Source organism: Diospyros lotus, unplaced genomic scaffold (assembly GCF_014633365.1).
Source record: "Diospyros lotus cultivar Yz01 unplaced genomic scaffold, ASM1463336v1 superscaf1, whole genome shotgun sequence".
Classification (NCBI taxonomy): Eukaryota; Viridiplantae; Streptophyta; class Magnoliopsida; order Ericales; family Ebenaceae; genus Diospyros; species Diospyros lotus.
In genome coordinates this window covers 4,125,687-4,250,686 of record NW_026267104.1, presented here as the reverse complement: position 1 = coordinate 4,250,686, position 125,000 = coordinate 4,125,687, and the positions used below count along the sequence as shown (strand labels likewise).

At 36.0% G+C, this 125,000-nt stretch overlaps 8 protein-coding genes across 13 annotated transcripts; 3 read left to right on the top strand and 5 right to left on the bottom strand.

Annotated features, from left to right (window-relative positions):
* Positions 1 to 929: 929 nt before the first annotated feature.
* On the bottom strand, positions 930 to 2,753 carry LOC127793072 (uncharacterized). Its single transcript, XM_052323841.1, has 2 exons — positions 1,931 to 2,753; positions 930 to 1,266 (listed from the first exon to the last, which is right to left on the bottom strand). The coding sequence occupies exons 1-2, from the start codon at positions 2,591 to 2,593 to the stop codon at positions 1,180 to 1,182; spliced, it is 750 nt and encodes a 249-aa protein (XP_052179801.1). The 5' UTR covers positions 2,594 to 2,753; the 3' UTR covers positions 930 to 1,179.
* Positions 2,754 to 6,252: 3,499 nt separating this feature from the next.
* LOC127793050 (probable WRKY transcription factor 9) lies at positions 6,253 to 8,763 on the bottom strand. 2 transcript variants are annotated; one of them, XM_052323816.1, is made up of 5 exons: positions 8,399 to 8,763; positions 8,030 to 8,155; positions 7,577 to 7,921; positions 7,373 to 7,486; positions 6,253 to 7,251 (listed from the first exon to the last, which is right to left on the bottom strand). In XM_052323816.1, exons 1-5 carry the CDS (start codon positions 8,627 to 8,629, stop codon positions 6,580 to 6,582), a joined length of 1,488 nt encoding a protein of 495 aa, XP_052179776.1. In that variant the 5' UTR covers positions 8,630 to 8,763; the 3' UTR covers positions 6,253 to 6,579. The 2 variants fall into 2 exon arrangements, with proteins under 2 accessions (XP_052179776.1, XP_052179775.1); XM_052323815.1 differs by having other exon boundaries at positions 6,256 to 7,251; positions 8,030 to 8,170; positions 8,399 to 8,758.
* A 10,110-nt stretch (positions 8,764 to 18,873) lies between these two features.
* Positions 18,874 to 31,828, bottom strand: LOC127793251 (uncharacterized). Its single transcript, XM_052324087.1, has 5 exons — positions 30,380 to 31,828; positions 29,491 to 30,272; positions 29,322 to 29,411; positions 20,529 to 21,308; positions 18,874 to 19,453 (listed from the first exon to the last, which is right to left on the bottom strand). Exons 1-5 carry the CDS (start codon positions 30,486 to 30,488, stop codon positions 19,406 to 19,408), a joined length of 1,809 nt encoding a protein of 602 aa, XP_052180047.1. The 5' UTR covers positions 30,489 to 31,828; the 3' UTR covers positions 18,874 to 19,405.
* A 6,955-nt stretch (positions 31,829 to 38,783) lies between these two features.
* On the top strand, positions 38,784 to 55,661 carry LOC127793250 (mitogen-activated protein kinase kinase kinase 1-like). Of its 2 annotated transcripts, XM_052324085.1 has the most exons (10): positions 38,787 to 40,019; positions 47,996 to 48,080; positions 48,162 to 48,224; positions 48,843 to 49,000; positions 50,358 to 50,430; positions 50,533 to 50,592; positions 52,844 to 52,954; positions 54,471 to 54,702; positions 54,786 to 55,201; positions 55,296 to 55,661. In XM_052324085.1, the coding sequence occupies exons 1-8, from the start codon at positions 38,878 to 38,880 to the stop codon at positions 54,678 to 54,680; spliced, it is 1,902 nt and encodes a 633-aa protein (XP_052180045.1). In that variant the 5' UTR covers positions 38,787 to 38,877; the 3' UTR covers positions 54,681 to 54,702; positions 54,786 to 55,201; positions 55,296 to 55,661. The 2 variants fall into 2 exon arrangements, with proteins under 2 accessions (XP_052180046.1, XP_052180045.1); XM_052324086.1 differs by lacking the exon at positions 54,471 to 54,702 and having other exon boundaries at positions 38,784 to 40,019; positions 55,072 to 55,201.
* An 847-nt stretch (positions 55,662 to 56,508) lies between these two features.
* LOC127793252 (WD-40 repeat-containing protein MSI1) lies at positions 56,509 to 61,243 on the top strand. Its single transcript, XM_052324088.1, has 6 exons — positions 56,509 to 57,011; positions 57,690 to 58,016; positions 58,331 to 58,483; positions 59,925 to 60,049; positions 60,211 to 60,306; positions 60,826 to 61,243. The coding sequence occupies exons 1-6, from the start codon at positions 56,667 to 56,669 to the stop codon at positions 61,052 to 61,054; spliced, it is 1,275 nt and encodes a 424-aa protein (XP_052180048.1). The 5' UTR covers positions 56,509 to 56,666; the 3' UTR covers positions 61,055 to 61,243.
* Positions 61,244 to 62,325: 1,082 nt separating this feature from the next.
* Positions 62,326 to 106,876, bottom strand: LOC127793184 (separase). Of its 4 annotated transcripts, none has more exons than XM_052323976.1 (27): positions 106,138 to 106,876; positions 105,817 to 105,994; positions 105,630 to 105,737; positions 103,924 to 104,058; positions 103,290 to 103,798; positions 102,075 to 102,180; positions 101,837 to 101,962; positions 100,489 to 100,785; positions 100,300 to 100,416; positions 99,961 to 100,182; positions 99,728 to 99,838; positions 99,457 to 99,594; positions 98,985 to 99,359; positions 98,814 to 98,903; positions 97,602 to 97,865; positions 97,387 to 97,510; positions 81,579 to 82,397; positions 79,286 to 79,520; positions 78,555 to 78,657; positions 66,831 to 67,031; positions 66,039 to 66,094; positions 65,712 to 65,941; positions 65,381 to 65,624; positions 64,688 to 65,093; positions 64,070 to 64,309; positions 63,775 to 63,862; positions 62,326 to 63,581 (listed from the first exon to the last, which is right to left on the bottom strand). In XM_052323976.1, the coding sequence occupies exons 1-27, from the start codon at positions 106,797 to 106,799 to the stop codon at positions 63,067 to 63,069; spliced, it is 6,699 nt and encodes a 2,232-aa protein (XP_052179936.1). In that variant the 5' UTR covers positions 106,800 to 106,876; the 3' UTR covers positions 62,326 to 63,066. The 4 variants fall into 4 exon arrangements, with proteins under 4 accessions (XP_052179936.1, XP_052179939.1, XP_052179938.1 ...); XM_052323979.1 differs by having other exon boundaries at positions 65,381 to 65,621; XM_052323978.1 differs by having other exon boundaries at positions 99,457 to 99,591.
* Positions 106,877 to 112,160: 5,284 nt separating this feature from the next.
* Positions 112,161 to 116,654, top strand: LOC127792762 (uncharacterized). The gene is made up of 8 exons (XM_052323334.1): positions 112,161 to 112,292; positions 112,421 to 112,586; positions 113,060 to 113,150; positions 113,269 to 113,327; positions 114,370 to 114,430; positions 115,074 to 115,164; positions 115,246 to 115,322; positions 116,250 to 116,654. Exons 1-8 carry the CDS (start codon positions 112,265 to 112,267, stop codon positions 116,364 to 116,366), a joined length of 690 nt encoding a protein of 229 aa, XP_052179294.1. The 5' UTR covers positions 112,161 to 112,264; the 3' UTR covers positions 116,367 to 116,654.
* Positions 116,655 to 120,204: 3,550 nt separating this feature from the next.
* Positions 120,205 to 124,663, bottom strand: LOC127792779 (partner of Y14 and mago; the record flags this gene model as incomplete). Its single annotated transcript, XM_052323357.1, is given in 4 exon segments — positions 120,205 to 120,463; positions 121,951 to 122,169; positions 123,961 to 124,080; positions 124,187 to 124,663. Coding segments are annotated over 4 exon segments (693 nt in total). The 3' UTR covers positions 120,205 to 120,319.
* Between the last annotated feature and the right edge of the window lie 337 nt (positions 124,664 to 125,000).

Genomic DNA, 125,000 nt, shown 5'->3' with positions numbered 1-125,000 from the left:
CTCACTAGCATTAGCATGTGCTCTTACTTATTTTGTTGAGTTATTTAATAGTTTTATTTTTTAAAGTAAAAGTGTTTAATAACGAAACATTTTAAAAGTTTAAATGCCACACGACTCTTTTAATAAAGTTATAAGTATTTTTATATGTCTCGAAAGACATAGTTTAGTGGTCTGGATGAGCATGGAAAAAGACTTTTCATCCTCACGTTTGCAGTGTACCAGTGTTTGAATCTTAACTGTTGCGATTCTCTAATTTATATCCTTTATTGAAATTGTGAGACCGAATAACGGAAATGTCCGTAATGAAACGTCATCTAAAAAAATATATATTTTTTTATATTTTCACTCAATTATAACAAAGAATGGTACGTTATTGATCCCCATGGGACTATAGAAAATAAAGTTTGGAAAACCTAATAAATTCTTAAATTAAAGATGAGATGTTAATATTTTATTAATTAACCTTAAGATCCAAGAATTAATTCCATCAAAATGTAACAAACAAACAACCAACCAAATGAGCAAATATAAATAAAAGAATCCTATGGTTTTGATGAAAATCATATTACCTCTTGTGGGAACCCACGTGTACAATGACTCACGTACATTTGGACTTTGCTTCAACCACAAGGCAAAGCCACTTTAATAAAAATGAAAAAAAAAAAAATAAAAACTCTCTTCTACTCTATCTCTTTAATTTTATTTTATTTTTTATGAAACTGTTATATTATCCAAATCAAATAATATAATGTTTGTCCAATACGAACAAAATTAAAGAAAATGCATGAACTCCACCCCTTATATGCGGGCGTCTTCGAGTGATTAATGTTTCCTTTCAAATATTAAGTGCAATACTTTTATTGATTCCTTACACTAATATAAAATATTATCATTATAAATATCAAACTTAAATATCTGAACAATTAATATTCCGTGGCCAAAAAGTGAGGTTAGAGTAGAAGTAGAACACAAGCAGCAACCTTACACCTAACGAATAATTTTTTTTTCTTTTTCTTTTTCCTTTCCCGGAAAATTCTCCGAGAAAGGAAAGTGAAGGAAAGAAAATGGAGTTAGAATCTAATCCGTGTGTGTCGCTGTTTCTCCCCGGCCTCGCTTACGCTTAACTTAGCTTAGCTTTTAAGCAGAGAAGGGAAGGGAAGGGAAGGGAAGGGGATCAGATCAGACGCTCAATCCATCAAAACCGCACTGCTTGTACGTTAGTGACTGCTTCCTTGGACTTATCACCATCGCACAATCCACCGATACCTGCCCAAAAAACACCCACCATAAATAAATAAATAATTATAAAATTATTATTCTCAAAATATAGTATATCTATTATTAATTAATAAAATTTTATTTTTTATTTATCCGTGCCCAAATTAAATTTTTAAGAATTTATGATCATACCCATATTTTTATTTTTATATTTTTTTATATGTGATCATTTAAATTTTTTATTATTTCAATTACACATTCTTATATTTATAATTTTTTAATTAATTTAATTTTTATATTTTTTTATGTGATAATATAAATTTTTTGTTGTTTTTATAACACCCTTAACTTAAAATTTTAAATTAATTTAATTTCGGTACTTGACCCGGTAAAAAAAAAAGGTTAAATTGAGTTGTCTTAGTTCATTTTTTTATATTAAAATATAAGAATTAAATTGAATTAAAAATATAAGCACAAGTATAATAATATAATTGAAATAATGAAAATAACAAAAATTAAATTAAAAATAAAAATATTAAATTTATATTAAATTTAAAATATAAATTTAGAGGTATAATTAAAATAATAAAAATAATATATATTTGGTGAAATTTATGGAATTGATGGGAATAACGGCTAGAATTTAGTAAAACGTGAGAAAGGTACATTCCGAGTAAGAATGAATGATGGGCAAAAGTGTGGAAAGGCTAACCTGCACGCCAGGCGAAGTGAACCCAAGAATCCGGATCTTAGCCCCGACATCGCCCAGTACTCGGAGCTCCACCCGGTCGTTGAGGGTGGCGTCCCGCACCAAGTCCGCGGCGTCGGCCTGCAGCAGATTCACCCGATCCACGACCACGGTGGTTTCTACCTGCTTAACGCTGTGCGCCGCCTGGTAGAATCCCGGCACCGCCGCTCGCCCCAGCGGCACGCCTCGGTACATCACCGTGAACCTCGACTCGCCGTACTTGATGCCCACCTTGTTGTCGTTCACGGCCGTGAAAAGCATCCGGATGCTCAGGGAGACCGCCGCCGAGGACGGCTGCGCCACGGCGGCGACGGCCGGGGCGGGGGTGGTGATGCCGACGTACTGGACGCTGACTTGCTGGAGGTCGAACTGGGGCTTCTTGGGCTTGACGGCTAGGACGACGACGAGGACGATGGCCAGGATGAGGAGGGCGATGAAGGAGAAGAGGAGGAAGAGACAGCAGCAGCAGCCCTTCAGGGAGGCCGACGAGGAGTAGGAGGCGGGGGGCGGCGGGTGGTAGTGGTGGCGGTTGTGGCGTGGCGGCGGAGGCAGACGGGAAGGGGAGCCGCCGGGGAGGTTGGCGGGGCGCGTTCTGGGCTCGCCGTTGATGGTGGGATGGGAGGACATTGTTGTGCTATTGTGCGCCTAGCCTGTTTTAGTAGAGGAGAAAAGCAGAAATCTGAGGATAACGGCCCCCACCCTCTCTCTCTCTCTCTCTCCCCTCAAAAGCAAGAAAACAACACGCAGGGAGTGACATAAAAGTGAGAGAGAGAGAGAGAGAGAGAGAAAAGAGTGATTGCTTTGTTGGTTGTCACCTGGTTGAGACGTTTGCTTAACAAATGAGGGGAGGGTACAATTGGGAAAGGAAATATCAACTCAGGGATAAAATTGGGATTTCATAAAAAAATATTTGGCGCTATTAGTAATTGAAATGCTATTGTCCTTTTATTGGATTTTGTTAAGAAAATTTATTAGAAATTATTAATACACAATTGTAATTAAAAGTGTTATAATTGGATATTCAAATAATATTTTTGAATATTTATAAGAATGCTAATTCTAGTAGATTTTAGATTATCAGGATAAATATTATTTTTAAAAATTGTAATTTTAATAGATTTTAAAAAACTCAATAAGCCTTTATATATAAATGACACTCATTCAAATGGAGATATGTCTTTAATATTGATTTCAATATAATTTTTAATATTTATCTTAAGTATTAGAGTGTTTGTAAAGGAATTATTCTACGTCCTTTGATGATTCTCTTTTTTGTAGATTCTAAACAACTTGATAATGATGTTTCACTTAATAAATTCATTATTATATTCGAGCGACAACATAGCATTAACTCTTAAATATTCAACCTTATCATTTTACTTAGTAAAAAAAATGTTAATAAATCCTAATCTTCAATCATGACATATTTTTTTTTTCACTATAGATGAAACTCTAACCTTCATCTATACTTCTATAATTTATAATCTATAATATTATATAAATAAATATTTTAGTGTTATAAAGTTTGTCAATAAAATATATTTTTTAAAATATCTCTTATGTTTTTTATTTAATTTTTTTTATTTTTAAAGATGAGTTAAGTAAAGCTCCACCACGTACTTAGACGAAACCTTACAATAGCTACGAGAGATAAATAATGTCCATAGACTCTACTACATAACGTGAAGGGTGGAGCACCAAATCAAGCTATATATGGCTCATAAATCCACACAAACACCACTCATGACGAGCATGATGTCAAAAATCTAGCTAGAGCATATCATTCGTATTATATTTAATATAAATATATAATATATCGATACATAAATTTTATTAAAAGTGTTATAATTGAGTGTCCATAGTTTTGAAAAACATATAGTAACAAAAGGTTAATGTTAAAAGAAGAGAGTGTCTTAAGAAAACTATTATTAAGGTTGAAAGGTGCACAAAATGAGATGATTAATGGGCCCCCATTGTATGAAAAATTGATAGGCTGGTATTGGGCCCTGGAGAAGGCCCAATATCCCTCCTCTATCGTCGGCCCAGCCCATCACATTGGCGCAAGCTACAGGAATTGAATGGTCCAGGAGCGGCCCTACTTTGCTTTATTTTGGCATATATATTTTATATAAATAAATAAAATTTTATTAAGTTATTTAGTTATTTAGTTATTTTGAGTTTTCGTGTAGTGACAGAAGTTATTTTGTGAAATTAATTATTTTTAAGAGGTCATGAGTTCAAATTTTATTTACGTATTTGACTATTATAATATATTTTTTAATTATTTCAGGCAATATGTTAAATAAATTGAGTTTATGTGTAGTGGTAGAATTTATTTTCAAAAATTAATTATTATTAATAGGTCGTGAGTTTAAATTTTATTAATGGAATTAATTTTATTTCTTAAAAAATGCAAAAAGGGTATTTTGGAAAAATACTTTATTAACAGAGACAAATATGGATGGCAAAGAATGTTGTAATGGAGATAATGAAAAAGAAAAGAAAAATCAGCAAATAATTGAAACAAACCAAACACATATTTAGTTATGACTTAATGAGATTAAACCATCTTTAATCTTTTGGTTTCAACCAATACCTTTATGAAACTAAGTTAATGGAGGATGGACCAAAGCTTTCAAGCTCTTTAATTAGTTGATTAAATGATGATTTTTTAGTCTAATCATTAAAGTTTGTTTTGATATGAGTATTTATAATAAGAGGTGACAGTTAGGTTTTTGTTTAGTTTATGGACTTAAGTTAGTTACTAGCTCAAATAAAAGATATGTAGTGAGCACGATGTATTTAATTGCTTTGTTTTTTGAAATGCAAAAATCGAGAAGTCCCTCTTGTGATGACTTTTGGTCGGAGTGTCCCGCTTTCCCTATAAATCGCAGTCCATCCAACTCGGGACTAGCAAGTAGGATAGGTCATGGGGTTGAAACTTGAGTTGTAGCTCCATGAATATATGTAGATAATCGACAACCATATAAAGTCAAACTCGAATTTATAACTTTGACTCCCAAACGTGTGCGATGGAGCATCTACACTACAAGAGGTTTTGTATTTAATTGCTTTACCTATACCTATAAGGACTTTGCCCTTTATATATGGACTAAGCGATGCTAAATATTACTTTTGAGATTTTAGATTTTGACAGTTACAAACTGATAGAGGATTTGTCAAGTCAAATTTAGGTAGTGACGAACCTACCAAATCTGTTTTGGATTCTTTGATACTAAGATTCGAAAGTTAATTAAATTTGCAGATTTATTTCTTAAATTTGGATAGGATAGAGTAACCCACGCCATTTTTTAGTTACTTGACAAATAAAACAAGTGACAAGTAAAAATTTATTACTCTTTTAAAAATAATGTAATAATTTTACCCTTTCAGGTTATCTCGCCACTAAATGGAACCCTAAATTTCATTAATATATATAGAGGCAATTAATACCCATAGCTAGGCTGCATCCACCTTCTTTGGCATTTAGCTTTAGCTGCAAAAGCCTATCCAAATAATGTTGTCTCAAGGCAAACTCATTTCTGGGTTAGTTTAATTTAACCATTAAACACCCAAAAGAACTTAATTAGCCGATAGTAATTAATGCGTACAAGTTAATTAGAATTAAACTTGATGTGAAAGTTCAACAATAATGTAATATATATATATATAGAATGTGTTAGTTAATTAAGTTGTATTATATTTGTTGTCACTCGAGCACAATAATGAATTTATCTAGTAGCTAGAAACGTCATCGTCAAGTTGCTTGAGTCTGCGAGAAAGAAAATGATCAAAAGGTACAAGAAAATTCCTAACGCAAATACTCTTATGTTTAAATTAAACACTGAACACACTTGAATATTGTATTGAAACCAGTATCAGAGTCATACATTTTTTTGGATGATAGCCTGTTTATTTATAGATAAGTATAGAGTTTTCCTAAATTTACTAGAATTAAAATTTTTTATGAATAACATTTATCCCAATATTTTAAAATCTTATTAGGATTAGAATTCTTTATGGTCTATCTTTTTTATATAACTTTCGGACAGATTTTTAAATGTTAGAATTATCCAGTTTGCACGTTGTACAAGACCACCCTTGAAAAATTTACACATTTTTACCTCAAAAAGTTATTTTGGTCTTTTGAACTTTTTTGATCTTTTAATGAGTTTTTACTCATGACACAACAATATTAATTAGTCAATTAGTTTATTAGTTTATCTAAATTTTCTTGATTTGTAAAGCTCATGCACTAGTTTTAAGGTTCAACAGATACATAGAAACTAATATAAACATTCCAAGTTCTAAGTTGTCGTGTACTGTTCCAAGATTCAAGAACTCCCATGAAATCACAGCACACAGAAGTACTCAACTAAATACATAGTACATAGGAAAACCAAACAATTAATGTCAATTTCGACATTAGTACTGTTTGTGTGTTTGTTAGCAACCCGCTGGAGTTGATCAAATTCATGAGAGGAAAGATCGATCATGACCATGCAAAGCAAAGAAAAATCCGGAGAAAATATAAAATTAGAACAAGGAGATCATAAAATTAATCTATTTGTATGGATCAAAAGTGATTGATATGTAGATTAAGGTTGTTTGCTTCAAGGCGAATGCCTTGAAGAAAGGGACTCAAGAACCCAATTGTTGGAGCTAGAGCTGCCACCCTCCCCATCCTTATTAGGAGCTAAAGAAGGCCCCGTAGGGCGATTCGGGTGGGTTTCTTTGGTAATGAGCGATGAGATTGCAGCCGCGACAGCAACCCTAAGCTTAGGATCAGAGGCAATTGCAGTACTCACATTCTCGGCTAATGACTTGTTGATCATATCTTGATGATGCCCTTTCCAGCCGGCCGCCTCGTCTACCCCTCTAGGTCTAGCGAAAAGATCAGCATTAAGGAGGCCTAATTGGGCTGCTGTGGGAGAGTTGAAAGAACTGGTAGCCGGGAACATTTGACGGGTTTGATCATAAGCAGTAGTAGTGTTGGTGAGGTCAAGAACAATCCCTTTGGAAGGGTCATTAGGGTTTAAGTTTCTAACAGTAGTCGAGAAGGCCGGGTTCATCATGATCATGTGAGAGCTGGGGTTTGGAAAGGGACTATAGGATTGTTGGGTGAAGCTTGAATTAGTCAGAGGATTGCTTGAATCTACTAGGGTAAATGATGCAGCTGCTGAAGCTGTTGATGCCATGGCTGTTGCCCCCACTGGGAGTGGATGATTGTGTGTTCCTTCATAGGTTGTGATCAGTATTGACATGTCCTCCAAGCACCTTTGCACCTGAATTCGAGATCAAATTAAGAAAAAGAAAGACCTTATAAGAACGAAATATTTTAATTTGAGTCTACAGATTCCCTGAAATACGTAAATCAAGCATAGAAAATCAAGACCTCGATCCAACCTGTTTCCTAACCGGGCATCCGGGAGCCACGGTGCAGCGATAGTATGCTCGTGGGCAAGGGTTTCCTTTCGCGATCTTTTGACCGTATTTTCTCCATTGGCAACCATCATTCATCTGAAGATCATTCATTTAGGGTTTCATTAAAGGACCACAAGCACAATTAGATTGCTAGCGAGCTAGTACATGAACTGACGATGAACTTACAGTGGCTGATTGGCATCTGGCTCGAACCGAAACCCTAGCTTTCCGGTTAGGTGGAGGAGGAGCATGAGGTTTGATATTTCTGGCCACTGGCAGCTTGCTTTGAACGGTGCTTGCGATCCTCTTTGCATCTAATTCTTTGTTTTCTTCTTTGCCGCCTTCTCCATCTTGTTGACTTCTACTGGTTTGAAGCGTTAAGGACAATCCTAAATCTCTCTCTCTATTATCTTCTTCCCGTAAAGGCGACGATGGAGTTTGACTGTTGATATCTAAAGGCCTTGGACTTGAGCTCAGCTCGTGAAAGGCGGCGCCGTTTCCGTTGCTGAGAGAGAGGAACGTGCTGTGATCCTGAAGGAATTAAAGCACAGAATTAAAACTATATATTGATGATAATTTGGAAGAGAGACCAAGAGATTGAGGGTTGATTAATTCACTTTGATCAATACTAATAATTACCTTCTTTTGGGTATTATTTCGTTGGATTACATCGAACTTCATCTGCAAATCGTAGTAATTCTTCATGGTTTGGTCTATGGCCTTCCTCAGCATCTTGTTCTCTTCCTTCATCCGGTTCATATCCATCTGCAACGCAGACAGCTAGCATGAAACAGCTGCTTCATTAGTCAAAAGATCATCGAATCTAATCCAAAAATGAAAAAGTCTTAACAATTAGCTAGTTCTTAGCAAAACCCGGTTCATGGATCCCCATCAAATATCGGTCCCAAATCTCAATAAAGGAGGAGACAAACACCGTAAGACTCGTAAGATCAAACAGACATCCGAATGCTGGGTTGTTGTATATGAAGAATTTGTTGCTGATCTTACCTCTTCTGGCCTGAAATTTTCTGGGGAAGAAGTATCTTGTGATGCATCTTCTTCTTCTTCTTCTTCTTCTTCCTCTTCTTCTTCTTCACCATCATTATCATCATCTTCTTCTTGCTTTTGTTGTGGATCATCTGCCTGCAACTGTTCATCTTCTCTGGCTTCATCATCTTTGGAATCTAGCTTCAGGGAAAGATCAATTTCCATTTCAGCACTGTCTTCCTCTCTACCCATCAACTCCAAATTGCAGTCTCTCTCTCTCTCTCTCTCTCTCTCTCTCTCTCTAAGAAGAAGAAGAAGAAGAAGAAGAGATTTAAGAGGGATGAACGGTGCTTTAGCTAGATGCCCACCAAAGTCAATTCCCTCGTCTCAAAGACGAATCAATAGAATTAGAAGCACAAGGACGCATCTAAGTTTTGACTTCAATTAGGTACTCAAAGAGTAACACAAATTAATGGAGTTACCCGCAATATTTAATTAATATTATTTTCTAGCCATCTATAGGTTTTTCCCTAGGTATTATGTATCTTCGGCGCCGCTTACCCTACCATTTAACCTACTAATGAAAGTTGTATTTTCAAATCCTATATATTTTAATTACTTAAAATGTTAAAAGACATCATTTCCTATATATTTTCTCTTTGAAATTGATGCAACGAAAAGAATTTAATATTTCTATTTAGTAAAAAGAGAGAAATCTCTTAATGATGAACAAAATAGAACTCATCATCTCATTTTGTTCATAAAGTTAGGTTTAATAAAACTGAGTCTTAATTAAAGTTAGGCTGGACGAGACCAAATCTATGCTAATTTTCTTCTACTATGTCTTGGAATTATAATTGAGATTGACATGAATACTTCTTCTTGTTAGACTTCAATAATAATAGTATTATTAGCTCATTAATTCACCTTAAACTTGAAATAACTTCTTAAGAATAGTATTCATTGTATATAATATTTTATTCTAGAGAATTGTTCTATAACGTTAGTTAATTTATTCAATAAATAGTTATATATATACTTGTTGAGTTGACTTTATAACCTGTAGGGTTATTTGATTTTAAGGTTTGTTTTTAGTTGGTTTTGTTCCATATATAATTGTTATATATTTGTATCCTATGATATGTAACCCTCTCATATCTCTATTTTGTACTTATTTTTACTTTGCACATCTAAATGTTGTTAAAGGGTATATAAATATATATATTTATATATATCTGTGAAGTATCTTAAAATAAAGAAGAAATGGCATGATTGGTATTAATTGTTGTAATATTATATACCTGATATAAGGTCAAGAACTATAATATAAGATTAGTAAAAAAAAGACATTATTAATTGTATTGGAGGTGTGACAGAGAAAAGAAACAATTAAACCATGCATGCATACATGTAACATGTTAGTTTCACCATTAATGCTCAATTCATTACAAAAATAAATAATTAAACAGCTCTGAGATCATCATCTCCTTCCTTCATCTTCATGGAATACGAGCCCACTACGAAATCCCACATAAACTAAGGGACAAATTAAAAAATAAAATGTTATTTAGATATTCGTGTATTATCGTATTATATTGATTAAATTTATATTTTTCTCTTTATACTTTTACATTTTTTTATTTCGATTACATTTCTGAATCTTCATTTTTTAGTTAATTTAACCCTTATGCTTTAATTTTTTTTTTTTTGTTCATGTAGTAACTCAAATTTTTTATTATTTTAATTATACCTCTAAACATCGAGTTAATTTAATCTCTAACTTGAATAGATTGTAATGTATGCTTTATTATCTTACTTTATCTTTTTTTTTTTTTTTACACATGAAAGTACGTGGATTAAATTGACTAAAAATTGCAAGTCTATAAATGTAATCAAAATAATGAAAAGCTTGAGTTGCTATACGAAAAAAGATCAAAGAACATGCATTAAATTAATTCAAAAATCAAGTTTAGAAGTGTAATCGAGACAATGAAAATTTTGAATGATTAAAATATATATATATATATATATATATAAATATAAGAGTAAGAATATGAATTTGATGTTTTAGATTTAATTTCTATCATATTAATATAAATATCATAATATTAATCCCGATTAAGAAATGTAGGGTTGGGATGAGATCTTGAAATTGTCAACTACACATCCCTTTTCCACTCTTTCATCATTTAAATCCATTGTTTAAATCAACTCATCAGCTTAGAAGACTTCAACTTTGGAAATATTATACTAAATTTTCTAACCCATTTTGCATATTTCTTCACGCCAGAGGTTTAACCACAGTTCACTAATTAAAGGTTAATTAAATGATGGTAAGATTAAGGAGAATAGTTTTGATCGACGTGTGACAATCGAATAACTGTTAATATAAAAAATTCTTAACCCTAGCTATAATTAGTGAATAAAAATTAAAATCTAAGTATCTATCTCTATATATATTTGGTTATGTCTAAGGAAAGCTCTTACACTAGGATTAATGGTTTATTTGGTTAATTATGTGTGTATATATATTTTTAGGGTAGTTATCATACAAAATTATTATATTAACCACGTCAAGTAATAATGCTTGTATTGACCTAGACAAAATCAAAGGGAGGGCATCACCCTCCTTGTATGCCTGTCGTTGGACTCGACACGAGTGGGAGAACATCTTTGAGTTATATCATATAATATAATTATTTTTTTTTAAGTTTTTTTGATTTAAGGAATATTTATTTGATCTGGATCAGAGCGATTAAGTCGAGATTAAATTGGATCAAAACGGTTCAATTTGATCTAATCTAATCGATTTTGAATATTTTAATAATATATTATATTATTATTTATGATTAATAAATAATGTTACTTTATTTTCAATCAGTTTTCCATGTTAGACTAGTTCTAAACCGGGCCTGACTAAAAATTGACTAAAATTAATAACTGAACCAAAGATCAAACTAATTGCCACCTTTTTTAATTATTACAACCCACATATATACCACATTGTGCGGATCTATTTCTTGTGAAAGGAGTTGATTTTGTCTTCCTAACATCAAAGTATGATTTTTTTAATAGTTTTAGACTTAGTGCATTTATGATTATTATTATTATGACAAAATAAAATGGTATCTTAAGTCTTTGAGTAGCATAGATGATGTATTCTATATGCTCAAGCGTTTAGTTTACCATAAGAACGAGATCGGATCGAATTTGTCTTCGTACAATTGTCACTAATCTACATATATTTTTGGGAGTAAAGTCCAAGTTTCGACCAGCAGCTCACGTGTTTGTCTGTCCAACTAAGAGTGTGAGAGTCATAGGTTTTCGGAAAAAAAAAAACGATCTCGACCAAACTTTATACATTGATCGAAGACCTCATATATCCTATATTAAAAAAAAATGGCATCCTAACATAATCTTTTAATATAAGATATATATATATATATGTACACACTAATAAAATATACCCAGATAATATTTTATAATTTTATTTTTAATAATTAAAAATAAAAATAAAAGAGGACACAAACACCAATTTGTATTCCTTGTGTGGTTCAATGTTTACAAGAAGGTCAATGTACAGGGATGAGATTTTTTTTTTTTTTTTTTAAATGTTATTTCAATGCTTATTTCTGACACTTGAAAAAGTAATATTCGTAAATTAATATATTATATTATATCTTATATTAATATAAATATTTAATATATTAATGTACTCATTCTAAATATCAAAATTAACTATCCAAATAACCTTTTTATTTTTAATAATGGAAGTGCTAAAGTTAAATAAAATTTGTTAAATTAAATCGATGTCTAAATATCTCTAAATGAACCACATATTAAACGACTAAATATATATAGAATAAAATTACATTCACTTCGAATTATATTTATTTTTTGTATGTATAGGAACAAAATATTTAAAATATTTCATAGTTCAAACTATAAATAATCAACTTTAAGTTAAATCCATATTTTTACCCTTATATTTTCACTTCTTTTTTTTTGTGTATGGTAATCTGAATTTTTCGTTATTTTAATTACACATTCGAATCTAATTTTTGAATTAATTTAATTTACATTAATATTTTTTTGTGTAATCATTTAAACTTTTTGTTGTTTCCTTTACACTTATGGACCTGTATTTTTAAGTCAATTTAATTCATGTACTTTTATATGTAAAAAAATATATAAAATTATATGATAAAGTACACATCATACTCTGTTCACATCAAAATATATGGGTTAAATTAACTCAAAAATACAGGTTCAATGGTATAATCAAAACAACAAAAAATTTAAATGATTACAAAAAAAATATATAAAAGTAGATGAGCAAATATATATATAAATATATGTATGTATATATATATATATATAAAACTATATTTGTTGCTATAACATTGATAGAATTAATTAAATGATATATCTTGAACACCACTCTCTTGCATTGACCAAGGTCTGATACCCCCATTAATGCTTGGGATTCTTCCCCTCATTAACAAATCAGCCTTTGTGGGATCACCCCATGTCATCAATATTCTCAAATTGGACACTTAATTCATTTTAATATTTTTATCATATCAAATTTCCTCTTTACCAATTATCAACTCGATTTTATTACTTCTATGATATTGATTAATTTTTATTATGTAAGGTTAATTTTTACGTTGATAAATAAAAAATATTTGGTCAAATAGTGATACTAAGTTATTTTACTAATGTGATGTAACAATTCACCCACTATAATGGATATTTCTTGTTAGAGGACAATAATTGATAATGCTCGAGAATTTACTTAACTAATACGTCACTTTCGGTCTCTACCTACCATGCTAAGCCAACCTTGGTCTAGAACTACCGTGCCCTACTATCCTTGGCCTACAGGCAATTTTTGATTTCAAAAATTTATCTAAACCTAACTCAACTTACAAAGGAGACCTCAAAAAAGATCTTTCACAAGAATTAAGCTATAAATTAGATCGTAATTTAGGATTATATCTTAAAACTTGATAATTAATCATAATCTTGATAAACTTGAGCGAAGTCCTTCTTTCTAAATTTTAAGACGATTTTCACGACTAATCTTTTCAAATTTGTCTAGAGTCACTATTCTTAGATGACATCTAATAATGAGACATAATTATAAATAAAAAATTATCTCTAAACTACTATAAATAAATAAAAATTTCACCCCTAAAACAAATATTCTCAATTACAATCTTCTACTTGTTTGTTCTATTTTTATTATTATTTTACATCTGACATAAGTATTAGAGTGACTTTTTCAACAAACTTCGAAACAATCCTTACGATCATTATTTTACAAATTCATTAACCCGAAATTCTACCCGCAATTCGGGACAACTGTCGTGCCCTCTAAGCAAATATATTGAGCATTAATTATCAATAATATTTTGGTCACAATACATACAAGATATACGCAAGTATTATATGTGCATATATAATTTAATTTTCTTGCGTATGTAAATTGCTAAAGGTGATAAAAGTCACATACGATAGATGGCGTGTTAGGAGCCCACAGCAGCCTTAACGTGATGATGTCTATTAATTAATTAACAAAATCATAGTCAACTTAGATTAGATGATGCCACGGCCTCAGCAACGTGATCACATGACCCTCCAATCTGCCAAGTCTTACGGCAATGACGACATGTAGAATTTAACAAGCATAAATAAATAAATAATAAATGATAAGTGATAAATATATGGTCAATTTTATAATTTTACTCCTGTATTTATATATATATATTTATAATTATTTAAATTTTTCGTTATTTTGATCACATTTCTTAACTTAATTTTTTGAATCAATTTAACCATTATACTTGAACAGTTTGACCTTTTTTGTGTAACTATTCGAACTTTTTGTTGTTTTAATCACACCACTAGATTTGTATTTTCGAACCAATTTAACTCATATACTTTTATGTATAAAATAAAATAAGTTGATAAAATATATTTCACACTCTATTTACCGCAAAATACAAAGGTTAAACCCTTCGAGATACGGTCCAATTGTGTTTGAGATCTTGGGTACCACAAGGTTACATGTTTTGAGTCTTTGAATCCACGCGGCCATGTGTATTATCTGTATCTATTCAAGAGCCAAGGCTCGAGTTCCAACCTAGTCTTACCCGCTCTGCTTGTATGCCTGTGTGGGCGAGGTCGGGGGGGTTATAGAAAGAGTGTGACAGTCCCAGCCAAGAGCCATTGTGTACTAGGGACCCCTCAATTCCCCACGATAAAAAAAAAATACAAATGTTAAACAGACTCGAAAATACATATCTAAGGGTGTAATCGAAATAATGAAAAATTTAAATTATTACACACAAAAAAATCTAGATACATAGATTAAATTAATTTAAGAATACAAGTTTAGAGATATAATAAAAAAAACAAAAAATTTAAATGACCACACAAAAAAAATAAAAAATAGAAACAAAAATATAAGACCATGTGTTCTTTGTTGTTTTCATGTGGTTTTTAGTTTTGAATTTTTCAAAATAGTAAAAACGTATTTATTTTCATATTTTTAAAAATATATTTTCTGAACAAATAAAAATTATTTTAGCTGTTTTTATAACAAATACTATAACGTCCCGCATCGAGCAATAAAAAAGACCGGAATAACTTACCCTGATTAATTAATACCGATTAACCATTCCTAAATAATTTAATTAGCTACCCTTAATTCCTTATTTCCTCAAAACGGCACAAACATTTATTTTTTTCCTTAATTCCTCAAATTTTTCATACTAACTTCAAACACCAAAGTAATAATCATTATTTATTTCCTAATTTCTGAGATATTACAAATACATTCAAAATTTTTAAAACGTGAAAGACGCTATAAATAAAAAGAATGCATTTTTAGTAATATCAAAATAAACACTCAAAACATAAAATTAAAAATAAATTCAAAACTTAAAACTTAAAACTAAATATAAAGAGAATAACCCTAAATTTTGTCATAAATACATGCTTAGGTTTACAAAGAAATGATATACAGATAATAATTAATATAATGCGATTATTTTATTATTACAATTGTAGGTAACCAAGGACCAATCTCCTCTAGGAGATGGTGCCAATTTACTACTAATACTAGGGACCAGTCTCCCACGAGTTGACCCTTCAACTAAAATAATTCATTGTTAAATTATTTTTGTTAAATACTATGGGACATGCAACAAAAATAAAATACACAATCAAAAGAGAGTTAAAAAAATATCAAAATATGTAGCCATCAAAATCTTTTTTTGGGGTGAACTGCTGGTGGGCACTGACAGATCAAAAGCAACATGGAAAAATTTACCTCATGTTCTTTTTGTTATTTTTAAGTTATTTTTAATTTTTAATTTTTTAAAACAATAAAAATGTATTTATTTTTATATTTTTAAAAATAATAAAAAAGCTTAAAATAACAAAAAGTCATTTTAATTGTATTCATTATAAACACATTCAAAATTTTCAAAACATAAAAAATATTACAGACAAAAAAAACAACGTTTTCAGTAATTTCAAAACAAACACTTAAAATTCAAAACTAAAAATGAATTCAGAACTCAAAATTAAAAACTGAAATATAAAGAGAACATCTCCTTACATGTTCTGAATAAGTGTTTTATCTCTCGTAACTATGGAATAGTTTTTTAATATAATAAATTATCATAATTTTCTATTATATTCTAAATAGGAAAGAACGACCAAACTCTAGAGTTTTTTAAAGGGTTCTCTTGTTAAGAGGCTCAATAATTTTTAAATTTCTTACAAATTTTAATATTATTTATAAATAAATATTGAGATGAATTTAGGCTTTCCCAATCTAGGTTTTTCCAATCTAATAAAGTCACTTTTTACAACTCAAAATTGCAATTAGTCGTAATCCATTTACAAAAAAAAAATAATTAATAGTGTATTCGTGATGTATTTAATAAAGGTTTAAAAACTTTTGATATGAATATTGACATTTGTAATGCTAACACCCAGTCATTCACTTAAAAATACTTGGTGAGGGTACAATCATAATCATAAACTAAAATCATCAATTCATAAACATCCCTGAGCATTATATGATACATTCGAGCGAATATCGACATTTGAGATAAAATCACCCACTTACCCCCTAAAACTTCAAAGACATCTTTTACCTTGTAAGACCAATCACTTCATCACTCTTTTACAAAAATACCATCATCAATATATATTTGATTTTTTATATAAAAAAATATTTGTGAAAATATCAGCCCTATATATGAAGAAAGTCCAAAGTAAGGAGGGGTCCACACATGGGCCCAAGGAGACTAATGCTACATGTTTCTAACCTTATTCCGGAAGAAGCCAAACCCCTACTTTGACGAAACCATGGTCACCATTTTCGGCTCTCACTCGTGCACAATTTTGGACTTACTAACATTTTTTCTAACTCATTATTGACCTTTTCTTTATTTTGAAATATGTTTACTATAATATGCACATTATAAAACTATGATTAGATTCTAATCCACATTGGCTCAATCATCGATGCGATGAAATGGTATCACAATTACATTAAACATGATAAGGTGTAATTTTATTTGATCTTATGGTAAAATAAGTCAAGTCTAATTAGGTACAAAAATGTTGATAAAATAATTAAAAATTATTCTATTTTTGGGAGGGTCTTTTCGAGTCGAACAGGCATTCGAATTAGGCCAGGAATAGAGGGTAAGAGAAAAAAATCACATCCACTTGTCCCAGAGCTAATCTTAGAGGAAGACTCGTTACTAAATAGACGTACAGTCAAGTAATGGAAAGAGAATTAGAATGTCCTAAGCTTTCTTACGAATAGAAACTTGCAAAATTAATTTGTTTGCTAAACATCATGTGAAAAATACCCAATCCACCAAGTTAGGATCAAATATATGATAAATTATTGTAAGGATAAGTATAGAAGAACACTGTATTTTAAAAAAAATGTCAAATAAATTACTACATCTTAAGAAAGGTCAAATTAGGCACTATATTTTAAAATGGCACAAACTCCAAGTGTGTGAGTTTTTCAAATCAAAATTTATAGTTGTATGAACTTATTGTAACTAAAGATAGAGTTGGCACTATTAATAGAATTAAAATAAATTAAAAAAAAATTATGATAATGACTAATCTGACCCTAAATTTAAAAAGTGTTAAAACTTGATGTAAAATCAAAGTTTGTTAGCATTTCGCCTTAATTATGAATACCCATATAAAATTTGATAAAACATTCTTCTTTTGTTAAACTTACCACCACCTTATAAACCATCTTGATTTATAATTTATTTTAATATTGTAGGATAATGTTACTTTCTAAACTTGTAACTCCATTAACTATTATTTGACACACTTTTTCTTAGTTTTTATATCACAATGTTACTTAATACGTATTTATTTTGTATAAAACATCCCAAACTCCAACCCTAAACTATAAACCTCTCCCCTTTGCCAATTGAGTGCTCCCAACTCTTCTAAATAATTTTTTACCATATCAAAAATAATCTAAATAAATTCTCATATATGATCATAATAAATCTAATAATCTTCTCAATATATATAACTTAAAGGCATTAATGTTGTGTCCAAATAAGGTGTGCCAAGTGGAAGGTTGAGCCGGGAAGATACCCACCCACCCAACCCTTCCTTCCTTTATAACAAGGGTAAAATTGACATTTCACCTGACAAGCTACGAGCCGCTATTCCTATAAGAATGCCCCCCAAATTCAACAAAATTAGAAGTGCAACGACTTAAAAACTTTTATCTCAACTTCTAGGCAGGCCTGACATATCACATAGGCCTGCCAACCATTTAGGTATTATAGGTTGGCTTGGACCATTTTGCCCACACAGCTACTGATCCCCTCCAATTAGAGGGAGAAGCAACACTTCTTAATATCCAACAATCCTATGGTTTTAATTTGTTGAATGGAGGGAGGGTTAGTGTCGAGATCAAACCACTGATAAAGCTCTTGATGAGCCAAAAATAGCAAGCATCATTCGCCCCTATACCCTTTTCTTTCCTTCCAAACTCAAGACCATCCCATCCTGACCAGATGAGTTGAAATCCTCATTTTCCTTAGTTAGGCATTTTCCCTCCCTATTGACCTGACCGGATTGAGGTGTCCACTTCGACTTCTCTCTTGACTGTCCACTATGGATTGAGAGCTGGGCCGGGTTGGTCACCTAGAGAATGACATGTGACCGGTCTTTGATTCTGTTCTAATAGTCCAGAAAGGAAATCCTAACTCTGGGAAGAGGATCCAATCTCGCTGCTGCTTCCAGTTCCAACAGAAGAATCAACACAAGTTTTGAACAGCATACCAAGCCCACCAAAAGTAAACTAAAAACACAGAGATGTATGGCAGGAGCTGTCTATATAAGATATAGAGCAGAGAGATATATACGCACTAACAAGGGATCAAATCAATGAGAATGCACAAGCAACATAGAAAGAAATAGAACAAAATACCCTATTTTTTCCTTTGAGAAAGACTGAAGCAACTGGAGCAGTTTGGATCAGCAATTTCCGTCAGCAGCTTCTTGCATACATATATATGTATATATGTATGTGTATATATATATATATCTCTCCAGACCAGAACAAAACCCTATTCCTATTCTAATCTATCAGACCTTTTAGCATCAACAAGATTATAGAAAGCTAACAGCACAATGGGATTGGGGTTGGGGTTGGGAGCAGGACTATCTGCATCTCTTATTATTCCAATTTACTTGCCCACCAAATCAACACAAGCATAATATCTGTCCATTTCTCTTCTTGTGGCACCGACTAACTGCTAATATTTCTGACTCAATTTTAATTGGGAAACCAAAATTTAGGAGCAAAAACCAAAAACTCTGCATTCTTTAATTTAAGAACCTACCAAAGCTAACGAAAGATAAGGTAAAATTAAGATTTCAACTTGGGGTCAGAGTCGAACTTGATCCAGCTGAAGCACCACCACCACCAATGCGTCCCAAGCCAAGCCGTTATAAAAACTTTAACCGCATTCTCAAGGATGGCTTCCTTTTGATGCACTGCACAGAGACACAAGCATAGTCACCTCACCATGTCAACATATCCAGATATTTTATTTAAAAAATTAACAAAACGATGAGGAAGGAATTTTTTTTTGGTATAAAAATAGAATTGTCCATCCAAATACTACTATTCAGAAGCTCATAAAAGAGCATTTGAATTAACAAGCCACCTTCCAAAATGATCAGCTCAATCTCAAATATCATTTACTTAGGATCCGATTTTTTTGTTTTTAGATTTCAATTCTCAGTTTTTTTTTTTTTTTTTCTGTTAACATGTTTGATAACTTTCTTTTTCTTTCAAAATTTTGTAGATAAAAACTCAAGATAATGGTTAATACAAATTCTATTTATTTTGTAGATTAATCTTTCAACTTCTATTTATTCAATTAATATGGACAAAATTGTCCTTAACATGGGAAATTTTTTTTTTTTTTTTTGGGGGGGGGGGGGGAGGGGGGGGGTCCTTTTTCCCCTTCTTCCTCATTCTTTTCACCACTGCAGATGAACCCAGATTGGTATCTGACAAGCCCAAACCTATATAAGCTTTGCAAAGAACCAATATGGATTATTCACAAAGAAGAACTTAAGATTGTTTTTAGTTCTTCCAGCAAAGAACCCTAAACCCAGACCTGGTTCTTAACAAACAAAGAACCAACCCAGACAAGGAAATGAAAAAGAAATGAGCAGTGAGAAGGAGAAGGGGTCATCAGCGGATCACCAGTGGGGGAACTGGGGGTCGCCAACAAGGGAAACCAGGGGAAAAAATGAAATGAAAGTAAAGAAAAAATAAAGAACGAAGAAATGAAAAAGGAAGAAGAAGGGTCACGCATGAGATTGAGAGAGGAAGAAATCTTATGGAATGGAAAAAATAGAAACATCATTTTGGTGTTTTCATCTTTTTCATTAGTTCTCAAATTTTTTGACTTTTTTTCAAACAAATATGGACAACCAAACATTATTTCCTATTTTTACTTTCAAAATTTTAAATCTGAAAACTATAAGCTAGAAACGAAAGCCTAATCATCCAGGCCCTTGTAAGACCATTAAAGCAGAACTAGTATTATGTAGTTACCTCATCCACCTCCTTGTAAAATGAACTGATCTCCTCCTCAGTAAGAGCACCTTCATCCTTGCCAGCATTTTCCTCCCACCCAAGCGAGTACAGAAAAGCAATCTCCTCTTCCTCAGACCACAGGAAGGCATTGGTTCCTGAATGATCCTTCCCATTGTTAAGCAGACCCTGATGTTTGCTATTAAGAGAGTGCCTGTCAAAGGCCACGTCATTGCTACAAACATCATTTCTCTTAGTTGGCCCATCTGCAATATAGCTATTTGATGTAGGGGAATCCCCACCCTGAGGCATAACAGTAGCACAGTCCGTTTCTGTTTCATCAGACTTATCTGTGACAGAGGATGGCACAGCAGGGCCAACATGAGAGGCGGAAGCAGCACAAGAAGAGGGGGTAGTCATAGATTTCTTCCTCACAAGGTTAAAGAAATCATTCCGACTCCGAGACTGAGATGTGGACCGCTTATCAAAAATTGAGAGGACTGGCTTGCGCTCAGCACTGGATGGGTTACGGTTGTTGCTTGTGCTCCTCAAAGGAGCAGATACTGAAGGAGACGCGGCTACTGGGCTGCTGGCTACTCTGCTGACACTAGGACTACTCAAGCTTTCCTTCACAGCTGGAGTTACACCATTCCTTTCTCGTGCAGGTTTGAGCACGTGAAGCTTTCCCCCGCTAGACATCCTTGAAACATCAGACTTCACAGCCTCACCACGAGGAGAGTGATTAACAAGGCTAGAAGATGAGATCTGATGAGGCTGCTGCTGCTGCCCAACTTTTGGCACCTGAAGCAAAAAATAAGATGCTCATAACATAATTATGCAAATGTGGCTAGTGTAAGCTATCACCATTTAAAAGAAAACCTTGTACGGTTGTACTCGACCCTGAAAAGTCAATTTCAACATGCATGCATTCCAGCTTAAAGTTTTTTTCATTCATGGCATTTATGCCTAAAAAGGAAGGGATGAGGAAGACTAAAAATAACTTACCCACACTCCATTTCACAATTCCATGTTATCAAGGATCATCATTTCAGCTAAACAAAATTTTACTATGCATTTTCTTAGTCGTGTAAACCAAATGCTACCATGTTTTTTCTTGGTTAAAAAGCTTGGTACCTACCTTTCCTTCCTACAAATTCCAACCATGACACAATTTTGATCTTCCCAATCCCCCAGCAATGCTCTTTTTTAGAAGCCCCTTTAACATCACTCTCAAAATGGACATTCAGTCTTTCTGATAGAGCAGTTATTGGTCTCCCTTGCTGGTCAATCATCTTTATTAGTTTTCTCTTTTTATCTCCAATAAATTCACATGTTGAAAATTCATTTATTTTATTTTATTTTTCTCGCTTACTCATGTCCATAAAATCCCAATTACAGCCACGATAATTTTATGAAAATAATGCATCTTTGTTGAGATGAAATAAGCCATCAAGCAAAATGATAATACACAGAGAGCTTGTGAAGACTTCCAATCAACCATACAAGAAACATAAGAATTCTGACTCTTCACGCTACTAACTAGATGAAGGAAACACAACGAAAAGGAGAACATGAGACTAAAAGGAGGAGGTAAGAACAACAAAGAGAAGAACCAATAGCATCAACAGGATAGCTGATTACAAAGAATATAGCAGATAACAATAAGGTCAAAATAATACAACTGCTACAAAAGCAAGGGTTTCAAAGCTCTGCACACCACAGAACAAGCTTCAAAAACTTCATGGAATTGATGCAAGTCCCCTCATAAAATTAACATAAACTAATGGATGCTTGTAGATTCAAGGCGACAGGTTTTGCTTCACATATTCATGATACACATTTACATTTCTTACACATGTCAACCTAAAAGGATTCATTATGTGTATTCTTGAAACCCTGTAAACTGCCAACCACAGATCAGGAAATGCTCAGCCCTAGGGCTATATAAAATGGCACTATTTTTTTCTTAGTACCTCATTAAGATGTCCTTCTATCAATGATCTGTCGTTTTTAATCTCATGTTATCAAGCCACCGACCCTAACTTGGTTAGGATAATGTCTAGTTAATGATGATGAATTGTGTTATTAAAAGTATCATCTTCAATGTACCCTCATGAACCAATCATTAAATGGTTTCATGTGACATTTACAGGTATGTAGAAAAGGCAGTGCAATATTTTAGATCACTATGAAATCTTCGTCATCGTCTTTGTTACACTCATATTTTTTGCACATGTTGGTTACTGCCCAACATTTTGGGTCATACAAAAAAAGATGGTCTTACAGTCATCGTATAAAATTTTTCTTTAAACTTTAACAGAATCTTACTATCACAAAAAATGCAGGAGCACTTTTCCATTTTAAACATCCTACCTTAATTCTATAGGTGACATCGTCATTAGTCACTCCATCTATTTGGGTAATTGATTCAAGATACCTAAACTAATCTTTTATTGGGATGACTTAATCTTCAAACCTCACCATAACATCATTCACACTTATATTTCCCAGAAACACTTTTCCTAAAAATATCACCATAAGGTTATCCAAATTAAACCATGACATACTTTCTAAATCATTTGGAAAACATTTTCTAACAGTGAGTTTGAAAGAGGGGGATAGGATGGAAATGGATGAAGAGGGTTAGCTTTGTTTGGAAGAGGCAATAGTAATGGAACAGAAAGGGATAGAAACATTTGCTATATATTCTCTTGCAAAGCTCTAATTTTTTGTCCCCCTGAATTGGGGGAGAACAAAAATGGATAGAAAACTTAATTTTACATGTTGACAACATTAACCTTAATAGTTTTTTTTTTTTTAATTCGAATTTGTCTTTGACTAAATAACACTTTATATTTCTGTTAAGAGGGTATTAGTGGTTCATTCCATACATTACCATTGCTGTCCCCAACAAAAAGAAACACTTTAAATTACTTTCTTTCCATCCAACACTCTCCCAAACAAGGAGAAAATATTTCATATTTCATATTTCATATTTCATATTTCATATTCCATTCCATTACTTTCTCTCTCCCAAATGAAGCCTAAAAGTCTCCTTTCAAATTCCATTATGATTTGTCTCCACTATCAGAACGGGTTTACAATGAAACAAGTCCCTCCCAAAGAGCAACCACATTCTGTAATATATTACCATGATTACAGAACTTCACAAACAATAATAAAAAATGCACCTCAACAAGATGCTTGTCTTAACCAGACAAGTGAGTTGTCTAGAAGTTCACAATAAAAAGCAACACACAATCAGCAGCTTCACATGGATATGGCCAGTACTACCACCTAATTGCAAAATCATCCTCAACTTTCAAGTGACAACTTGCATTAGAAAAACAATCATAATATAGTTGGCCCAAAACACAGCCACCTTCATTAGAAATTGGCATGTTTTTTGTCCCCTGAAGAAACATGCTGTCATGACCCTAGGGTTTAGCTAGGGTCTTAGAAGTAATTGGAAGGAATTTGGGGAAGAAATAGAGAAGAAATGAAGGGGGAGATTGCAGAGAATTAGGGAGAGAAGAAATGGAACAGTGCTGAACGAGAGAGAGAGAGGGAGGGAGGGAAAGAGAGAGATATTGGAATTTCATTAATCAATTCATGCATATCCCCTTCCTACAGCTAAGGCAATCAATATATATATAGCCTCACTTAGCTACCAAACAAAACTCTCTAACCAACTAAGCTACAAGACAAAAAGAGAAAATAACATAATAACACCCCCCATGTGCTGTAACCGAATTACAAAGATACCCCCTAACTATAATTGTAACTCAATTACAGCTTTGCCCCTATAATACCCAAGATCATGACAATTTTCCCCCCTTGAAATGTTTCTTGTCCCCAATAAACTTATTACCACCTAGCCGTTGCTTCTTTATCCAATGCCCATCTTCACCGAGCAGTTTCTTTTTCGCTTTTCCTTCTTCTTATCTTGTTTTTCCTTTTTCTTTTGCCTTCTCTTTCCTTTCTCCTCATCAGCAACAACATTGTTTTGCTGCCACACCAATTTCAACCATCCGCCTCTTCCTTAGTGCTGTCAAAAATGGTTCCAAATGTGCCGTCAGCCCTACAACCCCATCCTCCAACTCTTCTTGCTGCAATGTTACCTTTGCTTTGTCTTGTGTGCCCGTGCCAATGACATACATGTGAGATGTTCCAAGTAAGGTGTCCGGTGCAATCCTTTGTTCCTTCTCTTTAGGCTCCTTATTCTGCCGTTTCAAGAGATCAATGGCATCAGGAATCTCAGCTCTAGTGGCAGTGCTTGAGAAGTTGCCAACTGATTGAGTGTCATCCTCCACTTCCTCCTCCCCAATCTCTTCTTCCATGTACTCATTCAGCCCTCTCTACAGCCAAGACTAAGGGAGCAATATGTTTAGACCTTTCCATATCTTTCAGTGGGCCTCCTCACGTGAAAATACTTTTACTTGTTGGTAGATGGAGTACACCAAGGATTTACTTTCAACAAGGTTGTCCTTCTTCTGCTGCTCCACTTTAAGGAATTCCTCCTTGTTAAAACTTCCTTGATAATCATTGAAGTATTCTGCGGGGAAGTTGTAATGAAACTTTTTAGTCAGTATCATCGCAAACTCCTGTAGCTTCTCGCGAAACATACGACCAAATCCCTCGCACGTTTCATGGATCCCACTTCTTTTTTCCTTGTCCCCTTGGCTGATCTCCTTCTCAAAATCCTTTCCCCGTGTTTGATGCTTCTGGTCAACTGAAAATACAGCATTTTTCTGCTGCCATTGAGGATCTGATTGTCTGAGGTGGGCAGTAGGATACCCCACTGAAAATGCAACCTTCTTTGGCTGCCATTGAGGCTCCATTTCAACTGAAAATGAAGAATTTTCCTGCTGCAATTGAGGCTCCCAAGTAGGGGTGTTCAAAAAAATCGGTGCACCGCGGAAACCGGCCAAACCAAACCGAACCGGTTGGTTTTTTTTTTTTTTGAGGTCCAAAATGGTTTGGTGGTTGTACAAACCGCACAGTTTGCGGTTTGTATGGTTGGCGGTTTGGTTTAAAACCAAACCGCCCAAGAAAATATAAAAAAGAAATATAAAAAATATATTATTATAAAAATCACCCCAATAGCCCCTACAACCCTTATTATTATAAAAATCACCTTATATTTTTATAATAATATATAACAAGTTTATAATAATATATAACTATTATAATTGCCAACAAATTATAATAGTTTATAATAATATATAATTATTCTTTCTAATATTTTTATAATATATTATATGTTGTCAATAGTTATTTTCAAACCACGGTAAACCGCACCAAACCAAATCACAAATGCGGTGCGGTTTGGCCGCACCCAAACCAGACCATGGTCTCGTTTGATCAGAAAACCGCACTAGCGGTTTGGCTTGCTGAAAATGGTTCAGACCGGCCAGACCGTGGGTTCTCTATCACTGAATCGCTCCTGGGAGCAGCCGAGAATCCCCGACTCTAAATCTTCAACCAAGATTGCTTAATCTTGGACAATTGCGATCGCTTTGGGTCTGCCCGCATCGCCTCAGACTTGGTCCACTTCACACCTGTCACTTTTGATTCCAAAATCACCAGACTCACTACTAGTTCAAATCACGAAACCCACTGCAAAATAGTGATCACTTTGGTAATGGTTGTGACACCTTCCTTGAGTGATTGTGCTGCACCCACGGATTTTTCTGGAATTGAGGATCGATTACTATGGAAGGAGGCTGAGGACCGTCGCTAAGATACAACGGCCAAGATCGCCTCCAGAAATCGGCATCACTCTAAGTTTCACAACCGAGCGTCACTGCTGACTTCGCCTCCAAAAATCAACAATACTTCCAATTAGTTCCTTCGACTCAACCACCAAAGTCTTAGCTGAAGTCACTCCTCCTACTTCTCCTTCAGATCCGAGCCGTCACTCAACTCTTCGTGCGTCGGAATCAATTCCGAGATTCAATGGTCGTCTTCGTCTTCAAAACTCGGACAGTAGTGTCTCTAATCTTCCAATCACTCCAGTACCACCGAAATTCACCAAACTCTGTTCATTGAATATTAATAAGATTTGATGGAATCACAGTCGAGAATCGTTGGCTCTGATACCATTTGTCATGACCCTAGGGTTTAGCTAGGGTCTTAGAAGTAATTGGAAGGAATTTGGGGAAGAAACAAAGAAGAAATGAAGGGGGAGATTGCAGAGAATTAGGGAGATAAGGAATGGAACAGTGCTGAACGAGAGAGAGAGAGAGATATTGGAATTTCATTAATCAATTCATGCATATCCCTTTCCTACAGTTAATGCAATATATATATAGCCTCACTTAGCTACCAAACAAAACTCTCTAACCAACTAAGCTACAAGACAAAAAGAGAATAACAGAATAACAACACCCATGTGTTGTAACCAAATTACAAAGATACCCCCTAACTATAATTGTAACTCAATTACAGCTTTGCCCCTATAATACCCAAGATCGTGACACATGCTTCAACTTAATATTGATGCTTGAATTGATGGACGCAAGTTCTCAAGTATAGAAAGGGAATGACATATATGAACAGATTTTTCCAGGTTCAACCACTTGCCAGATTAATATGTAGAATAAAAACAGAAGATAAGCAGTAAGGGAAACGAATTCCACTCAAATTCTGGCTAGGTGCCACACGTGGATCCAATTCTAATGCCATTATTAAGTGCTTCTTATGGAGATAAGGGGTTCTAATTATTTTAGACTTTCATGCCTCCAGTTATTTAAGAGTTTCATACTTCTAATTACTCTTAAGATTTTATTTATTTGGAAACTTTAGAAGATTAGGAATGTTAGGGGCTGTTTTGTTGTGGAAAATGATTTCCAGTTTTCTATCTCAAATTTTCTATAAAATTTCTAGTTTTCGTTTTCCATAAAAATTTTGAGAAATGCATTTAGATGTTAAAAATACAGAAACAAATTTATAATCCAGAAAATTGAAACATGTGTTCAAAAATTATAGATGCTTTAATTTCTGTTGTGTAACTTATGTTAAAGAAAAGGAGATAATTTGGTAAAATTTCAAAACCAGCATTTTTCAAAAATCCAAATTAATAGAAAAAAAATTAGAAAATCACATTTTCCAAATCTCCATGGGAAATTTCTGTATTTGAACAAGTTTTCTAATTTTCCATTTTTTATGGAGTAATTTCCTGGGAAAAGGGGTTGTTTCCACAACAAAACAGCCCCTTGTGTTTTTATTTTCTAATTTAAATAAGATTCTTATTTTAGAGTGATTATTCGGATTTGGATTATTGATTATTAAATACAGAGACTGATATATATTTTCTCCCACTTCTTCTACTTCAGTGTTCCCTCTCTCCCTTTCTTCTTCTCTTTCTTCTGCTTTCCGTGTGTCATCAGCTTCTCTTAACCACCAAACAATTCAAACACACAATGTCCTGCTCTTAGAGACGGAAAACATTTAAATCCTATAATACTTTCTCAAAAGCTGATACAAGAAATATAATGGGATAACATGAGGGCAAATAACATTCAGAAAGTGAGTGCTGTTTCTACCCAAAAGATTCATTCTATAACCCAAAACATCCACTAGAAACCCAACCAAATTATGAGCTGTGCTCCCAATATCATAGCTTACCAACACTGACTTCAAAACACAGTGAAACCAAAATTAAACCCATAACAGCTGGATGAGGCTATTATCCAGGAATCCTATTTTCAGCGTCAGCCATGCTAACAACATGGATGTCTCATCATGAATCAGATAGTCTCAACAATGAACAAACAGGTTCTAGTAAATCCCTCTATTAATTGTTCGTTCTACCATAACTGCCTTTCTTCTTAAAATAAAAGCAATACCACAAGCTTAATGGAACTTTACAATTGTGCAATGAAGATTAAGACAATTAAGCTAGGGTACACGAGAAACCAAGCCTATGCAAATACTTGAATAGCTTGCAACAATATTCACCCAGTGGCTAAAATGAAAAATACTTCTTCTAAACTACAATGTAAACAGCACTAGAATAAATACTACAATCAAATATAGGCCATCAATATGCAAAGAACAGTGTCACAGTATGTGAAAACAACTTCAACAAAGGGTCAGCAAACCAAACCTTGGAGAATGACCATGCAAAAACTAGACAGCAGAAATTTGGAAGAAAACCAATACAGAACCACCCGCACTCCCCAAAAAAAAAAACGAATGGAATCTATACCATGTAAAGATTCATAAAAATCAACAGAGCTGAAATAAAGCTAAGTTCTTCTAAAAGCAAAAAGATAGAAGTTCCAACATTCATGAAGTCAAGTGCTAATCTAAAAAATCCATGCCAGTGTGAGGCTTTAATTATAGGGAAAATGAACAAGATCCAAGAAGCCACAAAAGATTAGTTTCTACAAAAATTGCCATATAAAATTAACATTTTACAAATGAATGAAGTAGAATGAATTAATGACAAGTCTATCTATTTGTCATATTTGCAAAAGATTTAAATATATATTGCCTAACATTTACTAATTATATTAAAAAAATAAACCAATCCTTCACCTAATGATGTTGCATTTTCATCATCTAGGTTATCATAGAATCAGTTAAATTGAACAAGTATGAATATCAAAGATTCTATTAAGGTGTTTCTCATAACCAAGTTGCAGTTGGATAAAAAATTGTGAAAAGATGAATATATGAACAAAAAATCACATTACCAGGACATAATCATTAACAGTACCATAAGTTGCAAGAGCAATGTGGGAATGGTTGAAGTCACCTAATAACTGAGCTATTAAAGAGACCAAAAATTGACGCAGCAAGTCTTACCAATGTTTTAGGCAAGGATGGCATCACAGGGATTAATTGCCTTGACTGTTTAATAGCTAGCTCTTCCAGCTTATGAGTTCCAGCAGATAACTACAGTGTGCAAATAACAAGATATGAGGATCTACATAACATTCATATGCCTCCAGAAACAAATGTGTCCTGATGATACCTGAGGAGGAGTAGTGTGAGCACGAGTTGGGCCCTGGGCCAAAGTTTCAGCCATATTCATTCCACTCGCCGAAGTTGAAGGCAAAGAAACTGAAGTTGGAGGAATAGCTTGTTGAACAGCCCCAGCAGTACCATTGTTTCCTACTGCCACAGGTACCTCAGCCAAAGCTGTCCACCCATCACCACCAATCACAGCTGAACTTCCTAGTGGCAAGCTGTGAAGGGCATTACACAACCCAGGAGAAGAAACTCTTCCTATTTCAGGACCTCCTTGTCTTTCTTCAACCCCCAAAGACGGGAAGTCCCTCTCAAATGCAGACTTGTGGATAGTGCTAATGGTATTGGTCCCAGCAGGTAGAGCACCGCTCTTGTTAGGGTTGCCTTTGTTAGCATTGCTCAAGTTAGATGGCACTTTTTTGGGCCATGTTTCACCTCGTTTTCCACTAATCATTGATTGTGATCGCCTCAGATCCTTCTCAAACCTACTAGGTAAAATATTCTCTAGAGGATCAGAGTAATCATGACGCCTATGGTCGCCCAAACCAGACTTTTCTTTATCACGAAAGTCATATATTTCATTCTCCCAGTCCCTGTTGCGGTTGGTTCTACTGAAACTACCATGAGATCGAGAGTAAGCAGAACCATTGCTACTGCTACTGCTACTGCTACTACGACGAAAATAGGAGGAAGTAGTTCGATCAGAAACAAAGGAACGTCCTATGTCATTATCGTTTGTGCTCAATGATGACTTACTCCTTGAAGGCTTCGATGCAGCAAGATCATCTATGACAAGAAAATAATTTAGGAGTGATTACAACATACTCAAACTTGAATGCAAACATGAGTTCTTCAAAACAAAAGGTCAACTTGGTAAGGTCAATAAGTATTACCTGAGTGCAGCAAAGATGATGATGATTGGTGGTTCATTGTACCGGTGCCACTTACACTTCCACTGCCTTTCAACCATTCTGGTACTAAAGTGGGTTCACTTCTTTCCATGATTAATACCAAGCATTATCAACTAGACAATGAATCTATTTACCAACTTGTCCCTCACAAATTATTGCCTAACAAATAACCGAGTGCCACCAGCAGACTGCTCTGTCTTTTCACAACCAATCTACCTTGTACCTAATATCAGTTTTTCTCTCAGGATCAAGTCTTGTTTTCCGAGAAACAACAGAAATAATGACACTATCTGGCAAAAATCGTTATATCTGGAAACGTCCCAAAACCAATTCCAAATAAAAGAATCCAAACTATCCTGTACACTTGTTACTAGGGTTTCATTCTCTCTGTACACTATATACCATACCGATCAATAACAACTCAATTAAGAAATTTGCTTGCCCTTCCAGTGCCCAATGAGACAAGGACGGTATCAAGAAGGGCCTGAGGCTCCAGTATTCAAGCACAGCAAAGTAAGAAGACCCTCATCTCATGACTATCTTCTTCAACCAACGAACAAAACAACCACGACTAACCCTCGTAACCAGGTGAATGAAACAGAGCACTTGTTGAACGAAACTTCAAACCCATTAAGGAAAACCCAGAGAGATAGAACCCTCTTAATGCAAAACCATACGGCAAAATCCGGAACCCACAAGGAGACGGAGCACAAAACCAAGGGCTTGAACAGTACAACTTGCCAATCCCCTATATAGACGAACAGAACAGAGCACTTGTCGAACAAAAATTCAAACCCATTAAACCAAACACAGCGATAACCGAAGCCCAGTATTGACAACCATCAAAAGGCGGCAAGAAAACTGATACCCACAATCCCTAGGGTTTGAACAGTGCAGAATAGACCAAAACAAATTACCCCCAACGGAAGGAGAGCCAGAGAAGGTCTATCCCTCGAAGGTCCAATTAATATGAGCAAATAAGATCAAAACTCCAAACCCTAATCGTCTGGCAAGCGCCGCCTTGGTTTTGCCAATGCAAAGCAGCGGCGTAAACCGAATTGGGTATGAGATAAATTGTGGATAGAAACTGAACAGTTTCAAAACTTCCAACTGGTAGACTATAAATGTGAGAGCATCTATATATATATCTATATATATAGAGAGAGAGAGAGAGACAGAGACAGAGAGACAGAGAGAGAGAAGAGAGAAGGCTCTTGACTTGCAAATAATCGAGTAGCAGAAGAGGAAATACCAGGAACGTACAGAAGCTTTGGTGGCACCGTGAAGAGGGCGGAGAAAAATCTATTTTGAGTGCGAGAGAGAGGGAGAGAAGAGATTGGAGATATAGAGAAAGAAATACACTTAGAATGGAATTGTATTTGCCTTCAGTCTCTTTGTGTGCGTGTGTGAAGGCTTAGGCTTAGGCTTTAGGCTCTTATTTCTTTGGCTTTGCTTTCTCACCTCCTTCGGTGCTATTTACTACCGTGCGGTGTCCCTTTGTCCCTTCCTTCATCCTCCATTTTTTAAATTAGTTTTGTAGTTATTCCTCCCGCGACCCTACAATGTTGTTCTTTTTCGTATTTTAATTTTAAATTTATTTTTAAATTTATATTTTAAATATCTATTTTAAAATTATTAAAAATATTTTTTTTATCTATAATATTTTTTACATTTTAAAAATTTTGAGTATGTTTATAATAAAAACAATTGAAAATGAATTTTTATTATTTTAAGTTTTCTTTAAAAAAAATTTCTTATTTTTTAAAATATAAAAATAAATACATTTTTATTGTTTTGAAAAACTGATAATGGCTTACAAATAGCAAAGAGAATGGAGTCTAAACTTTTGGGATAAATTTAGTTAAAGTATAAACCCCTTGAGAGACACGCATATAGTTTACAGTACATTTAAAAACTTATGTTATTATAAGATCTCGAATTTGTCTATATGCAAGTATTGATAATATTTATCTATTTGAGATTTTAGGCTTTGGGTTTTAACATGTGACTCATTTGTATGTTCATTCAAGCCGATGACGTGTCGAGTCGTGAATTTTAAAGAGAATGGGATGGTTCTGGCCGAAAACTCTGCTTTGATTGGAGATTTCTATAGTTTCTCACGCTAACAAAAAAAAAAAAGTTTGGTTGAAATATGATAAATTGGTAATATTTTAATAATAATTTAAATTTATATTTTATCTAATTTAACATTAGACTTGGTTAATATTAGGATAAAATATATTATTTAATTTTACTATTTCTTGGGTGTGATTTTCAATGGACATCATGCAACTATTATCAAAATACTTTGAGGGTATTATTGCTATCTTTTTATGCACCCATTACAAGATTAATACTACGTTCGTATCTTCTATAAATCAAACAATTAATGATGTAGGTTACACAGATACGGAAAATAGATACAATATGAAATAAAAATAAAAATATAAAAAAATACATAAATAAATAAAATATAGGGACCTTTTGTAAATATATATTTTAATATAAAAAATATGTATTTAATCAAATAAAAATATAAATTTCATCATTCATTCAATTAAATATAAATACAAGTAGTTTATGTCTCTAACGTGGTCGATGACATAGCAGAGAGTAAATTGCTTTCGTCTTTAATGTGATCGTAAAATAAAAACATGTTTTTAATATTTTTTCAATATTACAAAACGATATCAAAACATTTTTAAAATAGCGAAAACGACCTAGAAATGTTTTTTTAGATGTTTCTTAGTGTTGAAAAATGCTAAAACGACACCATTTTGTTATTTCCATACATTAGATGTAATGATTTTATCTTGGATAATACCTTATTTTAAACACCATAATCTCGTTTGGACCCTACCGTGAACTTTTAGGACTGAGCTCTTATCACCATGCCCAAAAAGTTAATTTGTTAGTAAAGGCACAACTCTTTATCCTTAGTTACACTGTCGATACAACATTCTCTCCATACTTCACAAACAAACAACCCCACCAAGTAGTTGTTAGGGCATTGGCTATGGACCAACAATCCCCTTTCAGAATTACGCTGGGCCATAAGTTATAGATTATCAACATCCCACATTCTCTCATAACTACCCCCGGATGAGATTCAAACCTGTGACTTGCTCTAATACCAATTAGACCCCACCAATAACCTTTAAGACTGAGCACTTATCATCATGCTATAAACTTAAATTGTTAGTAAAGATGTAATTTTTTATCCTTATCCACACTATAAGTGCAATCTTCTCCCCAAACTTCATAAATAGATAGTCCCACAAATCAATTGTTCGGGCATGGGCTATAAACCAACGGTCACAAATTTATCATATTCTTAACTTACCCAACAAAACAATATTCTCGTATAAATTGCAAAAAAAATAATAATAATAATAATAATATATCTTGTTATAAGGTGCATTTATGAAAGCCGAATCAATGATTAGTATTATCTTTTAATTTATATTTTTTTCATCTAAACAAAAAAAGGGTTTGTTAATGGACATTCGTTATGGTGCATTTAATACATTTTGTTTGCAGTATTTGAACGTTTCATAGCGAAACCCTTACAAAAATAAACAATAATGTACCTTATATTAAATAAAGTTCATTTATTGTATATTATTTTTATCATCTAAATAAGTATATTGACCGATGATAAATATATCGTGTTTTAAATCATTAAGCCAACTAATAGAATTATTTAGATATTAAAGAAAAGATACAATAAATACATTTTATATAAAAATGATGTGTAGAGTAATAACTAGCGTTACTCATAAAATAATAATAAAAATAGGCTAATATTAATTATTTTCACTTCAATAAATGTACCTTTTTAAGATAAGATGACAAAGTGCATTGTTCTTTATTTTAAAACAATTTTATTGGTACATGATAAATTTATCGCATTTTTGACATGTTATTTATTAATAAGATTATTTAAAATTAAAAATAATATACTTTGTCTAAAAATAAAATATATTTGTTGAAGCATTACCCATATTAGAAAATATTTTCAAAATATAAAATATATTAATTTATCATATTTATTAGAAAAAAATTTAAATCAATTTATTAATGTGATGCTAATGTATTAATGGAAAAAATAAGGTCAAATCCGTATTTTTGTCCATGTACTAAATGTGTGATCATTTGAACTTTCGTTGTTTCGATCACACTTTTAAACAAAGGCAAATGCAAATTGGGGCTTGGGACTGAGCTATGCTTAGGAGTTTATATATTTATATATATATATTACTATTTATTATATATATTTTTACTATTTAATTGGGGCTGGCACGGGCTGAAGCCCGTGCCAGCCCCCTCTATATCCGCCCCTGCTTCTGAAGTTGATTTTTAAATCAATTTAATCTTGTATTTTGATATTTTTTTTGTGTAACAATCTAAACTTTTTGTTATTTCAATTATATATATAAACTTGTATTTTCAAGTTAATTTAATTTATAAATTTTTATGTATACAAAAAAAAAATATGAGATAACAAAATACACATCACATTCTATTTACATCAAAGTATAGGAATTAAATTAACTCAAAAATATATGTTTAGGGTATAATCAAAATAATAAAAAATTTGAATTATCACGTAAAATAATGTAAAAGTAAAAAGGTTAAATTAACTAAATAAAACAGATTTAAAAGTATAATTAAAATAATAAAATATTTGAATTATTACATAAAAAAAATGTAAAAGTATAAGAATAAAAATAAAAATTTGGCCAAAGCTAAAGCAATACAAATCATGCAATTGGATAAAAAAGCTAATCGGAATAGTAGGATAAGTGTCTCCCTATATATATTATAAATAAATTAAATTCACAATACTACTAAATATAGATAAATAATATTTTAATTGAATTACTGTAATAATAATTATTATATTTGATATTTAGGATGCGTGGTAGCTCGGGTTAGGATGAGCCCATAAAAAGGATAAAGAATGGTGCGTTTATCCAATATTGGGATGATTATTTTTGCGCGATTTTTAGTACTCGTGTTATCGATTATATTAAGAAAGATAAATCGCAGATTAAGTTTTTGGCTCTTATGCAAAGTAAGAATCGAACTTGTAATCTATCAGATTGATATCGGCATATTGCCTATTCGACCGCTCAATCTATGTTTTAGAATGTGCATTTATTCAATCTTCATGCATGATCCAGTGGTGGCTGACACTAGATCAGATATGTATTATTAATTTATTATTTTATATGTTGTTGATATTTAAAATCATAGTTTATTGACGTGGCCGAATTAGGGGAGAGTAACTTTTTTGTTAAATTGAAATAATTGAATTGAATTGGTCGAAATCAACAGTTTTGTTTGGTTCAATTTGTAGATTGACTCAATTTGGTTTGGTTTTTAAATTTGAGTTTGTCTGTTATTTCGGTTTGGTTCATTCTCCTTATTGAAAAAAATTAAAATAAATGATTCGATCGAAATATCAAAAACGATATCGTTTTGTACTAGATTAAGGCAGAGAATGACAGAAGTGCTGAAAAATAAATTATTCAACATAATATAAGGGTTATTTTTGTTTAAAAAAAATCAATTTGAGTTACTATTATATCACTTTTGTTCAGTTTTTAGAAAATATTTAGTTTATTTGGTTTGAACAATTTGATAATTGAACTCACTAAATACTTACCCCTACCTGGAATTGAGACCCAAAACATCGCCAATTGTTAACTCTTATAATTACAGAGTTTTTATCTTCTAAAATAATATTTAATGATTAAGTTAGTATCCAAATCTTAAAGAATGAGAGAAATTAGCAGGTTAAAATCGTCTTATCTTACCTCTAGCGGTTAAATAGTGCACATCAAAATAGTAATATGATTTTCACTTAATATTTTATTATATTGTGACCCTTAGATATATGGTTCAAGTTGTTTTTATTGTTTTAAAGCTCATGTCCCATAATGGGAATGAGTAACCCAACTTACACAATTGTTAATATCGAATAGATTTAATATATATAAAAAATAAATTAAATCGATCAAATAAATTTTAAAATTAAAAAATTAAAAAACCCGAATTGATAAAAAAAATTAAAAAATCAAAATAACAAAATAACAAAGTGCAAATTGTTTTTGATATTTTGATAGGTTCAATTATTTTAATTTATTTTAATACAAAAATTAAAATAAACTAAAATGACTAAAATTACCAAACTTAAAAATTGAATTCAACTAACCCACCGTTTGAATCCTTGTTATAAACGATATAATAATAATTGAGGTAGGTTGAGGTTCATGCAAATGAAAGATTTACTAAATTTGGATAATTATCAACTATTAAGGAACTTAAAACTACATTAATATTTTTTAAATTTTATATTTCACATAAAATTAATTATTATATGTTAATTTTATTGTCACAACAATTAAATTTTTATTTTTCTTACAATTAAGTCAGTCCTTTGAATTTTTCATCAAATTTTATCAACAAAAATTAACCTAATATTCATTAATATAAACTTAAAAAAAAATTAATGTTAAAATTAACATAAACCTCACGTTGAAATGATCGCTCTTGTGCGGCCCCCGATACTTGTGTCATCGATTACGTCAGGGGAGGTCAATCGCTGATTGATTCTTGTGCAAGGCAATAATCGAATTCGCAACCTACTAGATTAGCACTAACATATTACTTATTTAATCACTTGACCTATGCACTAGGAGCAATATAAACCTTACATAATCAAATGATTTAGAGGTTTATGATATTATTTCTTGTTAAAGTAATGTGATAAAAATAAAAAGATAATAAATTGTAATAAAAGTTAAAGTATATTGATCAATTTGTTATAAAATATAAAATTTAAAGATTAATAGTGTAATTTATAGAAATATGTAAATTATTAAATTTTAAAAAAATCATTAAAAACAAAGCAGATGCTGGTGTTATTTATTTAGTTTTAAAAGACAAGTTACTTTTTAATATTAGTCACATTAATTTAATTATCCACCAATAAACAAGGCCAAATTCACATCAAATCGATGAAAATTTTAAAATAAATATTAGTTCTATTGCATGAGTGTATAAATAAATAAATAATATTTATGTGTATCTTTTATAATGTTGATACTTTTTTTTTTAGGAGACGCGAAAAGTGTTTGATCAACACATAATATTCAATCAAGACTGTCCCGCTATACCATCGACTTAAGCAGATGGGTAGGTGAATTGCGGACTGAAGCCAATGATCCGGTTCCTCAAATAGACACAAATTATTGATACCTATACGGAAGTAGACTTGAATCCATGATTTTGTGATAATTCAAGCTCTTAATTGTGTGTGATAGACCATATGCACTACCCCAAGAGGTTATAAATGTTTACGCTACCGAAAATATTAGCAGATCAAATGTCATATTTTTTAAAAAAGTTGATCTTTTGTCTTTTAAAATAGTATACGACAATTAAGCTAATACTTGAAAAAATTACAATTAATACTCAAGTTTTTATATATGTTGTAAAATATCAAAGAGAGTTATATGTTGAAACTTTATCCTTTACATTGGTCGAACGTTCAACAATTAAGTAAGGTCCTCGATATGATCATCATTTAAAATTATCAGACAAGAACCTTGGTAAGATCATCTCCCAATATTTTTTGACTATTAAATAAGATATATTTAATGCAGACAACTTCTAGAAGGGCAAATAAATTATGTCATGTTATAAAAGATAAAACATGCGAGAGATTTGGGTATTATTCAAAATAACGTTAAGAATTAATTTATAAATAATTACGATGAAAGTCCTTTCATCTAAGTACGATGTTTGACGAAAATAATAAAATAATTTTTTGAGATTTTTTGACCATGAAATAAGATAACTTTAATGTGAATCACTTCTAGAAGAGCAAATAAATTATGTCATACTATAATTAGTAAAGCATGCAAGGGATCTATTTATTTTTAGAAAAATATTGAGAATGAATTTATAAATAATTATGGTGAAAGTTGCTTTGCGAAGCACAATGTTAGATGAAGAAAATATAATATTTTTTGTGTATATAATAAATACTAAAATATAGTATAATTTTGTGGTAAAATGCCTTAAAAATATAAAAAAATATTTTAAAATTTCACTTTATTATATGGTATCATAATACTAAAATATCTCATTTAATTTTATAATTACGTTTACTTATGTAATAGTATATATAATGGTATAAAGGTAGATGGATAGAATAGATATTAATATTTATTTAAAATGTTCAATATATGCAACCATCTAAGATCATCCTGTCACGATCCGCCACGTGACACGCGTCACCCGTTTACTCCGTCGTTCCAAGCTATGTTTTCCAACTCGGACCAGCGAAAGCGACCACCGTGAAACAAATAAGAACAGGTCGCTGATTCCTCGACGACGGCGTGGTCGCGGGCGCGGGCGCGTAGCGCCTATAAATACGCGGCTACAGTCTCCGAGAGAGAACGAGAGAGATGAACGCCAAGCAGAAGCAGGCGCAGAAGCCGAGGCTCGCCCGACTCGACGCAGTCAAGAACATAAGCTACCAGGCGCCGACTTTCAAGGATCGGTTTTCTCAGCAGGCTCGGCCGCTCGATCTTCCTGAACTCGGCGTTGGGAGTTTCCGCGTCGAAGGGATTGAAGGCGATTTCGATCGGATTTGCCGTCAGTTGGGACTCTCCGGGCCCGATGACTTCGCGATTCCGGTGGCCGCTTGGGAGGCTCGCAAGTCTCGCTCTCCTTCCGAACGTTTCCCGAGCCATAGGTTTCGGAGCCGTCAGGTTCTGCAGAACGCTGGGGTCAGCGAATTGACTGAAGATGAGTTTGAAAGTAAGCTCAGAGTTGGTGACAAGATTAAGCACGAGCACGAGTCTAATCAGTTGAAGAATGGGTTGAATTCGTCGAAGACCGAAGCTAGTGTTAGAAATTTTGGTGAAGTTAGACACGGCGGTTTGCGGGAGTTTGGGGTCCGTGAATCGACTGAGAATGGTTCTTCTGATGGCTTCGAGTCCAAGGTTGGGGGTCAATTAAAGATTGGGATCAGCAGCTCAGCTAATGTCAGAACTAGTGATAAAAAATCCGATGAAGTTGGTCACAACAGCGAGGAGCTTTTGGAGTTGGGTATTACGAGGGATTGGGTTAGTGCTGACTCTTCTAAGAATGGTGGTGGATGTGGAATTAAGGGTGCTCGCCCTCCAGTTCTTGCTCCTCCACCGGCAATGGTGGTGTCATCCTTTGTCGTGGATAACGTTAGCTCAACTTGGGATATATTGAGGTCTTTTGGCCCCCAAGATGATGATGCTTTGTCTTCTGATATTGGTCGAGGGCTCATTAGCTCTCCAAAAAAAGGGAATGGGGCAGCCGAAGAGGTTGCGGAAGTTGTTGGACAAATTGAAGAAAAACGAGAAGGGAGCAGGGCGCTATTAAGAGAGAGCAGCATGTTTTCTGAATCGTGTTCGGATACATTCGACAACGGCGACGAGTCCCTTAATATGATCATGGGACCTCTGTACTCTATTTCACCTAATGGAAACTTTATGAGTGGTATCAAATCTTGGCAGAAGGGCGGCATTCTGGGAAGTGGGTCTTTTGGAACAGTGTATGAAGGCTTTACAGAGTAAGTATTTTTCATTTATGTCTTCTTCTTCTTATTCTTTTTACAACTGCCTCAATTGACATGCTTATTACGGTTCTTTTGCTACCCGTAATATGGGTTTTTCGAATGATTTGTCACTGGAATCCATGCTTTATTCTAATCATAAGCAAGATGGAGGCCTTGCCATTTTGTTATTTTGAAATTGGCCAAAGGGTGGTGGAAATATGATTCCAGATACTTGGAAAGGTTTTCCTTTCTTTTTTTTTATTTATTTTTTCTTGTATGTGTTAGCTTTGCTTGATAACTAAACAAATAGAACCTGCCAGAGGAACACTAGTGGATGGTTAAGATCTCTTTTGTTGTATCTGCTTTGTTTATTTGCAATTTTTTTCAATGTATTTCCTGAAAATATAATGTTGTCTAAGCTGTTTCACATACTAAAATTAGCCTGCATACCTTTCTATGTCGTGTTTCAAATGTGATACATTTAGCATATTGGAACAAAGTGCACTTAGTGATTACTGTAGAGTATATGTGTTGCCAAAATTGAGAGCCCTGGTGATGTAGTATGAGAGGTAGAATCAGCAAAAGAAGTCAAGACTCCTGAATTCTGGGTTAAAATGGTGTAGAAACAAAGCTGGAACAATAATAAGAAAATTGGGTTTAAGAAAACCTCAAAAGGTTAGAGTAGAAATGACTGCCTACAAAGAATCTCAAAAGATTATTTATACTAGGGTTACAACAGTAATAAATCCTAGTCATTGATTACAAAGAAATCCCTCTAATCTTAGCCATCCATCTACTTTAGAAAGTCACATGCTAATCATGTGACTGCATAGTAAAGCTAATAATATAAATACTAACCATATACTCCACAGTAAGAAAAATAAAAATACTAATAAATCAAAGAATATACTATTTCTCCAATCTCTCAAGGTTGAAAATGTTAGTAATAGGTCGCACAATAACCCAAGAGGAGGGGTGAATCGCATTGTGTGTGTGTATATATATATATTTCATTTTTGTAAATTTAGGTACTACTTTTTGTGGATTCAATGTAGCTTGCTAAAACTGCTGTTTTGTAAATGAAAAAAATAGTGTCATGAACCTAGGGTTTGTGATAGGTTAGAAGAGGAATTGGGGAAGAAACTGAGAAGAAATGAAGAGGGAGATTGAATAGAATTAGGGAGGGAAAGAGTGTAATAGTGAAGAACGAGAGAGAGAGAGAGAGAGAAAGAGAGAGAGAGAGAGAGAGAATCAGATATTCATTTTCTCATTTCTTGCATATCCCCTTCCTATAGCTGAGGCAATATATATAGCCTCACTTAGTTACTAAACAAAACTCTCTAACCAACTAAGCTACAAGACAAAAAGGGAAATAACGGAATAACAACACCCATGTGCTGTAACCAAATTACAAAGATACCCCTAACTATAATTGTTACTCAATTACAGCTTTGTCCCTATAATACCCAAGATCGTGACAATTTCCCCCCCTTGAAATGTTTCTTGTCCCCAAGAAACTTATTACCACCTAACCGTTGCTTCTTTATCCAATGCCCCTCTTCACCCAGCGGTTTTTTCTTCGCTTTTCCTTCTTCTTATCTTGTTTTTTCCTTTTCTTTTGCCTTCTCTTTTCTTTCTCCTCATCAACAAAAACATTATGTCTTGTTGTCACACCAATTTCAGCCATCCGTCTCTTCCTTAGTACTGTAAAAAATGGTTCCAAATACGCCGTCAATCCTACAACCCCATCCTCCAACGCTTCCTGCTGCAATGTTACCTTTGCTTTGTCTTGTGTGCCCGTGCCAATGACATACATGTGAGATGTTCCAAGCAAGGTGTACTGAGCAAGGTGTCCAGTGCAATCCTTTGTTCCTTCTCTTTAGGCTCCTTATTCTGCTGTTTCAAGAGATCAATGGCATCAGGAGTCTTAGCTCTAGTGGCAGTGCTTGAGAAGTTGCCAACTAATTGAGTGCCATCCTCCACTTCCTCCTCCCCAATCTCTTCTTCCATGCACTCCTCAGCCCTCTCCATAGCCAAGACCAAGGGAGCAATACGTTTAGGCTCTTCCATATCTTTAGTAGGGGCCTTCTCAAGTGGAAATACTTTTACTTGTTGGTAGCTGGAGTACACCAAGGATTTACTTTCAGCAATGTTGTTCTTCTTTGGCTTCTCCATTTTAAGAAACTCCTCCTTATTAAAACTCCCATGATAGTCATCAAAGTATTCGGCGGGAAAACTGTAATGATACTCTGTAGATAGTATCATTGCAAACTCTTGCAACTTCTCGCGAAACATTCGACTGAATTCCTTGCACTCTTCATCAAACCCTCTGCTGGTTCCTTTGTCCCTTTGGCTAGTCTCATTCTCAAACTTCTTTTCCCAAATTTGATGCTTCTGGTCAACTGAAAATGCAGCATTCTTTGGCTGCCATTGAAGCTCCATTCCAGCTGAAAATGAAGCATTATTTTGCTGCAATTTAGGGCCCATCTGCTCCATGTATGCATTGCTACCAATGGCCTTATGATCAGGTCGTCCCCCTGAAAATACAGCACCCTTCTGCTGCGATTGAGACTCCATTGGACTCCTTCGTGCGCTACTTCCCAAGGCTTCATGAGCAGGACATTCCATTGAAAATGCAGCATCCTTCGGCTGCAATTGAAACCCCATTTCAACTGAAAATGAAGGATTTTTCTGCTGCAATTGAGGCTCCCATGCTCTCCTACATGCACTGCTCCCCTTAGCTGATTTTTCACAATCAGCATACTTTGAAGACCAAGGAACTATATACATACTGCTCTTCTTCAAACAAATTATCCCAAAATTCAAGCCAAAATTAACCTTTGTTTACCTTACTAGCAGCCTAGGATTTGATTGGAACTACCGCCAAAAAGAGTGCTGGAATTCACAGCCAATAATCCCCCTCCAAATTCGCCTTCCACAATCCACTCCCAGCTGCTCCAAATCTCAAGTTTCTGCTGTGCAAATACTTTCAGAACTTGATTGAATCGGTTGCCTCAGCTGTCCGTCTTCCTCTTCAAGACTTGGACCTTTAATTACAAAAACTGATTTCTCTGCCTTCCACTCAAATTAAAATCACAGCCAAGAGCTGCTATTACCCAATCACCGTCCAACACCTACTTCACACTTTAGTGGCCCCGAGAATAAATTGGATCCGAGAATCTATTGCGGCTTCCGACGAGTTCTTTGAATTCTCAGAAATCTCCTTGAATCTCTGTTTGAGTCATTGGAATCGATTATGAGATTCAACCAAAAATCTCCTCAAAGCAGTTGGCAACCTATAATCCGCTTCTGTGGCTTACGGCTAATGAACGCCACCTCACCCACTGCTTCAAGAAGTCATCCAGACTTAATTCGCCTCAAACGGAATCCGCAGAGATTTGGGTTGGCTTCGCCTTCAAGTCTGGAGCATCACAACAACACTCCTTGCTGAAGTAGCTCTAGTACATGGCCAGATGAATAAACCGTCGAGAGCTCGTTTGAGAGTTGGTTTGGCTGCTTTGCTCTCGTTTCGGTAATGGAGGAAGAAGGGTGAAGCAACTGAAGAAGAAGGGTGAAGCAACCGAAGAAGGCCACTCGATTAACTCAAGCAGAAGGAGTCGACGGCCAAGGAACTGCTCTCGCCTGGTATTTCCGAAATCTGGTAGCAACTACAATGGGTTCAAGAAGTCACCCAGATCCGCTTCTTACCGTCTGGATCGAAATCACTGACCAATCAAAGCGGCAGTACCAACAATGCACCGGTCGGAAGCTTCATCGTTTGGGTCGGAATCGCCCTCCGATCTGGTCGCAACCCAATCATCGACCACAAGCCCCAATCGCGAATCGTCCTGGCTTGCTCGCCTTCAATTCTGGACAAGATTGGAGTCTTAGCCACGAGCCGTTAGCCTCTTGCAGTGATCACTCTCCACACAAGATTACAACAGATTCAAGATTGCCTAAGCTCTGTGTGCGTTTGCTGAGATTCAACGACTACCCCCACTCGCTTCCACTTCACGCCTTCTTTTCTCGCCATAATCAGCGCCTTTGTCCCACCCAACCGTCTTCGACGGACTTCCTCACCAACAGCGAGCGTTGTCTGTTCGCGACGCTTCAAGTATGCTCATCTATCGACCAACTCCAATCGCGAACGCTCCTCTGTACTGATCGATGATGGGCTCCGCTATGGATTGACGACGGAAATTACAGCCGACCAAATCAACCAACTCTCTTACAAGAACGATTGAATTTACAATCGAGGAACGGTTGGTTCTAGTCGAAATCATCTTCCAAACCAAATGAGTAGCACACTGCTGAGCCCCAATCGGATTCGTCTTCAAATTGGAGCTGCAACAGAATCACAGCTGAGGATGGTAAGGCTCTGCTCATTTGGGAGTTTCAATCAACTGGAATCAAATCCACAACCAAGGATTGACTGCTCTGATACCATTTGTCATGAACCTAGGGTTTGTGATAGGTTAGAAGAGGAATTGGGGAAGAAATTGAGAAGAAATGAAGAGGGAGATTGAATAGAATTAGGGAGGGAAAGAATGTAACAGTGAAGAACGAGAGAGAGAGAGAGAGAGAGAGAGAGAGAGAGAAATTGTAGAGAGAATCAGATATTCATTTTCTCATTTCTTGCATATCCCCTTCCTATAGCTGAGGCAATATATATAGCCTCACTTAGCTACTAAACAAAACTCTCTAACCAACTAAGCTACAAGACAAAAAGGGAAGTAACAAAATAACAACACCCATGTGCTGTAACCAAATTACAAAGATACCCCCTAACTATAATTGTTACTCAATTACAGCTTTGTCCATATAATACCCAAGATCGTGACAAATAGCAAGAAAATAAAGGACGCCAAAGGATTTATAGTGGTTTGGCTTCTTCCAAGACTACCTCCACTCCTCTAGTTTCATTAGAGAGTTCCAATCCTCTATCTTTTTGAAAACATCAAATGCAATGGCATATTATGACACTGATACAAAAATGTGGTACTATACTCATTAGCTATATAACCCACAAGAGTAACTCCCTCACTCTTACAACAATAAACAAGAAGCAAGAGTGAAATGAAAAATGATCTCTTAAAAGATCAAAGTACAAGATGTTTGCTCAATGAATAAATGAATATCTTCAATGAAAGCTCTCTTTAATGCTCTTGATGTGTTATCAATGAACGTTCTAATGCTCTTCCAAAAGTCTTATTTTTGCTCAATAGTGCCTCATTTTGTAGGTATGGTGAAATTAGCTATTTTCTACTAGTTGGGCCACCTGTAACATGATCTAACTAGCTGTTACTGTGTGCCTAGCTAAAGAATTGTTGACTTTTTTTAACATTTGGTCATTGGTTTCAAACCTGTTGAGCAACAGAAATCATGTAGAGATTAAACATTTGTAGACTTGAAAACTACCAACAGCATGTGTCAATCAGTCAACGGTTTATCTATTTGCAGTGAAAAATAAAGAGAAATGATTTGTTTATCAACTGTATGATTAAGTTGGTCAACCATGTCTATTCTTTTAGTGAAAGTTAAGGACTTTGCATTTCTACTATCGATCCTATGATGAATTCGATCGGTTGTTTTTCATTTTTCAATAAGAAATAGCAAACATTGCATTTTTACTGCCGACCATGTGATGAATTTGGTCGACATACTTGCTTGACAGTTGGAGGAGTGTGAAGGAGACCAAGAAGATCTTAATAGGTGCCGCTCCAACTTATTATGTATGACCTCATTTCTTATTTTGTCATTTCTTGTATGGCCATACATCTGTCATGACATTCTCATGTAAGCTACGTTCATATTTTGCATATGTTGGCCCTTGACTACCCAATATGCTTTATAGTTGTCTGATAAAAGCCTTAAAGGAATTTTATGATTGCATAAATTGCCGATGCACTTCTCTATTTCAACCATCATGCCTTGATTCTATGAGTAACATCCTCCACGTCTCCCCTTCCATTTGAAGAATATGTGAAAATTAGGGTTTAAGAAAAACCTCAAAAGGTTGAATTAGAGTAAAAATGACTGCCTGTTAGAGCATTAATAGATTCCACTCATTAATCACAAAAGGAATCCTTCTAATCTTAGCCATCCATCTATTTTAAAAAAGTTACACACTACTCTCGTGGCTACTTACTCAAGCTAGTAAAATAAATACTAACCATAAGCTAAACAAATAAGAAAAATAAGAACACCAATAAATCAAAGAATATGTTATTGCACCACCTAAATCCAAGCATGGTTACTGATGTATTTGTATTGCCTATTTAATACTAAACACATGAGGTAGCAAGTAAGATTTTAGATGTGTTTAGGTAAAGTCTTTAATACCTCATGATTTATTGCCATGGTTATGATTATTGGATGATTTGATCATATCTGATTCTATGTTATAAAGTGTTAAAGATATGGTAATGCATTATATATTAGAATTTTTGTGTTAATTGGTCATCTTAATAATGGATTGGACATTTGATATCTTTTTGAAACTTTTTTTAGGAGAACTTTTGTCAAAGTACCATACCTAATGGCACTAGACGTTAGCCTTGGGTGCACTTCAATTTGACCCCCAGTTAGCAGGGTTGTTTCTATGTGTCATCTAATACATATGAATTGATTCTATACATTAGCATGACCAATCACAGAGTAGATTTATCCATTGGCATAGGCTAATAATGGAGGGGTTTTATATGTTGGCATAAGTCAATGATGGATATATGGGTACATTTTGTTTAGCATACTCCTAAAAAAGGGCGTCTTTAGTACACAAGGCTCCCACTTTGCAAGGGTTGAGGGAGGGTCATCTTTGTAAGCAACCTTTGGCTTATTTTGCAAAGAAGCTGTTTTCACAACTTGTACCCATGAACTTCTAGTCATGAAGGAACAACCTTACTGTTGCTTAATGTACTCTCATGAAAAAGAAAAAATTGATATTATATTATTTCACTGAAAAGATGATTATCTTAAACTAGGAAAAAATGTTTTTAAAAGAAAACAAATTTTCATGCATGTTTCAAAAAAGAATAACTTCTCTTGCATAAAAAATTGTGCATTTGCTTGTCCCGGTTCTGTCATAATATATATTTTCTAGTTTTGATCACAGAATAGGCATTTGAACTAACAAATCCATCTACTTGGAGGTACTTAATGTTATCTATCATCTCCTCTTTAGCAGGTCCCGCATTTGTTCACATGGCCTTGGTATGTTATTTTATTTATTCTTTTGATAAGTCTTAGTGGTTAGCTCCTCTTATTTACAGGTAGGAAGTGTATGGTAAACTGGTTTGGTTTATTTTAGTAAAGTTGAAAATTTGGTGTATTATAGCAGTTTAAGTTTTGTTTCTGAAGTTTGGGATTGAAATGTGGGTTGTAGAGGTTTGTTGGGCCCTAGTGAGCGAATGGTTAACCAAGTGTCATGCATCAGTCACAGGCTTCCATTTTGGGTCATGACATATTTCTTCATCATAGTTGGACTTTTAAAGTTAGCTTGTCCAGAGCTGAATCCATTGGGTTCTCTAAAGAATCGGGATAGTTTCATGAGAAGCATGTGTGTGAACCCTATTGCAGCATTATTTGTGATTTTTATAAATTGTTGGTAAGTTGAAACATCACAAGTGAGGTGCTAGCAAGCCTGTACTTTTTGTTGAGGATATAGAATGCATGGTACCTGAATGAATTAATTTCTTAGAGCTTAGGTAATTTGTTAATTTGTCACGAAGTTCAAGTTTTGGCCCTTATGAAAGTATGCATTTGGAATTGAAGTTATTTTTTCCTATGGTGGTGTAGTCTTATTTATGGATTTTTAAAGCAGCATTTGCAAGTAGAATTGATGCCAAGAGAATCTCACTCGCTTTAGAAAATCACTTCTGATTTTCCTGTTGCCTTGTTGGGGTCTATTTGGCTTTATTTTATCACATATATTGCTTCATTTCTTTCTTGCTATTCCTCCACCTCATATTACTCTCTCATGTTTTCTGCAGTGATGGGATCTTTTTTGCCGTGAAGGAAGTTTCTTTGCTAGATCAAGGAAGCCAGGCCAAGCAAAGTATTTATCAACTTGAACAGGTAATGAGAATTTGTCATTTTCTGAATGATTGTCATTGGCAGTTTTGGCATGACTTTCTGATTCTTTGCTAATTCATTCAGGAGATTTCTCTCTTGAGTCAGTTTGAACATGAGAACATAGTTCGATATCTTGGTACAGACAAGGTATGCTTTCTGTCTTTTCAAATCACTTCTTCTTTTTTTTCCTTCTCTTCTTCCACTTTGCCATGTAATGTTCCTGGAATTTGAATTGTATATCACTATGATTTATTTAGATTGTATGCTTAAGGATGTTAATTCTGCCTTTTCTGATCATGAGACAATCTCTAGATGACATGGGAGGGTTATATTTGCAAATTTCAAGAAGCGTTAGCTTGAGCAAAAGTAATTATACTTTCATGTTACACCACTTTATGGTCAATAACCTATTTTCCCTCCCCGCAATCCCATTGTGTGGGTAATATTTCTTATGTTCAAATATGAGAGCTGAAAAAACCTCATCTTCCCCCACACCCCCGCCTCAAAAAAAAAAAAAAAATTGATGCTTATTTGTGCCTTCCGTCCTATTTTAAGTTTATTGTTGGCGCATGAAACTGAATTTACAGCAAGTTTAAGAAATCTTATTTTGCCTTTTCAACTATCACTAACTGTATAGATGTTACTATTATCTGATATTTTTTCCCTGAGGTTGATAATACTACCTTTTTTTTTTTTTGTTATTTGTGTACCTGGACTTAGTTCATTTACTTGTTTGTGTTTCTATGTGTAAATGATCTTTTCTAGGATGATTACAAACTGTACATCTTCCTAGAGCTCGTAACCAAAGGTTCACTTGCAAAGCTTTATCAAACATATCGCCTGGGGGATTCCCAAGTCTCTTTATACACGAGGCAGATTTTGAATGGTTTGAATTATCTTCACTGCAAAAATGTGGTTCACAGGTATAAAAATGATCTCTTTACTTTTTATTTTAGTGTGTCATCATTTAATCTTTTTGTTCTTTCTAGCTGTTTTCTTTTCTTAACCTCACTGTTCTTGAGTTGCAGGTTATATGTCTAAGGCAGTACCAAACATTATTAATTAATTGGATAAATACTAAAATTCTAAATTTTACCCATCTTTCAAATTTATTCTGAACTTCCAATTTTATCAATTAACATCCTGAACTTTGAAATTTGTTGCAATAGTGTGCTGCTGTCAAACTTCCATTAAGATCATACTCTATCAGTTCTTTGCATGCTCTCACATGACTGTTCTTGCTGATTGTTTAAAAAGTCATTTGAGAGCATGTGACTGAGCAAAAAACTATTGACCTAGTTTACTTTTATTTTATTTTTGACGTTGTCCTTTCACTAGAGATGGTTTAAGGTCTAGAACTCATGCAGCCAACCCTACTTACTGGGATTAAGGCTTGTGATTGTCATTATTGTTTATCGAGTCCTTTCCCCCTTTGCAAAGATAAGGCCTATCCACCAAAAGCTTTCATTATCATTTTCTCTTTCTTCTCCCAATTTATTAACTGTGTCTTATCACAATCTTTCAATCACTAACACCATTGTAATGTGAACAGCAGTATATTACATGTAGAAATGAGTTGGCCTCTACAAAAATTTGCCACATTATGGCTGTTGCCCTGCTTGTGAAAGACATATTACATGCCTTCAAGTCAGGTTTATGAGAATTTTCTTTTTATAAAATATACACAGAGAGGATTTTGAGAAAGATTATTTCAATTTTGACTGTTATTGGTTTGTTGGACACTCAGGTTATGCATGTACCAAAGGTAAGAGCTTCCTAGGATTGTACTATAAAAAAATCTCTACTCTTTGAAACCCAGATTATGCCATTTGGTGATGGGGAAATAGTAGTTGGCATCAGGAATGGGGGAGATGTTTGCTAGGGCCTGAGGAATTAATGCAGGACAGGGCTGGGAGGGGAGGACCCTGTCCATACTCTCCGTGTTGCTATCCCTACTTGTTTGATGTCATTGTTAGCTTATGGCAAATTTTGGTGGTTATTAGCCAATTTGATCTTGTCTATGGCTGTACTTATTTATTATGTATTAATTTTTATGTAATCTTTCATTTTTGTAGTTGTAACCTGCAGGGGAGCAAGTAGTTGAGATTTGCTCAAATGTTATAAGTATCTATGCATGATTTGACATTAGGGAGCATGTAGAGATTGTAGATGGGCAATTTTATTGGTTCGACTTTCAAGCATAAAATATCTCATTCTTGAATGGTTTAATTGTAGATCATGTTTCCTCTAAGACTGGTATATTTCTTTCTCATCTTCAAGGGATATCAAGTGTGCTAATATATTGGTGGATGCAAGTGGGTCTGTAAAACTTGCAGATTTTGGATTGGCAAAGGTTATTTTCTCTACCAAATATAGGTTTCCACCCCCCGCCCCACTCCCCTGTCTTGCGTTTTAGATGTTGAGCTAAATAAATTTTGTCACATGCATTCAACAGGCTACTAAACTAAATGATGTAACATCTTGCAAAGGGACGGCATTCTGGATGGCCCCAGAGGTTTGAGTTATTTTCTGAGTTATGCTGTCTATTTTACTGTTCTACATTATTTCTGTTAGTGCTATTATCATGTCAGGTTGGGCAATTGCAATTTTTCAGAATATTAGCTCTTCATGTTAATATGGGTGGCTGGTCAATGCTAATTTTTGGCTATGTGGACCATGGTTACCCAATTCATGGCACCCCCCACGAACTGCGTTTCCAATCATGTGTCTGATCACGGTACAAATGTGTATTGGAATGGGGAGGGACGCGACTTGGATCGCTAAAAATAGTGATCCCAAATATAAAAAGTTACTTGATACCCCAAATTCAAAGGTCTAAACTTAGAGATCATTGGGAGATGGAAGAAGTTCACCTATCATTAAGCTTTTGAGATGAAAGTTAGCTTTAAATTTATTATGTTAGGATTCAGTTTTTTTTCTCTCCCTGTTTCTGTTGTACTGTTATGTTTTTATGTGTTATTGCAAACTTGCTTTTAGTTAAGTTGAACCTGATTTTCATTGCAATATCTTATGAATATAACAAAATTTTTCCTTTGAATTTTAATAAACATACTAATAAATTAATCAAAGCGAACCAAGAACCAAACTGACCTAATAACTCACCCTACTCCCCACGAATTTGTACCTAGCTAGGTAGCTTACCTCATTCCCGAATTCATGCCACCAATCAAAATATGCCATGTTCTGTGTAACTATGATGTGGACTTTTGTCTTTCTTTTAGAGTTAGTTCATTTGTTATGCTATTTATTATGTCATTTTATCAAGTTTTAATACATAATATTCTAAATGCACTCTCCAGAAAACCCTCATTTTGCAGAATGGAAGCACAGTTTAGAAAGAAAAAAAGTTAAATTTCAAATAATTGTTTTGTTTGCACTTCAATGGTTTCTCACTTTATAGCCAGGGTTATGACAATGACATTAAAAAAAAAAAAAAGGCATCAACTATTGCAGTATATTCTGACTTATTGAGTGATAGTTGAGTTAATTTCCTGCTAGGCTTTTATTATTGTCACTTTGTCATATGTATACTATTATAGCCTAGAGTGTTAGGCATCAAAATAGTTTTGCTTGATTAGTTCCTCTCTTGCTTATCCCTTTTAAGTTTTTGTGCTGAGCATATGCTATCAGTCATAATGATCAATTATAAAGGTAGATATATACCTTGGCTTCGCTCAATTATGATGTTTTTGGTCCAGTTTCCTTGTGTTACCAGAATTCATTTTTACATGTAAATGAGTAGGGGCTACTGCTTGGTGGAGTGGTATAATGCTCAGGGTGCCAAATGAGAGTGTGTGGATTGAAGTCTGAAAGAAACTGCCTTGGGGTCCAACACTGGGAATTGTCTTTCTATGTAAACGTGTCAAGATTACATGGTTTACAAAAATTGACCATGGAATTGGGAAATACTGATGCAAGATATTTGCAGACTCATGGTGACCACACAATTTTTTTGTGCTACTTAACTAACAAGAAAATGGTGTGGATGAAACACACAAAAGATAGGGAAAAAAGAAATAACCATTACCCAGTGCTGGTCCTACAACATGCACGTTGGTAGGGGATGAAATTAACTTTCTCTGGCGTTAGATTTGGAATTAAGGTAAGGAACTTGTAAGTAGGAGTGGAAGGAAAAGAAAGAGAAGGTTTACGCTTCCTCTTGCTTTGTAACAAGGGAAGGGAAGACAGGTGGGAAATATATATATATATATATATGTGGTGACAGAAGGGAGAAATATTCTAATCTCAAGTCAGATTAAGGCTTATAATTTTTATTTTAACTGCCCTTCATACTGTCTGATCTCTCCTAATTCCAGAGATGAATAGAGAGTGGATGAAAAAGGGTTTTACCCACCTGTTCCACCTCTTGCCTTTTACCTTTTAAACACCCCAACGGGGGGCCCCATCAATCCAAACATAACTTGACAAGCATATCTAACACAACAACCCAATATCACTGAATGTTATTGTTTAAAATGCCATATTGCAATACAGACGAAACAATATTATTTGAGTGCTGATAATACTTGCATACCTATGAGTAGTTTTGTTCGAATGTTTCTTAATTTTCAGAATTACATTTGGGTAGGGATACTAATTTTCACCACTTTGGCTTTGCAGAGATTTATTATTTTTTTATTTTTTATGGGAGGAAGGTTATCTTTACATGCATATGATGGGTTATGCAATACTTGCTGCATGCTTATTTTAGTTACAAATTTAACAAATTGGTTATACATTGTTAGGTGGTTAATGGGAAGAACCGTGGTTATGGACTTGCTGCTGATATATGGAGCCTTGGTTGCACAGTGTTGGAGATGCTAACTGGACAAGTTCCTTATTCTCACTTGGAAGGGGTATGATGATTATATTAACTTTTCTGCATTTGTTTCATTTTATTAAGTCATTATTAATCTAAAAAGCTTAAATTACTACAGTATGGACATAAGTATATTAAGCTCTCTTACTCTCCCGATGTGCACAATCCCAGCATTTATGGGCCTGCAACCCATCTAAGGGCTCGACTTGGCTTAGACTTGTGGGCCCAACTCATGGGCCCGACTCCTTGGGCCCAATCGAATTTTGATTTTATAAAAAAATCAAATTATAAATAATGCAATTTTGAAATTGAATTTTTGATATTTGAGTTAATAATATTTTAAAAATTATATAGACATTGTCGCAAATTCACAATGGCAATCAACAAATCTCAAATAATTTGCATCTCATACACAATATCACACTTTTTAGAAGAAAATTTATCTCACAAAAGCCACGTTAAAAAAATCCTAAATATATAAATAAATATATATCTCATACACAAGCATTGGAGTTCAAATTCAAAATATGAAATAATTTTTTATAACTTAAATATTTATAAAAATAGTATTAAAAGTAGAATTAGATTATTGGAAACCATATTAAAAATTTTAAAGTCTTCATTTTCAAACTTTTAACTTCTAATTCGAACATTTTTTAGTTTTTATTTTAAAAGTAGAATTTTCATATTAAAAAAATATTTTTATATCTAACTCATTAATTAAATAAATATATTTTTATAAAATTACTTTTAAAATAATTTAAAAAATGGGTTGGCCCATCAGGCTAGGCCCATTAAGGATCACAAGTCGTGGGCCTGGCTTGACTTGGAAGCTCAATGGCCTGGTCCAGCCCAAGTGGACTTGTGCTGTTCTTGGGCCCTAGGTTTGGCTAACGGTTCTATAAACAAGCTGGCTTGACCCTGCTCATTTATATAGGGCAAAATGATGGGCCTGACTTGGCCCGTTTGACATGCCTACCAATACAAGCAAATTAATTGCCGAGCAAAAAACATGGCATCTTCAGAATCAGAGTTTTGCTATCATATTAAGTCACCATCAGCTTGTTTAATGGGTTCTCCTATCTAATGGCATTATAAGGTTATGTTGTTCTACTTTAGTTTGTCATGCAATCTATTAAATGAACTTAAAAGGTTGGCCTGGTGGTTGATATATGAGACTCTAAGCATGGAACTTCAGTGTTCAATTAGTTGGATTGATGATTTTCCAAGAAAAAAGAATAGTTGGCTTGCTGTCCACTTCCTCCTTTTTGCAGTTGGTGATTTGGTAGTTCCTATTTTTTGAATAGTGTGAACTTTTGATTTTCTATCCTCCTCTCGTATAGGATTCACTCCTTTTGAGGCTTTTTTCATTGTTTTATATGTATGATTTTTTGTGGAAAAAATGTCTAGTTGACAACAAAAGATGGGAATTTGAACAGTTTTGCACATTTGAGGAACAATAGAAGGTGGTTTACTATGTCACAGTGACTTTGAACTTGTCCTCACGTGTTTATGGTGCTGTACTGAGGGTGTATATTCCTATTCAATCACAGATGCAAGCATTGTTTAGGATTGGCAGGGGTGAACCTCCTCCCGTTCCTGATTCCTTATCCAGTGATGCCCACGATTTTATCCTCAAATGCTTGCAAGTTATCCCAGAAAAGCGGCCTACTGCTGCTAAACTATTGAACCATCCATTTGTGAAGGGGCTACCATCAACGTCCTCAGTCCCTGCATCTCCATATCATTACAACCTCCGGTGATCCAATTTATAAGTGTGTTTAGGTAAAATTATTCATGTTTTTGCTTTGGTCTACTAGTGTTTGGCATCCCTTACCTGATCATTGAATTTCCTTTAAACATGGCAGACGAAGAATCTGATTGGTTGGATAAATAATTGGAAGTGTGGCATCCAAGAAGCACAATTTGAAAGTTCAAGATGTTATAGATGCATCCTTATTTTCAGAGTTTGTTTATCAATGTGTACATACATGTTTTATATGTTATCAATTCCACCCCAGGCTTGTTTGGTTCAGCTAGTGTTCCATTTGTATACTAAACCAAAAAGAAAGTACTGTGGTAGCTGTTCCCAAAACACCAGTTGAACGGTTCTCCCTTTCCATTTGCTCTTTTTCCTTTCCTATTGGGAGGCAGGTCGAGGGGTTCACGATGGATGGAAGAATTATGAAACAATAGATGCATTGACATAGCACGAAGCTAATATATACAACAACCTATCGAGCCTTAATCGTGCTAGTTGAACGAGCCAAGCTGATACATCTAGGTAACCTATAGCTTGCTTTTATGTTTGAATTTATTTTAAAACCATGCAATGGATATGGTTGGTCTTACAGGTCTCTTTGTATTTATCCGTCCAGGAATCACCTATACTGGCATTAAAGTGCTGATTTTGAATAGAAGGTGCAGCCTATGGAGCAACAACGAACGTTAATTGGGATCGATTACATGAATTTTAGATTTTCAATCATCTCTACCTGACGAGCAGTTACTCAACATTGAATGCCACACTTCCAATCCAGCCTACAGTGTGATATACACATTCCAAATTTTTGGTTGAAATGGAATTCCCTCCTCTCCTCTCCCTATTGCTCGTTTCGTCTGTCATGTGAAGATGTTTTCAGTAGTGTGTACATATTTGTGACAATGTAAATAGGTTGGAAACTCTCTGTTGTTGAACTGTTATAATGTATCATGTCCATGATGTGATTGTTCCTCCTGTGCCATTGGTAATTGTTGGCCAAAATTATATATTTTTTTTCTGTATTTTCGTGTCACCGTTCAAATTTTTTTGTTGTTTTGAATACATTGTTGAACTTGATTTTTAATTAATTTAATTTTTATATTTTGATTTTTTTCATTTGATAAGTTGAACTTTTTGTTATTTCGATTATACTAATGTTCTTGTATTTTCGAGTTAATTTAATTCATATATTTTGGTATATAAAAAAAATAGTTAAATTGATTTATCTCATTTTATTTTTTTTACATGAAAAAAATGAATGATGAAACTTTTTGAATTGTCACACGAAAAAAATGATAAAATATAAGGTTTAAATTTATTAAAAAAATGTAAGTTAATAAGTGTAATTAAAATAAAAGAATAAATGGTCACATAAAAAAAGTGAAAGTATAGGGACAAAAATATGGTGTTTGATTCATTGATAATTATTGCGAAAATTTATTTTATTTAGCGATGGTGATATTAGATTCGAACTAAAATTGTGTTAATGTTAATAGAAAAATAAAGTTTGTATAACCATATAAAATATCAAAAGGACCATGAGTGACCTAAATATGATAATATGTTAAAAAATTTAAACATAAAAAATAATTAATTTAATTTTAAAATATAAAAAATATATAATTTTGTTTTTGCAAGAGGTTGGATTAGATAAGGCAATGCGTATTTTCCCAAATAAAAAAATTATCAAATGCTGTCAAATCCCAAAATGTGGTGGTGTTACTGGGCCGGGCCTATAGGCCCAAATAACGAAGCCCGGCCCATGTCAATTCATGTTCTCCCCGCTTTACCCTCTCCCCATCTATAAAGCCCTCCCCCTTCCTCTCTCTCTCTCTCTCTCTCTCTCTGCAAGAAACATATCTCCACTGCAAAATTCTTCCCTCCAAAACCTCTCGCGCGACAAAATCTAGAGCGAGAAAGTTGGAACGCTGATAATCATCTCCATCGTCTTCATCTTCTTCGTCGCGATTGGTTGCAGAAGGAAGCAATGGGGAAGGACGAGGACGAGATGAGGGGCGAAATAGAGGAGAGGCTGATAAACGAGGAGTACAAGATCTGGAAGAAGAACACGCCCTTTTTGTACGATCTGGTCATCACTCATGCCCTAGAGTGGCCTTCCCTCACCGTCGAGTGGCTTCCCGACCGCGAAGAGCCTCCCGGGAAGGACTACTCTGTACAGAAGATGATTTTGGGGACGCATACTTCCGAGAACGAGCCGAACTACCTCATGCTTGCGCAGGTCCAGCTGCCGCTCGAAGATGCCGAGAACGATGCTCGCCACTACGACGACGATCGCTCTGATTTCGGCGGATTCGGTTGCGCCAACGGCAAGGTATTATTTAGCTGTTTGCAGTGGTAATTTAAGAATTCGAGGTTTTTAGGGCTTACTTGTGTCAATTTTGGGGTTCAAATGGTGACTTAGTTCCACGTTAGCGCTTAGAAGGTGGAACTTGGAGTGTTGAATGTTTATTTTTCTGCAAGCTCTGTTGTCTGAAACTGGAAAGTAAGCGAACAATTAAATATGCGCTTATTACAACGCAGAAAATACATTTTTTCCCCTCTGTTTGTTTGTTCCTCTGTTGTCTGTTTGTCGCTGTTCCTTTTAAGTACAGTCTTTTTGGTGAAAGAGTAAGAGGAACGGAGAATATGGAGGGTCCTTCTGGTTTAACTGAAAATTTGGATTGGACCAGCTTCTGTGAGCTTTGTTTGTATAAATTAAATTTGTTTAATATCTCATTAGTTTAGAAATGATCTCCTAGTCCAATTTTGACATACAGTTTGCCTTATAATTAATATCATTTAATAAATTGATTGCTTTCAAATTGTTAATTGAAATGGGAATCCTTCAGTCTGTGCACCAAATAATGCCTAAAGATATTATTCAATCTTGTAGACATGTATTTTATGCAAGTTCATCTTCAGTTTAGTTGTTTCCAGCTATGGAATTCTTTTTGTTATTACTGATAGGATATGAAGGCTTTTGAATTGTAATGGTACATTCCTCTTGCAGGTTCAAATAATCCAGCAAATAAACCATGATGGAGAAGTTAACCGGGCTCGTTACATGCCACAAAATCCATTTATTATTGCCACCAAGACTGTCAGTGCTGAGGTTTATGTTTTTGATTATAGTAAACATCCATCAAAGCCTCCTCTAGACGGTGCATGCAATCCTGACTTGAGGTTGAGAGGCCATAGTACTGAAGGATATGGTCTATCATGGAGTCAGTTCAAGCAGGGTCACTTATTAAGTGGTTCTGATGATGCCCAAATTTGCTTGTGGGACATCAATGCTACTCCTAAGAATAAGGCCCTAGATGCTATGCAAATATTTAAGGTATTTTCACTGTTCATGTCAGGCGTGCTATATGCTTTACACTGTCTAGTTTCCTCAAGCATGTTTGAGCACATGATGTGCTCTATATAGCATTTTTGGAAGCTACAAGAACCGAAACATCTAATGAATCAATGTATTTCTGCAAGTTAAAAAACCTGATTTGATGACAGTTGGTTAAGCTGTTATGGTGATATAAAGCCAATGGTTGTTCTGTTTTCTTCTGAATATCAAAGGAACCATGGTACTCACATATGTAAAGTAGAATACTGCAGATTATATCTAGTGAGCTACCATTTATGTGTTCACTGAACCAGGTTCATGAAGGTGTTGTAGAAGATGTAGCGTGGCATCTGAGGCATGAATATTTATTTGGCTCAGTTGGGGATGACCAATATCTGCATATATGGGATCTCAGGACACCATCTGTCAGCAAGCCAATCCAGTCAGTAATTGCTCATCAAAGTGAGGTACATATTTAAAGTTCAGAATTTATTGCTTTAGATTAGATGTGCCTGTGGTTCTATCTTTTATCTCTGCATGATCTTTTTAAGGGGTTAATATTTGACTAAGCTAACCATTGCATTAGAAGATTATAAAGTTGTTCTCATGGTTGCATAAGATAAGTTAGATCAGATGCAAGGGGGGCTATCTGATCCCTAATCCATATTTAACTTGGTAAAAATTCAGAGTAAATTATAGTTGCAGTTAGAGTTAGATGGAATATCTCTGAATCGTTTTGTCTGTTGTTATCTCTAGGTCCATTCCAAGACAATCTACTTTTTCTCAAATAACAAGTCAAGGCAATTCATTTCGGTTTTATATCCATTAACTCAAAATAACAAGGATAAAATTAATTCATTACAATATCTTGTCTATGATATAACATAGATGAGTTTTAGTGAATTGCAAGGAAAAAAAATGCTTGCTCCCATGACATCATCTAAAGGAAAAAAACAATGTGTATATGCATAATGTATAAGTAGGGAGTAAAATCTAGTAAAACTATAATCTAGAACAATAATGGTCTATGCTGTAATAGATAGCATCTACTAGCTATCCCAATAATCAGAAAGCCAAGTACTTGTCCTAATAGTTCTTACGTTCTAACATTGTAAGAATTAAAACAACTTTGTGTAATATAATATTGTGTCTTTTTTTGTTTTTTTCAAAAGAACAACTTAAGAGAATATGATTGCATTTGTTCTGATTCTGCACAGTTTGCTGTAAATTCCTATTAGCATATTATCATTATTGTGATGTGAACCAAATGGTTGTAAATTACTAGATCAGTTGTGTTAGTAGCTGTTTGAGTAGTTTCAATAAATATAAAAATTGATAATGCAAAACTTTGGTCAAGATGGATAAACTAAAGTCACAAAATGCAAAATGAGAGACTTGACTTGCTAGCTATTTAGTAGTTTCCTTTGTCTCATTTCTGGGCCTTTGTCTCATTTCTGGTTTACTTTGAGCTCCTTGTTGCCGACACATTTGGGGATCAGATTGTCTTCTTTTCAGCGGCAAGTGGTCACTAAATCTAGCGTTTTTTAACATTAGGCTTGTGTATCATATCTAGTTGGTTTGATTGGCCAGAACCTGTTGCTTTTTCCTTGTAAAGTTCACTGGATTTTTTCACCTCATTGAGTGAATATCTGAAATGACACTACTTTTATTTCCTTAAGCTCACAATAGCTTTTTTGTATATTGACTTATTTTGCATTTGTTGTTAATGCAATTTCGTTAAATTTTAAATGGTTGAGATCATTTATCCCTCCCTTGTATTAGACTGCATGTTTTTCTTGCTTCTAGTACCAGTAATCAATTAAACTCTCTGTTCTCTGCTGCTGTGAGGTGATATGAGATTACTACTGTCTGCATAGGAGAATTAATTTTCCCCCATGATTTCTGTAGGTTAACTGCTTAGCTTTCAACCCCTTCAATGAATGGGTTGTGGCAACGGGGTCTACAGATAAAACTGTGAAGTTATTTGATCTCCGCAAGATTTCCACTTCTCTTCATACATTTGATTGTCACAAGTGAGAGTTCTTTCCTCAGCTTTTTAATTTACTAGATCCGCGCCCTATCAAACTCTTGCAGATTCCAATAGATTGTATTTGTTATAGCTGGTGAGATTTCTTAAAGTGTTTGTCTGTGTGAGCATTTTTGAAGGAACAAAAATTTTGTTGCCTTTCTACAGGGAGGAGGTTTTCCAAGTTGGATGGAACCCCAAGAATGAGACTATCCTGGCTTCTTGTTGTCTTGGGAGGAGGCTTATGGTGTGGGATCTTAGCAGGTTGGCCTTGAATGACAAGTACCTGTTATTGTTATTAAAATTTCCTTTTTTTTTTGTTTTCTGATTTAGATAATACTTTTTGGGGTGAAGATAAGTAAATCAAATCAAGGACAAAACACTTGTGATTTCCAACCACAAATTAGACGCACACCTCTTCCCATGCAAGTTCTTGGCTTAACACTCGACCCAACAGCTGGTTTTTGTTGTTGTAATTAAGTGGCTTTCCTTGAGATTTCCAGGAAACGAAGTAAACAGTCAAAATAACTTTACATATTTGATCTGGCTGGGGGGAAAGCTTCAATGTTAACTTACTTTTACTCACAAAGGTCTAGGCTTCCACCATTACACTGTAACTAGCAGTTTGAACTGCATGCCTGGGGATCAGCATCCCCTCGGATGGCGTCCTTCCCATTTTAGCGTCATTTTGGTGGTGGTCTTCCAGATCATCTCATTAGACACCGTTCTGATTAATGTGCCTGATACTATGCAAGGAATTACCATATTTTCTTTCTTATCCAGGATCGACGAGGAACAGACACCAGAGGATGCTGAAGATGGCCCGCCGGAGTTGCTATTCATTCATGGTGGGCACACAAGTAAAATTTCAGATTTCTCATGGAACCCCTGTGAAGATTGGGTTATTGCCAGCGTGGCTGAAGATAATATACTTCAGATCTGGCAGATGGCTGAGAACATCTACCACGATGAAGATGATATACCTGCAGATGAACCAGCAAAGGCATCGTAAAAAAAAAAATGCCACATTAGAGAATGGTCTAAACCCAGAAAGACAAATGACTTGGAAATTTAGAATAGGAGCATCATGTCCACCTCCATCTTTTGGCTTTCCTTTTGCTTTTCTCTTCTTCTGTGTATTTTATCTGCGCGTACCAAATTGCACCCTTTTTAAAATTTATGTTGTATTTATCTGCAGTAACCTAGCTTTGTTTTTCATAGTGATGAAGCATCAAATCCCACTGCACATATCTTGAAAGTGGTTGAACTAGGTGTTGCACCATCTTAGCATATGGTAGATTGATGTGAATCAAATTATTAAAATTAATTAATGGAACTTAGAAAATTCTCTAGGCCAATTAAATGATTGTAGAAGCCATAACTAGAGTTGATTGTCAACGATGCCATTGGCCTATCAAAGAGAAAAGTTGATGTTTTTTTCGTCAAGTTAGTTGTTATTTACATTTGTGATTAATAATTGTGACTTTATTAAAATATAAAGTTAAAGTTTAGTTTTGACTCATGAGTTAATTTTTAAACTCGAGTATGAAGTTGACATGAATTTAATCTTATTAAAATTTGTTACAACAACACATCCAGTCTTTATCCTATTATCAGTTAAAATTTGTTATTTAACTTAAATTTAATTTATTATTTTATTTTATTATATATATTATTTTATGTTAAATGATTAAATTAATATATATAATAATTTTAAACATATTTAATTTAATTATATTATTATAATAATTTAAAATCTAATAACATTAAAAGTATACATAAAATATTAATGTATTTATAAATAATATTAACAAGTTACTCGTAAACTTATAATTATAATATATTTATAAATTTTTAATTAAGTTTATTAATATTCATGAATTTAATCAAACATATTTGCGAATTTTATTAAACTCAATCTCGACTTATTTATAAATCAAATTTTAAAATTAAATTCAAACTCTATTCATTTACCTTAACAAGCAAAATCGAACTAGTTTTTGTCTAAACGAACACCAAACTATTTGTAAAGAACTTAATTCATTTGCAACCCTACTAAGATAACACATTGATGTCTATCTGTTGATGGGTCCTAATTGAGCCTTTTTCTGTCTGTTGATAGTCAATTAGGTTGCAAATCAATCCAGCAGCTGTCACAAACACACCTTTCATGACCATACTATTGCCAATAAAGACCAATCTGTCATCAGGCCTTGGCAGTGCATCATCGTACAACCTAATAGCTCGACTTAGCTTCATAATCAAGTTCCAATGGCCTGATCACAAACATTAGTTTTCATTACCACTGACCATTATGACAAAAATGAATCTTCCATTTGCATACGCTACGAGGGAATGGGATGCTTCTTTTCATTGGGTACTGGGCAATTCACGATCTGTGTTATTTTTGCCACAAATATACCCATCCAATGAGATGATGAGTTGTATTTCCTCTATGTACAATCCTAAAACTTACCGTGACAAAATCGTATACCAAATTCACCTAAAGTTTTTTTCCGAACTAGCAAGCATGTCTCTAGTCTTAAGTTGAAATACAAAAGATTCATGAATAGAATGTAGGATAAAGCCTTGTCCAAAATCTTTTGTTTCAACAATTTGGCATGATTTCTTCCTTTGAGCATGTCTCTGGTTGACAGATTAATACGTACAGATGCTTCCAAGGAAGTCTTCCAGTAATGAGGAACCAGGAATTGTACAGCATATCTTCACTTGTCAGCATTTCCTCCACTTGCTAGATGCTGCCATTGCTAGAAGCAAGTTGGAAGAGATCTCATTAGCTTTCTGTCAATATGTTGTCTACGCATTGTAAATGTTGAACTCAATTGATGATCTCAGGAAGGTAAGCTGCGTATGTTACCCTTTAGCAGCATAACACAGCCATCTAGAAATGAGATTTTCTGAACATTAGCAGGTCTTCAGTATGTAATCTTCCTGTAACTGGACGCCGCAAGCAACAGTGTGAAGTTCCTAAACAAATTATAAGATACACGAGTATCATCACTGTTATAAATCTTTCTTTCTGCTAATTCCTGTTGGAACACCATAACATACAGGTGATGCCCCTATTAAGAAAGGGAGCATGCAAGCTTCACGAGCTTGACTCATGAAAGAGCCAATCATGTTCCTGTGGGTGCAGCAATCGTTATGGGTGATCTTTATGTCTTTGGGCAATTTTTTTCTAGAGACTTTCTTCTTAGTATTTCCTTTAGTATCAGTTATGTGCAAGGACTTCAGCTTTTCTTCAACTGAATTGCATTGAATACAACCCATGGAAGCAGTAGTTCTTTCTCTTAACCAAGAATCAAGCATAGCCTTGCCAAATCGATCAATGTCCTTATCTGTGACATCCCACAAATTAGCAACTATGACAGGAGACCCAGCTAGCAGATAGCATAAGGGAGCACCTTTTGGAGTGCAACTGCCTCTTAGGGTTAGAGAACCACTGCTGCAGCCCATGAGGAGAGTAGCAGCACAATTTTCAAGCTTCTCAATTTCATGCCCGGGAATGTATTGTGCACCTGAATCATGTATAGAGAAAGTATATGATCTAAATAGCATTTACTGTAACAAAGATGAAGACAGTATGTAATAGCACCAGAAACAGTTTTCTATACTGATCAATCAGCGCATAATAGTTTAAAATATAGAAACAGAACATTAACAAGGTACAAATAGAAAAACAATCATGGAAACAATTTATATGAAGAATACCGCTTCCGTGGCCAAAATAAATAAAGAGGTCATGACTTCTCAAGGCTACAGCCAATTCTTCTGTTTGGGGTGCTGTTCCTGCTTTCCCCTGTACAGGAATCAGTAAAATATCATGCCAAGAGAATTAAAAGGCATATGTTAATATGAAACAAACTCCCAACCCCAACAAACAATTGAATGGAGAGAAAAAATATAGGCAAATATTTAAGAAAATAGCAAATAAATGCTTGAACGAGTATAATAAGCAATGATTCTTCCTATAGATTTCTGAGAAAAATCAATCCAGGGGAATTACCTCTAGGTTTTGATCTCTAAACCAATCCTCAAATTTAGCCTGTGTGCTGCTGAGATCCCCACTGGGATTCAACAAATAAAATGCATCCAGCGGATCTATTGATGGAAACAGAATAGACTTTCTGCCAACTTTCTCCTGGAAATGGCAGCATCTACTAAGCGTTGCAAAAATGCTGCCAATAGAAGGCATGCGGTAAACCTCCTGGTTCCTTAGTACAGGAAGATTCTCCCATGGAAGCATCTGTAGATATTAATCAGTCAATCAGCTGCTCTGGATGAAAGAATGCTAAAGTGGGAAAACTGAAGTACAAATAAAAATAGAAGCTGCTGTGCTAGGTTTTTTTATTGTTTTGCATGAGATGCAAGGCCTGAGAGGGGTGTTGAATCTCCTGTAAATTCAAGCACAGAATTTCCAACTAAAAATATGAAGACTAAAAAAGAATAAAAGCAAAAAACACCCATGTGATCCACCTCAGAACCACTGATCACCTACTTCAAAATGCTGAACTTTAAGAGAGAGTTCAATTTCAACCAAAAAAATAATCTGAAAACACTTCTCATTAGTTGAACATCTAAATCTAGAAAAGAGGAGAGAGGGGAACCCAAACCGAAGACCAACCTGCACTTCAAGGTCTAACACCAGAATTACTGGTGCTCTGTTTGAACAATCTTCCTCTTCAACTTCATGAACTGCTTCAATTATGAATTCCAATGCCTTCCTGTACAAGGTCTCAATGCCATCTCCTGTATCAGAAAAAGTTCCCTGCCTCTTTTGATTGCAACATCCCGATCCACCAATGAAACAACCATTGTTCAGAATTAGTGGCAAAACAAATTCTGCTTCTATACTTGCATGCTTAGCTCCTTCTAGAATAACTTTAAGCAGACTCTCATGCATATCCATTTTACACTTGACTTTCAGAAGATGCATGAGCTTCTTTTGTACAGATTCACTGTTCTTAAAATCACTCAACTCCCCTAGAAGCAAGTATTTCCAAGGTCCAAACCATGAATCTTCCAAATCCCTGAGTCATAATGACAAAAAAAATGCGTTACTACCAGCCAATATATCATTCACAAAACTATCATTACATGGTAGCAAAACCATTTTATTTGATGACCTTAAAACTATTCTACAGAAGGAAATATGAGCCTCTATCAATTAGTTACAACTTAAAAGTCTTAACACTTCATCCAGATTTTAAGACAGAAACTAAATATTGAAAAAGAAATAAATCCCATTTGGATACAGTCTCTGGGAGCCTACGCAAAAAATTGAAAGAATATAAAGGATTTTGAGGAAACACATTACCTCAAAAATTTTCCAAGGCGTCGATCAAGACTCTTTCGTTGCATCCACCATGATGATCTATTCTGCTTTGTATCTTCTGATGGATGTGTTGAAGATGAAATGTAATTCTCCTCCAATATAATTCTAAAGACTGGAGCTACTCCATCAACCACAGTAAAGCCCCAAGGGCAATGCCAATGCTTAACAAGCTTATAGTCTTTATTTGGGATCCCATGGCTATAATTTGTGTCATCATCAGAATCTTCTGAGCACATTGTCCAATTAATTTTAGTAAGTTCTACCTTCAAAATAATAATACAGAATGTTGAAGTCTTTATGCAAGAGAGTTTACCTTCTAAAATTGAATCCACGGGAAGAAGTGCAACAACAGGCTGATTATTTGCATTTAAACGAGATAATAGGATCCAGGCATGAGTACAAGAAGGATAATCAAGCAGTTCTGTCAAGAAACTAGCCAGAGCACCACCAAGCAAACTAAGACTGATGATTGTAGTATGAGGAAGATGCAGAAAGAATCTTAACACATGTTCTTCAAGATCTTGGAGAGATTTTGGCGCAAGCCTGAAGCAAGGAAGAAGCGAAGACATTAAATCCAAAGCACCTTCAAAAATATATAGGTGATTGAACCAATTTCAAAATTTCAGAACACAGCCAAAACCTGAGTGAGTTGAGTGGTTCTGAAGCAGTTGGAATTGAGCCAGTTAGGCCAGCAACCTGAGTGATAAAATTGGAAAAATTAAAAATGGCAAAAGGGCATGCAAACAATTTAAAGTTACAAGTCACAGGGCAAACAAGTGATCATTATAACTTCAAGTGGAAAAAATATTGATTTTGATACACAGGGAGAGTGAATAACACTGAGACAGAGGAAGAACAAGGGTCAGTTCTGAAGCTAGCTATAATTGAATGGGGAAAGAATGTGGTGTATGGGGTAACCATATGATAAGGCAATTGCTCAACCTTATGCATTCTATTTTCTATCATGTTGGATCCAGGAGTATCTACTGGAATTGTGATCCGCGGTAAGCAAAAAGTAAGAAAGCTGCAAATAGAAATAGTAAGGGATGATTCAAATTAGTTGTACATGGAAGTGGGTCTTGGTGCAAGGTTGCTCAGTACAAACAGAGTTGAATATGCTTTCTCTGGTGGATCAAGGAAGACATATAAGATCATAACGGTAGATATGACTTTGAAGGATTCTCTTTTTCCTTTTAGTTATGCATTATACATGAGACTAAAATAAACAAAAATAGCATAGATGCTGGAGAAGCCTTCTTTTATGCTTACACTTTCTTAACACGCAAGTACATATCTTGCACAATCAAAAAGAGAATGCAAATAATAAAAAGTATTGGGGCTGCAAAATTAAATACATAAGTCAGTTAAATAAAAGTCTTAGTGCCTTGAAAAACAGCTAGATGGAGTAGTTGGTATTAAAGACAAAGCATACCTCAGCATTCGTAGCCTTGAGAATTTTTTGCTTGCCTGTGATACTTGAATATAGCTGATGGTTAAGATGCGTACCAACTGAAGCTTGATGGAAATATGATGCCCAATGACTTGAAGAGAGGGCATTGCAAGGACCAAATGAAAAAGATAAAAGATCAGATGAAGCAGAAACTACAAAAATAGCAGCAAGCAACCTTGAAACCTGTAGCAATATCATGAGAAGCCAGACATCAATTGTCATATCTAACGTAAATAGCCAAAACAGAACTTGAAGAGAAATTAGGATTACTAAATTTAATGCTTCATAAAGATTTAGGTTTGACTTGATTTTGGAATTTAGATTTAAGATTTTTATGGCATTTTGTTAGGATAATTATAGCTAGGGTAATTATGATATGATTTCATCCTATAAATATATGACATAATTAGAAACAATGCTTTTGATTAATATTGAATACAATTGATGGCTCTCTCTCTCTGTCTCTCTCTTCTCTCTGTGGTCTCCTTCTCTTCTTAAAGATTTTCTTTGCTTCCCTCAACTTTCTGCTATGTTTCTACTGTTCAACATCAGAACTCATTGGGAATAAGATATGTGTTGGAAGATCAGGCTTACAATGATGAGGCTTCAAGGAGATAGAGAAGCTAGGAGATAATTATTCCAGCTATTCAAACACTTATAAATAAGGATAATTCACCCAAGTTATCCCAAGTTATTCTAGCTGTAAATTAGTTAAGTTCTGTTGTAATCTAGTGCTGTAAATTAGGAGAAGAATGAGTAAAAGAAGTCTTATGTACATAGGAGACTTGTATATTTATATTTTCAGAGGTAATGGAGAAAAGGCACGGTAGTTCTTATCTTCTCCACCAAATTTCTACATGGTATCAGAGCCACAAGATCTTGTGGCATCCAATAAAATAGAGTTCAATGTATAAAGGAACTCATCTTCAATGGCTGAAGATCCATCACCTAGTGAGGTTTCTGCATCAACCCCTCTTCCATCAAAAGGTAGCCAAGTTCTAGTGGCTGCAATGGGGTTTGATGGACCTTCCCTACATATCACTCTGCATAAGTTGAATGGAACCAACTTCCGAGAGTGGTCCCAATCAATTATGCTTGTGATCAAGGGAAAAGGTAAGGTAGGCTATTTAACCGGAGACACGGCGAGGCCTAGTCATGAATCAGCAAGCTATGGATTTTGGGAAGTTGAGAATGCCATCGTCATGGCATGGCTAGTAAATTCAATGGAGCCGAAGGTTGGAAGGACTTATCTCTTTTATGAGACGGCTAGTGAAATATGGAAGGCAGTTAAAGAGATTTATTCAGATCTTGAGAATACGGCTCAAAGCTTCCAAGTTCGGTCCATGATTCAATCTACAAAGCAAGGTAATAGCTCTGTAACCGAGTATTACAATAAATTGACCGAGTTATGGCAAGAGATTGATCTCTTCCATCAGATCAAGTGGGAATGCTTGGTTGATGGAGTGAAGTTTGAAAAAATGGTGGAAAAAGAACGAATATTTGACTTCATATATGGTCTAAATTCGGATTTAGATGAAGTAAAACGAAGATTACTTGGAACCAAGCGATTTCCCTCTATGAGAGAGGCGTTGCTGAGGTAAGAAGAGAGGAAGAAGGTAATGTTGCCCGACCATTCAACAAATGAAGGACTACTTCAGAATTTTGCCTTGAATACAACTCGCGAAAGGTTTCCTATTACAACTAAGGGAGAGAACCAAAAAGATAAACAATGGTGTGAACATTGTAACAAGCCTTGTCATACTAGAGAGACCTACTGGAAGCTGCATGGGAAACTAGCCAATTGGAAACCTAGGAGCCAAAAAAAGATGGGACAATCCGCTTACATGGTGGCATCAGAAAAAGGGACCTCAGCCTCATTCTCTCTAACACCAGAACAACTAGAAATCCTCCAGCAATTGCTGAATCGAAACAAGGTCCAAAAGATAGCTGAAAGTCTGGACAATAATAGCAACTTAGGAGTTCTCTTGGCTAAGCAAGGTAAAATCAGTCATTCTATATTCTCTAAAAGGTTATCTACTGGGGTTTGGAATATAGATACTAGTGCTTCAAACCATATGACCGGTGATCTTGGAGTTTTATTAGATTATGAACCTTGTGATCAGAGTATTACAATATTTATGGTTGACAGGACTAGGTCTTTAGTCCAAGGTAGAGGGACAGCGTATGTAGCAAGGCTAAGTCTAAAATCAGTGCTTTATGTGCCTAACTTAAGATATAATCTTCTGTCAGTTAGCAAGATTACTCAAGATAAAAATTGCTCAGTGATTTTTTCTCCCCTTCATTGTGTTTTTCAGGACATGTCTTTGAGGAAGAGGATTGGCAAAGCTGAAGAAAAAGGAGGACTATATCAAATATTAAGGCATGATCACCAAGAGGAATTTACGTCACTTGTTCAATCCTCTTTAGCTATTGTTTCTGAAACTGATTTAATGTTATGGCACCAAAGATTAAGACACCCTAGCCTTGAGTACCTTAGAGTCTTGTACTGTAATACCCCAAGAGCCTAGAGAAAGGTAGTATATATCGAGGATAAGTAAGGAAGGAAACAATACTATCTACATATCTATCTTTTGGGCTGAATGTAGGCAAGGAACTCCCAGGTTATGCGTGCATTGAGCTGGGGAAGCTCAAGAATAGGTGACCCCCTGGAAAGTTCACGTAGACCCATCAGGGTAAGTTGTTTCGATCTTTCCTATTGCTTGATGCCGGATGTTACAGGTGATATTAGAGCCAACCCTTGATGAAGGTGATCAGATGAGGGCTGGGGCTCAAGGGCCTGTTTAAGGAGAGGCTTCTGGCAGGTTTTTAGGATGACAACACCCAAAGGGGAGAGCTGAGACGAATTGTAAGGTGGCATGACGAGGATGTCATGTGCTCAAGGGGTGGAGAATGTAATACCCCAAGAGTTTAGAGAAAGGTAGTATATATCGAGGATAAGTAAGGAAGGAAACAACATCAGCTGGATACATTTTGGGCTGAATGTAGGAAAGGAACTCCTGGGTTAAGCGTGCTTGAGCTGGGGAAGCTCAAGGATGGGTGACTCTCTGGGAAGTTCGCGTAGGCCCATCAAGGTAAGTTATTCCGGTCCTTCCTATCGCTCGATGCGGGATGTTACATGTACCCTTCGTTTTTTATCAATAAAATTCAGAATTTCTCTTTTGAAAATTGTCCATGCAAAACAAACTCGAAGTACTCACACCAAGCCTATAAACCCTCATAACCATTTCACTTGATACATAGTGACATTTGGGGACCGACAAAAATCCCAAACCTAACAAATACTCGTTGGTTCATCACTTTCATTAATGATCACACATGAGTATGCTGGGTTTTCTTAATGAAGGACATGTCTGAAACGTATCTAGTGTTCAGAATGTTTCATCAAATGGTCAAAAATGTTTTTCAATCCTCTATTCATCTTTTAAGATCCGACAATGGCCGAGAATACTTCTCAAACAACTTTGATCATTACCTAAATGAACATGGTATTGTCCACCAAAGTTCTTGTCCCTATAATTCCCAACAAAATGGGATAACCGAAAGGAAGAACCGACACTTGCTTGAAACAGCAAGAGCACCTATGTTCACTCAATCGGTTCCAAACTCCTATTGGGGAGAAGCAATCCTTACAGCAGCTTATCTAATCAATCGACTTCCCTCAAAAGTCCTTCAATTCAAAACTCCCTTGAATGTTTTCCTTGAATTCTTTCCTCACTATACCAGGGCCTTAAACACTCCCTCTCCTAAGGTATTTGGATGTATTTGTTTCGTGCATCAAAATCAACTCAACCAATCCAAACTTGACCTAAAGGCACTAAAATGTGTACTCGTTGGATGTTCCCCTACTCAGCAAGGATATAAGTACTATCATCCAATTACTAGAAAATTTATTGTCTCGTGTAATGTTTCTATTAGAATTATTAGTATAATTAGATATATTGCATATTTATTTATTTATTTGTTATAACTATGTGTAATTAGGCTAAGTCCATAGGCTAAGCCCGTAGGTTATTGGGCCCATTGTGCCTATTATAAATAACACACTAAGAGACTAATCTCTTAGGTTTTTCTCTCATAATTGTTTTCTCACATGGTATCAGAGCCACCGGTGAGAAAAACCCAAATCACCGCTGTGTATCTTTTTCCAACGGCCTAAAAACCCTAGTTTTCTTCTTCATTGTCACTGTTCACGCAAAAAAAAAAAAACCCTAGTTTTCCTTCACCGTCACTGTTCACGCCGAAACATCACTTTCCGGCTATCGTTTGCTGGAACCGACCCCACCCTAGGGTTCGCCGCCTTCAGGCCGAGTTGCAGCCGGAAAATCAAAGCCGTCGGAGCTCTCACACGCCGCCGCCACACACAGCTGTCCGCCCCGACACCTCGGCCCGTGAAGGCACGTCCGCCGTTCGTTTTCCTCCGGCTTCTCCAGATCAGCTCGCCTCCCTTCCCTAGGCCTATTCTCGATGTCAAATCCTTGCTATGTCTAACCTCAGTGATCCAATTTCTGTTGGTGCTACTCCCGCAACTGCACCTGTTACTCCTACTGCCTCTCAGTCCTTTACTGTCTCCAATTTCGAAACAGTGAATATCACCACGGTTAAGTTGATATGGTCTGCCAATTATCTCTCATGGGCATTCTCTGTCAAAATGTGGTTCAAAAGGCAAGGCCAAGTCGATCATCTTACCACAAAGGCTGAAAGTGTGCCGGAAGCCAATCGGGCTAGATGGGAACAAGTTGATTCCCAATTATGCAGTCTCCTATGGCAATCCATTGATCCATCCATCATGCAGCTCTTTCGGCCATTTGAAACTTGTGTTGATGTGTGCAAGGAAGCTGAAGAATGTTATACGAATGACATCCAGTGTTTGTACACTATGGTCTCTAATATCAAGAATTTGAAGCAAGAGTCGTCTATGGAATCTTATTTGGGACAGGTTCGGGCTCTCATGCAAGAATTTGATGCTCTTCTTCCCATTACTATGACCAAGACCAAACAGGTTGCTCAAAGAGAGAAGTTTTTTATGGTTATTGCTCTTTCCGGTCTAAACCCAGAGTTTGACGCCATTAGACATCAAATCTTGACCAGCTCCACCAATCCTACCATGAAGGACTCTTTTAAAAGGTTGTTGAATATGACCGGTGCACATGGTATGTCCTCTTCCTCTCATGTTGTTCCTCCAGCTGAATCTTCAGCCCTCGTATCTCAGGCTTCTCCCTCAGGAGGAAATATAAGCCGTAATAATAATCGGACATGTCCACAGTGTACCTTCTGTAAGAAACTGGGTCATCTTGAGGACAAGTGTTGGAAGAAACATGGTCGGCCTGCTGCTCCGCCTATATCATCTCCCAGTGCTGCTCATGCATTCCAGAGTGATCCTAGTTCTACCCAATCTACACCGGGTTCACAGTTGATACCTATGTCTATAGCTGAGTATGTTGTTTTTTTGAAGTTTCAGACCACCCAACAATCTCATCCTGGTAATCTCGTTGCTTGCATTGCTAAAAGCCCATCTCTTGGTTCTTGGATTATAGATTCTGGCGTCACTGATCATATGTGTGGTAATGAACTTCTTTTCTCTTCACTTACTTATTCTGATACCTTGCCTACAGTCACCCTGGCTGATGGCACCAAAATTGCAATTAAAGGGATAGGCCAAACCATGCATATTTCGTCTTTATCTTCAAATTCGATTTTATGTCCCTGGCATTCCTTTCAATTTGATTTCAGTTAGCCAGCTTACTAAAACCCTTAACTGCTCAGTCACTTTCACTCCTACCTTTGTTTGTGTACAGGACCAGGGTACGGGATGGACGATTGGCGTCCGGCGTGAGTCACAGGGTCACTATTATCTTGCTGTGCCACTGGCTTGCACAAGTGCTGCTTCCCCAGATCTCCTCCACTCTCGTCTTAGTCATCCTAGCCTCTCCAAATTGAAGAAATTAGTTCCTAGTTTGTCATCGTTGTCTATTTTTTATTGTGAGTCATGTCAGCGTGGTAAACATGCACGTAGTTCTTTTTCCAGTCGTGTCAATAATAGGGTTGAGGCTCCATTTTCTCTTGTGCACTCTAATGTATGGGGGCCCAGTCGTGTCACTACTACTCTTGGTTTCTCATATTTTATTACTTTCATTGATGACTTTTCTCGCTGCACTTGGTTGTTTCTCATGAAGAGTCGATCTGAGTTGTTTTCTATCTTTCAGACATTCACTGCTGAAATAAAAACACAGTTTAGAGTTTCTATACGTACTTTACGTAGTGATAATGTCCCTGAGTACTTTTCTTCTCAATTTACTACTTTTATGACTACTTGTGGCATTCTGCATCAATCTTCTTGTCCTTGTATACCTCAACAAAATGGTGTTGCCGAACGTAAAAATCGCCATCTCATTGAAATTGCACGAACACTACTTTTACATGCCAATCTTCCCACCAAATTCTAGGGAGATGCTGTTCTTACTACGTGTTATCTGATCAATCGCATGCCATCTTCAGTGTTAAAGGACAACATCCCTCACTCTCTTTTGTTCCCCTCCCAGCCCCTTTATTCTGTTCCCCTTCGTGTATTTGGATGTATCTGCTTTGTGCATTCCTTTTCACCGGGACATGATAAACTTGATGCCAAATCCCTCAAGTGTATTTTCCTCGATTACTCTCGATTGCAGAAAGGCTATAAGTGTTACTCTCCTGAGTTGAACCATTATCTTATGTCTGCTGATGTCACATTTTTTGAACAACAATCCTTTTTCTCGATTGTTCAGCCCGATTCACAGCGCCTTGACCAGGTATTGCCTATTCCTTCTCTTCCATTGCGCTTATCAGATCCGTCTGTCTCCTCCTTGGTGGACCCTTCACTTCCATCTTCCAGGCCACACTCCCCAACTCCTCCACTTCTTACTTATCACTGCCGTCCTCATCCTGCTCCTGGCACCGACATTCCTCTTGACTGCGACTCTCCTGACTCACTCTCTCCGTCAGTGGTCACTCCTACCATGGATCCTCAGCCCGACAACCTTCCTATTGCACTCCGCAAAGGTACACGGTCTACTCGCAATCCACATCCTCTTTATAATTTTTTGTGTTATGACCGTTTGTCACCTGCTTATAGTGCTTTTGTTTCAAGCCTTTCTTTTGTTTCTATTCCTAAAACAACAAGTGAAGCTATGTCCCATCCTGGTTGGCGCCAGGCTATGTTAGATGAGGTGAGTGCTTTGCATTCTACTGGCACTTGGGATTTGGTACCTTTGCCACCAGGAAAGACTCTACACAGACAGGTGGAACGTCTTAAAGCCCGCTTGGTTACCAAAGGCTTTACACAGATCTATGAGTTGGATTACAGTGATACCTTCTCTTCAGTTGCTAAAATGGCCTCTGTTCGCCTATTTCTCTCTATGGCTGCCACGCGTCATTGGCCGCTCTATCAATTGGACATTAAGAATGCATTTCTTCATTGTGATTTGCAAGAAGAGGTTTATATGGAGCAACCACCTGGTTTTGTTGCTCAGGGGGAGTCCAATATAGTCTGCAAACTCAAGAAGTCTCTCTATGGCCTAAAACAATCTCCACGAGCGTGGTTCGGCAAGTTCAGCACTGTGGTTCAAGCCTTTGGTCTCACTCGAAGTGAAGCTGATCATTCAGTTTTCTATAGATATTCTTCTTCTTTATGTATCTACCTCGTTGTTAATGTAGATGTCATTGTTATCACAGGGAACGATCAAATTAGTATACAAAATCTGAAGGAACATCTCCATCAGCACTTTCAGACTAAAGATCTAAGCAAACTCCGGTATTTCTTGGGTATTGAAGTTGTTCAATCAAGAGATGGGATCTCAATCTCTCAGAGGAAGTATACACTTGACATCTTAGAAGAAACTGGTATGGTGAACTGAAAACCGATTAACACCCCAATGGACCCAAATGTCAAACTCTTGCCTAGACAGGGGGAGTCTTACTCAGATCCTGGAAGGGTATAAAAGATTGGTAGGCAAACTGAACTATCTCACAGTCACTCGTCCCGACATTGCTTTTGCTGTGAGTGTGGTGAGTCAGTTTCTCAATTCTCCATGTGATTCTCACTGGGATGCTGTTATCCGGATTCTGAGATATATCAAACAAGCACCGGGTAAAGTGCTGCTCTATGAGGATAAGGGGCACACATATATTTGTTGTTATGCAGATGCAGATTGGGTCGACTCTCCTTCTGATCGTCGGTCGACCTCTGGATATTGTGTTCTTGTGGGAGGAAATCTGATTTCTTGGAAAAGTAAGAAACAAAATGTAGTAGCTAGATCCAGTGCAGAGGCAGAGTATCGGGCTATGGCTAATGCAACTTGTGAGCTCATCTGGCTTAAGCAACTCCTGGAGGAACTCAAGTTTTGTGAAGTCTCCTATGAAGCTTGTTTGTGATAATCAGGCTGCCTTGCACATTGCTTCCAATCCAGTGTTCCATGAGCGGACTAAGCATATTGAAATCGACTGTCACTTTATTAGAGAAAAGCTAATTGAAGGTGTTATTGTTACAAAGTTTGTTAACTCCAGTGATCAACTTGCCGATGTCTTCACCAAGTCTCTAAACGGTCCTCGAATAGAATATATATGTAACAAGCTTGGTGCATATGATATCTATGCTCCAATTTGAGGGGGAGTATTAGAATTATTGGTATAATTAAATATATTGTATATTTATTTATTTATTTGTTATAACTATGTGTAATTAGGTTAAGTTCATAGGCTAAGCCCGTAGGTTATTAGGCCCATTGTGCCTATTATAAATAACACACTAAGAGACTAATCTCTTAGGCTTTTCTCTCATAATTGTTTTCTCACAGTTTCCTTCCTTGAGAATAAGTTTTTTTTCTGTGACACTAAATCCAACAGTACCCTAGAAAAGGTTTGGAGTGAAGTCATATCTATGCCTCTTCATCCATCTACTCCTTCACCTACAAATCCCATTTTCAATCCAGTCCCTACTACAGCAATTCATCAGCCTAGACCTAAACATTGTTCAACTTCAGAATTGACCTCCCCATTCCTAAACCATCAAGGGGGGGGGGGGGAGAAAGGAGACCGAGATTCAACAAGGTGATCAGGGCCTACATAAACCTCCTCTTAAGGTTTACTCAAGGGGACCTCTAGCTCTTCAACCAACCAATCACTCCAACCTGAAGGTAAGTCCAAGAAAGATGATCATGAGTGATGATGAAACTCACCAACAACAGCATGAAGATGATCTGAGCATTCCCATTGCCCTAAGAAATGGAAGAACGACATGCACCAAACATCCAATCAAAGATGGAGAGTGGTTGTTATGGAAGAGATGGCAGTCTTGGAAAAGAATGGCACATGGAAAATCATGGATCTTCCAGAAGGAAAGAAGGCAATTGGCAATAAATGGGTGTTCACATTGAAGTATAAATCAGACGAGAGCCTTGAGAGATACAAGGCCAGGCTAGTTGCATAAGGGTTCACTCAAACTCAAGGCTTGGATTACGAGGAAACTTTTGCCCCTATAACAAAACTAAACTCAATCCGAGTTCTGCTATCCCTAACAATAAATTTGGATTGGAAGCTACATTAATTGGACATCAAAAACCCCTTTCTAAATGAGGAATTGGAAGAGGGGATTTACATGAGGATACCACCAGGATTTGAGATGGGTCACACCAGAAACAAGATATGTAAATTGAAAAAATCCCTATACGGGCTAAAGCAATCACCTCGTGCTTGGTTTAAGAGGTTTAGTGATACATTATACTGACTTGGATACAGACAAGGCTTAGCAGATCATACCCTATTTACCAAGATTGCAGAAGATGGGAAGAGAACAATACTTATTGTCTATATAGACGATATCATCATTACAGGAGACAACCACCTAGAAATTGAAAGGCTAAAAAAGCAGCTTAGAAGGACTTTTGAGGTGAAGGAACTTGGGGAACTACGATATTTTCTAGGATTAGAAGTAGCAAGAACCAAGGAGGGCATCTTTGTATCTCAAAGGAAATACACTCTAGATTTGCTACAAGAAACCAACAAGCTAGGATGTAAACCTGCAAGCACGCCTCTAGAGCCTAATTGGAATAATAGGGAAGAAAAGGAAGATTATCAAGTTGACAAAGGGAGGTACCAACGTTTGGTAGGCAAGCTTAATTATCTATGTCATACAAGGCTGGACATTACCTATGTTGTAGGTATGATTAGTCAATTCATTAATCTCCCCACTAAGAGACATTTGGAAGCAGCCTATCACATTCTTAGATATCTAAAGGAGACTCTAGGAAAAGGGCTACTATTCCAGAAGAACCAAGAAAAAGGAATAATTAGTTATGTTGATTCTGACTGGGCAGGGCAGTGGAACATAGTAAATCCGCTTTTGGATATTGTACAAGATTGTGGGGCAATTTAGTAACTTGGAGGAGTAAGAAATAGCAAGTTGTAACTCCCAACACTGCTGAAGTCGAGTATAGAGCTATTGCCCAAGCAATTTGTGAGAGGGTATGGGTAGAAAGGTTGATGGAAGATCTCTTTATGCCAGTGTCCTCTCCTAAGCTACTATACAGTGATAACAAATCAACTATCAATATTGTCAACAATCCGATACAACATAACTAGATGAAGCATGTCCAAATTGACCGACATTTTGTAAAGCAGCAGATAGAACAAGGAGATATCAGATTAACATATGTTCCAACTGCAGACCAACATGTAGATATTCTGACCAAAGCAATGCAAAAGCAAGACTTTGAATCAATTCACGACAAGCTGGGAATATTTGATATACATTCCTCGACTTGAAGGGGGGGGGGGGGGTTGGAAGATGAGGCATACAATGATAAGGCTTCAAGGAGAGAAATTTGGAGATAATTATTCCAGATGAGATAATTATTCCAGCTATTCAAACACTTATAAATAAGGATAATTCACCCGAGTTATCCCAAGTTATTCTAGCTGTAAATTAGTTAAGTTCTATTGTAATCTAGTGCTGTAAATTAGGAGATATCTTAGGAGAAGAATGAGTAATAGAAGTCTTATGTACATAGGACACTTGTATATTTATATTTTCAGAGGTAATGGAGAAAAGGCACGGTAGTTCTTATCTTCTCTACCGAATTTCTATAATATGGAATTGATTGCCATTCAGTGCAGTGCATTGGTTCATCCAAGAAGTTTATGAAAGCATTTGAAGAAAATATGGTTGCAGCAATATATATTTTTGCTGGTGTTGGAACCACATACATTATAAAAGATGTTTTATCATTTCAAACTTCCAAGTACTCTTAAAAGTGGTTTCAGCCATGCACAGAAGTAAATTCATGCATAAACCATATAATGGAAAATGAAAATGCAGGATCCAACCCACAATTCTTTCAAAGGTGTGCCTGCCACAGATTCATATTTCTTAATCTAAAGTTGGGGGAGACTGGCAAATATAGGTACTGCAGGCTAAGGATTCATTTATCATAAATACTCTCAATATTGTACAAGGAATTGCTAAATATTCTCAATATTGCTACGATCACTTACAATGAGGGCTTGGTGCTAGTTGGTGGATTTTGTTTACAGGGTTTACTGTAATAGGTTGTATTACTTGTTTGAAAATGATGATTCTGTTCTGCTTAAACAAAATTCAAACAAAACAGAGAGAAAAAAAAAAAAAAAAAAAAGAGGAACGAAACAAGGTCTGACCTTTTGGACAAGTATGGGAACATCACGACAGAGAACAAAAGCTAGCTGCAACCAAGATACAACTCTTGAAATTTGAATGTGCACCATGTCACAACAATTGATCCTGAATTAAGACAACAAAAAGAAAAAGTAACCCTTGTATGCAATGCATAAATGCATATATAATAATAATAATAAAAAAGTTCTGAGATCCAACTGCCAAAGTAATTGCATCAATGTCAAAATATTTGGTGGAAAACAGAAGTTTTATGATAGCATATTTTGAGTTAAATATCATATTAACAGCAGTATTGCGTTTCACCTGTGTGGGGTAAAACATTTTTCTATTTAAAAGCAAATTCTGTAGATGAGTAATGCAGTTATATGCTATTGACATTAGGGTCATGCTCAATTAACTGCAATTTCATGAGATGTGGCAAAGTACAGTAGTTAATGACAAGTAAGAAGGAATATTTGTTATGAAAATCTATCTAAATAATTAAGTTCTCTAAGATAAAAGAAAAGAGAATTGTTCATTGCTTTCCTACAGGCTGCTTTGTTAGTTTTCTGCACTTGGCGAACAAACAATCAAGACTATAACAACTTGCATATCTTTTGTGCTCTGGGGAATAACACTTTGTTCACTAAAATATAACATGTGCATGAGAAAAATTTACACAGACAGTACAGTGAATGCACAGATAATAAGTATAAAATATGCATCAACAGGTATAGAGGCTGTTGAAGCATACCTGTTACCCTTCTGAGGATAATTCTTTAATGTTACCCAACAAATGTTGTAAAGTATCATTGCACGCTCCAGAGCAAATGAATCTCCTGGGATATCCTTTCCCATCAAGTCAATCAAGATTGCAGGTTGAATGGAAGAGTATGAAAAAAATGGATTTCTGCTGACCAGCACAAACATGCTTTGCAGAAGGATTTCATGTGCTTGATGAATTTCACCACGAATTGCCAAGCATTTTCCTGCCCACCAACTAAATCAGAAGAGAGAAAAGGAAAAAGAGACAGGCTGCAGAACTACACCTAATGGATGCTAAAATCTAGCCTTGGAAGCATGAAAACTTCTAAAACAAAATCACAAATTTATGCAAAACTATGAAAAAATAAATGTGAATTTTTAAAGATAAATGTACATAGATAAACATTAAGGAACATATAATAGGAAAGCACAGCCACGGTAAGTAATGAACAATAAATATGCAACAATCTTCTCAACTATCTCTAGATATCAACAATTCAGAATTCAGAAAGTTTATTCCCAGCAACAATACAATTAATGTTGCTGAAGTGACAGCTTCATTGTTTTCTTCATCTTTCTTCAAAGAAGGGAAAGAATAGAAATAGACACTGCAGCAGACATAACACAAAGATGAAGATGCATGCATGCAACTGCAAACAAAGATGTTGTTTCTGATTATGTTCTTTGAACACTATTTCAAACATTGAAGTGATGAAACGTTGTTCCTGACTTGTCTCCTGCATATTTACTGCAGCAAACAACCACATAATATTTAACCTCACCACATCCTTCTCTACAGAGTCCTTGCACAAGTCAAACAATCAGATTAGCAGATACTTCTAAATTTGTTTCACTTATCAATTATATCTCCCACAGCCACATATTGGTAAGGCAGAGAGAAATTTGGAAGCAAGTAGAGTTGCACAAACCACAGAAGCAAACAATTATTTGTTAGACATCCTTCTTTTAGAGAGAGGGCTGCCAATAAACAAAAAAGAGTTATGTAAAGATAGCAATTCAACCTTAAAAATTGCATTTATGGCCCATCTTTGTCCCTCTTACAATGAACTTGGGTGAATTCAATCAAGGCATCCCCAGATACAGTAAAAACCTTAACCAGACCAGGGGCTGGGATAGGAATAGGCCTGATACAGAGTTGTCTACATAAGTACATTGTGTCTATTGTCACACCTCTAGATTATTCATTATGTATAACCATTCTAATTTTCCTTTAGTTATCCAGCCATGAAGGCCAAAGCACCAACGCTCAAACTTGTCATTTTTACACAAAGAAGAAAGAAATTATTGAGAAAGAAAGATACCACTCTAAGCTAAAGAAACACCCTCATCAAAAATCTCTATATATGTACAAACATGGCTCTTTCTCTTTCTGCTACGTAAGAAGAGGGATACCTGCCTTCCAGCTGTCAAGATAGACAACATTTCTCAAGTGTCTATCTATCTTCACATGCAAACACACATCATGTTAGAGAAACTTCACAAAACTCTTTTCTGTATACATAAGCACAACCAGTTTTTTTTTTTTTTTTTTTTATGTCTATAGCATCCCAGGTGAAAAATTAGTCCACTTTTGTGTTAAAGAACCGTACAGTTGGTGGCCAGAGTGGTTTTGGAAGATACAGTGTTAAGCTTGCCATTGATGGCAATGTATTCATGACCAACAATATTTCTGGAGAGAAATATATACAGAAAGGCACAAGGTGGAGGTGGAGAGTTGAACAAGAGGATGCTGGCACCACAGGGCAATGTGAGAAAAAGTGAGGTCGTGTAGCAAAGATTGGGTTAGAATGGATCCCTCAAATCAGAGGAAGGGGAAGGCAAGGTGTTAAAGTTAGCAAGTTGGGGTCATGGAATTGGAAGGGTTGTCCTACCCTATGCCTGCCTATAGCAATTCCTAGTTAAATCAATTTTGATGTCCTATCCAATACCTCCTCAACCAATAAGCATTGTAACAACATTACAGAGCTTACAAAATAATTGTTGCATGAAGAAGCTTTCAGTTTTATTTGGATGAAAGGTGTATAAAACCAGAAGCCAATGATGTATGTTGAAATTAAAACATAGGAAAATTATGTGTAACAAGATTAAAATATATATATATATATACACACACACACTCAAAATCTTGTATATCCTAGTAGTTTCCACTCAACTTAAGTTACTTACAAGAATATGACATAGCAATAGGATAGTGTATGTGCTAATGAGCATACAGAAAGTTTGAAAAAATCAACCTGCATTACAAGTTTTAAGCTACATACCAATGCCTGTGAGGAGCCTCAGTGAAAGCTGACGGCGGGCAAACTCCCATCTCATCTGCACAAAATTCTCTACACACCCAGATTGTATAATGTCAACTGGAAGACAATAGAAACACTTCATTTTGTTGCAAGAACATGTCTTCTCACACCCTAAACCCGCAGCAGAACTTTTAATTTCTGAGAGTGAGCCTCTCTGCTCAAGGGCATCAGGGAAAGCAGGATTCTCCTCGTTGTTTGAATATTTTGCAAGCCCTACTTGTACCTCACCAACTGTACTTACATTGTTTCTCTGAGAAAGATACCTTGACCTTGTCATTCTTGAATTATGCTCGTTTATCAAGCTCTGTCCCTGCAATAAAGGCTTTGATGTTTTCTTAGTATTTCGATGCTTTTTCCCCAGCACTTTGTTTTCTGGTACATCAACATTGGAGGGGGACTCTATTCTATCAGTTGGACATACAAAAGAGTTTCTTGCAAGGATCCCAACCTCCATGCCACAAGCATCAAGAGCAATGGTGCCCTCAGCACCAATTTCAACAGGATTACTCACGGAGTTTTTCCACTCACAAACATTAAGTTTGTCTAGAGCTGATTTGTATAGAGATTCTGCATCATATAATCCCTCTAAAATGGAATTTCCAAAAATATTATCAGGACGACTCCTAAATAAATCCCCCAATTGCAGGTCAACGTTAACTTCCAAGAGCAACCTGCATTTCAAACATGAAATTGTGGTGCAGCAATCCAATAGTATTTGCTTGGCTGATTGAAGTTCATCTTCTGCCGCATTCCATTGCTTTTGTTTACGGTACAATTGCCCTAGCAAAATAAACAAAAGGGTTATGGCATTTATAGATTTAGAAAAAAAAAAATTATGACAATTCCTAGAAAAAGTCCAAATTGATTATATAAATTTTATTAAATACATGTATCATGCTGTAGAAACATGTGCCATAACATTTTAAGGAGAGACCAGGAGTTTTCCAGTTACAATTGAATTACACCCACAACTTGTTTTAAGCCCTTACCCATTTGCCCTAGTAATAAATAAACTCATCGAACACAAATAAAGGAAATGTGCCTTGGTGTATGTTATTTGCATACGACGTTCTGTTGGCAGATCAAACAAAAGAAAGAGTAAAATACGAACCTTGGAATATGGGGGGAAAGCCAAATATATGGAATGTGAGTTTAGTAAAAATGTAAGTGTGGATGATATGATAAAAGTGAAAGATCAAGTCATGCCCAAAAATAGTGTCACATTCCTAGGGTTGAGACGGGAATTAAGGGAGAAATTGGAATGAGAGAATTGAAGGGAGGGAGAAAAATTAGCAGAAAGGGAGGGAGAAATCAAAGAGAACCAAGAGAGGAATAGAGAGAATTAGAAGGAAAGGATTTCAATCTTATTTCACATAACATCCCAAACTCTAACAAGTAGCCCTTTTATAGGCATAACTGGCTGCTAACTAAATTCATAACAGCAACCATATGCTCCTAACAAATTGCAAAATATCTCCTAACAAACTATTGTAACCCTATTACAATATTGCCCCTATATTGCTCCTAGAGTCATAACAATTCCCCCCTCCCTGAGAGGTTTCTTTTTCCCAAGAAATTTATTAACGTCGAGTTGTTGTTTCTTCATCCAATTCTCATTCTCACTGCCTATTTAATCTCTCTTTCTCCTTCTAGGTCTATTCCTCTTTGCATTTCTATTCCTTCTCTTTTGCTTTTCCTACACTTGTAAAATGTTGTCTTCGTAGATCTCGATGCAAAGGCTCTCTTTTCCCATTGATCTGTAAGTCCCAACAATATCTTGGATCTAAATACACGAACTATGACAATGTGTGGTAGCAATAAATAGTCTGGCAGCAACCTTTTCTTTCAACATCTTCTCAACTTGTAACATCCCGCATTGAGCAATAGGAAAGACCGAAACAACTTACCCTGATGGGTCTACACGAACTTCCCAATGGGTCACCCATCCTTGAGCTTCCCCAGCTCAAACATACTTAACCCAGGAGTTCTTTGCCTACATTCAGCTCAAAAGGTATTCAGCTGGTGTTGTTTCCTTCCTTACTTATCCTGGATATATGCTACCATTCTCTGGACTCTTTGAGTATTACATTCTCCCCCCTGAGCACATGACGTTCTCGTCATGCGACCTTACAACTGGTCCCAAATCTTCTCCCCTTAGGAGGCTGTCATCCTAAAAGTTTGCTAGAAGTCGCTCTTTGTACAAGCCATCGAGCCCCGGCGCCACTCCCCGCCCTCATCGAACCGCCTTCACCAAGGGTCGACTCTGATACCACCTGTAACATCCCGCATCGAGCGATAGGAAAGACCGAAACAACTTACCCTGATAGGCCTACATGAACTTCTTAGGGGGTCACCCATCCTTGAGCTTCCACAGCTCAAGCATGCTTAACCTAGGAGTTCTTTGCCTACATTCAGCCCAAAAAGTATCCAACTGGTGTCGTTTCATTCCTTACTTATCCTCGATATATACTACCATTCTCTGAACTCTTGGGGTATTACACAACTACATGGCAGTTGAACACAATCAGTTCCTAAACCAGGAACCTAAGATTTAGATCGAGCAATGAGATGAAAAATCTCGATACTTTCATGCAAGGATAGGAACTCTACTTATACAAGTTTCTATGCTATCTAGTCCTACTAATTAGGAGATAAAATACAACAGATTTAGAGTACAAATTAATCAAGACAATTACTACTTTTTACTCCTATCTTTTCCTATTATCTATCCTGAATTTTTAGGAGTTTTATCTTCACTGCTTTTGATCCTTTATTCTTCATCGGATTAGTCTCCTCTTGCTGCTAGGATTCTCCAACACCCCCCCCTCAAGCCTAGGAATAGATATCTCTCATTCCTAACTTGTTAATGAGAGTCTCGAAGCCTGGTCTTACCATAGATTTTGTGAGAACATCTGCTACTTGATCTACTGTGGGAATATATATCAGCCTTATATCTCCCTCTTTAATTTCTCGTTGGATGAAACTTCGATCAATCCGAACATGCTTCATTCTACCATGTTGCACCAGGTTGTTGACAATGCTTATGGCCGATTTGCTATCACAATATAGCCTCGTTGGTCTGGTTAGAGGCATTTGTAGATCCTCCATTAGTCTCACTACCCAAATTAGTTCACAAATCCCTTGGGCAACTACCCTAAATTCTGCTTCTGCACTACTTCTTGCCACAATGATTAACTTCTTACTTCTCCATGTAACTAAGTTTCCCCATAACTTTGTATAGAAGCCTGATGTAGACCGACTGCCAGTTACTGAGCCTGCCCAATCTGCATCGGAAAAACCTTCAACACCTCTTTCATTAGTCTTTTGGAACATCAATCCTTTCCTTGGTGTGCCTTTTAGGTATCTTAAAATGTGATAAACAGCTGTCAAATGTTATTGAGTTGGAGCATGCATAAACTGAGTTATGATGCTCACCGAATAAGCTATGTCTGGTCGTGTTAAGGAGAGATAAATTAATCTTCCAACTAACTATTGATACTTTCCCTTGTCGACTGTTGGATCATCATCTCTTTTTTCATACTTCCAATTTCTTTCTAGTGGAGTATATCTTGGTTTGCACCCAAGCATTCCTGTTTCTTTTAGAAGATCAAGAGTATACTTTCTCTGGGATATTATCATGCCTTCTTTGCTCCTTGCTACTTCCATCCCTAGAAAGAATTTCATTTTTACCAAGTCTTTTACCTCAAACTCTTCTTTTAGTCTCTGTTTTAGGGCTGCCATTTCATCAATATCATCCCTTATAATGATAATGTCGTCCATATATACTATTAAGATGCATCTTTTTCCATCTCTAGTTTTAATAAATAGAGTATGGTCGGCCTCACTTTGCTTATAGCCAAATTGTTTCAAAGTTGAGCCGAACTTCTTAAACCATGCTCTAGGGGATTGTTTCAAACCATAAAGAGATTTATGTAATTTGCATACCTTGCCAATCTCTTCTTGATCCTCAAAACTGGGTGGAATCTTCATATATACTTCCTCTTCCAACTCACCATGTAGGAATGCATTCTTGATGTCAAATTGAAACAACTCCCAGTCTAAATTTACAGCAATAGATAGAAGCACCCTAATTGAATTTAGTTTTGCTACCAGAGCAAAAGTTTCCTCATAATCTATCCCATGGGTTTGAGAGTACCCTTGGGCAACTAGCCTTGCTTTATAGCGGTCTATACTTCCATCTGATTTGTACTTGATGGTGAAAACCCATTTGCAACCTATAATCTTCTTTGTTTTGGGTATATCAACCAGTTCCCATGTTTGATTGCTCTCCAATGCCTTCATTTCTTCCATCACAGCCTTTTTCTAGTTTGGATCTCTCAGAGCTTCTTGTATATTGCCTGGGATAGACACTCCATCTATGGTTGTAGTGAAAGCTTTAAACTGAGGAGATAACTTGGAATAGGTTAGGTAATTTGATATTGGATGTTTTGCACAGGACCTTACCCCTTTCCCGATGGCAATTGGCAAATTCAAGTCGATGTTTTCTTCACTTGGTGGACCTATCCTTGGTTCTAACAATTGGCTGATTTGAGGATCCGGTTGTTTTTGTCTCCTTGAATATACCTTAATAGGTTTTTCAGGACTCAAGTCTCCTTCTATATCAATCTCCTCCACTAGTTCTGATGATGGATGAATAGGTTTAGGGCTTGAGGCAGGTAGCAATTCGAGGTTATTTGGGTTGTAGGTGGCTGGTTGAGAACAATCAACAGTATCTGGTTGAATCGGATCTTCTCTTGGAATAGAAGAGGAAATAGGTAGGATGATTGGTATTAAAACAGTAAGATCCCAATGGTTTTCCCCTGTTTGTGATTGATTACTAGAGTGGTAGAATTTAGTTTCATCAAATGTTACATCATAAAAGAAAGAATTTTTGTGATGTAGGACAATAACACTTGTAACCCTTTTGTGTAGGTCAGTACCCAATAAATATACACTTGAATGCCTTGGGTTCTAGTTTATGGCGATTAGGGTTTGTTTGGTAGACATACACCACACATCCGAAGACTTTTGGGGGAAGAATATTGAATATCCTAACATGAGGAAAGATAGACATGAGGTTGTGCAATGGAGTTTGATATTTTAGAACTTTGGTTGGCAGCCTATTGATCAAGTAAGAGGCTGTTAGGACAGCTTCACCCCAATATTTGTTTGGAGTTGAACTAGTAAACATTAGGGCTCTAGCTACTTCAAGCAAATGACGATTCTTTTTTTCAGCCACTCCGTTTTGTTAGAGTGTATAGGGACATGTACTTTGATGTAAGATTCCATTTGTGGTGAGGTATTGAGTGAAAGGGTATGAAAAATATTCTCAGCCATTATTAGTCCTAAGAATGCAAATAAAGGACTAAAATAAGTTTAGAATCAACTTGTGGAAGTTCTGAAAAATTGCACAAACCTCAAATTTTTCTTTCATTAGGTATACCCAACATACTCTTGTGTGGTCATCTATGAAGGTCACAAACCATCTAGCACCACTCAAGTTTGGAACCGTAGCTAGTCCCCAAATATCACTATGGATCAAGTAAAATGGTTTGGAAGGAGTATATGGTTTTGGTTGATGAGAACCATGAGTTTGTTTGGCAAGAATACAATGATCACAATTGAGTACCAAATTGTTTTTATTGATGAATAAATCAGGGTATAGGTGTTTCAAATATTGAGAACTGGGGTGACCAAGGCGTCTATGCCCTAACAAAATTTCAAAATTCAAGCTAACTAAAAGAAAAAAACTAAGAGCTAACTGACTAGGAAGAGGCTTGTTGTCCACTATCCAATAAAGACCATCTTTTTCCTCAGCACTGCCAATCATCTTCTCCATGGACCGATCCTGAAAAATACAATATGAGGGGAAGAAAGTTACAATGCAATCCAAATCCTTAGTGAGTTTACTCACTGATAGCAAACTATATTTTAAATTTGGCACATACAAAACTGAAGCAAGATTTAAACTAGCCACACACACACTTCCTCTTCCCTTAACGGAGGATACGGTTCCATCTGCCATTAAAACCGTTAGTTCCTTCTCTTTCACCTGAAAATTTTTTAGTATGGTAGTAGATCCGGTCATATGATCGGATGCTCCGGTATCTACAATCCAATAACACTCACTCATTCTTCTAGTAGTTAAGGAGACCACTGAATTACCTCTTTGTGCTACAGGCATTGATGTGTTGGCTATAATTCCATACGATTCCTTTGAAATATGGGTGCCATTTAACAATTGCTGTAAAAACTCCACCTGATCAGCTGTAAGATTTAACCCCATACCCTTTTCTGTTGTCTGAGCACTTGTTGTTGTATTCTGAATACTTGCAGCCACATATGCTGGTCTTTCCTTCTCCTTCTTGCCCCTTGGTTGCCAGTTTGGTGGCTTTCCATGAAGCTTCCAGCATGTTTGCTTCGTATGATAGGGTTTGTTACAGTGTTCACACCACTGTTTGGCCTTAGAGCCTTCTTCCCTCTTAGATGCAGCAAGTGCAAAACCGATATTTAGTTCTGGTTGAGTCAGCATAACTCGTCTCCTACTTTCCTCTCTTCTGAGTTCCGCAAACACTTCTCTGATAGTTGGCAATGGTTTGATCCCTAGAAGTCAACCTCTTACTTCATCCAAGTCTGAATTCAGGCCTTGGAGGAAGTCAAACACCCGCTCTTTCTCCAACATTCAGTTGTACTTTTGACTGTCACCCGAGCACTCCCACTTTGGATCATAGAACAAGTCCATCTCTTGCCACAGCTCTTCTAGGTTGTTGTAGTATTCTGTGACCCCTAGACCACCTTGTTTTGTAGTCCTAATAGCTGCTCTGATCTAAAAACACTGGGTTGTATTTTCAAGATCAGAGTATAATTCTTGGACTGCATCCCATACCTCTTTTGCAGTCTTGTAGAATAGATAGGTCCAGCCTATCTTTGATTCCATTGAGTTGATCACCCATGCCATAAGAATAGAGTTTTCCACTTCCCATCGCTGGTATTCGGTTGACTCTTCTGGAGGAGTTGGGATCGCCCCAGTGAGGTAACTGAACTTTCCTTTGCCTTTGATCACCAGGGTCACGGACTGAAACCATTCCCTGAAGTTTCTTCGGTTTAACTTGTGCTATGTAAACTGCAACGTCTGGTTATCCATGGTGAGAATGTTGGCAGGAGTCATGGTTGCCTGTGTAATCGATGGTTGAGGGACTGAGTTACGAGAGGATTCCTCTATCGTAGGAGCTGGGGTTGCTGGATTGATACCAGCCATGTTGATCGAGAGTCTTGGTTATTATAAACTGAACTCTGATACCATGAACACAATCGGTTCCTAAACCAGGAACCTAAGATTTGGATCGAGCAATAAGATGAAAAATCTTGATACTTTCATTCAAGGATAGGAACTCTACTTGTACAAGTTTCTATGTTATCTAGTCCTACTAATTAGGAGATAAAATACAACAGATTTAGAGTACAAATTAATCAAGATAATTACTACTTTTTACTCCTATCTTTTCCTATTATCTATCCTGATTTTTTAGGAGTTTTATCTTCACTGCTTTTGATCATTTATTCTTCATCAGATTAGTCTCCTCTTGTTGCTAGGATTCTCCAACAGCAATTACTATGTTCACCCCTAATGTTCTACTCCCACAGCTCAACGACTAGTTCCATGCATTCTTCCAGTAATGCCAACTCCTCTAGAACAAACTAGTACACTAGTACTTCCATCATATCGAAATGGTCTAATATCCAATGGAGACTGTTGAATCGTTATCTCCAAGGTAAGGCTGAACCCAACAATACCTAGAAGAATTGATTGGTAATCACTAGTCCATATTTGATGAAGCAGGTAGTCATAGCGAGCATTATCCCTTCCAAAATTGATGCGGGATTATTCTCCTTCCTTGAATATATATGAAAAGGCAAATCACTATGATATCCCTCAGTTGGTCGCATTAGGCCATCAACAAACACATGGTACTCACTTTTCCACTCTTAAATAGCTGAAGAACTATGACAGCTCATCAAGTGCCTTGCATGTAAGCCTATAAGCCTGTCAACAGGAAGGACACTTTATAACCTAAGAAGGTGCTGGTCTGCAACTATGCAGAACCTTAGTCTTATTGCATGCAATCTATTTACAATCGCTTCTGTAAGATTGAGTTCCTACCAAAGTTGTCGTCTTATTACCACCCTTTTTTACTTTCTTTCGGATGACGGAAGATGCAAAGAGCCCAACTAAGACAAAAGCTCTACCACCTTCTACCTATGCTCTACCTTTATTCCTGCCCCATACCAAATTGCTCTCTAATAAACATATGTGTCACGGACCTGCTGCTATCTTTTAAATTTTTGCTTTTAGCGTGGTTAATTTTCTGCTACATTGTAGTTGCTTATTTTCGTTACTATATTTCCATTCCAACTAGCAATCGGTTAGGATGTCAGGCCACATGTAAGGCCTTAGGAAAAGACAAGAGAATCTATTAGGGAAAAGGACAAGGCAATCTGTTGTAACCGCTTGAGTGGGCAAGATTTCGACCCCATCGAGTGAGTATATTAACTCTTCCACCCTTTTGGGAGAGGACATCGAATGATCAGAACTTTATTTCTCCATTACTCTCTCTCTCTCTCTCTCTCTCTCTCATAACTCTATGTTCTCCTATTCTCCTCCCTATCTTGCATCTCTGCTCCTCATTCCTCCCTCTTTACTTCTGTTCACCCTTGAATCAAACTAATTCAAGGAATTCCCTTTGTCACACCGTGACAAATTGGTATCAGAGCTCAATTCCAAGCCAAGATTGTCGCTAACTCATAGCGGAAGGAACCCGCACGAAAAACATGGAGACTCAACTGCAACAGGTCAGCTCGTCCATAACCAAGGTCCAGAGGCGAGTAGACCAGCTCGAGCTGGGAAATGCTCATAACCACGAGGCGATCATGGCAGTTGATCAGAAGCTGGGCGAAACGCTAGCTCAAATGCGCGAAGAGATGGCACAGACGAGGGAAGAATTGGGTAACCAACTTCAACAGTTCATGTTGATGTTCACACGTCAAAACCCAGTCAGTTTGGCCCCAGACTTTCCTCCCCGAGATAGAGCAAAACCTCTCTTACGTCACAATGGAGGTCATATCAGGCATGTAACTCCTGATATAGGGAATGGTCAAGACGAGGGGGTAGGAATGATGCAGGATAGGGGATGTGATGAGCAAGGACATTGCCAACAAACAGGTTTCCCCATGTCCCGAATGGAGATACCTGTTTTTGAAGGTGACAACCCCTGTTGGTGGGTGCGAAAGTGTGAAAGAATGTTTGAATGGTATGACATACTAGAGGGTCGGAGAGTTGCCTTAGCAACTGCCTACTTTGATGATGTCGTGGATGCGTGGTACCAAGGTTGGGTCAGTGAGAGGGGTCAGCCTACGTGGGGAGAGTTTATCGAGAAGCTGTGTGAGAGATTTGGGAAACGTAGTATGACCAACATTATTGAAGAATTTAACAAACTCGAGCAAGTGGGTGAGCTGAAAACCTACTTGAAAAGATTTGAGGAGCTGTGATCTCTCATGAGTAGTCAAGACCTGCACCTGTCCGAAGCATACTTTGTGTCCAGTTTTTTGAGTGGTCTTAGCGACGATTTAAGACCAATGGTTAAGATGATCCAACCTCGAACTATGGAACAAGCAGTGGAGAGTGCCAGGTTACAAGAGATGGTAGTGGAGGCATTGATGAAAAAATAGAGGCAACAAACTAAAGCTCTGACAGCAGGGCCCTCCCACCAAGGTGGGAAAGGAGAAAGCCGTGAGTGGACAGGAGGCAATACCGAAATTAGGCCCCCAAGGATGCCCCAACCAAGTGGTAGGAACAATGATCAAAGGAGACTGCCCGACTTGTGCTTCAGGTGCGGAGACAAGTATTTTTTAGGGCATCAATGTAGGCACCAACTTCTTCTTTTAGAGGGCAACTCAGAAGCAGTAGAAGAAGAGGAAGGAGATGGAATTGAAGAAGATGAGGACTCTGGGAATGAGAATAATGGAGAGATATCGTTTCATGCACTAAAAGGAGTGACCGAAAATAAGATAATCAAGGTGGAAGGGAGAGTGAAGGATAAGAGCTTGCTGATCTTAATAGATAGCGAGAGGACCCATAGCTTCCTGGATGGGGAAACCGCTAGAAAACTGAAGTGCCCACTCTTTAATACCCAGCCCATGAGTGTGACAGTAGCAGATGGGGGCAAGATGCTGAGCAATTCGACTTGTTATGGGTTTAAGTGGGAGATGCAAGGAGAAGGTTTCGAAGTTGACCTTAGATTGTTGCAATTGGGAGGTTGTGACATGGTGCTTGGGGTTGATTGGATGAAAGGGGTGAGCCCCATAAGTTTCAACTTCAATCGGATGGAAGTCTCCTTTGATAAAGGAGGAAAGATGATGACATTAAAAGGAGGAAGGGAGATTGGAACATGCAAGCTGATAACCGAGAAGAGGTTGCATAAAGCCTTCAAGAATAACTGGAGCAAGCTGGCTCAATTATTTTCAATGGTAGCTGCGAAAGAAGGATAGGAGAAGCTAGCGATGGGTGAACTAAACTTAGTTACCAGCAGCACACACGGAAAGATTGACCAAGTACACTCTCATCACCTTATTGATGAACTGCTTATTGAATTTAGGAACCTGTTTGCTAAACCTAACACCTTACCACCTTCCCGCAACCTGGACCATTCCATCAATCTTAAGCCAAATTTCGAACCCATAAACATCAGGGCCTATAGATATTCGCCAACCCAAAAATCAGAAATCGAAAAAATGGTGAGGGAAATGATAAACCAATCCTTCGTAAGGCCTAGCCATAGCCCATTCGCCTCACCAGTGCTTTTAGTCAAACAGAAAGATAAAACCTGGCACTTTTGTGTGGATTATCGCCAATTAAACGCCATAACCATAAAAGACAAGTTCCCGATACCCCTAGTAGAAGATCTCATGGATGAACTACACAATGCAACCATTTTTTCCAAGTTGGATCTTCGATCCAGTTACCATCAGATCAAGATGAAGCCTGAAGATACCCATAAAACTGCTTTTAGGACCCATCATGGACACTTTGAGTTCTTGGTGATGCCCTTTGGGCTCACCAACGCCCCAACCACTTTTCAGTCTCTTATGAACCAACCACTTGTCATTAGGGATAGAGGAAACCTCAAACAAAAAATATTGCAGACTCTACATGAGTCACTAGTGGGTGGACACTCTGGTATTCAAAATACCTACCTGAGGGTTAAACATAAATTCTATTGGCCCAACTTGAGGAGGGATGTCAAGAAGTTTGTGTTAGCATGCGATATATGCAAGAGGTGCGAGCTGGAAAATGTTTCCTACCCGGGTCTCTTACAACCTCTGCCTATACCGGACAGAGCATGGATTAGCATAGCCATGGACTTTGTCGAAGGAATGCCTAAGTTAGAAGGAAAAGACAGCGTTATGGTGGTGGTCGATAGGTTTACCAAATTTGCTCAGTTTATTAGATTAGCTCACCCGTACACGACCAAGGAGGTGGCCCGGTTGTTCATTGACAGGATTGTGTCCCAGTATGGAGTGCCATAAGCCATTATTTCAGATCGTGACAAAGTGCTTACAAGCCGTTTTTGGCAAGAGCTTATGGGATCAATGGGAATTCGGCTCAATATGTCAACAGCCTACCATCCACAAACGGATAGGTAGACGGAACGAGTTAATCAAGTACTAGAAACCTACTTGAGATGTACGTGTATCATGCAGCCTAAACACTAGCATAGGTGGCTGCCCTTAGCCCAATGGTGGTATAATTCCACATACCACACAGCCTTAAAGATGTCTCCCTTTGAAGCATTGTATGGGTTTAAACCCCCGCTGCTACCAGCTATAGGAGGGTCGTTTACAAAGCTATCAGTGGATGACTACCTGCAACAGCGGGGGGAAGTGATGCAACAACTAAAACAAGAGTTAGCCTCTGCTAGGAACAGGATGAAACAACTCGCGGATAGAAAGAGAAGCGACCGAGAGTTTGAGGTGGGTGAGCAAGTATACTTGCGGCTCAGATACCAGCATTTGAAGTCCATCAGCCAAAGGCCAATCACTAAATTAAGCCCTAAGTACTTTGGGTCGTTCACCATAACAGACAAAATAGGCAAAGTGGCCTACAAGCTTCAGCTACCGGAAGGTACTAACATACATCAGGTTTTTCATGTATCTCTTCTCAAGAGATCCACCAGGATCGAGCAAGTCAACTTAGCTTTGCCCACACTGCCTAAGGAGAAAGAGAAGGATGAACAGAAGGAACCAGAGGCTATCATGGACAGGAGAGTGATTTACAACCAAGGGATTCCCCTCATTCAAGTTTCGGTGAAATGGGGGCAAGAGGGCACCCACGGCAACACCTGGGAGTACCTTCTGAGCTTACTGCAACATTTTCCAAGAGCTGCAAGCCTCCCTAGCATTTCTTGACAAGAAACGTTTCAAGGGGGGAAAGTTGTCACGGACCTGCTGCTATCTTTTAAATTTTTACTTTTAGCATGGTTAATTTTCTGCTACATTGTAGTTGCGTATTTCCATTACTATATTTTCATTCCAGCTACCAATCAGTTAAGATGTCAAGCCACGTGTAAGGCCTTAGGAAAAGATAAGAGAATCTGTAAGGGAAAAGGACAAGGCAATCGATTGTAACCGCTTGAGTGTGCGAGATTCCGACCCCACCGAGTGAGTATATTAACTCTTCCACCCTTTTGGGAAAGGACATCGAATGATTAGAACTCTTTCTCTCTCTCTCTCTCTCTCTCTCTCTCTCTCTCTCTCTCTCTCACAATATGATATTTCATAACGTTTGGAAAATGAGTTTTGGTTTGCAACAACCCAATTCACAAAGGGTAATTGTAGCTCGTGGCCAAGCTCAATCTTATCTCCCCCATGAATCAAAAGTTTGACGACACTCCTATTTAGCTGTGGAAAGAAGACAAAAAAGTAGGTACCAACTTGGCCAATATGATCTAAAGAAACTCCAATCATTATTGCAAGATCTGACACCTGGTTCATCTCATCTTCGGCCTAACTATTAGCTAGCATCACCAATGAATCAATGTTTTGCTCCCATGCTACTTCATCATGATTTATTGGTCATCCTTCAGATTTCTAGGCAATTGTAATAGGATTCATTTCAACGGATTTGTCCTTTGTTAGAGCCTCAATAATTCCTCTAATAGCTACCCTTCTTCCCTTGTCAACCTGAATGGCCTGCTCCATTTCAGGTCTTTCCTCACTTCTTGCAATAACCAGTCCTAATCTTAGGGCCTCAGTAGTCTTAGGAGTACCTCAATTCTACTGGCTACCCTCAGTATAACCATAAGGTTGTCGCCTATGCTTTCTGGAAATGGCTTCCAATGCCATTTCACGCAGCCTCGTCCTCTTAGCCACTAGTTCTACAATGGCAGGACACATCGTTTTCACAATAGGTATCAACGCAATGTTAAAACCATTAATGAATTTCAACACAAACTAAGATTCCTTCAAGGTCGGTTGAGAATTAAACATCAGTGCTTTCAATTTTTCAAATTTGACCTTATAATCCATTATAGACCCTTTTTGCTTTAGGTTATTGAATTCATCTCTAAGTTGATTTATGGAAGCAGAGTACTCCTTAGAAAAGCATTCAGCAAGAACACTAACTTGAAATTTCTGTGAGAATAGAATCATCAAGTCGTCTTGCGTTCTACAAATGTCCTTGATTACTTTGCTCATTGCCTCATATTCTTTCTTGAATGTTTTCCCAAACGGTTGTTCACTTTCAAGAAGTCCTTCAACCATCTCCACCATTCAATTCCTTGAAAACTCACCGTTGTAACAACCTAATTGCTTCCAGTACTCACCTAACCCTCAGTTCAGCAAATGCACTCGGATCCACCTCAACCACTACTTCAAGAAGTAGCCTAGACTTAATCCGACACAAATGGAATCCATTGAGATCTGGGTTGGCTTCGCCTTTAATTCTGGACTCGATTAACTAGAGCAAAAAGGAGTTAGCGGCCAAGGAACTACTCTGTTGCGGCCTCTTGAGGAATCGAGAGAGTCAATTCTAGTCCAACTTCCTGCAAGAGCGATTTCTGGCAATATCTTGGCTCTAATCTAGCTCGCCAAAATTGCTTAGCATTGTTTCAATTAACAACAGAGGAACGGCCTCACAATAACCAATAGCCTCCAAGTCAGCAACCTATAATCAGCTTCTGTCCCTTACGACTAATGATCGTCTAGGTCAAACAGCTAAGAATTCCCCCAAATTGAATCGCACTCATTGATGTTCAATGATCGTTCCAAATTCGCTTTTGACCATTCCTTCCTTCTCGCCTGAACCTACTAATTGTTTTCGTCAAGATTTCCACCAGAAACCACTTGACTTCGCTTCACTCCTCAATTTCAAACCGAGAGTTGCTTTGCTCTCTCGGTTATGACCCTTCCTTGATTCCTCAAAATCTGAATGCCGTTTGCACTCACTTGTCAATAACTGAGAATTGTTGGTTTGGACTGTCGCTGGAATTCAGACATTGGAACCCAATTGCTACGAGTTTGCTGGAATCACAACCAAGGAATGATCAACTCTGATACCAATTGTCACATTCCTAAGGTTATCTAGTTGAGATTGGAATTAGGGGAGAAATCAGAATGAGAGAATTGAAGGGAGGGAGAGAAGTTAGCAGAAAGGGAGTGAGAAATCAGAGAGAACCGAGAGAGGGATAGAGAGAATTAGAAGGAAAGGATACAAATCTTATTTCACATAACATCTCATCCTCTTATAAGTAGCCCTTTTATAGGCATAGTTGATTGCTAACTGAATTCATAATAGCACTCATGTGCTCCTAGCAGATTGTAAAATATCTCCTAACAAACTGTTGTAATCCTATTACAATATTACCCCTCTATTGCTCCTAGGGTCATGATAAATAGATTACTTTAAATATCTTGGACTAATCATCAAAAAAATATGGGGAGATTAATGAGGAAGGTACATATAGAATTAAGGCAATATAGCTAAAATGGAAAAGTGCATTCAACATTTTAAGTGAAAGCAAGATTTCATTGAAGCTAAAAAGAAAATTTTATATAACGATTAGAATCATGCTAGATGTACAACATTTTTGTACATCTTGGGCTACATAAGGGGGTATTATGACCAAAATACCTTGCGTCTCATGTCCCTCTATGCGCCTCATGAGGGACTTTTTTGTCATTGGTACACCTTTATGTAGTCCAAGGTGTACACAAAGGTGTACCAATAGCATTTTCCTAATGATTAAAGATTAGCTTTTGTGTATGGCATAAATGTTGCACAATAAAGCACTAAAATATGCAAAACATGAGTCTAACAAAGACAGGGGTGTCAATGTGGATGTGCAGTCGAACTAGAAAAGAAAAAATTAAAAATAAGGTCATCTGCAATAAGGTCGAAGTGGCTCCTATAGATAAGATGCATAATCCACGATTGGGCATGCGAGAAGAAAACCAATGGAGGCTCTTAGATATGATAATAGTAATAAAGGCATAAAAAAAAAGCATCATACATAGAAAAAACTAGTGGGATATAATTCATATAGTTGAACCCACATAGTGGGATAAAGGCTTGATGTGTTATACAATTGGCCTAACAAAGTTTCAAAAACATAAAGAAAGTTAGATTGCTAAGTAATATCATCATTGATAAGAGAGAAAATGATTCATGGACAAGGTATGGGCACAAAAAGAAAAAATACAAAAGATAGTTTTATACCTAAGACAGAAGAAAATGCAACTTTGAAAATAGGCAACCCTTGAAAATTTGATATGCTTTTCCCCCACAGTAAAAGAGCTTCAGCCTCATACCCATTTCCAATTATCTCATGGATTGTCCCAACCTGTTCAACCCCAATTCTTTAAGTTAGAATGTGGGTATTGTCAAAATCAGATTCAAGCTGTCACCCAAAATATTTGGTGAGTAGGTCAAACCTGTAGGGTGCTTTCAAGATAACATTGAAGTATATTCCATGGTGTAAGAATACAGCATTCCAAGTCATTTAAGATGTCATGACTGGACCAAACTGCTGTGGCCACTGAATTATACAATTCAAAAATACGAAGATTGTAGCAGCACTTGTGCATGATATCCCCTCTTTCATCAGATCTTTCATTCTGGTGCTCTATAGAGTACCTAAATTTTTCTTGTAAGAGTTTGCTAAGTAAACGGTGGGATTCCTTTGCATATGAAAGAGCCTACAGAATAAAAAGGGAATCATTAGAAAATGTAAGATTCTCAGAGCTCAAAATCAGCATGTTTCAAGTGAAAGATTATGAATAAGCAGGCAATGTTTTTACAGTATAATCCACTCAATTGACTACAACATCACAAGCATTAATCCCACTAGGTGGGCCCTGCTAGCTATTGAGTGGATTGGAGAAGAATCCACTCAACAGAAAATAAAAGACCTGTGAGGAAGTCTCAGCATTTTAAAAAATAAAATGGTACTTAGATTGACAAGTCATAAGGAAATTCAGTAAACTAAAACCTGCTCCATTTCATCCACCATCTCACAAGAGCCTCTATTGGTAACACAATTGCCACTAAACAATCATAAGTTGGACAAAAACATACTTTGGTATGACATGACCAAATATATGTCAATAGAAATGCAACATTTATATGCTTCCAAAAAATTTATTTATCAAAAGAAATATGTCTATTGACCCCCATAGTGGGAAAAAGGCTTGGTATGTTGTTAAAAGAAATAAGCCAAGATAAAATATATAGCACATAAATAATAAATAAATGAGTAAGCAAAAACCAATATCCAACATAGTTAAACTTGTTTGTCCACAATGTCCAACACAAAAGCATAGAGAATACAAAAATAGATAAATGCAAAAATATATTATATCATATCATTGCATCAACATGCTCCAAAATCAAGAAAACAAAGTTCAGTCATTTTATCCCTACTAAGATTCAACTAATTCAGTTAAAATGCATAAATATAACTAAATGTACTTTTCATTTTCTTCTACTCGTTAGAAACTTCAATGAACTATTCCCTAACTTATTTACGGGGGGGGGGGGAACACACCTACAACTTGCAGAAAAAAACTAGACATTCATATAGTGATGATAAACCAATGTTTCATTGGAATAGCATCAGTCAAGAAAGCAGATATATAGTATGTTACCTCAATTAGTTGTCCATTGGGAATCATTCTTACACATAAGTCATGGTAGAGAAGCGCAGCAAGAAAAACTGAACCATTGGAAAGAGGAACCTAAAATAAGAAAAGACACCAGATAAATCGGTGCAAATTATAGTTTAGACTGAATTAGGTCTAACCATTGAAACACCTTACAGTGGAGGTGAGATCTGAAGCAACCTTCTTAACTTCATCAACTTTAATGTCAGATAAGAAAGAACCTTCAATGTGGCAGGAGCCACAGGAGAAGTTAGTACACGTGGAGGAGAAGCTCTGTTGAAATCCAACTTCAAGAGCCAATCCCAATGACCCCCTCATGGAACTTGTCCAGAAACCAATCAACTTAGAAATTTTGCCACAGTGCTCTGACATGGTAGTAACGATTGCCTCACCCACAGGAGCAACACAAAGAGCATGGCCAAGCCTTTTGCACTGCCACAACAAGGCCAAACACTTCTCCAGTGGAACATTCTTCCTCCTGAACAATCTTATCAACAGCTCATATATATCACAGTGAAATTCCACACAGCCCTAGAGATACAAAGACAACAGCCATAATAAGGCAAGAAAAAAAGATCTTCAAAACTCTATACAGAACCTATAATCAGGAAAATATTCTAGCACTCACCTTTATTGATAACAAATCGACAACATGGTACAAAGCAATCAACATATTTTCACAAGGAAAATCACTTTGGTCATCCACAATGCAAAAATCTGGACTTGACCATAGCGTAAGTGCACAATGAACATCTTCAAAAAGCTTCTGTTTGGAAACAAATCCAATCAAACATCACAACTAAAGTGCACAAGTACAAAATATAAATGAACTGATGATGCAAATCAGTTGGTATTTATTACTCAGTAACTAGGACTAGTAAAGGGGGGGAAAAAACAACCTTCGAGCATGGTTCAGCCTCCTGTAAGCATAGTGCATGCAAGCAATATGCTACAGCTAATTGATGACGAAATTTGATGCTCTGTCGAACATTTTCATCATTGATGCCATTCTGTTTTGGTAAGCAGTTTGTGTCAATCATGTAACCAATTCCAAAAGGAGGAAATGAATTGAAAAGGGAATTTTAAGTTTGGTCAAGAAGAAAGACCCAAGCATAATGGAAGCTTAACAGACCATTGTAGATATTGCGTCTGACAAGCACTGAACACAGCCATTCAGACCTTCAATTCCAGATGCCCTTAATTCACGTCCCTTTGCTATAAGAATTTTAGATCTCTCTAAACAACAATCATCTGAAACATACACATTTTCCAGGAGGACAGCTATGATATCCATTTGCATCTTCTGACATAATCTTGGATTCAGGCCACTCATCTCTTTATATGCTAAAAGCTCCTAATTATCAAGAATAAAAGTATATAACTCTTTAAGTATGTAGAAAAGAAAAATCAGAATAGGACCACAGGAAATTTCAAATGAAATCAAAATGTCAGAGAAAGAAGTAAATCAAACCTGCTCTAATATTATGCCAAGTGACTGTTTTGACACTTTTGCAGAAGAAGACAGCAAAGAAAATAAGGTTGCAGCACTACATTCCATATCTGGATCCTTGCTAATTTTATATTTTATCTGGAAACCCCACAAAAATAAGACAGAAAAGTCCAAAATATACAAAACATAGAAGGATGATTCAACATTTACCTTCACCCACTGCTTCACCAGAGTTATAGGACATGGCAGCCAATTCAAGACATTTACAGCAGCAGACCAGCTTTCAAGGCTAAATACCATGATTCTAGTCACCTTATTCTGGCTGCCACACTGATAAAGTATGTCAAGAAGAAGTGCACTTTTCGAACATGCCTCATTGACAAAACACCCAACCGCCTCTTCTGAGATATCACTGCAAAGCCTGTTTGAGCTGTTTGCAGTTGCCTTACAAAGATGTGAAACACAAGTCCATGATGCCATACAACATAATTTCAATGCCTTTGAAGCCTGCAAACAACCTTTTAAACTTGAAAAAATGTGCAAGCCACCAATGCCATAAAACTAAACTGTTGAGAGTATAATAATAGTATAAAAGATAAAGTTAACCTATTTAACAGATTAAGCTTTTAGATTAGATCATACGGTGGTTAAGAATTCAATATGATACCAACATAGATGAAGTCCAAAGCTCAAACCTCACCACCAAACCCAATATTTAAATTATTGTACGTGGCTGGACCAATTATCAATGAAGATTGGCCACAAGTAAGGGGGGATATTAAGTGTAAAGTAATAGTATAAAAGATATAGTTAAGCCTTTTATCTAACATTTAAGTTTTTAGATCAGGTGACGGCTAACAATTCAACATAAACAAAGGAAGATGAGGGAACATTGTCACAACCCAATCCCACATCCGCAATCAACTGGGCAAGTCTTGGATATATAACTTGGCACTGTGAACTCATAAGTTACCTACAGCTAGCACTTTTGGTAAGGACTTGTGGTTTTATAAGTGGTATCAAAGCCAGCCAACCCAAGACCACTAATGCAGTGTGATACTTGTCAAATTCACTAACATGCATTACAGGCAGGCAGGGTATGCCAGGATGTTCAAACTGGAAGAATAAAACAATCTGGACCCACGGCAAAATAAATCCACTGCATAAAGAGCCTTGACATTTACCAGAACAATTCTAAGAATATAGAAGTGATGTTATAACACCAATTATTTCAAGGACACTCAAAATTAAAGGGGGGAATATATAGAAGAAAGAGCACCTAGAAATGCCAGATGATCTAAAAGCTATCAAAAGATAGAAGTAATTGAATGAGAATACCATTACTTTCAAGCAGTCACAAGATTACACACATTTTAAAGACAGTGCAACTTAGAGAATCAACTAACCGCCAGAACTAACTAATCTGATACAAGAAAAGGAAAAAAAAAAACACACACACATTTAGTAAAAAGAATCTGATTCTAATTGTTTTATAATTGTATAGAAATAAAAGAAAATTTTACTGCAAGTTACCGTAAATCGTATTTTCCACAAGTACCTCTTTCACTTGCTTACTCCTATAAAGAGTAACACCAACATTGTGAAGAGAAGCAAAGAGAAATTTTAGGCCATTTACTTCAATCCAATCAGCAGAAATAATTTGCCGAACAAAATTGATTCCTTCCTGAAGGAAGCAGAGTCAAACCAATTATCCGTAAAACAACTGAAGAGAAATGAATATATTAATGGCAAAGCATTCAAGGATATTTCTAGCAAGATGGAACAAGAATGCAAACCTTGCAGAAACGCCTAGTTCTGAATGAGAGAGTCAAAGCAGCAACAGCAACACTGGGAACTGCTTTCACATAATCATCAAATAAATTGCTCTCATTTTTAATTACACTGCATGCATAAACAAACAAGCCAAATTACTTAATAATGAACTCAATGAGCCTAAGTAAACTAGAATAGAGAAACTTTTAAATACTGGTTTCCAACAAAATACGAATTTTGTTCTCTCTCAAAAAGAGAAGTGGACACTCTGATAACTTAACTCTCCATTATACTCAACAGACTCATATTTGCCTTACAGATTCACTCTGCAGGGGAAATTTCTTCCAATAGTTGTCATATATGACTTAACTGAGAAGAGCCAGAAAAGAAAAACAATGGCAAAAGAGAACTCTCAGGCGGTAAGTCAACGATGTCAATACAGATTAAAATTGTTGCAATAACTGTTAATAGTTTGTATCCCTGATAAGGAATTAAAAGTACTAAATTTTAATAATCCAAATTAGGACATTAGTATTTAGATTTATCCTATTTTATTTAATTTCAGATTTTTAAAGTTTATCTTTTATGACTAGACATGCTATGCATTCAGAAATTCAAACATTTGATGCAGAACACAGAAATTTGCTTATTTCCCACCCCTGAATATTTTCTCTTCTCTCTCTCTCTCAATTCTGTCTTAAGCTTCTTCATCTTCTCTTCTTCCTATAATCAGACTATTGAAACAAAAATGATATCTTCACCCACACTAATCTAATCAACCTACATCTTATATACAAAATAACCCACTAATCCTCCCATTATTCAAACTAAAAGATAGAAAAGCAAACCCATAAATTATGGACACATGATCCCTCAATTTGTGGGATCCCATAAATTGTGGATCCTTTGTCCCCATTTCCTACACTTCCCATAAATTCTTCTCTTTCTCTTTAGTTTCCTGCAATCTTTCAACTGTCCCACATACTAACAGCCTCCAATCTTGGCCTTCACTAACCAATAGTGAAATGACAAACAAGCCATGTGAGATCAGAATAGCATTACAGAAAACATTCATTTCAATGTTTTTATTAGAATAATCTTTGACAATAAATGTACAAAATCAACCGATCCTTGTACAGAACCATACTGTTGTTCTTTCGTTGTCTTTTGCAAGGAACAGTTGTTCTCTTGAAGTATGAAAACCAAAAAAAAAAAAGGCAAACAGATCATAGATCTACCTGAAAAGCATAAAAACATCATGGAATTGATTGAATGCGTCCTGGATATTGCATAGCTTGGCAAGAAAGGAAGCAGATTCATCTTCAGCAGTTATATCTTTCCTCGCAGAAATTATCAACTCAGCAAGTGGCTGGCACAGGAATTTCAAAGCATGGCAGTAATACAGCAGATATGACTTTCCATTCTTTATTTCACAAACTTTGCAGGCTTCATAATGTGCTTCTATCTGTGAATGTAGTAAACATACAGAGTTTGTAGAACAGTTGTATTTTGCATTTAATTGCAACTTGTTGCTATTGCTGCTTGTAGGAAATTGATATTTCAATTGGCCAAGCAAGGATGCCAAACCATGGAGCACATCCTCCTTATCAAGCAAGTAACCACTCAAAGACCCACTACTTTTGTTCAACGGGGTTATGCTGTTGTCCTGTCTTTGCTGACCTTTGAAATCACAGATAGACAAGCCAGCACTGTAAAGCCTCAAAATCAGATGAAAAGGAGACAAAACCTGCAGATAGAGCTGCATTATACATCATCATACAGCAGGGTACCTGCATAAAACTAAAGGAAATGGAGAAGCAAAACACAAAATGACATAAACAAGTGAATTACTATATAACAACTCAAATATACCTCACAATATTCATTAGCTACTTTGCTTAGATGTGCTGCGAGGGCACTACATAAATGTCTAGTTGCAGATCGACATTTATTGGCACAATAGCAGACAAGTTCAAGAAATTCCATGACGGAGCTTTCTGTTGCCACCTAACAAGCAGAAACAACTTTATCTTCATTAACTTACAATCAAGCTGATGAGTTAACAAGTCCAAATGACCTTGGAGGACAAACATGAAAGGGTAGATAACAAAAAGGAAATCTTTCACGATAGAAAAGGAAGATATCGGCATACAGAAAGAACGAACCAGAATTTTCTATTAAAATCATATCCTTCCTGTTAATCAACTAGAGTAGCCATAAAAACAAAACAAAAACAAAAAAAAAAATCTGTTGCAAAAATAAGGAATTTCAAATCACCATGCATATAAGGAGGCTCATTATTTTATGCATTAAAAGATATAGAGGGGTTTTGTACAAGAGATACCTAGAAGAGAAAAGATCATTGTAGGGGGTAACTTAAATGGTTATATGGGTAGAGAAGGGAATGGACATAGAGCTACACACAGAGGCTACGGATTTGGAGAAGAAAATAATGAAGGTAAAGAAATTTTGAATTTTGCCATGGCATATGATCTCATCTAATACTAGCCAAGCCAACATACTGGGATAAAGGCTTGGTATGTTGTTTTATATGAGTTCATCTTAACCGACACTAGGTTTAAAAACCAAGATGAACACTTAATTGCATATAAAATGGCACATCAACAACCCAAATAGATTATTTTCTTGTAAAACAAGAGGACCGTTTATGTGGTACAAATTGCACAGTTATACTAGGCAAATGCCTAACCACTCAACGTCAACTTTTGGCCATTGACATTCATATCAAAGACGGAGAAGAAAAAATGTCACAAAACAAAGCCCAAGAATCATATGGTGAGATTTAAAAGCTCAAAATACAAACCATTTTCAAGGAAAAAGTAGGTGGGAACAGAGACTGGACCATATCCAGAGAGGCCAATCTTTCGTGCCATATAACATAATTGATCTTATAATTATTAGATAAAACTATCCTTTATCTCGTTAACACTATTCTATAATTGTATAAAATGTTAGAAACAAGTTTTCACTTTAACCACCTTAATTATCTATAAAATACTTAAAATATTCATAGAATGATTTGATCTTCAAGTCTGACCAAAATATCACCTGCACTTCCAATTTTACTAAACTTACATGCCATATATTTGATTTTTGACCTACTCAAACCGAAAAAAAATAAAATTCAACCTTGAGAACATTGAAGTGGCACTAAAGATTAGAGAAATATCTTTCCATAGTCACCAAATTGCGAGCAAAACCAAAAGAATCTATATCATCCTTCTCTTGGGCTCAAAGGCCCTAATTCTAATCCACCAGAAAGGCAACCAATAAAAAGCGTGTAAGGGCTAAAAGATATCAGTGTGCTTGTAAAGTCTATCTCACATTATACATTAACACATAAAACACTATCATGTGCTTCCATATTTGGGCACATTTAGAATGTGTATTGGCATATCCTCTGGATAATTATATGGCTAAATAACCTTTGGGTTATGAGCTATGAACTACAAAATGGTAAGGGCTAAAAGCTCTAAGTGTCAGACAAGATGGAAACAAAATTAATTAAGAACTTGTTGTGAGCATATTCCTTTGGCAACCAAATATTTGATAAGTACCTTGTATTGACTGGACATGTAATTTAAAATCCATAATAATGTGTTAGCAATGGATGAGGATTGGACATCTTGTTGTGAGAACAAGGACGAGCATATCCTGCAAGCAAACTGTAATTAAAAATATCAGTCCTCGAAAAAAGTAGCCTAGCAATGATGTGTAGAACCCTGAAGCACAGATACACTTCACCTTCTCCAGTTGATCCTTCATAGATGATTTCAAGTATTCATCAAATGTTGCGGAGCAGAACTCACGCACCAGATCCTCATTGAAATACATTAGATCTCCGACCAAGAGTAACATGCATTTACCTAGATATGTCACAAGCAACCGGTGCAACTTCTCATTTGAACTTGTATCTAATGCCCTAACATATTCGAATATTATTAAACCCTATCAGTCAAACAGCTAATGTTAATTTGGAAATTATACAGTTCTTCAAATGCTGTTTAAGCAAATAATCAGATGGAACGAGTCATGACCACCATATTTACAAAAAAAATAACCTACCTGAGCCATGGTGTGACCTCGTCCACCAAAACGAGTACCCTCCGGTAGTCGCCTTCGTTTTTACTTTGGTACGAAGAAACACATTTCACGAGCGTCACAACAAGCTCTACTACCAAAAAGGAAAAATCATTATCTACATTCTCTTTCCCTGAATCCGGCAGGTATCGACTGTTCTTCTTCACGGTTTTCGCCCCTTTACCACCAATCTCAATCCCCCGCAGACTCTCCAGAATGGAGAACCCCTCGGTTTCGGCATCCCTGTACCGGCCCCACGCCTCGAAGCAGTGCACGAGCCGAACCCTCTGGATGTCAACGGAGTAGGGTTTACAGGACAACTGCGACGATACACATTCCAAGCAATTCAAGCAGAGCTTGTACGCGCCGAACAATTGGAGCCCTGATTCTTCGTCGAGCTTGGGGTTTGCGGAAAGGCGTTTAGGGATGACAGATAGTGCTCGATTGAGAAATGGAACGAACCTCTTGGCGAGCGATCTGACGGCGGTGGGGGGCTTCTTGGACTTTTGGGGCTTTCGTGGGGCGGTGACAGAAAGAAGGTCGTAGAATGGGCGTAAGTGGTCGGAGAACAGTTGGAGGATGTGCCGGAGGTCGGAGGATTCTAGTTTGGCGATGAGATCCGCGTCCGCGTCAGTGTCGGAGTCCATGAATCCGGTGGTCGGTGGCGCCGAGGCAGAGATCTGCAGAGAGATGAGCAGAAGAAGATGAATGGAGCGCAATGCGACTCTCGCATCCAAATTTGGGCGCCAATTTGCCCGCCACAATTTGTATGAAAAGGGGGACCGCCCTAGGGCAAAATAGTATTTTCACCAACTGATTTTTTCAAAACGAATATAAATCGTAGAGAAATTCTATTCGCAATTAACTGATTTGCTCTTCACAGTCACATTTAAAATAATTTTGAGAAAATGCATTTTTGTCCCTCTCCTTTCATCACCGATCGATCCATCATCTTCTCTGTTCATTATCGTCGTCAGCTTGCTTCCTTAACAACGGCCATAAAAATTGTCGATCATCAGAGAATAAGAAATTGAGGAGATCGACGACCATGGCAATGACAAATGACAACCATGACTATTTCAAAACCCATCATTACAAAGCTCCCACCAATGACCACGTCGCTTTTACCAACAGCCCCAACAAACGTAACCGCACATCATCGCACCCAAAATCTAAGGTTCAAAGACTTTTAAAGTACCCCAAATCTATGGTCTCAAACTCAAATAAACCATTATATACATGCACGCACACACACATATATTTATATATATAACATATCGAATTTTGCATATTCAATGACTAAATTTGTTGTGCTATGAGAAAAATTGAGGAGAAAATGAAAAATGTTAAGGCATGTCGCAAAGTGGCCTTGCGGCAAGAGGATGGCCGCAAGGCCCGCAACAGGAAGCTGGCCACGAGGATGGCTCGCGACAGCCTTGCCGCAAGCTAGGCTTGCGGTAGGAAAATGCCATGAGGGCTAGCTCAAGGCAGCCTTATTGCGAGCCAGCCTTACCGCAAGAGCTGGTCGCGAGGTTTCGCTCACGGCAGCATGGCCGTGAGCTGCCTCACTCGTGTCTGCTCGCAGCATGAGGCTGGTCGTAAAGGCCAGCTTCATCCCCCTTCAATGAAACCTAAGTCCCATTTAGAATTCACCATGTGTCGGCACTAGACACCCTTGAAAATCGTGCCCTATAAATACCCAACTAAATGACATTGATGGGGAGTTCCAATTTCAGTAAAATCTAAACACTTTGAACGCACTTTTACTATTTTCGTGAATAGTCATTGGGATTCGAGACTGACTGTAAGGGCCCACTCCCGAATGTGCCCGCTAGCATAGGACATTCGAAATGAGGTCATCACAAGGATGATATAGAACAATACCTCATAATAAACACACACATTTATCTATTTTCACGCAGCGAAATATCAATAACTTTCGTTACAAACCAATGTTGATACATCTAGGCTCTTAGGCCATACAAACCGAATATGAGGCTCTAATGTAAAACAACAATTTAAAATCTCATCAATCTACCTCACCAAAACGCAACTAGGATCTCCGAGTTGAGTGCCTCTGTACACCACTACCCTTGGGTTGTAGTCCCACTGGACTCGCCCTTAATGACTGCTTTACCTTTACCTGGAATGGCATAAGAAGATCAAGTGAGCCACAAGGCTCAGCAAGTTCTAGTACAAAGGAGCAGTATGAAGAAAGAGAAATCATGATGACACCGAGAGAAGTGTACAACGACTTCATATCAATATTCAATTATATGAGTCGGAAATCATATCTCATAGAATTATAAATTTCAAATTTTTGTTCATGTATAATCATACAAGTGCATACATCATAAGTATAAATCTCATAGGCTCATAAGCCACGATGCAAAATATGCGTTAATCATCATATCAGTAAATCAGCACATAACATATCGAGCACAACCTGCCGGGCTATGGCCACCTCGTCCCGCGTCAGGCGCTCCTAGGGTACCCTTTATTTCCGCGCAAAATAATAAGTGCGCTAAGAACATATATATATGAGCATCATGTACATGTATGCATCATGTATGCATTTACCAGCAATGTAAAATTTAAATTCTCGTTCTCAATATACATTTAATACCATTGAAGAATGTTATGGCAAAAATTGTTATTTTTCCACCATACAATCGCTCTAATACATTAAGTAAATGTTTAATTAATATTAATAAAAATTTTCGGATGGGTACTGTAGCGGGGTACTATACGGATACGGTATGGTACTGTAGCAAGATACTGTATGTATACTGTACGAATACGGTATCATACTATAGCGAGATACTATATGGTACTGTATCGAGATACTGTATAGGTACTGTATGGTACTGTATCGAGATACTGTATCGAGATACTGTATTGAGATACTATATAGGTACTGTATGGTACTGTATTGAGATACTGTATCAAGATACTGTATAGGTACTATATTGAGATACTGTATAGGTACTGTATGGTACTGTATTGAGATACTGTATAGGTACTGTATTGAGATACTGTATAGGTACTGTATTGAGATACTGTATAGGTACTATATGGTACTGTAGCATCCGAATTTTTTCACACATTAACTTGATATTTTTCCACAATTTCATGGGACATTCGGGTATAGACATTAATTATCCAGACATCATTCACATATAAGATATACCAATAAATACACTACAATGAGCAATGAAGGTGAACAAACTCCCATCATAATGGAGGTGAAAAATGCCATTCACAGAATAATATTGGGGTGAATCAAACCCCTTTTGAGATATCGAATAGACTCACAATATTTAGGAATTTTATACTATGTAGATAGAAAAAATTTAATAGAGATGCTACACATGGAATGGGAGAAAAATAAAAGAAGAAGAAGAAAGGATACTTGCCTGATGATGAATAAATCAAGATGAAGCACCCGCACAGAAGCTCCAATTGCCACAGAAAATTTAACAGAATAGAAGCAGTAGAGAAGAAAAAGAATGCGTATTAGATGAGGAAGAAGAAGAAGAAGAAGAAGAAGTCGGGAGGGAGAAGAAGAAAAGGAGATAAAGAGAAAGAAAAAGAAGGTGTAAAAAAAGAAGTGAAAGAAAAAAGTAGGAGTAAAAGGAAAAAGAAGAAGTAAAAGGAGGAGTGAAAGAAGAAAGGAGAAGTAAAAGAGGGAGTGAAAAACAATAAAGAATAAGTGAAAGAAAAGGTGAAAAAAGAAAAAGAAATAGGGGTTGGGAAGTAATGATGCGTAGATGGTGGATGTTTTTTTTTTTTTTTTTTGTATTGGGCTTAAGCCCAAATAAATGGCCCATCTTCTATTTCCTTAAAGGCCCAAGCCCAACTCTTAGCCCATTTGCCTTAAATAAATTGAAGCCCAACTCATTATCCCATCCATTTAATTTAAACCCATACATACAAGCCCATGGATCTATTTCAACATTAAGAATCAAATTTGCTCAACTTATATAATAACTAAAATAAGTTAATATATCATTCTAAAATTCTAAACCCAATAATGGGTCGTTACACTGACTCTGGCATCGGAGGGTCTTCGCGGGAGAAGATTCCCGCGAGCTTTCTAACCTATTTTTTCAGCATCAACAGAGTCAAATCCTTGTGGCGAACCTAGTGGCAAGGCAAAAGCTTGCGGCGAAGTTAAAAGCTTGCGGTGAGACCTCATGGTGAAGATAAAAGCTTGCAGCGAAACCTAGCGGTCAAAGCAAATGTTTGTGACGAGACCTAGTGGTGAAACCTTACGACAAGAGCTTGTGAGAAAAGCTAGTGACAAGAGCTAATGATGAGAACTAATGGCAAGAGCTTGTAGTAAGAGCTAATGACGAGAGCTAATGGGTAGAGTTAGTGGCTAGAGCTTGTGGCAAGAGCTAGTAGCAAAATCTAGTGACAAAAGGTAGTGACGAATCCTGGTGGTGAACATCCTAACGGCAGTCTCCTTTGAGGCGACATCTCTTACGGTAACTTAACTTCACCCAACACCAAGCTCAAGTGCACCCCGCATCACAAATTTTAATTGTTGTATTTTGGTAATAACAAAATTACTCCAAATGAAAAGGTCTGTTGTGTGGGAATTGCAAATAGTCAAACCTAATCAAATGCAACAATAACTCATGGGTTCGGGTGTGATGATGGGCAGTTGCATTCATCACTATTATCGATGGAGCGATATGGGTGTTGATGGGAGCTTTGCAATGATGGGTGACTACAAAGAATTCAATCGTCGTTGGGTGTGATGATGGGCTTCGAAGTAGACATAGTCATTCGTTGTCGCCATGGTTATCGATCTCTTCCCTTCCTTATTCCTTGATGATTGACAACTTTTATGGGCGTTGTTAAAGATGTAGGTCGGCAACAATGATGAATGAAAATATATGATGGGATGACCAACGATGAGAAGATAAGGAAAAAATATGTTTTCTTAAAAGTTATTTTGAATGTGGGTGTGAAAAGGAAAACACTTGGCTATAAATATAATTTCCCTAAACTATATTCAAACGATGAAATAATTATATTTTTAAAAAATAATAATAAACAAAAGCAAGTAAATAAAAGAAAATATTGAGTTTTTTTAATAAATATAAATTCAACATATTGGATTATTAAAAAATAGTTATTTAATATGAAAATAAACACAAATTCTATAATGTAAAATGGAAAAAACTTATTTGCAAATGGAAACATGATTTTTATATTTTATAATATTACAAGATGGCTTTGAAATATTTTTAAAATTATAAAATGGCTTGTAAATGTTTTTTGATATTTAAATATGTAAACGTTTTTAAAACGCTAAAATAACATCCTCGAGACTTTTTTCATGCATCATATAATGCAAATGCAATGATCAAATCAAGTTTAACTAATGTTATTGAAGCTTGCATATGTGATTTTAACAATCACAAGTTATATTGAATAATTAAATGATTCTAAACTCTTTTAGGGTAGACGATCGATTGGCTGCATTCGATCAGGAGTTTAAAATATTGTGAAAATATGAGTTTGATTATGTTTTTATATAGAATTATGCAATCACCTATAACTATACGAAGAAATAAGCACTTAAATTTAATTTATATTTAATGTGTTTGTTATTCAAGTGATGGTATTGGTGGTGGATACTGCGTCAAATAAAAAATTAAAATTTGTCATTTAATGAGTTTGATCCTATTCAACTGAAATTTACACACCCTTGTTAAAAGATACAAGTGACACGACCTTTTATAGTTATTTTTAAATCATACTGAATTTTCGTATACTTTAAAAGATCATATAAATAATTCAAATTACAATATGTTGGGTCGGGTCAATTTATCCTAAACGTATTTTTGGATACTTTGGAAGGGGCCGCCAGTTCAGAATTGGCCCCAACGGTACAAGTATGTCTGGCCCAGTTTAATGTATTCCATTGGGCCGAGGCCCAAACCCCGAGAGAGAGAAGAACGTGTCGTAAGAATAAAACCCTAGAAAGATTCTTATTTGCAGGGTTTCTGAAATACAGGCAGCGAACGAGCAACAGAGAGAGAGAGAGAGAGAGAGAGAGAGAGAGAGAGAGGCTAATTCGTAGTTCAAACGGGGAAGAATGCCGAAGTCAAAGCGCAATAGACCAGGTCAGTTATTTTTCTTGTACATCGTACAGTTTCCCTGCGTTGTTTGTCTGTCGAGAAAACGGTTGGCAAAGGTTTTGAAGGAGTTAAGGGAAACGTTTTGAGTGTTTGGTGTTTGGAGATCGTTTCAGTGACGTTGTCGAAGACAAAGAAAAAGGGAAGGGAACACAAGGAGTCGATTGTGAATTCGATCAGGGACGCAGTTGAAAAGTACAACTCCATACATGTGTTTACGTTCGAGAACATGAGGAACCTCAAGTTCAAGGAGTTCAGAGAGAACCTCAAATCGTCTAGCAGGTAATTCACTTACATTATTGCATCTGATTAACTCTGTAAGGCCTGTTTTTTGCACCTGCTCAAAAGGCGTTGAGTTGCATGGCATTGTATTAACCGACATTGTGCACGGATAGATTTTTGATGCATTTTATGATTAATCCAGAGCCAGTTTGGGAGTCAACGAGCTATTTTTCTGTGTTAGGCGGGATTTTAATATCCACATTTAGAATTTGAAAGGGTCTGCTTTATTTCACCGTATTTGTTCCGAGGCAGTGATTTTGAAATTTGTATGGTTTTGACACATAAGTATTCCCCGCTGTGATATGCTTCATATTTCATTCAGAATATTTGTTTTAAATGCTGCTCCCCTCAAAGGCTTCAGGGTTGCATTATTGTTTGCATTCATATTAGGAGACATATTTACTTAGGGTTTGTCAACATAATCATTACCTCTTACTACGATACGAGCAACTTCATTTTTGTGGTTGTTCCAGATTTTTTCTTGGATCAAACAAAGTCATGCAGGTGGCTATAGGTCGATCCGTTGCCGATGAGATTAGACCTGGCCTTCACAAAATTTCTAAGGTAGAATACAATTCTACTTGGTCATTGAATGATATTGGGGTCTGAATTGGAAATGTTTAGATTTTTTTTTTTTTTTTAAGATCTATGAATCTATCTAATTCAGTGATTTTCAACTCAGCTTTTACGTGGAGATTCTGGGCTATGTTTTACCAATTTGCCGAAAGAAGAGGTCCAAAGGTAATGCATCTGCCTTGGAACTGGAGCATATTCCTAAATACCATTGCCCACATAATAAGTGAAAGCAAAGTGTTTCAACATTATAAATTAGCCTTAAACCCTAATTGATTTTATTCGGAATTCATATTCCTGAAATATTGGTATATATACATCAATGGCATGATATATCAAATTCATGGAATCCAAAGCTTGAAGGGTTTCCTGTCTAAACACCAAATCTGCATGATATCATGTCATTCTATCAATGCTTTGAAATGGGAACTCTTGAAATTATGTGTTATATTCATGTTTTGGATGACATCATATTTGTTTGCCAAGCACGTGGCTATGTAACTTGTATTGTAAAAAATATTTCTTTTCACTATTTTGGTATCAATTATGAGCATATAACAATAATAACAACAATATTTGAAACCTTAGTTTGATTAGCTGATTGATTACACAGACTTTACCTATCCAATCAGCTCTATCAAGGGCCATATCTTCTGTAGCCATTATATCCTGTATCATGCCTAAGGGTTTCCCCACCAAGTTTTCTCTGGTATTACTCTACCTGTTTTGCTGTAAATTTCCAACTCTATGAGTTCATAAGGTTATTTCAAGTGGGCAAGGCTCCCTACTTTGCTAGGGTTTTCTAAGCAGGACATTAAACTGGAAGGTACCTTTTCAATTAGCTTTTGCTGAACATAAATGTCAAAATACTTCTTATGATGGTCACTCTTTTACAAAACCTGGGAAATGTTATCTCCTTTTTCAGTGGCTCATCCAAGATATCTGTCACTAAGTTCTGAGAATAAAAATGAACGAAACCAGTTTGTTATTTTGCTGCTTCATTGCCTTCCATTTTAATGACAAGAAATAAGATATTTCTTCCTCCATTTGTTTGTTTATCAGGTTTGAGAATAATAGTGAAGATGTCTTTGAGTTTGTTTGTTCATGTCTTTTGTTATTTCTTTATTCATTTTTTTGACAAAATTAATATTTCTTCTATTCCTTTTGGTGGTTATTATTGTTCTAAATCGCTTTCAATGTTTCATTGCAGGTTATTTAATGAGTATGAAGAATATGATTTTGCACGGACTGGTAGCTTAGCTACCGAGAAGGTTCTAACAGTTCTCTTTTTCTCTTATAGACCTGGGTGCATGCTTGAAATTTGAATTTGTCAGTTGAGAGGCGTGGTTAGGAGACTGGGTACAAGTCCAGCAAAGGGTCATAACTTCTAATGCTATATAAGATGAATATAATCTGTCGATTACTCATGTTTCTGGTGTGATTTTCAGTTTTATTTTCTTTCTGTATTATTTTTATTCCTTAGATCATTCAGATATTTAGATTTTGTTTGTCAAATATCAATGATCAAACCAAATCCTTCACCTTGGTACTCATCAAAATGCATTGATTTTAACATTATCAACTTTACTTGTGTGCATGCATGTTGGTGCTTGACATGCTTGCTAGTGGAAATAAACTGCAAGTCAAGCATGATTTATCTAATTATAGGAGGAAGACTTGCCTTCCTTCAGGTGTTCAATGTTATCCTATTGAAATTTCAATCAACAGCATTAATTTCTTTCACATTCTGTTGTGTTTTTCTTGAATGAGTCAAGTTGTTGTGTGCTGCTGACTTGTGGACCAATGCGATTGAAATGTGTCATAATTGATGAGTATTACATGTTGCAAATCTTGAACATTACATAAATCTTAACTCCTGAAAACATGTTTGGTTTTTGTCCTCCAATCTTCTAGGTAGAGCTTCAAGAAGGTCCTCTGGACCAGTTCACCCATGAGATGGAGCCCTTTCTGCGCAAGCAGGGAATGCCTGTTAGGTTGAACAAAGGTGCGATTGCTTTATTTTGTGCCTTCTATTGAGTCTAAAAGTCACACTGTATATATCATTTACTTGGTTCATGTCAAGCAGGTGTGGTGGAGCTTGTTTCAGACTTTGTTATTTGTGAGGAAGGGAACCCATTGTCACCAGAGTCAGCTCGCATACTGGTGTGTTTTAATTATCCACAATATTTTAAGTGCAACTGTTAAGCTCTACTCATTGTCATAGGAAGGTTTTTACCTTTTAGACTTAAATATTCGAGCAACAAACTGCTGAGTTTATCATCTGTGTGGCTGTGTTTCATTATTTTTCTCTCTCCTGCCGGGGGTGGGAGGGGGAGGGGATGGCATTGGTACTATGCCTTTGGATGCCCACTAATCGACAAAATGGAAATACTTGAGATCTATTCACTGTTCGCTCAAGGGGCAATGTGACATGGGATTGGATTTCCAATGCTGCAGGTCTGTAGGTGTCATGTTGAGGATGCATAAATTGATCCTGACTAAAACTCCAGATGGGATTAGTCGACTCCAAAAATTTCAGGAACCGAGGTTCACATATCTCACACCAACTAAAAAGAACAAAAGAGGAAAAGAAAAGAAAGATCAAATAGTCTAGAGTTATTCTCTCACCCTGATTTTCATCCCTAGTGACATAGGTATTTAACCCATTTTACATGCAATTCTAGATGTGTTCATTTAGGATTGTGGGCCTATCAGTGCAATTAAGTGTATGATGCTCAAATTGGTTCCTTTACCTCCCGGTAAAGTGAGCAGTTGAAAGGTCTGCAGCTTGGATTCCTTCGAAGAAAACAATACTTCTCTGGGGGGGACCTCGACTCCTTCCCCCTATATATATTTTGTTATAAAAGAAATGTTGGTAGTTTTGATTAGCGGCATCACCCATTTGCTTGTAATTCAATTTTATTTCATTATGCGAAAGAGTTGTCATTTACCGTGGATGAAGTATTATTATCAACTCTCTGAATTGTGCTCGGGCAATTATTGTTTCCATAAATGGCTTTGTTGCGTGTCCATAATTTTTGTGAGGTTTTCAGAAAGAGATACAATGAAGTTTTAAATGTTTCACTGCAGCGTCTGCTCGGTATCAAGATGGCTACCTTCCGCCTTCACTTAATTTGCAGATGGAGTCCCGAGGAGTTTGAAGTTTATAAAGAAGGGCTGGATGGTTCAGATGTTGAATCTTCATAGGATTCTGTTTGAGGATGAACAATGATGAATGTTTCCTCAACCTAGTAATACAAGAGCAGCTACTGTCCGAGGCATGTCAGTGTACTAGAGAGTTCAGAATCTCACCAATGGACGTCAGATGATATATGAAACTATTTAGCTGTTGTACTATTTTGCTTATTTTTTTTAGTGCAATCTTGTTGAGTTGGATTTTGTCTTACAGATTCTTGTGTAAAAAAAAGTAACAGAAGGAAGTTAACCAGGAGCCTGAAAGAGATGGTTATAATTTCCATTCTCTTGTTTGTGTTCCATCCAGTGAGTTGTTTTTCTTTACCTTGCTTTTTTGCCTCTTTTCTTCTGCTTTTGAGTTGTATGAAGAAACTCTTGAAGAACTTGTGAAATTCTTCTGAAACCTTGTCAGTATGAAACCTTTTTGCACTTTGCTATGCATTTCTGGGAAGTCTATAAATTTCTGTCTTGACTTGTTACAAATGGACAAGAGAATAGCATAGGTATTGGATGTTTTATAGAGAAATATTCAATGCAACTGTAATATCATGTTATTGTGCTACCATGTTTGGTGATTTTTGATATATGTATAATATTTTAGCCATTTGTTTGCAATATGAGTACATAATGTTATAGTTACATTGAATTTTCTTTTGACCCCATATGATATCCTTTGCCTGTAAATTTAAATCTCCAATAAAGTGTTTATTCTTCTGTTAGATGATGATGAGCCAATCAACTAGTCAATCAGACTTTGTGCCTTGTCTAAATCATCATTTTTGGAAGGGAGAAGGAACAGTTGTTTGTTTTTTTTTTTTTTATGACTGGTGTTTACTTTGCCTTCTTAATTTTAGAGGAGACTAGCATTTTCTTCTGATTTGACTTTCAAGTAAATCGGATGTAGTTACAAGTTTATACATTCTTAAGCGAATATATGATTAGTCCCCATCAAATAGGGTATTTTTATTTTCACTAGGAGTTGATCTCTCGTCACTTTTAAAGAAACTTAAGAGCTTTATCACTTACATTAGGGGTGGCAATACGGGTTGGCGAGTTGTAATCGTATCGTGTTGAGACACGCGTATAATACGTATCTGGCTAACTCGAACACGATTCGTTTAATAATCGTGTCAAATTCTTTAAACCCGAACATGACACGTTTAACCTGTTTAACTAAACGTGTCGTGTCACTTGTTAACCAATTTAACCTGTTTAATTTAAACGGGTTGTGCTGTGTCACTTGTTAAACATGTTATTTTGTGTATAATTATGTTAATGTGTTCAAATCAACTCACTAACCATTTTAATTAAATGTGTCATTTCGTATATAATCGTGTTAACGTATTCGGATTAACCCGTTAACACGTTTAGGGTTTAGGGTTATTACGTGTCTAAACAGGTTAGGCGAGTTGACCCGCCTAAGATACGAAAATAATCGTGTCATAAATGGATTGACCCATTTATGACTCGAAGTTGATTAATTCCAATCCTAACCCGCTTAATTTCGTGTCGTGTCGTGTAATCGGGTCGTGTCCAAAATTGCGACCTTAACTTGCGCCATGTTTGGAACAGTTTGAGTGTCTTTTTATTAAGCTTTCAGGTGATTTAGTACATAAGTTGAAAGGAAAGTCGAAATGCAATGGGTATGGAAATAAAGCATGAGATGCAGCCAATGCATTTGGACAAACTTATATTTTTTCTCTTATATTTTCACATATTTTTGTGTAGTTATTTAAGTATTTTGATTACATTCCTAAATTTATATTTTTGAGTCAATTTAACTATTATACTTTAATTTTAGTGTGTCAATTTAAATTTTTTATTATTTTGATTATATTTTTAAATTAATATTTTAAAATCAATTTAATCACTGCACTTTAACATGAAAAAGGTGTGATAGATATTTTATTATCTTATCTTATTTATTTATTTATTTTTAAATGTGAAAGTACATAAGTTATATTAATTAAAAAATATAGATCTAAAAATGTAATCAAAATAATAAAAAGTCTAAGTTGCTACAAGAAAAAAAAAATCAAAATTCAAGAGAGAAGTTGAATAAAAAATTAAGTTCATGAAAATAATCAAAATAATAAAAAATTTAAGTGACTATACACAAAAAAAAAAAAAACATAAAAATATAGGAGAGAAAATACGAATATGGCCATTCTTCTTATTCATAGATGTTTCCTGCTGATAATAAGATGGGATGGTTTGAGCATATTGTCAATTATGATGTATCTGGCTAAGAGGGCTAGAAATGTCAAGAATCAGAAGATGGGTATTGCCTATTAGAGGTATTTGATTTGAGTTTGTTGCCTGTGGTTGCTTCCTAGTTTGGTAGTCATTTGTTATTAGGTTTACAAGATTATGGGCAATGAAGTGATGACATTTTTAATAAAAAAAAAAAAAATTATTAAGTGAGATTCTGTAGTGAATTCTTTTTTTTTTCTTATTCTTTTGACTTAAGTTATACGAAAATATAAATAAAAAATTAATATGATACTAAATGAAAATAGAAAAACATGTCAATAAAAATATATACGAGTTCTTTTGTGAATATAATTTTTAATATGAAAAATTATAAAAAATAAACATAAATTTCATAATTCATTCAAACAAATATAAATATAAATTTTATTATTAATGAATGACTTACTAATTAAAAATAAATAATATTTTTTTATAAAAATAATCAAATATAATATAAAAATAAATTTAAAATTTTACTTACTTATAAAAATATATAATTAATTTAAAAAATTAAATTAGAGACAAAAAAAATTTTGTTTCATCTCTAACCTTTTTATGAACGAAAACACATTTTTTATATTATAAAATAATTTCAAAATTACAAAAACAATATATGAACTTGTTTTTAATTTTTTAGTGTTTCAAAAACTGAAACATTTCAGAAATGCCAAAATATTTTCGTGCATCATAACCTTTGACGCCTGACATCCAGACAATTAAAATTTAATCGAGTTCCGTTTTGAATTTATGAATAAGTTAATAAGAAATACAATTAAAATTAAAAAACTTGGTCTAAATTAATATAAATAATTTGAAAATATCCCAGAAATCTTCACAACAAAAGCCGCTGCATATTACACTGGTGCACCACAGGACAAAGTTAAGACGAGATAATTTTAGAGATAAAAATAATATATTATTTATATTTATTTTTAATGGAATTGTTCCTCAATAACTCATCAAATTATTATTTTTAATGGAATTGGTATAATACTCTTTTTATTATATCTAATCACCAAAACACTAGAGACAATCCCATGAGTTAAAAGGCATTAGTGGGGAGAATCACCAAATCTTCTCAATAGCCAACTGGAAAAAGCTTCTGTAATAGAACTTACAGGCCAACCAATCATCTGTAAAATGAGAATTTATTACAAATTTGGGGAAGAGACAAATCCTGCATATATCTAACACATCATGATCCTTGGTGATTTCAAATTCTAACTTGTGTTGAAAGGTCAACTATAAGGCTCAAATGTAAATTATAAAAACCCTTAAATCACAATAACTAGGACAGGCTACATAAATTCTCTATCTATTGGAGTATGGTTAACTATATCTACTAAAAAGTTATTATATCTCAGTAATAAGATTAGACTTTCCCAATTCAAATGTAAATTTATTTATAGAATTCATGTTGTCTAATCCAACAAATTTAATATTAGTTGTTAGCTACAAATGTAAATTACTTTCAGAAATTCTGAAACAGCTACCTAACAAGGATATAAATAGGTCATGTTTCGTACTAGACTAAAATTTTGATGAACAAGAGGCTGTTGGAGCCTTCTGGTCTTACAAACTACGCCTATTGAAGCCGTTGCACAAGTAAAATCTTACATAGAGAGGGGCGTCTCTTTCCAAATTGTAGTCCTGATGAAGCAACAACAATTAGAAACTACACCAAATTCCTTAATCCTAAGACAAACCTTGACCTATGAGGTCACTAGCTCAGACTTTTGAACTTCCAAGAGTCTCAGCTCCTTGCGCCAATCTTCTATTTTAGCCATCTTCTCCAATTGCTCTGGCTTCATGTCTTGCTGCAATGTTTTCTGCTGTTGAGCTTCTGCAAGCCGTATCTGTTGGGGTAAACAAAAAATTGGGAGTTTAATACCTCACTGATGTTTCAAACACCAATCTCACAATAATTTAACCCTTGGGTTAACAGAAAATAAGCATGGTAACACCAGATGTAAAGTTGTGAACTAAGCAGCGATATTCTCAACTAAACCAAGAAAATTGCTACAAAATTATACAACCATTGAAAAATCAGAGCAGGTGATAATTAAAGATGAAGAGCATTCCTGCTAACATTTTCAGAAGAACCTACCAAACAAGTAAAGAAAGCAGTAGTAAAGGACTGTAGAAAATAGCGTATCCAAATAATCCCATATCTCCAAACAAATTGTTACAACAATGAACAATATTACCAGGAACCATGTGATTCACTATGAACAGAGAGAAATGTATTAGGACCAATAGTTCTGATAGATAGACAATATATATTTTTCCCAAACAAGTAAACAGTACGCAAGCATGTTGAAATTCACTGGGTTCAATGACCAACAATTTTTAATATTAAATTATTGATGTCCATTATGCATAGTGACATGACACCAATCAATGATATGTAAGTATTTATGGCTGCTTTCACCAGCAGTCTGGATGTCATGACACAGAATCTAAAACTAAAGTACCTTCAAAATCTCACCAGAATCCCCAACATAAGAATATATTGTAGAACTGCCTTATATTATATCTGTGACTGAGAGTCACTCGTAAAATCAACTGAAAAAGAACAAAATAAATTTTCATCTAATAAATGCTTTGTCGATAACAGACAAGGGAAAACGCCTTTTTCTCAAGAACAAGTTTAAGTTTAGGGTGTGATGAAACTTTTAATACGATAGTTTTTTAAGGCTCAAGGTGCACTCAAGTGCCAAGCTCCCAGCCCTAAGCTTAAGGCATAACAAGAAGCATGATGCCTAACTAAGTTAGGCACTTGTGTGATAGCCATGTATAATAAATATTTACAAGCAACTTGAAATATGTGCCTCATAACAATAAACAGTGAATTTTTTGAATTGCAACTGAGAAGGTTTGACAAATTCATGTATGTGCATATCTTTTAGGCATCAACTAAATCAAACACCTGCTGAAAATAATGATAATAAAAGCAGCAATCATAAATTTTAAGTACATATTTACAGTTTCAAGCATCAGGTGCTAGAGTCTATCTCAAGTAGTTAGCAAAATCCACGAGTCTAGAAACCAACATATTGGACAACAAATACATCCAGACTATGAATCTGACATGAGGCATGTCAATTAGTGGCCTTTCAAAAATAAAACATACATGATAACAACAATGTTCGATTGATTTACAGAAAAGAAAATGAACCTTTCTTATGGTTACTTGGCTAGCTTATAGTGTAGTGCTTCTTTGTCAACAAGCAGGCCCAGGCAGGCCTTTGCTCAATAACAACTCTATATCAACCAAAATAGAAAATGGAACAGAGTTCAGTCATGAATATCCTCTTAAATGCATGGAGCACAGGAAATTTACCTTCTTTTTTAGTGCTCTCATTTTTTTATCAAGTTCTGGGTTAGGATCTGAAGGAGAACATTGCGTTGAATTCGAGGGAGATGTAGCAGCAGTAGAATTTGCAGAAATAGAAAGGTCCTTTATCTCTGATACCACTGGCTCCACAGATTCTGATCCCTGACTAGCATCTTCAGCTGACACTTCATTCTTATCTAAGTTTTTACCCTTATCAAGAGCAGCCTATCAAAAGTAACATAGCTAAAGTTACAAGAAGAAGAATAACTCTCCAAAAGAAAAGTAACAAAAGATACTATGAGAAAATACAAATTGTTTTTAGCATGCAAGTAAATAAACAAACTCAAAAGTCCCAATAGCTTATTTTTCATACAATCTTATCATAATTAAGTTTGTTTTGGTCCTAACCCTTTTTGCATATAAAATTATCTTCCTAACAAGAAGTAATAACAGGTCAACTTTGCTTTCAACAACCATATTAACTAGCTACAAAATTACTGTAGGATTTAGAAAATTGCCATCATTACAACTCCTATTTTATGTGTTTCCGACAAAATAAGGCATTATACCTGTGGTTCATACCAATTAGAAGAGGACTACTAAATTCTAATCTAAGAGCTATCCATCCTTCCCAAATGCAGAATACAGCTTTCAATAAATAAGCTTTGCAATTCCTAAATAAGCTTCCTCCCACTGTTATTTCACATATTTATTTATATGTAAATACAAGAATGGACATGTCCTATTTATAACCAATCCCAAGCTTGGACAAAGGAAGGATTGTGTTAGGTAGCCAACAGCCCATATAAAAACTCATCGAACTCGAATCAAACAGTGTTGAAGAAGACACAATTAAGATGGTTTTGTTTATGTGACAAAGAGACCAATAGATGCTCCTAGGAGGAGAGTGGATGAATAGGTTAGGTATAATACGGGTTATAAGAGCCTTACAAAAAATATGGTTGTACATAGAAATGACAATGTTGATAGCAGAAAAGGTTGGGAAAAAGCAAGATAAACTTGGTTGGACACTCTAAAGTATGATATGAGTTATAAATAAGGGTCTAATAAAAGATATGATTATAAATAGAAACGACTGCCAAGACAGAATTTATTTAGTCATCCTTACCTAGTGGGTTTAAGAGTGGTATGTTGTTGTTGTACAAGAAGGGACGCAGAACTCTGACTTTGAATATAGTAATCTCTTCTGACACTTAATGTGTTAAAAGTATTACTTCTTATTAATGGATTCATCGAAGGGGGTAAACCATGCCTATGTTTGTCCAATTCTTGTTACCAAGTGAATATATACATGTTCCCATCTCAAAGGCTAGAGTTAGCAAAATTGAGGCCCTATGGTGGTGAAAGTAAGCAATCTGATACAGGGCACACGAGGATTGAAATAGATTAGAGCAATAATCATTCAGTCTAGATAGGGACTGTTCCAAAACAGTATTATCTCTGAGTGAAAAAGAAGCAACATGATGAAAACAAAAACAAAATGAAATGAAATAAAAAGGCAAGGCAAGTTATAGCATCACCCACATAAACTGAAAACAAACAATACAAAGAAATTATTCTTTCGGAATATGCCAGCTTTAAGAAAAAAGACATTTAGCAAGTTATAGCATAAATAAGAGGACAGGAAGTATAGAGTTCAAATACAATATGAGTATTAACTCAAAGTTCATCTCCACATCTCAGTATCATGGTTTTACAATCCCATCTTAACCAATTAAGCAGCTTACTGCTTACCCATGCATGCAAAAAATTATTTGAGGCAAAATAACAAAGGAAAGAGGAACTCTAAGTAAAACAAGGTTCAGAACATAGCTGAAGCACTCAAACTGGCGAGAGAGTTCTTGGTTAGTCACAAACATTAGACAGAATCAAAGGGTGCTATCCAATCACGAAAATTAGGATTCCAAAGTATTGCTGCCTTCCCTGGACAATAATTTCCGCGTATGCAGTACAGATACTGCAAAGTCAGGAAAGATAAAGATACAGAAATTCTACCTGGAGTCGCTTCTCCTTCTTCCTTTCATTCCTTTTGGCCGCCTTGGTCTTGGGCTTCGCATCCGCAACCGGATCGTAACCGGGCGGCACCTCCTGTGACGATTGCATCTCCTTCCTCCACTGCAGTCATCACCAATCCAACGGGTAGAAATCATGATCGAGTGATAGTCTAACATAATAAACATTAACACGCAAGTTTTATACGAGTGAGTGGGCAATTACGCACGAGAGCGCCCTTGGACTGGTAAATGGCAACTTCATCTTGAGGGACGTAGCCGGCCCTAATTCGGATGGGTTTTCTTAGGGTTCCGTCGGGTCTTCGCGTGGGGCCCAGAATCCTCTCCCCCTCTTTTAGGGTTATGCTCAGTTGAGCAGCTAACTGGTTTTCCTCTTCTTCTTGTCCTCTTCCGCCATGGCCGCTGCTTGCCATTGCCATGTAGAGAGAGAGAATGAGAGAAAAAAGCGGCAAATACTGGAGCGAGTTGTTGAACAACAACAACAGATCGGAGCAATAGAAATGATTGAAAATTTCAGTAGGCGCTGGTTTGATTGATTCGCCGGGGAAGAGAAGGCGATGAGAAACGAACTGTGATCTGAGAGAGTGATTTGGGACTGAGAGAGCAACAATCGGCGAAATTCCTTGTTTTCCCTTTTCTTTTTATTTTGGAATTTTTGTTTTTCGTTGCCTTTTGTGCCCAAAATTTTGAACTAGGTTGTCCCTCCCGAAGAAATAAACGATTTGATAAATTATTTATAAAAATCAAACTTACATTTTGAAATTTATTAATTTGATATCTAAAATATAAAATAAAGTTATATTTACAAAAATTATATCGTAATCTTACGTAATTGATGCAAAATTCAATGTATATATAAAATTAATAATGTTTAAATTTGGTATTCTAATAATAATCTAGTATAATAATAAATGAATAAATCAGAATTATTTCTTTTAAACATGTTATGCTGGGCCCAGACTTAAAGAAAAAGGCTCAAAAGTCTATTAAAAAACCCAACCGAGAAGCCCAAGTGACTTTAGA

What these genes read in the sequence shown, in the direction of transcription:
- LOC127793072 (XM_052323841.1), bottom strand. Translation starts at nt 2,593, where the DNA reads ATGTCCTCCCATCCCACCATCAACGGCGAGCCCAGAACGCGCCCCGCC. An exon ending in TCACTTCGCCTGGCGTGCAG is followed by an intron (nt 1,267 to 1,930) that starts GTTAGCCTTTCC and finishes TTTTTTGGGCAG; the next exon opens with GTATCGGTGGATTGTGCGAT.
- LOC127793050 (XM_052323815.1), bottom strand. Translation starts at nt 8,629, where the DNA reads ATGGGTAGAGAGGAAGACAGTGCTGAAATGGAAATTGATCTTTCCCTG. An exon ending in AAAATTTCAGGCCAGAAGAG is followed by an intron (nt 8,171 to 8,398) that starts GTAAGATCAGCA and finishes GTTTCATGCTAG; the next exon opens with CTGTCTGCGTTGCAGATGGA. An exon ending in GATGCCCGGTTAGGAAACAG is followed by an intron (nt 7,252 to 7,372) that starts GTTGGATCGAGG and finishes TCTCGAATTCAG; the next exon opens with GTGCAAAGGTGCTTGGAGGA.
- LOC127793251 (XM_052324087.1), bottom strand. Translation starts at nt 30,488, where the DNA reads ATGGAAAGAAGTGAACCCACTTTAGTACCAGAATGGTTGAAAGGCAGT. An exon ending in ATCATCTTTGCTGCACTCAG is followed by an intron (nt 30,273 to 30,379) that starts GTAATACTTATT and finishes TTCTTGTCATAG; the next exon opens with ATGATCTTGCTGCATCGAAG. An exon ending in TTTACAAGGAGGTGGATGAG is followed by an intron (nt 19,454 to 20,528) that starts GTAACTACATAA and finishes GTCTCTGTGCAG; the next exon opens with TGCATCAAAAGGAAGCCATC.
- LOC127793250 (XM_052324085.1), top strand. Translation starts at nt 38,878, where the DNA reads ATGAACGCCAAGCAGAAGCAGGCGCAGAAGCCGAGGCTCGCCCGACTC. An exon ending in GTGTATGAAGGCTTTACAGA is followed by an intron (nt 40,020 to 47,995) that starts GTAAGTATTTTT and finishes TGTTTTCTGCAG; the next exon opens with TGATGGGATCTTTTTTGCCG. An exon ending in CATTCTGGATGGCCCCAGAG is followed by an intron (nt 50,593 to 52,843) that starts GTTTGAGTTATT and finishes ATACATTGTTAG; the next exon opens with GTGGTTAATGGGAAGAACCG.
- LOC127793252 (XM_052324088.1), top strand. Translation starts at nt 56,667, where the DNA reads ATGGGGAAGGACGAGGACGAGATGAGGGGCGAAATAGAGGAGAGGCTG. An exon ending in TCGGTTGCGCCAACGGCAAG is followed by an intron (nt 57,012 to 57,689) that starts GTATTATTTAGC and finishes TTCCTCTTGCAG; the next exon opens with GTTCAAATAATCCAGCAAAT. An exon ending in TAATTGCTCATCAAAGTGAG is followed by an intron (nt 58,484 to 59,924) that starts GTACATATTTAA and finishes TGATTTCTGTAG; the next exon opens with GTTAACTGCTTAGCTTTCAA.
- LOC127793184 (XM_052323976.1), bottom strand. Translation starts at nt 106,799, where the DNA reads ATGGACTCCGACACTGACGCGGACGCGGATCTCATCGCCAAACTAGAA. An exon ending in GAGGTCACACCATGGCTCAG is followed by an intron (nt 105,995 to 106,137) that starts GTAGGTTATTTT and finishes CGAATATGTTAG; the next exon opens with GGCATTAGATACAAGTTCAA. An exon ending in TGCATTTTCTTCTGTCTTAG is followed by an intron (nt 82,398 to 97,386) that starts GTATAAAACTAT and finishes TTATTTTGCTAG; the next exon opens with GGCAATTGTACCGTAAACAA.
- LOC127792762 (XM_052323334.1), top strand. Translation starts at nt 112,265, where the DNA reads ATGCCGAAGTCAAAGCGCAATAGACCAG. An exon ending in AACCTCAAATCGTCTAGCAG is followed by an intron (nt 112,587 to 113,059) that starts GTAATTCACTTA and finishes TGGTTGTTCCAG; the next exon opens with ATTTTTTCTTGGATCAAACA. An exon ending in CCGAAAGAAGAGGTCCAAAG is followed by an intron (nt 113,328 to 114,369) that starts GTAATGCATCTG and finishes GTTTCATTGCAG; the next exon opens with GTTATTTAATGAGTATGAAG.